Genomic DNA, 144,179 nt, shown 5'->3' on the forward strand with positions numbered 1-144,179 from the left:
ATATTTGGTTAAGGACCTCTCGGCTTGCAAGAGTTCCCACGCATAGCGGTTGGATGCACAGGGGTGCGTGTGGGTTAGGGCTAATTCCCCCAGGAAACACCTTAGGTGGTTTCAACCGAGTATGGTGACTCGAGGCTAGGCGAGTGAATGCCTAGGCGCCGGCGAATGAGTCTGGTTGGTGCTCTTCGCTATGGTGTTCAATCATCAACTGGTCTTCGGACTGGGGGCCGCAAGGTCTTGTTCCTTCGGTGGCGAGGTTTTGCTATGTCGTACGCATGGAGCCACAATACGCTTCATAGCACGCAAAGCTAAGGCAAGTTTGTGCCTCTTTCGAAAGTGATAGCTAGTATGGGATGGTTATGCACTAAGCTGCATGGACTACATGAAATGCGCATTTGAAAATGCGCTTGATCAACTTCCACTAGGCAGTTGCGCACGAGGTGGTGCACAGGGCCAACGAAAATAATTCAGCACATGGAAAGGTGTTGGTATGCGGCCTTTGACCGTTAGGCTGGCCATCTTCGGCAGATTGGCGCATCGCGGGTTTGCAAAGCATTCTATGCCCATGACAGAGCGATAGAAAGGCTTACGGCGGTAAGGAAGGACCGTCGCGCCACACTAGCTTATTGAAAAAAGTAAGCCTGATATATATATATATATAAACACTTCAGTACATCACTAAATTAACACAAGGTATTTAATCACTTACTATATAATATATTCAACCCTCTCACTTTAGGAAGCAAAAGAGTAGAGGGCATACCCAACAAATCGTGCATAAATATGTTGGATGTATACACTAGATGAAATTTCAATGTAATTTCAAGGTTTTTACTCAAATTTTATGGTCCAACATGCTATACTCGGTAAAGTTCATTTTGTCATTTAACAAAAGTATCAACTGTTTCAACTTTGAATTCATTGGATGACTCATAGATGTGAACCACATAAGACGTTGAAAACCTAATATGAAGAACTCTTTGTACATAACAGAGATTTAAGGACTCCTATAAAATCCCATAGGAAGAAGGCTCTTTAGGAGAAGGGATTTGGAAAGAGATCCATATCCAACAACAACCAAGGGTTTTGTTCATCAGAAGGGCACTTGGAGAGATTTGGCCTTTGTTCCTTTTATCGATAAAATCTATTCTATTGAGAATATTTATAATTATTTATTTTGACTTTGTTCGATGCACAATGCCAAGCCCATCATAATGCCCTTCTGCTTAACTAAGCCTAAAAGACAAAGCTTTTCATATCTTGTATAACCTTTCAATTCAAGGCAACCATTTGCACCTCAAATGTCAAAAAAGGTATGTGATAATCTGATTACTAAAATTCCAAAGACATGTTTTCAACACTTCCATCAATTGATTCAATTTCTATCTAAAGGATTGTGTACCTACTCATGCACCAATAAATCTTAAAAGAGAATTAGTCAACCAATTCTTAAGGAAACAAGATACTCTTGTTCCCAATTAACGAGAGAGAGAGAGAGAGAGAGGGACTTCAATCAGACTCCCTAGCACATTAAAGCAAACAATGAGTTCAGTCATATCTTGGTCAACGCTCATCTATTTACTTTAAACATGAGACATATCTTAACTTAAATCCTAAGTCAAAAGCTCTCCTAGGAAGGAAAGAAAAACAAATGTATGCTAAAATAAAAGTAGGAAGAATAAATAAACTCTTAAAATGAAAAAAAGAGTAAAAGCAAAATCTTTATCCTGCAAATAGCTGCTTAATGAGGTATGAGGTTTTAACCCAAACAAAAAGACCAGATGGAAAGAAAAGCAGCTAATGAGTAACATGATGCATCCCCTAAAATGATGTGAGAAGCAACATAAATTCACTCAGTGCAGCCAGCTACCTCAAAATCTTTAGTTTCAGAAAAAGGAAATTCAATCAGTTTAGGTCAATGATTAATCATGCTTATAAGACCTATTGAGAAAAGTAAAGAATAAAAGACATGATAAATGCCAGACAGAAAGTCCACAGCATGAATTGGCTCGTAAAAAAATTTACAAGAAACGCAACAGTATAAAGACAAGGAAGTAAGATTGGCAATTAGTGTAATTACCCATTCCTAGAGCAGAAAGCTCCACTTCGTTATGCTGCTGCATGTATCGCTGGAACAGCAAGAAGAATCATCATTACCAGAACGTGACAATTTCTCATGAAGGAAAATTGTTGTCCCCAGAAACCCAAAAAAAAAAAAGCATTCAACAACCAAAGCAACAAAATCCATACGAAATCAAAGTCCCAGACAGAAAACATAACGCCAAACAAAATACATTATCTTTAGAACGCTTTCTAACAATTACGAACAACATAACCCCAATAATCCATTAACCGAAGAGGTTATAACAACGGAAACAGAAAAAGCCCTAAACCCAAGTCCTCCTGCAAAAGGACTTAAAAAACGGAGTCAAACGAGAAGAAAACAAATCCTAACCTTTATTCCCACCATACTTAATAAAGATTCTTCGGACACGCAGGGAAACCTCTCAGCACCAACCAACACGCAGAAAAAAGGAACAAAAGAAAGAGGAAAAAAGAGACTCCAAAAGCCCAAAATCGGAAGAGAAAGAGGGAGAGAGAGAGAGACCTTGGCGAGATTGACGTAGAAGAAGAGGGGTTTCTTGGTGTTGGAGACCTGAATCCTGTTCTTCTTGTGAGGCTCGGAGATGCTCATGTTGTTCACAGCCTCCGTGATTTCCTCCATTGCCCGACCGATGAAGAAGACCAGAGAGAGAGAGAGAGAGGGTCGATAAGGAGAGCTTCTGAATAAAAAAACCCTTTGGTTCACTAGGGATTTATTTCGCCGCTGTCTATTAACTAATAAACAAATGAATATAAATATAAATAAATGGGGAAAATATTGGCTACGCTCTAGAGTACGGTACTTCCCAACTAAAATTCTTAAGTTGGAGTTTTATTTCGTGAATATCACCCCCACAAATGTATTGAGCAGGACCCGTTTACTAGGAAATACACTTTTGATTGAGTTGCTCTAATGTAAAAACACGATTTTCTCAATTGTGAAAATTTTGTACATTGTAAACCGTTGAATGTTGATGCCTTTAAAAAAATTTGCTTATACAAATGCCACCGGACAATCAAAAGCATGTTTTGACTAAGCAAACCATATCTAATCTCAAAAAGGAAAGAAAGAAAGACTAAGCAAACCATACAATTCATATTCACACGCTTGATCCACACAAAAAAATCAAGAAAATGTGATAAAACTGGTTGTTTCTAATGTATGGATCAATTTACGATAAACTATTCACTACGTATAAATTGTGTTACTTGCAAACAAAGGAATAAGGAAGCAACTTCAAATTCAATAATGTAAATAATTCAGGAAAATACCAAATAAAATAATAGGAAAGGAAAACACAAATAGGTTCAATCAACAATTGTTCATCTCTCTGTCAAATCATTTATTTATAAATAAATCCTAAATCTAATAGTTCTAGATCTGACGTGGATCTCCATGTGAGCCTACGGATCCGATATGATTGAACCACTATCTTATCCCCAAGAAACATAAGTTAATGTTATAGGCTATAGGCGAGCCTCTGTCGTCCCAGCATGCTTCACACAGACCTCCGAATAGTGCCCTCCCTCGATTGGGTTCTCGATCTATAACTTAGTGCACTTGGGAATTGGACTTGCCATTATCCAACGGAGCCGAGTCAAGCATACCTGGATGTAAGACTCGCAAAAATTTTTGAATTGTTAATGAAAATACTTGATCAATGAGAAAACTTTTGATTTTTGGTTTTATTGAGGTTGTGAGTGATTAGGGATTTAATTTTAAATTTTTTGGCTTATTTTCAGTACAATTGGCCATTATGGGTAAACTGATAAGTAAATTAAAAATATTTGATTTAATTATCAAATAAATCAAATTATTAATTGTATACTTGAATTAAACTGGTTAGGATGGCTAACTACTCTGTCAGAACATAATTAGTTATGCAATATAATCAAGTAAAACAATTGTATGCAGAGAAAATTTTATATATCAATTATTTTAATTTTTACTAGATTGGATTCAGACCAATTGGATTTGGTTCCTATTAGGGATCCAATGAGAAAAGACATGGGGATCCAATAAACATATATATATATATATATATATATAACAAATAGAGATAATATATATTAAAAGATAATGAGTTAGTTTGGGTTTGGAATTGGATCAGGATTGGATCTAACCCAATCCCAAGGTGGGGGGTTAACCTTCCATGTGGAGCCCTCCCCTATGCCATGTGCACATGGGGAGGTGAGAGACCTTGGAAAACATGAGAGGATCTTCCTCTCATGCATATTCTAAGGGGATCCTAGGAAGATATCCAAGGCTCATCCCAAAGTGGATAAAGTCTTTTAAAAAAACATGAAGCATATTTTCCTATTTTGTGAAAACTAAACATCTACTCATTTTGACTTGGCTTCTACATTGGAAAATATTTTTAAGATGAGGGTTTGACCTCATCTCAGACCTCCATCTCCTACTTTTAATCTTAGCCATACATACACCACAAACCCTAGGCTAACACTATAAAGTGTTGCCAAAAAGGTGAAGAAGGGTCATATTCTCTCATTTTCAAAAATTCTTCTTTCTCCCCCCTTCCACTATTTTCACTTGGAGCATTTTTTGAAGCTTGAGTTTGATTTTCAATTTCCTTCCTCTAGTATGTAGTGTGAGGTACCAACAAGGGACATCACTCTACATGATTTTGAGGAGGAGGTTTCACTTGTGCTTGTGATATTGTGGAGTTAATCTTCAAAAAAGTAAGTAAATTTACCACTAGCTAGTTTGTTCATGCTTTGACTTTCATCCACCCTACATGCATGTATTTATCTTATAATACATGTATGTATGAGTATGGATATGCATGAGAAAAACTCATGTACACACTTCTAGATGTTCTTTTTAATTATTTTATAAAATATTTGTAATTTTAAATAATTAAGTCTCATGTATTTTGATGTTTAATGGTAGTTTTTCATTTTTAACTCATGTTTATGGTTAGATCTTATGTATCTTGATTTTTAGTAGTTGTTTTCTATTTTTAATTCATGTTCATAGGTAGATATTATGTATCTGGATTTTTAATAGTTGTTTTCCATTTTTAACTCATGTTCATGGTTAGATCTTATGTATCTTGGTTTTTAATCGTTGTTTTTTATTTTTTAATCATATTCATGCTTAGATATCATGTACCTTGATTTTTAATGGTTATTGTTCATTTTTAACTCATGTTCATGGTTAGATCTCATGTTGTAAAACCCAAGATTTTTTATTGATAATTAAAATAAATAAATGATGAATTATTGGTGCATTTATGATTATAATTGTGAATTTCTGATTTTCTTGATTTCGATTGATTATGAACTTGTGTCTCAAGTTATGAAGATTATTTCAAGAATAATTGAGAAAGCTAAATTATGGTGACTAAATGAGTTTGTGTGGTTTTGGATCTTAGACTTCGGTTATGGATCCAAAATCGGCATTAGGATCCAATATGGATTTGAGATATTGTTTGGATTGGATCCAATTTAAAATACTAATTGGATCCAATGGTTATGGATTAGACCCTCATAGAAGACATCCTATATGGACCCCCATTCGGATCTAGGAGTCCATATGAATTAAGATATTGTCTAATGTTAATTCAGACAAATAAATAAATATATAAATAAATATGTTACTTAAGGTTTTTAATTAGAAATTTTATTTAAATCACTAATTGAGAGATTTAAGAGGGTGGGACGTCCCACACCTCTTGAAGGGTTAAGAATTGTTAGAGTTGCTTGTTGAATAGTCAAACCTAATAATCCAAATTAAATAAAATTTGTGAAAAATCAAATAACTAGAGAAAACGGAGTTTAGAAGATAGTTTTCTTTCTAGAAATGACTCCTCTCCCCCTCCACACGATTTTAGAGAGGGAGAGTCCTTTCTCATTAGGTTAGAGATTTGTGGAGATGGCTATATATACTCTCTCACACTGTAAGGCTCACAATATTTCTTAGATAATGTGAAATATGCTGTGTTTCAGTAGATAGAATTTTTCATATAATTACGAGGTTTTTTCATAATATATATATATATATATACTTATTGATGAACGAGATTCGAAAATCGCATAAGTAAGATGTACGAAGTGATATGAGTATAATTTAGGATGAATTAATTTATGAGAATCTTAAATTAAATTGATAATATATATATTTAGTTTATCCCTGCATTTGAGACCCAAGCGAGCAAAAAAACTCGTTATTTAATGTGAATTACTGGAAATGTATATCGATAGAACGTGAGTCATAACGAGAGCAAATTTTGCAAGAGATGAAATTTTTTGAGATGAGCTTTTAGAATTTAAGTGTAACTGAAATCTTGAACTAGAATTTGTCTTAAAATTTGGTTGAAAACAAGTATGTAAATACAATTTTAGTTATGTGGCATTATTTCATTTTTAGCCTAAGTTTCGACTAGGGGGTTGACCCAAGCCCCTGGTCGACCCTTTTTGTTGGATTTGGACGTCCCCAGCCATGAAGACCAACTGGTCAAGTTGACCAGCTGGGGCAATGGCAATTTCATAAAGGTTGGAGCAAGATAAAAAAGGGAGGGTCACGATTGACCCTACCTATATGTGTGACCGCATGATGATGCATGAGGCATCATCATCAGAGTGAGGCACCCCTCCAAAGCACTAGCATGGGGCTGCGCCCCATGAGATTTTTAAAATCCTTTTGGCTCTTTTCAAGAGAGAGCATTGATGAGGAAGGATTGTTGAGAAACTCTGTTTTGATGTCACATAATATGATACACTGTCTTATTTGATTTCATATGATATGATAATATGTTTTCTTGAAAAATGTTATATAATGACTGGATATGTTTTGCCATATATCTAACGAGTATTTGATGCAAGGATATCTCACTCAAAAAGGATGGAGACCTCCTGTTCAAGTACAACTATGGTGCAATCATACTCCTTGAAGAAAAAGCTTGTTGAGCCATGCACTCCTAAAGACCATCTAAAGAGATCGACTTCCTCAAGTTGAAGATTTTTTCTTCTTTATAGTCATTTGTAACAGAACCTTCAGAAGCATGCATATTGCATATTACATACTCACTCATAAAAGCTATTTCATAAAAGTATACGATAGTTTCAAAAAGCTCCTTTTTGAAAACAAATAATTGTACCTTCTTACAACCCTTTATGAAAAAGGTATTTTGACATGATTTCAAAATGTAATAATTGTACCTTATATCATATACAAGACAACTTGAAAAGTAATGATTTTAAAAGTAGGAAAAAGACAAAACATGAAATCGGCTACACAAAGAAAACAAATATAATATTGGTTTTGAAAAGACTCTAGTTACCCTTTTACAAACCCATAGAATGTCGACTTACTTGAAGTGATCATTCTCTTTGTATAACATTAAATACCTCCTGTAAGAAATCCTTGTTAATATCCTTCTCAAGAATGTCGACTTACTTGTAGTCTTCATTCTCTCTGTAGACTTTGAAAAACACAACATAAAGAAAACTCTTGACATGACTATGTATAAATAAATATCTCAAAGCATTTATTGTACTTACACTCATTTAAAGTAAAGAAGTACTTATGTACCACAAATCATTAATTAGGATAAAGACAAAACTACATGACAGCCTACAATCCAACGTTCAATGTACTATTGTAAGAAATATACTTTTTACATAAAATATATATTACCTAAAATATTACAACGACTAGTGTACCCTATATTTTACTTTTATGGAAAGAAGACTTTCTCTAATTTCTCTAAAGATGTTTTTTGAAATGACATGACATTTCACATATCAAAAAGGCTACGATTTAAAAAAGTGAACGACTATTTTTTTTAAGCTATAAAAACACACTCAAATGAACTATTCAAAACAGAAGGGAATGGAATAGACAAGTAAGCTTACAACGAGAAAAATACCTATTCGATATTTAAAAGAGAGCCTAGACAAAGAAAGAGAAAAAGTCAAAAATAACTCTGTGACAAAGAGTATCTTCTGAGTGACAAACAAAACATTATGAGAATCCTTCATTCGTGCATTCATATCATCCTGAAGGTTCTATAGGAAGTATTGTAACTTTCTTTTATTCACTGTATTCCTTCTTTGTTGAAAGAAGTAGACCTCTGAGAAAGAGGGTGTTGCCCTTCTCTGTTGAGAGAAGAAGACCTCTGTGGAAGAGGGTGTGCCCCTTCTCTGTTGAGAGAAGAAGACCTCTGTGTAAGAGGGTGTTGTCCTTCTCTGTTGAGAGAAGAAGACCTATGTGGAAGAGGGTGTGCCCCTTCTCTGTTGAGAGAAGAAGACCTCTGAGGAAGAGGGTGTTGTACTATTTATCCGGTGACTCGGATGTTATAGTGGAAAGCTCACGTGGTTTGCTTGGGGACTGGATGTAGGTCAGGGTTTTGACCGAACCAGTATAAATCCTGTGTTTATTGTGTTATGCCTTATTGCTTTATTTTTTATTATATCAACTTGCATCGTATTTCACTATTCACCCCCCCTCTAGTGGAATTTCATTTGGTATCAGAGCTGGTTTGCTAGTTTCGACATAACAAGTCTTCCAGCACATATGACATCTACCTCTTATGCTCGTGATATTGAAGGTCAACACGCATCTCGTCCTCCTTTCTTCAACGGCTCCAACTATGGATACTGAAAGTGCAGAATGACTATATTTCTCAAATCCATAGATTTTGCTGTATGGAAAATTGTTGAGCATCCATAAACATCTCCTTCCGCAGACTATAACTTATGGTCTGATGAAGAAAAGAAAATGGCAAACCTAAATGCAAAGGCTATGAATGCCTTATATTGTGCCATCGATCAGAATGAATTCAATAGAATATCTATATGTGAATCTGCATATGATATTTGGCATTCTTTGGAGGTCATTCATGAAGGAACCAACAAAGTGAAAGAAGCCAAAATCTCATCTCTTGTCAGAAAATATGAGTTGTTCAAAATGAACAAAGATGAACCCATCACAGAGATGTTCACCAGATTCACCAACATCACCAACGATCTGAAATCTCTGGGTGTAACCCACTCTCAGACAGAAAAGGTGAAGAAAATCTTGAGATCTCTCACAACTGATTGGGAGAAAAAGACTACTGCTATTGAAGAAGCTCAAGATTTGTCCAAACTTACTCTGGGCGATTTAATAGACAATCTTATGGCCTATGAAGTCCATATAAAGGAAAGAAGGGAAGAAGAACAACCTTTGAAGAAAACTCTAGCCTTCCCAGCCCTTTCTGAGGATGAGGACTCAGAAAAAGAAACTGAGATTGCGCTACTCACCAGAAAATTCCAGCGCTTTATGAGAAGGAACCAACTTCCAAATAAGCACAAAGAAAGAAAAGACCCAAAAGAAGATTCTATGTGCTACTAGTGTAATAAGCCAGGTCACCTGAGACGTGACTGTCCTCTTCTCAAAAGAAAATCCAAGATTGAGGAACCAAAGAAAAAGGTTCTTCAAGAAAAAGGCTCTGCATGCTCAATGGGATGATTCAGAACCATCCACCAGTGAAGAGTCAAATGATGATGAAGCAGAAATCGCCAACATGTGTTTTATGGCAGAAAGCACTGTAAGTGAATCTCTTGATTTCTCCTTTGAAGAACTTTAAAATGCTTTTCACGAACTTTTTGAAGAATCAAGGAAAACGATTCTAAAAAATAAACATTTGAAATCTGAGAATCTAGAGCTCATTTTGAAAAATGAAAAACTCAGTATTGAAAATTCTGAGTTACAAAAGAAAAATCTTCTTATTACTTCTGAAATCTCTTCTACCAGCTCCAAGACTAAAAATCTGCAAGTAGAAATTTCAGAATTAAAAAGTAAAACTGAGAACCTTATGAAAACGGTTTTCAAGTTTACTAAAGGAAAAGAGAACTTGGATAAACTCCTATCCTCTCAAAAAGTGTCTTTTTACAAGAATGGTATTGGCTACTCTCATTTCAACAAGCCTTCTTGTATAAATCAAAAGACCACGTTTGTGAAAAGTTTTTCTGAACCTAAAAAGGAGCATTATAATTTTAACTTCTTGAACTCCTATAAGGCTGTAGACAAACCCAAATCTAAATGGATATGGGTTCCAAAGTCTAACAAAAAGGGACCCGACTGGGTACCAAAAAGAAATTTTACTTAATGTTTTGCAGGCTCGAAACAAGAAGAACAGATGGATACTAGACAGTGGATGTTCAAAACACATGACTGGACATTCAGACCTCTTTGCTGTTCTTCATAAAAAAGAAGGAGGAACCGTCACCTTTGGAGATAACAACAAAGGTTTGATAATAGGTATTGGTAATATTGAAAATATAGATAAACCTCTTATCAAAGACGTTCTCCTGGTTAAAGGCTTAAAACATAACCTTCTAAGTATTAGTCAAATGTGTGATACATGTTATAATGTTAGCTTTAATCATAATGCTTGTCTTATAGCAGACACCAACAAAAATATTATCTTAAAAGGTATAAGAAAAAATAATATATATGAACTATACCTATAAAACATCACAGAACATTGCCTCATAGCTAATAATGACTCTCTACATTTATGGCACATGAGAATGGGTCATGTCAATTCTAAGTACATGTCTAAATTAGCTAAAGATAAGTTAGTACGTGGGTTACCCAAAATATCTTTTAAAAAGGATTATTTTTGTGATGCATGTCAATTAGGAAAACTGTCTAAATCATCTTTTAAATCAAAAAATATCATTTCAAGCAAAAGACCTCTAGAGCTTCTCCATCTGGATCTCTTTGGTCCTTCTAGAGTAGCTAGTCATAATCACAATAAATACGTTTTTGTCATTGTAGATGACTACTCAAGATTTACTTGGGTAATATTTTTGAAAAACAAAAGTGACACATTTTGTCAATTTGAAATTTTATGTAAAAAATTACAAAATGAAAAATCTTGTTCTATTGTTAAAATCCGTAGTGACCATGGAGGAGAATTTGAAAATGAAATTTTTGTAAATTTTTGTAACTTGCATGGTATTTCTCATAACTTTGTCTTTCCTAGAGCTGCACCTCAAAATGGTGTAGTAGAAAGAAAGAATAGAACCCTTCAGGAATCTGCTAGAACTATACTTCAACACAATAATCTTGCTAAATCTTTTTGGGCAGAAGCTGTTAACACTGCATGCTACATAACAAATAGAGTTCTCATTAGACCCTTATTAAATAAAACTCCCTATGAATTATTCTATGACAGGACTCCAAGAATAGATTATTTCAAAGTCTTTGGATGTAAATGCTTTATCCTAAACACAAAAGATAGCCTAGATAAATTTGATGCTAAATCTATTGAAGGCATATTTTTAGGATATTCAAGTCATAGTAAAGCATACAGGGTTTTCAATAAGAGTTCTAATTCTATTGAAGAATCTATGCATGTTAGTTTCTGTGAATCTATTGATCAATTTGTTCATAAGCAAACTAACGGTGATGATGTTGAAAGTACAGATTTATTTTTAGATAACACAGCTAAGTCTAATGAAGATGATCATCAAAGAACATTTGTCGATATCAAAGATCATCCTCAAAAGCAGATTTTGGGAGACCTGACAAAGGGGGTTCAGACTAGAGCTCAGCTAGAATGGATTGCAAATATGGCATTCATTTCTCAACTTGAACCAAAGAAGATTGATGAATCCATCATCGATGAGTTCTGGATGCTAGCCATGACTGAAGAACTGAACCAATTCCAAAGGAATGAAGTTTGGGATCTTGTACCAAGACCAAAGGATCATCCGATCATTGGGACAAGATGGATCTTCAGAAACAAGCTAGATGAAACAGGTAATGTTATAAGAAACAAGGTCAGACTAGTAGCTCAAGGATACAACCAGAAGGAAGGTATTGATTTTGATGAAACATTTGCTCTTGTTGCTAGACTTGAATCTATTAGAATGTTTTTAGCATATGCAAGCTATATGGACTTCAAATTATATCAAATGGATGTTAAAAGTGCCTTTTTAAATGGTTTTATAAATGAAGAAGTTTATGTAAAACAACCTCCAGGATTTGAAAATGAACAATATCCAGATCATGTTTTCAAACTAAAACGTGCTTTATATGGCTTAAAACAAGCACCTCGTGCTTGGTATGACAGACTCAAAACCTTTCTATTAAAAACTGGTTTTTCTGTAGGCAAAGCAGACTCGACATTATTTGTGAAAATAGTGAATAATCATACCCTAATTGTTCAAATATATGTAGATGATATCATCTTTGGATCTACTAACAGCACTCTCTGTGAAGAATTTTCTAAGTCCATGCAGAAGGAATTCGAAATGAGTATGATGGGAGAACTCAACTACTTTCTTGGACTGCATATTAAGCAAACCAAGGATGAAGTTTTCATCAATCAATCTAAGTATGCTCGTGAACTTCTGAAGAGGTTCAACATGAACTCAACTGCTTCAAAAACCACTCCTATGAGCACTACTACTGTTTTGGACAAAGATGGAGATGGTAAGTCTGTGGATACAAAGGTATACCGAGGTATGATAGGATCACTACTATACTTAACTGCTAGCCGTCCAGATATTATGTTCAGTGTTTGCTTGTGTGCTAGATTTCAGTCAAATCCAAAAGAATCACATCTTAAAGCTGTAAAAAGAATAATGAGATATTTAAAAGACACAGTTGATTTTGGATTATTCTATTCAAAATCCTCTACATTTGATCTAATCTCATACAACGATGCTGACTTTGCTGGAAGTAAATCTGACAGAAAAAGCACAAGTGGAACATGTCATATGCTAGGGCACTCACTAGTATCATGGTTCAGTAAGAAACAAAACTGTGTATCCTTATCAACTACTGAAGCTGAATACATTGCTGCTAGCCTAGCTTGTACACAAGTTATCTGGATGAAACAAACCTTAAAAGATTTTGGTTTAAATTTTGAAAATACAACTATTTTTTGTGATAATACTAGTGCTATAAACTTATATAAGAATCCTATTTTACACTCACGAACTAAGCACATTCAAATAAGACATCACTTCTTAAGAGAACAAGTCTTAAACAACATAATTAAACTCGAATTCATCCCCACTAATCAACAGTTAGCAGACATATTCACTAAACCTTTGAAACATGAAGACTTCACACGAATTAGAAGAGAACTAGGAATATGCAAACTAAGTGACTTATAAATTAATCACACTTATTAAAATTAATACTTCTTATAAGTTATGTTAAAATCTTATTTTAAAAGGTTTTTTCTTATTATCGATTTGTAGTTAGTCGAACTAGGTTTCCATATTCACGTATACACTAAACTCTTATAAGACACATTCTTTATGTCTTTCAACTTGTCATCTTTCAAGTACACATCCATAATGATTCCTTGTCCTATTTCCTTTCACTCATATCCATAAGAACTAATTATATTAAAGTAAAAGCTATCATGACATTGATTACATCACTCATCTCATAACTCCTTTATTATTTTTAACCTTTTGTGAAAACTTCTCTTACGATAAGTTGGTTCACCTTCAACATGATAACATATTATTTTATGAGAAATCTTGCTTTTAGTCAAAATCGAATGATTATCTTTTTAGTTCGGTTTACCTTCTTCTAAAGATCTAGTTGTTATGTTTTACGTATAATTTTTTACTATATCATTTGTTATATCATATATTACGTACACTCTATTTCTATCATGTCTTCCTTTTCCTCCTATCGAGACACTTCACTAAAATATTAATGCCTTTCATAAAAAAAAATTCAAATGATTATCCTCTCGTACCACCTTTTAAGTTGTTATATTTCACGTAAATTTTTACTATATCATCTATTATATCATAGCTTAAGAACAATCTATTATCATCTCTTCATGCTTTACATCTTTTACGAAAAAGTGTTGTAAAATTCTCTTTTCAAAAACTTGTACTCCACTCATAAGTACGATTTGTATCACTTTTTTATCTCTCTCTCTCCCTACATTATACGAAGTACCTTTCCATCCGTGACCATAACTCTCTCATATATTTTATATCTCTCTCCAATCGAGATTCATTAAAACCTTGTCCTTAACTCCATTTTATGTCATATATCTCCTATCCAACATCAAGTGATTGGTGTCCTTTATGACCACTCTCATTTCTCTACATATCCGTATCACCCTCCTTTATATCTATTCACTCCTTTCACGTATATCAAAATATACACTTCTTAAATAAGAAATTATTGCATTTCCTCATACTCTCATGTTTGTCCTATTCCAAACTCCCTCTTCACGATTTTGGAATGCTTTCACATAAAGTAAATTCTTGAAAAAGTTGTTTGTTCTTATTAGGCCATTATTCACTCTATCTATTCTTCATGATTTTCACGAAAATCTTCAAAAACTCTTGAATCATTCTTTCTCTTACGTTTAATATGACACTCCATACTCAATTCATGACTCTTCTCACTATCCAACAAGATTGCCCATAGTAAATTTGTTACATATATAGAAAAATTATTTCGAAACTATGTCCTTCTTAATATCTATACTAATATACTACACTATCTTCCAAAATTGATTTGATTTGTCATTCACAAGCTTCTTCTTTTACAACTCACGCATTTCCTCTTTCCACTAAAATCTAAAAATCCTTCACTTCCAATGTCATTCATTTCTTATCACCATTATTTTTCTTCTTCTATTTATTAGATTGATTCATATATCATTCCCACGATTTTCTCTATTCTCTTACAAACTCTTACTCTTTCTAAGTCTTTTTCTCTTGTTCGTTCTTTCTAAGCTCTTGCCATGGCTTCCTCTTCAAATACTGCAATCACTGCCGCCGACCTAAGGTATCCCGATTTATTTCACTACTACAACTCCCTTTGCTCTCGACCAATTCATGAAAGAAAATTGGTTCAATACGACGACTTCGTATTATTTGACCTAGAAAGATCTCTCCCCGAACTTAAACACTTACTAGGATCTTCATCCCAAGCTGCTTAATATCCCGAACTCGTCCGACTCTTCTACACAATTTTTTCCTCTGATCATGAACAAACTACCATCACCACCAAAGTACGCGGACATCTGATGTTCTTTCATGCTTCCTCATTAGGCAGAATTCTTAACCTTCCTTCCACCGGCATAAACCTAGACAACATAGTACCACTCGACCGGTCGGTACTTCGAAAAATTCTTCTCTGCACCAACTGCTCACAACTTCCCTGGCACATGAGGAATCTCCAACCTCATGCTCAACTACTTGCCCAGATTCTTCTCCACAATATCTATCCCAAGCCTCCACACAAGGGATTAGTACCAAGAAAAATCTCTCTCCTTCTCTACGCAATTTTTTCTTCTACTCAGATAAACTGGTCCAATATTCTTTTCGACCTTTTTATTCGCTATCAAAAATTCCAACCTCTTCTTTTCAGGTGTTTTATAACTCCCATTTTAAAATACTTCAAAGTACCCCTTCAAAACGAAGTTATCCTCTATCCCTCTCAGGTCCTCGATGCTACTTCCTTCAATCTCAGGTCCCTGCACCTGCCCGGCTCTGATGAAAAAGATCCAACATCCAACTTTGATTACTTCTCTGCACTGATGGATGTCCAACGTTCTCAGGATTGCATACTTCGCCGTCAAGCCTCGTTGCAGCAAACTCTACAGACCCTCCAGCCAGATCAAGCCAACCGTTCACTTCAATCCTCTCCACCTTCGGAATAAACTCATTTTTTTTGAACTGTAATAATTTATCTTTTTTACTGTAATAACTTTAATTAATGTTGGTCTGTAATAACTCTCTTACTCTGATCCCTTCCTTTTTGTCTATGACAAAGGGGGAGAAATCCTGTCTCCATTATTAGAGAAAAATACTTGTATTTAACATTTTTCAATATTTTTATAATAAGTATTCTTTCTATGCATAATGTCTTTTTGACAGGGGGAGCATATTTTGTCATCATCAAAAAGGGGGAGAATGTTGAGAAACTCTGTTTTGATGTCACATAATATGATACACTGTCTTATTTGATTTCATATGATATGATAATATGTCTTCTTGAAAAATGTAATATAATGACTGGATATGTTTTGCCATATATCTAACGAGTATTTGATGCAAGGATATCTCACTCAAAAAGGATGGAGACCTTCTGTTCAAGTACAACTATGGTGCAATCATACTCCTTGAAGAAAAAGCTTGTTGAGCCATGCACTCCTAAAGACCATCTAAAGAGATCGGCTTCCTCAAGTTGAAGATTTTTTCTTCTTTAGAGTCATTTGTAACAGAACCTTCAGAAGCATGCATATTGCATATTACATACTCACTCATAAAAGCTATTTCATAAAAGTATACGATAGTTTCAAAAAGATCCTTTTTGAAAACAAATAATTGTACCTTCTTACAACCCTTTATGAAAAAGGTATTTTGACATGATTTCAAAATGTAATAATTGTACCTTATATCATATACAAGACAACTTGAAAAGTAATGATTTTAAAAGTAGGAAAAAGACAAAACATGAAATCAGTTACACAAAGAAAACAAATATGATATTGGTTTTGAAAAGACTCTAGTTACCTTCTTTAAAGAAATGATTTCAAATATAGGAAAAAGACAAAACATGAAATCGGCCACACAAAGAAAACAAATATAATATGTTTTGAAAAGACTCTAGTTACCTTCTTTAAAGAAATGATTTCAAATATAGGAAAAAGACAAAACATGAAATCGACTACACAAAGAAAACAAATATAATATTGGTTTTGAAAAGACTCTAGTTACCCTTTTACAAACCCATAGAATGTCGACTTACTTGAAGTGATCATTCTCTTTGTATAACATTAAATACCTCCTGTAAGAAATCCTTGTTAATATCCTTCTCAAGAATGTCGACTTACTTGTAGTCTTCATTCTCTCTGTAGACTTTGAAAAACACAACATAAAGAAAACTCTTGACATGACTATGTATAAATAAATATCTCAAAGCATTTATTGTACTTACACTCATTTAAAGTAAAGAAGTACTTATGTACCACAAATCATTAATTAGGATAAAGACAAAACTACATGACAGCCTACAATCCAACATTCAATGTACTATTGTAAGAAATATACTTTTTACATAAAATATATATTACCTAAAATATTACAACGACTAGTGTACCCTATATTTTACTTTTATGGAAAGAAGACTTTCTCTAATTTCTCTAAAGATGTTTTTTGAAATGACATGACATTTCACATCTCAAAAGGCTACGATTTAAAAAAGTGAACGACTATTTTTTTAAGCTATAAAAACACACTCAAATGAACTATTCAAAACAGAAGGGAATGGAATAGACAAGTGAGCTTACAACGAGAAAAATACCTATTCGATATTTGAAAGAGAGCCTAGACAAAGAAAGAGAAAAAGTCAAAAATAACTCTGTGACAAAGAGTATCTTCTGAGTGACAAACAAAACATTATGAGAATCCTTCATTCGTGCATTCATATCATCCTGAAGGTTCTATAGGAAGTATTGTAACTTTCTGTTATTCACTGTATTCCTTCTTTGTTGAAAGTAGTAGACCTCTGAGAAAGAGGGTGTTGCCCTTCTCTGTTGAGAGAAGAAGACCTCTGTGTAAGAGGGTGTTGTCCTTCTTTGTTGAGAGAAGAAGACCTCTGTGGAAGAGGGTGTGCCCCTTCTCTGTTGAGAGTAGAAGACCTCTGTGGAAGAGGGTGTTGTACTATTTATCCGGTGACTCGGATGTTATAGTGGAAAGCTCAAGTGGTTTGCTTGGGGACTGGATGTAGGTCAGAGTTTTGACCGAACCAGTATAAATCCTGTGTTTATTGTGTTCTGCCTTATTGCTTTATTTTTTATTATATCAACTTGCATCGTATTTCACTATTCACCCCCCTCTAGTGGAATTTCAAGGATGAGCCTCATTGGGTGCATGGGGCGGCACCCTTGTAATATTTTAGAAGCTTTTTAAATCTTGGGTGGAGTGGGCGGCTATGGGGGGTCATGAATCACCCAGCCCTCCATCTTCTCCAAACCACCCCCAACCGTCCATCACACTCACTTTCATATTTAAACCACTGAAAAAGAGAGAGAAGCCCAAAAGGGTCTCTCTCTCTCTCTCTCTTTTCTTCAAGTCGTGTGAGGTGTGGGTGCTTTCAAGTGAAGGGTGCAGCCAAACTCCATAGCACCTCCATTGCTTTCTCACCTTCTTCACCATCCGAGAATCGAAGGTGAAGCTTCACACATTATATTCTCTTTCTCTCTTGAAAAAAAAAGGGTACCTACCTTGGAACATGAAGCCAAGAATGCCAAATGCATCAGTTGTGTGTGTGGCTTTTGGGTGGATTAGATATATGTTTTGAGGCTCGAGCATACCTCTATTTCAATCCATGAAAGTAGAGGATGCCATAAGCCATCATTGTTCAAATGTTTTTTTTGTCCCTTTGTGTTTTATGGCATATAAATGTTATTAAAATGTGTTGATATGCATGCCTTTTCATAAAACGTTTTCATTCAGCTACTATGTTTTTGTCTCCATTTCTTGTGAGTTTATCTTATCTTATGTTGTTTAAAAACAAATATATGCATATACATATGTGTGGAGCATTTTCATTTTAAGTCTTTGGCTCCAATAGAAAGGAAAATTTCTGTTTGATTTGGTTCTTTTCTTTTCTTTTTGGCTCATGCGAGCTACCTCTTTATTGTGTGAGCCCTTGTCCCCAGCCCCTCACGCCATCATGAGAGTGGCTGGGGTACCTCTAGAAGCCCTCCTTCGGTGGCTAGATCACCAGATTGGGCTTAGTTGTAGCTCAGTCCCGCCATGGTCACCACCTATAGTAGGTCAAATCCGGCACCATAGTACTGTGGAATTTTTTTTTCTCTCTTCCTTTCACCCTGTTGTGTTTCTCGTTTTGTTCTTTTTTGGTTGGTCTATCCCTTACTGGGACAGACCCAGTCAGGCGTACTCTGGTCTGAGCAGGGCTCGGCCAGGTGCACCCCGACTTCCCTAGCTCCCACTCTTGGTGCGCGCAGGCTACCGGGTGCCAATAGCACCCGGGTAGCCCTACAACCTTAAGGTGTTTGGTCCAGACCTCTGTCACATGACAAAGCCTGATCTGAACCCATGGGTTCAGACCAGGGCCATACTTTGGTTGTGGTCTAGTTCAGAGGACCAGACCCGTGGCCCTTTTCCCTTCGTGTTTGCCTTGGCGCAATGGTAGCCGTCAGGTGCTAGTTGCACCCGGGTAGCATGCGGGTTTGGGCTCCTTGCCACGGGCCTGCTGCTACTTGGCAGCCCTGGTCTGAACCTCTAGGTTCAAACCAAGAGTGGTTCTAGACTGAGGTCTAGTCCAAAGGACCAGACCCCACGTTTTCCCTTGGCCCTTGTTAGGGTGCGGCCATAGGCGTCGGGTGCTAGTGCACCCAAATGACCATGTTGGGCCCTTTGCTTAGCGCCCTGAATCGGTCTGCACCATGGGTGCAACAACTAGTTTGAACCCGTAGGTTCAAACCAGGGTCTAGTTAGCCCAGGATGGTCTGGTCTGGCAGGCCAAACCCAGTAACTTTTGGTTTTGTTGGAATGACTGAACCAGTTTCAGTCCTGTGCATTCCCAGCAACATGTCCCCTTTGGCAGTTGTTTGGTCCGAACCATTTCGGATCAGACTCAGGACATGGGTGAGCCTCTGGGACTTGTTCCAGCAGGATCTAGACCAGGGTGGGCTCCCTCGCTGTTCAGTTTCCTGACCCACATATTCTCCTTCTTTGCCGCAAGCTTCTAGAAGAGATAAAAAGCGAAGAGAGTTTAAAAAAAAAGAGGGCATTTTTCTTTAGGAACGAGAACTAGCTATTTTGATGCTTGGGTTTGCTGTCCAGCAGACCCAGTGGGACAGTTGGCACAGTCCGTGCCTTGTCCAAACACATGTCTAGTGGCCTTACGGGCCACTGTTGGTGTATGAGGTTTTGTTGGCACATCGTGCCATATGCTTGACACGTTCGGGTAGCCAAATGTATGTTGGGCTTGAAGCAAACCCCATGGCCTCCGTTGTTCCATCCTAGCAGCATTAGCGTGAGTTGTTTGGCAAGCAACATGTTGCTCACTCTTATACACATTTTTCCTTCATCTTGGGTTTTAGCCTTTTTATCGCACACATCGTTTTGGCATCGTTGAATTCTGCGGGCGCGGTGACCCATCGTGGAAATATAAATGTAATTCTCATACGTATGGGAATATTCTAGATTTTAATCTCAACACATGAGTGTGTTGAAATCACAGATCTTTTTACGGAAATGGTCTCGTTGTGCGAGAATTTTCAATATATGACATTTGAAACCTAATTGCTTGAAATTTGAATTATGGCTCATACTAAAAAATATGCAATACTTGACAATTCTAATATATTTATGCAATTATGATAAAGTTAGGCTTTGTGAGTTTCGTATCGCTTAAGAATGTGAATTGGTACACTCACTCGCACATTGCCACCTGTTGAAATGCGTTTTTCATAGTTATGCATATGTACCTTGCCTCTGTATCTTTACTTATGCGAAGGACTTGAGAAATGTAGCATTTAGCTTCGCACTTGCACACTAGCACATTATGACATGTGCACTATTTTAGCACGTATCTTGAGAGTTACCACTTTGGCATAGATGAGCGCACGAAGTGCACATTACACTTGTGATGTAATGAATGACAAAAGCTTGGACACCATAGGGTATGAACGATACACTTGTTGTGTTTTTTCGACTCAGCTGGAGTCTTTGGGTGATGGCCCCATGTTCGTGAGTGACCTCACGTATGTCTATACCCCAGAATGAAAATGATAAAATGGTGTTTTGATCACATTACAAGCGGTGTGCTCTTTGTTGGCTGTGTAAGGTTGAGCACGTGAATGAGCAGGCTAAGTCCTCATTCGCGTGCCCCGTGGAAACCACGAGGCATAAATACCTCGAAAGGAGGTATGATTTGATAAATGAGCTTAAGAAAGATAAACCTGTTGCGCCCCATTCACAAAACGGTTCACCTTAGAGAGGGTATATGGTACAACCCTAAGTGACTAGTCGTTACTGTGACACATGTTTTTATAGGAGCTGAAGCGTCCTTTGACCTCTAGTCACTCATACTTAGGGAGGTTGAGGTGACCTTTTGAGGTATCTCACTATTGCAGTAGTACGGATTGCAATCCTTACCTATGCGTGGTTTTCTCTCAGCTACGACTGCCCGCATGAGGTTTACTCTATTTGTAGTATCCCCAATTATCACACTAAAACTTGAATAATAGACGCCGGGTGCATGGCTCACAGAATGTGAGGTTCCTTCGCGTACCCGAAGGAGTAATCAGAAGAACATAAATACTAACCAATCACAGCTAACTTACTTTGGTAGTTTCCTTTACTTGCTACTTTGTTATCGTTCTTGTACTGCTTCATACTGCTTTACTTAGTTCCTTATGTTGTTACTACTGTCTGTTGCACTTGTTACCTAGACTTATCACATGCACTTACTTGACACATGCACATTTATTTGATGCTTCACATGTTCCTATGCTACACACTTTTTCCTTGAAAAATGGATATATGATATTGTTGATTCTTCACCACCTCGCAAGAGTACTGACCCCATTTTATGGGGATGCAGGTGATTAATAGGTACAACTGTGATGCGATGGCGCACGGTCTGGAGACTTGGGGACCCACACTTAGCTGTTGATCCTAGCTTCTTTTGGTTTTGGGGTTTTGAGGGGTTTTTTCTCTCATTTTGGAGAGACTGTGAGAATTATTGTATGTCTCCTTTTGTATAATTTAACACTTTGAGTTGTATATTTTGGACTTGGGATTTGTATATATCACTTACTATAGCCCACTCAAACTTGTGGCCTTGTTACATCTGTTTACCCAATTTTCCTTGATTTTTGTTGTTGTTTTAAAAACCATTTCAAAAAAAAAATCCTCAAAAAAATCAAAGGATTTTTCCAAGGTCGGGGTTTGGGCGTCACACACACACCCCTCACTTATTTTTTCAGAAAATCCTCTTGTTTCTCTCTCTCTCTTCTTTTTCCTTTTTGGTTTTTCTTTTTCCTCTAGGGTGTGTAGCCATTAAACCTGCACAAACTTTGGTGGTTGTGATGGTGTAGAGATCGGACTACCCGATTTCTCCTTTGTCTTAAAGATCTATCGATTTTTTAGGTAAGATTTATATAGTAAATGCTTTTTACGTATATTAAGCATGCATATCTAAGTTATTTTTATTTTCAACAACATATTTACATATGTGGATCTGTTATACATGTTTTCTTATATGAAAAAATTGTTATTTGGACTCAAAAAAGGTAAATCATGTGTTTTTCATAAAAATGATTTTGAGAAACATGTCTAAATAGGGTTTCTTTGTTGTTTCGTATTAGATTCAGTCATACCTTGATCATTATTAGAGATATTCATAAGTTAAACTCAGTTTATATCTTATTGAATCTAAAATATTGAGTTTTCAAAAGTTTTATGGATTCAAGAAATTTTTTAACAAAAACGTTTTCTGAGAAATCTAAATCTGTGATGACTGATATGTGATTCCCGACCAGTTTCAGAAATAAATTAATGTCTTTGTGTATACTAGTTTAAAAAATCTAAATAAAAATACTAGGTTGATCTACGCATCATGATCTTGATTTTAGAATCTTGTTTTACCTATTTTGGATTCGTATTGAGGAAGAAACATCCATTTTAAGAGAGCTTCAGTTTTTTGTTGTCGTTATAGGACTCTTTCGACCTATCTCTGATAAAAGATATAAACACTCAAGAAAAATGACTCCAAAAAAATTATATTTTTTTGGTTAAGATTAACATATAATGACAGACCATGTAAAAAGTGTTTGGTAAAAATTGTTTTATATAAATTCCAAGAAATACATTAATCTGATGAAAATCTTACAGTCTGTAGATTCTAGATGGAAACTCTATGAGAATAGGGTTTTGTAAAAGATTTTTAATTATTTATGTGCTCTTTATTTTGAGGATCGGTTTATTGAGATGTATTGTGAACACCCCAAATTTTTCAAAATTTTGTAAAATGACCCTTTTGCTCCCAACCCCGTTTTCTGAGAAAATCAAGTCATTCTTCAGATTTTCTGAACTAAATTCCATAATGGAATATTCAAAATTAATTCCGGCTCCGAATCCAGTACTTTAAATCCATATTTTCTCAAAATCCGGATCCAACCCCATTTCTGAAGAAATTTTCTCAAAATAGCTTTTAAATTCTCAGAAAAATTCCCTTTTGTAAATATTTTTACAAAAACACCAAAAAAAAAATCAATTTTAATCTTTATTCTCCCGTAAAACTTTAGGATTTTATTCCAAAAATAAAAAAATAGAAAAATAACATAAAAAACCAAAAAAAATGGGAAAAATTACAAGAAAAACGAAGGATTTTTAAGCCTTTTGAAGCCATTTTGCCAAAAACCTCATTTTCAAAACTATTTTATAAAACTTTTTTAAAAAGGGGATCTCTTTTATGAAAATTTGAAAAATTTTAACGGACTCTCTCCTGCGCCTCTCTTCTCCTCTCTCCACCGTCCGATCTGCAACAGCCTGCTTGTTCCTCCACCCTCAATCTTCAACGACATCCCTCTCGAATCCTCCATGGCTCCTTTAAGAAGGGACCTCCACCACTTCTCGAGGGCATCTCTTATAATCCATCATCGGTCTTTCTGCTGGAGCATCGATTAAACCCATCATCATTGCATTCTCTGCTAATCGATCTTCAGATCTTCCCCTTTTCAATCTACTATCGACATCCATCTTCGCCCCTACATCGTTTCTTCTTCCTTCTCCATTCTCTTCTAAGTTCTGTCCCAAAGTCATGAAGATCAATCCAGTTGAAGCTAAAGCCTCTACACGGTGAGCAATCTCCAGATTTCCCTAGTCTCCTTCCCCACCAACTGAAGAAAATCCAATTGCAGGTAAGTAAGCATTTCCTCTCTTCATTTTCTTTTTTTTTTATCTCTGCAAAAATCTCGTTTCTCATTATCGCATCTTTGCTTGTTTAGGTCCCTTCATCCTTGTTTTATTCTTTTTTTTTATAAGCACCAATGGTGGAGATTGACCTGCCTATAGCAGAATCACCCCACCTATTGCAACATCAATGAAATCTATCGATTCCCATATTTCCTTCCCTTTTTGTAATTTATTTAGAATATCGATAAAAAAAAGCACAGTTGAATGGTTCCATATGGAATTATTGAATTCCAGAAACTCGTAAAATGAGAAGCGCTATAGATGTATCATTCAAGTAATGTGACTGATGAATCAAGTAAAAATTCCCAAGAATTAATGTAAAGGACTCATACAAGTGACTCGGGATCAGTCAAGAGGCTTCATAAGAAGAAATTCAAGTTGAAATGAATTTGTTTATTTTTGATAAGCAAATATGCAAGTCACAAACCAAGTGCAGATGCCATTAAGCCTGCATACGATAAAATCATTATGCAGATTTTTTTTTAGAGAGAAAAGGCACAAAAACTAGATATAAAGAAGAAAATGAGAGAGGTTGGTTGAAAACGAGTCATAAAGCAGATTTGAAGCTCCATCAACTATCTGATCTTTTGCCTCTACCCATCTCTGCCATAGAACATGAAAGAGTGTTGGATTTCTTTTAAATTTGTTGTAAAAACCAACGACAAATTTTGATCTCTTGTAGGGTAGCCAACCCAGTTTTCCAGCATCTATGCATTTCCTTTTGCTACAATCATCTTAGTTTTCATATTAATTTTCATTTGCAACATCTCCATCTCAGCTGCATCAATCCCCTGTTCTAGCATAGCAATGGTGCTAATGTTCTGTAAGTTGTTGTTTTTTTAAGTTCAACCTAACTGCATCAAACTTAGGGTGGTGATCTCATTTGCCTCAGATCTGATTTCTGTGTTGAAGATGGATTCAATCCCTAAATTACCGAGCATTAGCCTTTCACAAATTTTTGCATTTACCAAGCACCATTCCTCCATTATACAGTGAAATACTCTGATGGTTTAAAATCAGATCTCCCCATCTGTTTCTCTCTTCAGCATTTATTCTGTTTGAACTAGTGTGAAATCATGCAAAAGACTCATTGAGAAGTTTGTTCTGCTGGTTTGAAGATCTCCAGCGATTTCACAGCAAAGACAACATTTGTTGTATATTTGTTGTAAGATTACTGCAGGTTTTACAAAAAAAATCAGATATGCACTGGTCTTTCTCCTCTCCCAACCACAAAATTCGGTGGGGATGGATGGAGATTTGTTGCACCTTCAATAGAAAATGTACAGGTGCCTTTTGAAATGCAATCTTCTTTGGGTGGTTGGTGGAATTTGAACCATATATTTATCTTTTGGAATCAGAAATTAGATTTGCTGCTTAAATGGTGCTTTCTTGAAGTTCATTTGATGGCCCTCTTTCCCAACGATCATTTTGAATCATTTGAATGAAGGAATTCCATTATTGTTACTGATGTATTGTTTTCTAAAGGTGGTTGAGGTGTTTGATTGAAACAATTGATTCTGAGGTTGATTTTGTTGCTTACTCAATCGAAATATTTTCTTTTGTTGACCAGCCCTTTTGGCTTCGATCTTGTGGGATCGAAGAGCAGGTTGTGGAAGATGCGATATCACACTGTAATATGCTAGAAACACTTGATATCCAGTTTTGTCTAAAGGAGGGACTCAGTCTACTAAGATATTGCTGAAATCAATTCGAGAAAACCGATTTGCTTATGCAAAATCTATTTGCATCTATCCATGCCTTATTCCACGTAAAATCAAATTTTTGATTTCTTTTTTTTTTTCTTGGAAAATATATGTTTTATTTAATTCAAAATAAAATCGTGATCTACTACAGAACACAGGCTCTACTAAATTGAGATCAGATCTCGGGTTGCTGTACTACACTCCATCTCCATTAGGCACCACATCCTTTGCATCTTCATCATCACTGTACCCTTCATTCCCACATTTCCACTTCAATGTCAGCATCTGATAGCTCCATCCAGCCCTCACGGCACATCACCTCCTTCCACTGTTGTTCCTTACAGCACATTGCTACAACCTGATCCCCTTTCTCACTCTCACCATATCTGTCATATCCATTCTACAGGTACCTGTTTTATCTCCCACCATATTATTCATTTCTTTCATTATACCTTGCACACATACACCACATTGCAACTCCTCTTTATTACCCTTACCTGAAGTGTGCCTAACCTCACTGTAGCACAACCAACATATATCACCACTTGTAATCTTTATACAGTCACTTACCATCCATACACACTACCTACAAGTGACATTATCCCTCCACTTTGCTGCAACCACTGCAGCCATCTAATCCACACAGTTGCATCATTTCACAACCCATTACAGCACTGTCAACACACGTAGCAGCCCCTATAGCTGCTACACCTACCCTACCTGCTGTCACATACAGCCTTCCCAACACCTATATCACTTCGTTGTTGCATTCATTCCACCTCCACAACCATCACATAGTCCCAGCACACTAAGGCTTTAACTCCACTCTGCTGCAATTCCGCATACACTAGCAGTTATAACACCTTATTCACTGTATTTACATGAGCACCCTGCTAAAATGATTCACTCACCATGCACCTCCTTTCCTTCCCCGTCCAACAAGACTTTCTCATATATCATGTGTGTATTATAATAGGCACTTCCTCATTAAGGTAGCACATCATATACACATTCTACCATGCATCATGAGTATATGTATCTCATGTACATTTAAATTCATTTTGTTATTTACCTTCTTGATCCCATGTGATATTTTCCATCCCTCTCTGTATTTGCCTATTATGCTAACCCCTTTTGCAGGAAAATATATGAAAAGTGTCATTTTTTTCTGAAATTATAATTTCAATTCAAATTCCAAGTTGTAATAGCTAGATTTGAATGAGAATTTATATTTCCTGTCTCAGATAGAATGAATGAGCATTTCATGAATTGCTTGTTTTCATGCATTTTTGCCTTTATTTCTCAAATTCTCACAATGGTGAAACACGAATGGCACATGCACCATTTCATAAAAGGTAATTAATCCTAAGTTGATGATTTACATCAATGGCCATAGTCAGGATATAAACAAGACTTAGTGTTTTTATCTTTTATAAAATAACACTGGATCTACACTGGATCCTTTTTCAAAATCATCATATTTTCTTTAAATATTTTTTTCTTTTATCAGAATTTAATCTAAAATTAACTCAATATATATATACCAATAGCCATAGTCAGGGTATATTGAGAGTTAATTTCATTTTAAATTCTATAAAAGCACCAAAATGTATTTCATTCTTCACTTGAATTTAAATGTAGTTATTACATAATACATTCAATGACCATAGTCAGGGATGTATTATGTCTTCAACCTCATTTTTAATTCATTTAAAGAATGAAATAGCTTTTCAAATTCCTTAAATTCATTTCATCATTTAGGATAGAATTGCATCATATTTTCAAAAATTCCTTTTAAAATCCAAGCGATTGTGAATATCTCTTCTTCAAATTCATATTTCAATTCTATATCATTTCCAAAATCTTGAAACCAAATTCAAAGTTCAAAATTCAACTTGATTCATTCTATAAATTCCAAATTCAAAGTCCAATTTGACTTTGAAAATCATTCTCAAAATCAATTTTGAAAATTTCAAAAATCCAAAGTTGGATCCTAATCTCAACTTGGATCCAGATTTCCAAATATCAATCTCCACTTTTGGATCTTAGGCTTAAGATCCAAATTCCATTTAGGATCTAGATCCCAATTCTATATTGGATCTCAGATTATAGATCCAAAATCCATTCTAGGATCCAGATTCCAATTCTACTTTGGATCTCAGATTTCAGATCCAAAACCATTCTAGGATCCAGATTCCAATTCTACTTTGGATCTCAGATTTCAGATCCAAAACCATTCTAGGATTCAGAACCCAATTCTACTTTGGATCTCAGACTTCAGATCCAAAACCATTATAAGATCCAGAACCCAATTCTACTTTGTATCTCAGACTTTAGATCCAAAACCATTCTAGGATCCAGAACCCAATTCTACTTTAGATATCAAACTTCAGATCCAAATCCATTCTAGGATCCAGAACCCAATTCTATTTTGGATCTCAGACTTCAGATCCAAATTTCATTCTAGGATCCAGAACCCAATTCTACTTTGGATCTCAGACTTCAGATCCAATTCCATTCTAAGATCCAGAATCCAATTCCCCTTCGGATCTCAGATCTTAGATCCAATTCCCACTTCGGATTCTAAATCCAGAATTTGATTTTAAATCTCAACTCTAATTTAGAATCCATACTTTGAATTCAAATTCCATTCTGAATTCCAGATTTCAAATCAACTTCCATTCTCAATCTTCCAAAACCAATTCCTATTTTCGGATTCTAAACCCAAAATTCAATTTTGAACTCTATTCAGAACCCAACTTTGGATTCTTATTTCATCTTGAAATTCCAAATCAACTCTATTTCTCAATTCCCTTTAGATTTCCCACATTTCATTTCTGATTTCAAAGCTTCAAAGCCAGAATTCAATTCCATTTTCAAACATTTATCCAGATTCAACATTCTAAATTCAAAGTCCATTTATGACTTTGAAATTTTCTTTCTTTTCCTTTTATCTCAAATTCAAAATCATCCTTTTCAAAATCCAGATTTATTTTTCCAAGCTCTGATTATTTCAAAAACTTAAAACTTTAATCTTAAGTTCTAAGTTAGAAACCATTTCTTCATTCTATCATCAGATTCATCTCAGAAACACTTGGAAAATTTCAAAAACATCTTTCAAAAGAGGGCATACATCTTTGCATTGCACAAGCATGATTCTTTGTGCATTTAGACTTAGGATAAATTCTTAGATATATTCTTAGCAAAGCAGAAGGCATGAATTTGACCCTTGGTTCGATTACCCCTGGTAAAGGCGCCAGGAACGGTCGAACCTCGTACCGACGAGCGAATCCCGTCTCCCAGTTTTCTCGCAAATATTTCAAAAATGGAGGCGAGTCATTTTCTCAAATATTTTTAAAATTAAGGTCAAGTGAGACCCCGCAAAAGAATTCCTCTTCTCTTTTTCTTTCTTTCTTTTCTCTTCTCTCTTTCTTTTCTTTCTTTTTATTTCTCTCCCTTTAAAAAGGAGGAAATAGAGGTGAGAAAAAGAAAAGAGAAGGACGAGAGAGAAATCAAAAGAGAGGAAAATTTTTGTGATGATCACAGTTTTGGCGATCGTGATGGGACCTGTCTTCGTCCGGTCGAATTATGCCTTTTCTTTTGCTTTGATATTATCTAAGTCTTTTTTCTTCAAATGTCAGCTTCATTTCCATACAAACCTTAGGAGCCTAGATTTTGTCCTAAGCTGACATCTTTGCATATAGGATCTAAGTATGGTTTGGTAGGACCATATTGAGGAGATTATTCCACGCTCACATTAGACTTAGGTCTGAAATACAACTCTCCTCCATTCTAGGGATTGAATGCAAAACAATGTATGCAAGTGTATGTTTCTCTTTATTTTAATTTATCTCTCTAGGACTTGCATTAGAGCCATCTGATTTCTTGCATGTTGAGCATATTTTGAAAACCTCCTTACCTATATTGTCCCGGTCTTCACGTTGCTGGGCTGTCTCACTGAACCATAGTTCAGGAGAGAGCCTCACAACTGGACCACTTATTTGGGTTCGCGCCCCCTACCACGTACCTAAGGGCCATAGTCCAAGGTATATCGGTAGGTGCTCAAGGATGTTGGAAAACCCTTACCTTAGAATCAGAGGAATATTTCTATGCCACGTACTTCGAGCCTCGACTTGAGTATATCGGCATATCTTAATTGGAATCAGATGATCTGAACCCTAGAGTTAGAATTAAGGTCCTACAAGCCATTTCAAATATTGCATTTAGAGTCAGCCTTTAGGGAGTGCTGTGTGCACATCCCTGTTTGTGCAACTTTTGTGATGTTCTCTTATTCTCTCATATATATGTATCAAACCCCTTTTTCAAAAATCCTGGGTGTGTTATTCAAAACTTCTCTTTATTTTCAAAAACCCCAGGGGTATATTTTTCTCTACCTACATTTCTTTTTCTCCGTTTTAGATCAAATTTTCTTCAAAACCCTGGAAAATTCCTTTAAAATTTCCTCAATATTTCAAAATTTTCAGGTTTGATTCTTTAAAGAGTCTATCCATAAGTCATGCATTTCTATCTAATTTTCCTTATTTCTTCTTTACCCCAGTATCATTTCTCAATGGCATCTGACTCCCTCGGTGCGGTCTTTCTCCGAGATCATGTCTTCTATCAGATTAAGGATGGATCCCCGGATCAACGGGTCATCCAGTCTCGTCCTTTCTTCCCCCGGTGGTATTATTCTTGGTTCGCCACCTTCTCGCGTATGTTCCCATATCACTTGGATGACTGTTGGGGGAAGGCAAGCGAACCATCAATGGAGCTTTGATTCAAGCTATGGCAGAGCGGTGGAATCCACGTACCTGCACATTCTGGTTTCCTTGGGGGGAGGTGACTCTACTGATGGATGAGTTCAATGATATTATGGGATTGCCCGAACCAGCTGGTCAGCCAGATGATCGTGTCAAGCAGCAGTTTTTGATCAACATCAAAGGGGTGGATGTTCGAGAAGCCTTGGTCAGAGCAACAGGGAGCAGATCCTGGCCTCTCATTGAGACTGGTGGGAATCAATTCATTGATCTGTTCGGACTCTATCGCAAGTATGGAACTTACGAGGAGGTTGACACTCTGTCTCGAGTAGCAAAAAACAGAATTCAGCATGCCATGATCCTGTGCACAGTAGGATTAGCTTTTTTTCAAGATGGTCAGAATTTCATGGATATCAGAGTTGCCCAGCTCTTTCGAAGATGGGGAAGTAAGCAGACCCGTCAGCTATCAGTTTCTATGGCAGCCTTAGCTTTCCTTTACAGAGGCTTGACTCAATTTGTTCTTGAGAAAACCATTCTGGTAGAAGGATGCACCTACGACTTGCAGTCGTGGTTCCTGCGACACATTCCCTCGAAGGCCAGTTCTTTCAGATTCAACAATAAACAGCCAAAGACAACCATTTAGTGCCGAGCTTTGATCGAAAAACTGCATCAGGAGGATATTGCTTGGGACTTTTTCGACAGAAGAGAGACCGTTCCTCGATACACCTATGCTCGTGACAAGCGCTACAGATTACTTGGCCCTTTCTTTTGTGTTGATTATCAGCCAGAACGATGTCTCAGGCAGTTTTCGCAGCGGCAGGTTCGTGCCAACACCCGTTTCCCGACAGGCAACATGCAAGAATTCAACCTACAATCGGATTAGTGGTCTGGGGCATACCATGTCACTAAATATACCTGAGACTCCTTTGTTTCTCTGTCTATATTTCTTGGGCCAAATGTATCATCTGAATATCAAGAGTGGTGGCAAACTGTCTGCCCACCCTATCTTTGTCTTTGAATGTTAAATATCAATAAAAATTACTTTTGGCCAAAATTTTATTTCTTGTATTTTGTTTTATGGCACAAATAATTTTTGTGACGACCTCATCCCGGGTAAAAGAGATATTCCTTTCGCATTTCTTCAATATATTTTATCATGGTTGACGACCTCACCTAGGTAACAAGGCATATTTTTTTTGTTATCATCAAATGGTAACACAATTATCACAAATCTTGTGATGACCCAATCCCAGGTAATGGGATAATCTCTTGAAATTGTCTGCTGAAATCCTTCATTCCTTTTTTTCTCAAAAAGTTTGGTTTTCAAAAGCTTCTCCATACTCTAACCATTCCCATATTCTGCAGGAAAACTTTGGCATCTGAAGATGGTTCAGACAAGGGCTGGTAAGCAGGCTGCTCAACGGCACAGTGACAGCAAACCAGAGGAGATGAATTCTCCTAGAGTATCCAAGAAGCATGACTCAGGGGATGAGAGCGACGTTGATCCGGCCATGTACCAGATCTTTCAAAAGATGATGACCAAGATGATGGCCGAGCAGGCTAAGGCTGGTCCCAAGAAGGCAGCTTCTAAGGGCAAAACTAAGAAGAAGCCCATAAAGAAGTCGGTCAAGATCAGTAAGCAGAAAGTACAACGTGACAGTACTTCTGAAGGTTCCAAGTCAGCAGAAGAGAATTCTGAAGAAGAGTAGCTGATTTACATCCCGAAGCATCTGCGACAATCCAAGAGGCCAGTGGAAGAGCCAATGTCAGTAAACAAGCCCAAGTATGGGCCCCCCGCAGAGGATTCGATTCAGGCACTAACCAAGATAGTCAAAGACCTGCAAATTTGGGATAAAGGGAAGAGGTCATACACCAGACAGGATTTCTATCTCGGCTTAGAAGGGGACAAGGATCTGGAGAACCTCCCCCGGAAATTCATTAAATTTGACGGAACCAGCGATCCAAAAGCTCATTTGACAATGTTCTTCGCAGAATGTGCCTGATTCAGTGAAGATAACCACGCCATTTTTCTTTGTTTTCCCCGCAGTCTGGACGGGATAACTGCCAAGTGGTACGTTGAGCATGTCAATCCCATCGAATTGAGGGGTTTTGACAAAGTTGTTAATATGTTTGTTGAGCGCTTCCTGTTCAACACGGAAGCCCTACCTACTCTGAACCACTTGTGCAACCTTAAACAGGAGCCCAATGAGAAAGCCAGAGATTTCATCCATAAATGGAGGAGCATCTGTAACAAAATGAGGAACCCTATTTCTGAAGAACATGCCCTCCAGGTCATTCTCAATAACTTCTGTCAACCCTTAAAAAGTCTCCTTTTCCCATACCCCTCCAAGTCGTTTATCGAACTGACAGAGCGAGCAGAATGACTCGAAATGGGGGTAGAGAATGAAATGTATGAAGGTGTTGCTTTGGCCAAGAACATCGTGGACCCAAAGAAGAAAGCCCATTTTACCTACTCAGCTGATGTTCCCGAAGACAATCAGGGCAGTAGCAGTAAGAATGACAGCGGCAGTGACACGAGGCCTGAGCAGAATAGAGGTAGAAAGAGAAAGTTCTTCAAAAACAATGACAAGTCTCTCCCAACCGGTCCTCAACAAAAAGGGGACTTTCAAGAAAAACCTAAACACATCAATTAGAGCAGAGATCGGAAATTCACTCCTTTGGACCAGCCTCTGGAGAAAGTGCTGGAATACCTGCTATCCCACGGGATGGTGAAATTGCCCAAAATTGCAGATCCTCCAGTAATCATGGGGAAGTACAGAGAGCAATATTGCAAATTCCATAGAGCCATGGGACATGATACAAAACACTGCTTCATCTTGAAGCACTTGGTCCCGGACTGTATCGACAAAAGCATCCTCGTAGAAGATGAAGAGGAAGGCAAACTGGAAATTTTATCTGCTCCATTCCCAAAACATTCCACATCAACCATTTCAGAACATTCTTTTCTTCCACAAAGTCATATACACCCATGTTCCATTGAAGAACTAAATCTCCAACATCAGGTAATGGTTCTACATCAGGATCAACCTGTATCTCAGAAAATGGATATCTTCTCGCTTCTTGACCAAGTAAGTGTACCAGTTGAGAATGAAAGAACTCAAATTTTTCCAAGAAGATTCCTTAAGAAAGAAGCCTGTGCAGAGAAAGCAGAAACCTCTAAGGCAGCAGAAGAGCGGACCGATGATTTTCAGAAGCCAATTACAACGCTCTCCAACATTTTCATCTTTGAGTTAACTCATGATTCTCCCAAGCATCAGGAAAAGTTGGATGATCTATTGAGGAAGATCAAAGTGAAGCCGGGCACTACGCCAGAAGATATGGCATAGATTGTTAATCAGGCAATGACTAATGCGCCTATTACTTTTTCAGATGAGGACCTGCCAAAGCCGCATTCATTCCACAATAATGCATTGTATATTGTGGTAAGGACCAAGGGCATGACTGTTTCGCATGTGCTTGTTGATGGAGGCAACAACCTCAACATTTGCCCAGAGATGACAACAAAAGCCCTGGGATTGAAGGAAGAAGAGTATGTGCCTGATCCCATTACCATCTATGGCTTCGACAATCACGGGCAGACTGCAAAGGGCAAGATCTTCCTGGAAATTTTTATCAACTACTCAGTACACGGTTCTATTCTATGTCGTCAATGTGCCGCCAACTTACAATCTTTTGTTGGGGCGAACGTGGATCCATAACGCCAATGCAGTTCCGTTAACCCTCCACCAGTGCATCAAGTGGTCCAAGGAAGGAATGATTACTACCATTCTGGGCGAAGACCCTGAAGAAAGGCTGCCGCAACCTATGATTCCTCGTCCAACATTTACAACTGACATTCCAAGCATCCGAGAAGCGGATGAAATCAATCTCAGTGACAGCTTAGAAATGTTAAAATTAAAAGATGTCATGGAAGAAGAGAACGTGGCAGCCACGGTCCAATGACAGAGACCTTGTTTCCGTGGCAGCCGCATCAATTACACCTTCTTCAAAGATCATCCCTTATTTTCTCAGTTTTCCAAAGCCAGAAAGGGGTTCGATTTATTGATAAAACATGGATACCAGCCGTTTCGGGGCATGGGAAAGAATGAAGATGGTATAGTGGAGCCAATCGTTCCTGCTCAACATTCAGACAATTCAGGGTTGGGGTTTACCGGCTAGGATTCCAACCAGAAAACAATATTTGTCAGAGGAAACAAGTGAAGATGATGCCTTAGTTTTCATGCTTTCTTTTTCTTACCTTTTGTTAATCTTGTAGGGACGACGCAGTCCCATTTCTTTTGTCAATCTTGTAAATACTTCATTTCCAATCAATGAAAGATCAAATTTTCTCCTCACATCTGAGCATCTATCATTCTTATCTTATATTTTGTCTATGCCATTATTCATTGCTTTGTATAAAAGGCTCACTTTTTGACTTGTACTTTCTTTTAAAAAAACTTTCTTACATTTTCAGGACCATTAACTCCTAAATCAATGACGAAATTCGTTATCAATCCCAAATATCTAAAATTGGCAAGGTTTCCTGAGATGAAAGACAGAGTCGAGGTCAGTCAGGCAGCAGAGCAGACAAAAGAGCCAACCGAATTTGATTCCACCATTCAGGAATTGCCAGAATTTGCTCACATTCAGAAGCAGGATGAACCATCATCTTTGGTTCAAGATCCAACTGAGGATATCAACATTGGGTCGGAAGATGATCCGAAAATTCTCAAAATCGGATCGAGTCTAAGCGAAGTTGAAAAAGCAAGACTCATCCAATTCCTTGAAAAGCATCAGGAAGTATTTGCCTGGACTTATGAAGATATGCCAGGATTAGATACCAAGCTGGTTGAGCATCGCCTCAAATTAAAACCAGAAGCCAGACCAATCAAGCAAAAACTGAGGAAGTTAGACCCTCGAATTGAGCAGCAAGTCAAGGAAGGACTTGAAGATTTATTAAAAGCAGGCTTCATCCGGGCCATTGATTACCCAGATTGGTTAGCAAATATCATAGCAGTCCCTAAAAAGAACGGAAAAGTTCAAATCTGCATTGATTTCAGGGATCTCAATAAGGCTACCCCTAAAGATGATTATCCACTTCCCAATATTGACCTGTTGATCGATAGCACAGCAGGTCATGCCATGGTTTCTTTCATGGATGGATATTCAGGCTATAATCAGATCAAGCTGGCCGTTCGTGATCAGTCGAAGATTTCATTTACTACCCCATGGGGTACCTTTTGCTACACTGTGATGCCATTTGGGCTCAAAAATGTCAAGGCAACTTATCAAAGGGCAATGGCCGTCATTTTCCACGACCAAATGCACAAAAATATGAATGCATATGTGGATGACATTCTGGTTAAATCTAAAGAAGAAGAGGATTACCTCGATGCTCTTAGTCAAGTTTTTGAAAGACTTATTCTTTATAAATTGAGACTTAACCCTCAAAAATGTGTTTTCGGAGTTGAATCCGGCAAATTGCTCGGCTTCATTATCAACAAGAAAAGAATCGAAGTAGATCCGACCAAAGCAAAAGCCATTATTGATATGCTGCCTCCAACTAATCTCAGAGAACTGCGAAGCCTTCAAGGGCGTATTCAGTCTATTTGCAGGTTCATCTCAAATTTGGCCATGAGATGTGAACCTTTCAATCATTTACTAAGAAAAGGAGTTAGATTTAAATGGGGATCAGAATGTCAGCTCTCGTTTGAGCGCATCAAGCAGTACCTTCTTAATCCACCAGTTTTGAAGCCGCCTAAATTGGGGAAACCTCTCCTACTATATATTTCCGTAAATCAGAATGCCTGTGGTGGATTTCTCGCACATTATGAAGAAGGCAGCCTGATAGAGCACGCCATCTACTACGTGAGCAAAACTTTCGTTGATTATGAAAAAAAGTATTCTCAGATAGAGAAAACTTGTCTAGCTCTGGTTTGGATGTGCCAGAAATTAAGACATTACTTGTTGGCTTCTGAAATTAAATTTTTATCGAAACTTAATCCTCTCAGATATATCTTGGAACAACCATTTCTCACTAGACGGATTGCAAAATGACAAGTCCTTCTAATGCAATATGACTTAGAGTATGTTTCTCAAAAGTCGATTAAAGGCCAAGCGATCGCAGATCAGTTGGCAGATTTTCCTTTGACAGAAGAAATTAAAGCAGAGGATGATTTTCCTGATAAGCACATCTGTAATATTCAACAGCCCCCAGTTTGGAATATGTTCTTCGATGGCTCTAAGAACATGTCTGGCATCGGGATCGGAGTCCTGTTAATCACTCCGGAAAAAGAAATGATCCCTTATTCCCTTAAGCTTGGTTTCCAATGCACTCATAACATGGCCAAGTATGAAGCTCTAATACAAGGCCTCAAAATTTTATAAAGTTTCAATGTCAAGAGAGTGCATGCCTTTGGTGATTCCCTTATTGTTGTCAGTCAAGTTAACACTGAATGGCAAGTGAAAGATTCCAAATTGATTTCGTATCAGAAGATCATCCTAACTCTTGTGGACAACTTCGAAGAATTTCAGCTCAGTCATATCAAAAGAGAGCATAATCAGATAGTCGATGGTTTAGCCAGTCTGGGCTCCATTTTATCATTCAAAAGCAGTGAATCATGTCGTTCTTTCGAAGTTGGCAGACTTGAGTAACCTGCTTTCGCTTCAAATATGCAAGTAAACCAGGTCAATCAGAAGAAGAAACCTTGGTATCAAAATATCAAAAATTTCATCGAAACTGGTGAATTTCCACCAAAGATGCCAAAAAGAGAGCAACGTGCGATTCAACGTATGTATACCCGTTATTTCATTCTCGCCAATGTCCTTTACTGCCGTGGTTTCAGTTCTGAATATGCCAGATGTTTAGACAAAGAAGAAGCTATGGAAATCATCCAAGAGGCACATGAAGGAATCTGTGGTGGCCATGTTGGCTATCAGACTCTCGTCAAGCAGATCGTTCGAGCAGGGTACTATTGGAATACCATGCAGCAGGACTGTCATCGATTTGTGAGGAAATGCGTCAAATGTCAAATGCGCACGCCTTATATTCATGCTTCAGACACATATCTATAATCAGTTGTTTATCCTTGGCCATTTTCTATGTGGGCTTTTGACGTCGTAGGCCCAATTACTCCTTCTGCTTCCAATGGCCACAAATACTTTCTGGCTGCGACAGAGTATTTCACGGAATGGGTTGAAGCTGTTACTCTACGCACAGTAGAAGGCCGCCATGTGGTTTCTTTTATTCACAAGAACATTCTCTGCCGCTTTGGCATACCACATGATATTGTCTCAGACAATGGAACCCATTTTAAAAATGAGAGAATGAAAACCTTCTATTCTAAATTCAAAATTTCCCATCATTTCTCAGCTCCCTATTATCCTCAAGGGAATGGCCAAGTAGAAGCCACCAATAAAATCTTGATCTGTATTTTGGAAAGGACTGTGAAAACAGATCGAGACTGGCATGAGAAGATTCATGATGCACTTTGGGCATACCGGACCACCATTCGGACTCCGACTAATGACACTCCTTCAGAACTTGTTTACGGAACTGAAGTGATGTTACCTCTCCATATCCAAAAGCTCGCTCTCAAATTTGCTTCCCTTATAGAATTACCACTTGATCAGTATCAGCAGCAGAGATTGGTGCAGCTGGATCTACTAGATGAAAAAAGGCTCAAGGCAGCAGAGCATGCTCAAGCTTATCGACAGAGGATAGCTCGACACTATGCCAAGTCCGTCATTGAGAGAAAATTTCGGGTCAACGATTTGGTACTCAGATCAACAGCCCATCTCAAGCATCGACCACGGGGCAAGTGGTCACCCAATTGGGAAGGTCCTTATGTGGTTAAGGAAGCACTGCCTCGCAATTCGTATCGTCTAATCAACACAGATGGGGTGAAAATGCCAGATCCCATTAATGCTTTGCATTTGAAGAAGTTTTATACCTGAAATGTCCATTTTAAAACCTTTGTACTCTTCAAAGAGCCATTTCAGTAAAATAATGGTTTTCTATCAATTCTTACATTCTTCTCCATCATACCGGGGCATTTTATTTTGAATCTATAATCATCTTCTTTCATCATATGCAAGCAGGATTAGACGAAAGCTCTTTTCCTCAAATTTAATTAAATTCTCAATTGATCTTGTGATCTTTTCATTTGATTCACTTTTGGTTTGATCAAATTTTCTTCAAGCTATTGCTCATTTCTGTCGAGTCTTAACAAATTTTTCAAAATACCCTTTCAGGTTAAGGGATAAACCTGATGCCTCCTATCAATGAGGTATTTTTCTTTGCTATTTCTCCCGTTTAGGACAATGAGACAAAATCCTGAAAGTCGACCACATGCAATTAAACTATGATGGTCCATTAATTTTTACCAAAGAATCTTTATTCTCTAAGAAATTTACTTTCTTTAGCTTATCTTTACAACCCAGTCCTCGCACTAGGGTATTTCCCAAAATCTTCAAACATATATTGAGCTCATTTGGAGGATCCGATCCTCGCACCAATAACTTTCTACATTCAATCTTTTGATCAAAATCTTTCCTTCTACAAAATTCAAGTTCTGACTTAAATTTCTCAAAATTTGATGTATTTCAAAAGATCCAACACTCGTTGGTCAGATATTTCAAACATTCCAGTTTCTTGCTGGTCAGGTATTTCAAAACGTTCCAGCTTTTTGCTGGCCAGGTATTTTCAAAAAGATCCAACACTCGTTGGTCATGTATTTCAAACATTCCAGCTTTTCGCTGGTCAGGTATTTCAAACGTCCCAGCTTTTGCTGGTCGGGTATTTCGAAAGATCAAACACTCGTTGGGCATGTATTTCAAACATTCTAGCTTCTTGCTGGTCTGGTATTTCAAACGTTCCAGCTTTTTGCTGGTCAGATCCAACGCTCGTTGGTTATGTATTTCAAACGTTCCAGCTTCTCGCTGGTCAGGTATTTCGAAAGATCCAACACTCATTGGGCATGTATTTCAAACGTTCCAGCTTCTTGCTGGTCAGGTATTTTAAACGTTCCAGCTTTTTGCTGGTCAGATCCAACACTCGTTGGTTATGTATTTCAAACGTTCCAGCTTCTCGCTGGTCAGGTATTTCAAACGTCCCAGCTTTTGCTGGTCGGGTATTTCGAAAGATCCAACACTCGTTGGGCATGTATTTCAAACATTTCAGTTTTTTGCTGGTCAGGTATTTCAAACGTTCCAGCTTTTTGCTGGTCAGGTATTCCAAAAAAAAAAGAACCAACACTCGTTGGTCATATATTTTAAACGTTCCAGCTTTTCGCTGGTCATGTATTTTAAACATTCCAGCTTTTCGCTGGTCATGCATTTCAAACGTTCCAGCTTTGCTGGTCATGTATTTCCAAATAGAACTCAGCTTTTGGTCGTGTATTTCCAAAAGACCCAGCTCTCGCTGGTCATATATCTCAAAAAGTCCCCGCTCATAATTTTCGGGCTCCCAAATCAACCCATTCCATAAATCAAACCTTTTGGGTGCGAATTCTCCATTCTCTCATTACCAAACCTTCGGGTTTCGAATCTCTCAAATCTATCATTTCCAAAACTTCATATCTCCAAATCTCTCAATTCTATCAAATTTTCCAACCTCTGGGTACAATGTTTATAACTAGTCGTGTATTTCTCAAAAGATCCAACACTCGCTGGTCATATATTTCCAAAACGTTCCAGTTTTGCTGGTCAGGTATTTCAAAGGTTCCAACTTTTGCTGGTCGGGTATTTCAAATGTTCCAGCTTTCGCTGGTCAGGTATTTCAAAAGATCTCAACATCTATTTGTCATGTATTCCAAAAGGTTCCAGCTTTCGCTGGTCATGTATTTAAAAAAGGTTCCAGATTCCGCTGGTTATGTATTTCAAAGGTTCCAGCGTTCGCTGGTCATGTATTTCAAAAGTCCCAGCTTTTGCTGGTCATGTATTTTCAAAATCGAAGATACAGCTAAAGGTCGCATCAAGATCTATGTCGAGTGAAGTATTTCACACAGAATTCGTGAAAACTTTGCCAATTTGCTAAAAGCATTTGTTGATTCTAAAAATCTGACTACACAAAAAAAGAATTTCCTTGGATTACCTCTAACGTTTCTTTCCAAAAAGGTAAAACTTTTTGCGAAAAGAGGTAAAATTCAAATATTTTCCTGTTGATCAACCAAAAGGATGTAAGAAATGTCCTCGATATGATCAATGAAAGAAATCTTCAATGATGTTGAAAAGCCAGAAGCGAATTGATATTGATCTTGGCTATGGTGCATGTTTAAAATGACTTTCTGGCAATCAGGCAGTGGAAATATCCTAAACTACCAAAAGAATCCACTCAATCCATATCTCCGCATTTATTCACTTAAAGCTTCAATCAAATATCTGCAAAAGGATTTCTCAATTGTCGTCAAGATGAAGGCGAATAGGCGAGCAGACTCTGGGGCCAAAGAAGATCTGAAACATCTCCAAGATGACGGAGTTTGTGACGGATCCTTTCAGGGAAAGTTTAGATCACTGTCGAGATGAAGGCGAATGCGATCAACCTACCGACAAACCCTAAAAGATATTTGATTGTTGCTATCATTTAGAGATTTTTAAACCAATGAGCTAATATAACCAATTCCTGAGAAAAAGAAGGATCGGAGCATCTCCAAGATGAAGGAGTTTGTGACGTACCCTTCCCCGAAGAAAAGAGAGAAAAGTCAGGACACATCCAAATGAAGGATGATGTGAAAAACCGAGAAAGTGCAATGACTCAAAAAGAGTGCAAAAGGATCATCATGGGAAAACACCCAGATATCAAGCTGCCAAGAAGTCATCTTTTCTCATGCAAAATTCCTTTATCAATATCTTTTCACTACTTGTTTTTTTTACTCTAGGTAAAAGAGGGAATATCTTCGCACATACGTGCATATTTTTCAAGCATTTGAATCAGCTATAATTTTATCTTATTGGCAGATTATTTTTTTTTAGCTATTCTAAGAATGAAATAAACATTCAATATCCATTTTTGATGCAACCTAGCGTTATCTATATCTTCTAGAAGAGTTGCCTCATTCAGTTGAAGTATCTCTTCCTGTCCCATCACGGTTTCTTCAGTCAAGAATTCTGTATGGTGTCCCCACTCAGATTAAGGGTCGAAACCTGAATTTTCGGTGAGAGGTCATTTGATTTCAAAAAGCTATTTCAGTCTCAGCAAATAAGACACCCAAAATCATTCCTTTTTCCAAGCTTTAAGAACCCTATCTTCTTCCTTTCGCAAAACCCCGTTCGGATTTGTTCGTCCAAATTCCGAAGGTCCCATTATGGTTTCTTCATTTGAGAAACCCGTATGGTAGATTTTCTATTCAAGTTAAGAGTTAACCTAGAATCTCGCTTCGCGAGGTATCTTCCTTGCAGGTTTGGATTAAACCTGAGTTTCGTTCCAACGAGATTCCTCGTTTGGACGAGATGTTTTCTTCCAGTCCCATCATGGCTCCTGTCCCATCGAGGAACCCATGCTTTGTGTATCCATCCAGAATAGGATCCTACTTGAGCCACATTTCACGAGGCATTTTCCAAAAATGTCCCATCAAGGTCCTCATATATTCCTTTCCTCATTTCAAATTCATTTTGATATATTTTTGTCCCATCCAAGTTAAGGGCTAAACCTGAATCATTCCAAAAAGAGTATCTCGTCTCACCCATGAGACCTGGTCAAAATCCTAATTCTCCACCATTTCAAAATTTTCATCCAAAGTCCCATCACAATTTCCTTATTTCTATGATTTGATTACATCATCTTTAAGGATTTCGTCTCCCAAAAACCATTCAGGATAAGGTTCTAAGCTTGAGAAGCCATATTTTCAAAATAATTCTTCCACACCCAGTTCAGATCTGCTGACTGGGGCATTTTCAAAATTTGGAGTGTTGTCTTTGCCACTAAGCTCGGATTTCAACCGGCTTAGTAGCAAAGAAAGGCATCTGTGAACACCCCAATTTTTTCAAAATTTTATAAAATGACCCTTTTGCCCCCAACCCCGTTTTTCTGAGAAAATCAAGTCATTCTTCAGATTTTCTGAACTAAATTCCATAATGGAATATTCAAAATTAATTTCGGATCTGAATCCAGTACTTTAAATCCATATTTTCTCAAAATCCGGATCCAAACCCATTTCTGAAGAAATTTTCTCAAAATAGCTTTTAAATTCTCAGAAAAATTCCCTTTTGTAAATATTTTTACAAAAACACCAAAAAAAAATCAGTTTTAATCTTTATTCTCCCGTAAAACTTTAGGATTTTATTCCAAAAATACAAAAAATAGAAAAATAACATAAAAAACCAAAAAATTTGAGAAAAATTACAAGAAAAACGAAGGATTTTTAAGCCTTTTGAAGCCATTTTGCCGAAAACCTCATTTTCAAAACCATTTTATAAAAATTTTCTAAAAGGGGGACCTCTTTTATGAAAAATTGAAAAATTTTAGCAGACTCTCTCCCGCGCCTCTCTTCTCCTCTCTCCACCGTCCGATCTGCAACAGCCTGCCTGTTCCTCCACCCTCAATCTTCAACGACATCCCTCTCGAATCCTCCATGGCTCCTTTAAGAAGGGACCTCCACCACTTCTCGAGGGCATCTCTTACAATCCATAATCGGTCTTTCTGCTGGAGCATCGATTAAACCCATCATCATCGCATTCTCTGCTAATCGATCTTCAGATCTTCCCCTTTTCAATCTACTATCGACATCCATCTTCGCCCCTGCATCATTTCTTCTTCCTTCTCCATTCTCTTCTAAGTTCTGTCCCAAGGTCCTGAAGATCAATCCAGCTGAAGCTAAAGCCTCTACACGGTGAGCAATCTCCAGATTTCCCTAGTCTCCTTCCCCACCAACTGAAGAAAATCCAATTGCAGGTAAGTAAGCATTTCCTCTCTTCATTTTCTTTTTTTTTTATCTCTGCAAAAATCTCGTTTCTCATTATCACATCTTTTCTTGTTTAGGTCCCTTCATCCTTGTTTTATTCTTTTTTTTTTATAAGCACCAATGGTGGAGATTGACCTGCCTGTAGCAGAATCACCCCACCTATTGCAACATCAATGGAATCTATCAGTTCCCATATTTCCTTCCCTTTTTGTAATTTATTTAGAATATTGATAAAAAAAACACAGTTGAATGGTTCCATATAAAATTATTGAATTTCAAAAACTCGTAAAATGAGAAGCGCTATAGATGTATCATTCAAGTAATGTGACTGATGAATCAAGTAAAAATTCCCAAGAATTAATGTAAAGGACTCATACAAGTGACTCGAGATCAGTAAAGAGGCTTCAGAAGAAGAAATTCAAGTTGAAATGAATTTGTTTATTTTTGATAAGCAAATGTGCAAGTCACAAACCAAGTGCGGATGCCATTAAGCCTGCATATGATAAAATCATTATGCAGATTTTTTTTTTAGAGAGAAAAGGCCCAAAAACTAGATTTAAAGAAGAAAATGAGAGAGGTTGGTTGAAAACGAGTCATAAAGCATATTTGAAGCTCCATCAACTATCTGATCTCCTGCCTCTACTCATCTCTGCCATAGAACATGAAAGAGCGTTGGATTTCTTTTAAATTTGCTGTAAAAACCAACGACAGATTTTGATCTGTTGTAGGGTAGCCAACCCAGTTTTTCATCATCTATGCATTTCCTTTTGCTACAATCATCTTAGTTTTCATATTAATTTTCATTTGCAACATCTCCATCTCAGCTGCATCAATCCTCTGTTCCAGCATAGCAATGGTGCTAATGTTCTGTAAGTTGTTTTTTTTTAAGTTCAACCTAACTGCATCAAACTTAGGGTGGTGATCTCATTTGCCTCAGATCTGATTTATGTGTTGAAGATGGATTCAATCCCTAAATTACTGAGCATTAGCCTTTCACCAATTTTTGCATTTACCAAGCACCATTCCTCCATTATACAGTGAAATACTCTGATGGTTTAAAATCAGATCTCCCCATCTGTTTCTCTCTTCAGCATTTATTCTGTTTGAACTAGTGTGAAATCATGCAAAAGACTCATTGAGAAGTTTGTTCTGCTGGTTTGAAGATCTCCAGCGATTTCACAGCAAAGACAACATTTCTGGTATATTTGTTGTAAGATTACTGCAGGTTTTACAAACAAAATCAGATATGCTCTGGTCTTTCTCCTCTCCCAACCACAAAATTCGGTGGGGATGGATGGAGATTTGCTGCACCTTCAATAGAAAATGTACAGGTGCCTTTTGAATAGCAATCTTCTTTGGGTGGTTGGTGGAATTTGAACCATATAATTATCTTTTGGAATCAGAAATTAGATTTGCTGCTTAAATGGTGCTTTCTTGAAGTTCATTTGATGGCCCTCTTTCCCAACGATCATTTTGAATCATTTGAATGAAGGAATTCCATTATTGTTACTGATGTATTGTTTTCTGAAGGTGGTTGATGTGTTTGATTGAAACAATTGATTATGAGGTTGATTTTGTTGCTTACTCAATCGAAATATTTTCTTTTGTTGACCAACCCTTTTGGCTTCGATCTTGTGGGATCGAAGAGTAGGTTGTGGAAGATGCGATATCACACTGTAATATGCTAGAAACACTGGATATCCAGTTTTGTCTAAAGGAGGGACTCAGCCTACTAAGATATTGCTGAAATCAATTCGAGAAAACCGATTTGCTTATGCAAAATCTATTTGCATCTATCCATGCCTTATTCCACGTAAAATCAAATTTTTGATTTCTTTTCTTTTTCTTGGAAAATATATGTTTTATCTAATTCAAAATAAAATCGTGATCTACTGCAGAACACAGGCTCTACTAAATTGAGATCAGATCTCGGGTTGCTGTACTACACTCCATCTCCATTAGGCACCACATCCTTTGCATCTGCATCATCACTGTACCCTTTATTCCCACATTTCCACTTCAATGTCAGCACCTGATAGCTCCATCCAGCCCTCACGACACATCACCTCCTTCCACTGCTGTTCCTTACAGCACATTGCTACAACCTGGTCCCCTTTCTCACTCTCATCATATCTGTCATATCCATTCTACAGGTACCTGTTTTATCTCCCATCATATTATTCATTTCTTGCATTATACCTCCAGCATCCATTACAACCACACATTTCCTGTTACTACACCTCTGCAATCACCCACACTCCTTCACGTATACACTACTCATCATGCATTGCACACATACACCACATTGCAACTCCTCTTTATTACCCTTACCTGCAGTGTGCCTAACCTCACTGTAGCACAACCAACATATATCACCACTTGTAATCTTTATACAGTCACTTACCATCCATACACACTACCTACAAGTGACATTTTCCCTCCACTTTGCTGCAACCACTGCAACCATCTAATCCACACAGTTGCATCATTTCACAGCCCATTACAGCATTGTCAACACACGTAGCAGCCCCTATAGCTGCTACACCTACCCTACCTGCTGTCACATACAGCCTTCCCAACACCTATATCACTTCGTTGTTGCATTCATTCCACCTCCACAGCCATCACATAGTCCCAGCACACTAAGGCTTTAACTCCACTCTGCTGCAATTCCGCATACACTAGCAGTTATAACACCTTATTCACTGTATTTACATGAGCACCCTGCTAAAATGATTCACTCACCGTGCACCTCCTTTCCTTCCCCACAGATAGGATGTGCATCATATACATAGTTGATCATGCATATATTTTAGGGATTTTTCATATAAAAATATGCATGATTTCATGAGAAAATGATTTAAAAACCCAATTTTATGTTAGTTTCGAGTAAATGTGCTAAAATGATTTAAAAATAGAAAATGCATGAAAAATAGTTTTATTTTACATTTTAATGCCTATTTTAGTGTTTGACATAATTGTAGTAGTTTAGTTTTTGAAATTCATAAAAAAATTAGAGTTAAAATAGACTTAGTTTTGTATTTTCTAAAACATAGTCATTTTGAGTTGTTTTGTAAATAACTTTTTGAAGAGAGGTTTTTGAAATGCAATTTTACAAAGAAGAGGGACTTATGGAGAAAAGTTCAAAATTATAAATATCATACGTAGGGGGAAGAGAGGCTTGTCTTCTCTCTTTTGCCCAAGCCCTCTCTTCTTCCCCTTCTTCTCCACCTCTTCTTACCTCTTCTTCTCCTTCTCCCTATTTTCCTCTCTTTTTCTCATCTTCTTTCCAGTGGAGAATTCCTACAACGGCTGAAGCAAGAGAGAGGATTCCAACCTCTCTTCTAACCCTTTCAGTTCGGTAAGTGATTCTTCTTCTTCCTCTTCTTCTCCTTCTCTAATTCCTCCTTCTATCTCTCATTAGATTAGTTAATCTGAAATAAAAATCAAAATAAGATGAAATCATAGAATAATTTCCATTTGATTTTACATTTTAGCAGTCATGATTCATTCAAATCTTGTTATGACATATGTTGATTCAGAGATTTTTAGATTAGATTTTGATTTTAGTTTTTAGGAATAGTTTCATTTGCAGATTACGTTTTCGTTTTAATTCATATACCTTGTTTGAGTTTAAAGATAGATTGAAGGATGATTCATTTGTATTGATCGATCAAGCTCCAAAAATCATTCAACTGCTCTATACTCACCAATGATATCACGTTTTGAATTTCGCTTGTTTCTGATCAAATCTGCTGTCTGAGAGAATTCGAGTTGGATTTTCCTGTGTATGCTACAGAGTAAGTATTGCCAAATCATTTGTCGCCTGATGATATTTGTTTGAATTTGAACCAAATAAATTGTTTGAATATGATAAATCAAATTTCATCTGCACTCTGATCATCGAATTATACCACTATCTTGATTCTGATCGCCGATGTTGTACCACTATTTGATGACGTCTGGTTGCTTAACTTTGGTGAGAGCTTTTGATTGATCAACGATTTGATGATCTGGATCATCCAGATCACCTAGATATCCAAAAATATTCTTTATCAATCGGGGCTCTGTACCTGCCGGGGATTCACTGTGAAACAAGCCGATCAGAAATGATTTGATGCTGTGGAAATCCAAATGCTGCAAATGAGTTTTCTGGAATCAATATTGGCCAGATCACTTCACATTTATCGTGAAAAATATGAAAGAGGCATTTTCAATTGAGTTGCCGTGAAAGAGTCACTGTGAAGCATTTCACGACTGTTGATATTTCCGGTGGCTATTGATATTTCGGTGGCTGTTGATATCTCCGGTGGAGGCTGTCAATATTTGAAATTCTAGTGTTTGTTTTTGAAAAAATTCGATCGGATAGTGTGATTTAAAGTAAAAGTATGAATTGTGAATCATCATTGTTGAGCATCTGTGAAATTTAGCAGAAACAGGTGAATCCGCCGAAAGTTCTCTGCAAATAGTTGAGATTTATCGGATTATCGGAATCCTAATCATCTAACCATCAGATCTCCTCCAAGTTACTGGCTAAAATTGAGTCTTCTACTGGAATCAAGCTTTGATCTGTCTTGTAGATCTCTGATCGTAAAAATCATCATCCCTGAATCCGCCGGAAGTTCCCATTTCCATCGTGAACTGTATTTCCTGTAGAATTCACCGGCGGTTACACAGTTCTCCGGTTACTCTTCTTACTGAGTCATTGTAAGAGCCGACCTCATCCGTGTGATTCAAACATGAAAAGTTATTTTCATAATGTGTTGAAGCAAAATTGGGTTTTCACGATCTATTGAATTTAAAAACTGATTTTTACGGTTGTGGTGATTTTAAAACTGGATTTTTACTAAAATTTTATCATGTTGTTAATGTGGATTTTCACTGAAACTTTTAATGATTAGTTAATTGAAAAATTAGTTAGCTATTAGTTAATTGAGCAGTTAGCTGTTAGTTTACTAAATCATTAGTGATTAGTATAAAATTTTTGTTTGAAGTAGCCAAGTAATGTGTAATTGTTAGCTTAATTACTTTTGCTAAGTAAGTAGTAGTTATTAGTAAACTGTTAGTTAAGTGTTTTGGAATTAGTTAGTTGTTATTAGATTTAATTAGAATTAGTTGTCAATTGTAATTAGTCAATTAGATTTCGTTAGTAATTTCTTTCGTATTCTTAGTATTTAGTTAGTCTATTTTTGTTTAGTATAGTTTTATTCTTGTATTGTGTACTGCTCGTGTTTCGTTTGAATTGTGCAGGATTGAAAGGGATTGGAGCTGAAGCAATTACGTGACACGACGAAATACGAAGAATAAAACTTCTTTTTGCTTTTAATTTTTTAGAATTAGGAAATTAATTGGGTTTGTAAATATTGCACTTTACGCCCTCTGCGAAGGGTATTCATTTGTTGTAATAGTTAGTTGTTTTACTCTTCTTGAACATTTTACATTTCAAATAATTCGGCAATAAAGATTAGTTTAGACTTGTGTGTTTGAATACAAAATATTCCCGTTCCTTGAGTTCGACCCGGTCTCATCCACTAGTGAGAACCGGTTTTTATTATTTGATGTCTGGTTTTCACATGTTTTTCATATTAAAATCTTTTCAAAATTACAACGATTATAAAAAAGACATCAATAGTCCAACAAGACTTTCTCATATATCATGTGTGTATTATAATAGGCACTTTCTCATTAAGGTAGAACATCATATACACATTCTACCATGCATCATGAGTATATGTATCTCATGTACATTTAAATTCATTTTGTTATTTACCTTCTTGATCCCATGTGATATTTCCCATCCCTCTCTATATTTGCCTATTATGCTAACCCCTTTTGCAGGAAAATATATGAAAAGTGTCATTTTTTTCAGAAATTATAATTTCAATTCAAATTCCAAGTTGTAATAGCTAGATTTGAATGAGAATTTATATTTCCTGTCTTAGATAGAATGAATGAGCATTTCATGAATTGCTTGTTTTCATGCATTTTTGCCTTTATTTCTCAAATTCTCACAATGGTGAAACACGAATGGCACATGCACCATTTTATAAAAGGTAATTAATCCTAAGTTGATGATTTACATCAATGGCCATAGTCAGGATGTAAACAAGACTTAGTGTTTTTATCTTTTATAAAATAACACTGGATCTACACTGGATCCTTTTTCAAAATCATCATATTTTCTTTAAATATTTTTTTCTTTTATCAGAATTTAATCTAAAATTAACTCAATATATATATACCAATGGCCATAGTCAGGGTATATTGAGAGTTAATTTCATTTTAAATTCTATAAAAGCACCAAAATGTATTTCATTCTTCACTTGAATTTAAATGTAGTTATTACATAATACATTCAATGACCATAGTCAGGGATGTATTATGTCTTCAACCTCATTTTTAATTCAATTAAAGAATGAAATAACTTTTCAAATTCCTTAAATTCATTTCATCATTTAGGATAGAATTGCATCATATTTTTAAAAATTCCTTTTAAAATCCAAGCGATTGTGAATATCTCTTCTTCAAATTCATATTTCAATTCTATATCATTTCCAAAATCTTGAAACCAAATTCAAAGTTCAAAATTCAACTTGATTCATTCTATAAATTCCAAATTCAAAGTCCAATTTGACTTTGAAAATCATTCTCAAAATCAATTTTGAAAATTCCAAAAATCCAAAGTTGGATCCTAATCTCAACTTGGATCCAGATTTCCAAATATCAATCTCCACTTTTGGATCTCAGGCTTAAGATCCAAATTCCATTTAGGATCTAGATCCCAATTCTATATTGGATCTCAGATTATAGATCCAAAATCCATTCTAGGATCCAGATTCCAATTCTACTTTGGATCTCAGATTTCAGATCCAAAACCATTCTAGGATCCAGATTCCAATTCTACTTTGGATCTCAGATTTCAGATCCAAAACCATTCTAGGATCCAGAACCCAATTCTACTTTGGATCTCAGACTTCAAATCCAAAACCATTCTAGGATCCAGAACCCAATTCTACTTTGGATCTGAGACTTCAGATCCAAAACCATTCTAGGATCCAGAATCCAATTCCCCTTCGGATCTCAGATCTTAGATCCAATTCCCACTTCGGATTCTAAATCCAGAATTTGATTTTAAATCTCAACTCTAATTTAGATTCCATACTTTGAATTCAAATTCCATTCTGAATTCCAGATTTCAAATCAACTTCCATTCTCAATCTTCCAAAACCAATTCCTATTTTCGGATTCTAAACCCAAAATTCAATTTTGAACTCTATTTAGAACCCAACTTTGGATTCCGATTTCATCTTGAAATTCCAAATCAACTCTATTTCTCAATTCCCTTTAGATTTCCCACATTTTATTTCTGATTTCAAAGCTTCAAAGCCAGAATTCAATTCCATTTTCAGACATTTATCCAGATTCAACATTCTAAATTCAAAGTCCATTTATGACTTTGAAATTTCCTTTCTTTTCCTTTTATCTCAAATTCAAAATCATCCTTTTCAAAATCCAGATTTATTTTCCCAAGCTCTGATTATTTCAAAAACTTAGAACTTTAATCTTAAGTTCTAAGTTAGAAACCATTTCTTCATTCTATCATCAGATTCATCTCAGAAACACTTAGAAAAAATCGAAAACATCTTTTAAAAGAGAGCATACATCTTTGCATTGCACAAGCATGATTCTTTGTGCATTTAGACTTAGGATAAATTCTTAGCAAAGCAGAAGGCATGAATTTGACCCTTGGTTCGATTATCCCTGGTAAAGGCGCCAGGAACGGTCAAACCTCGTACCGACGAGCAAATCCCGTCTCCCAGTTTTCCCACAAATATTTCAAAAACGGAGGCGAGTCATTTTTTTAAATATTTTTAAAATTAAGGTCAAGTGAGACCCCGCAAAAGAATTCCTCTTCTCTTTTTCTTTCTTTCTTTTCTCTTCTCTCTTTCTTTTCTTTCTTTTTATTTCTCTCCCTTTAAAAAGGAGGAAATAGAGGTGAGAAAAGTAAAAGAGAAGGAAGAGAGAGAAATCACAAAAGAGGAATTTTTTTGTGATGATCACATGTATCCTTGACAGAAACAGACAAGCAAATTAAAAATATCGTGATTTGTTATGTGATCTGTTATTTCTGACAGATTTTATAAAAATGGGTCACCAGGGATCTGAATTTCTCTCATGACTTGTGCATGTGATTAATTTGTAATGTATTTGGATCATGTAACTTTGATGTTTTTCTGATATATATTGGATATTATCAGTGTTAATAGACTCCATTGAATCATAAACAAAGGGATACTCATTTAGAAAGATCTGAATTAAGATTTATGCAAGATGTAATTGAAAGATATTACCATATCTTGATTATCTTGTAAATTAACTATTTTGATCAATTCTAAAAGAAAATACCTTTGTTTATATGATCATGTTCAACATGTTTAGCTTGTTTAATATCTGAGTTCACGCTTGACTTAATAAAAATTTAATGGTTTGTGTTTGAGAGGATCAAAACCCCGATTTCTCAAAAATCGATTTAGGGTTTTGTGTTTTTTTTTAAATTTTGATCCTTCAAAATGTATATATTGTTAAGATATAAGTTTTCCAAGTTATGTATAGCATGAATTGAATTAAGTTATGTGAAATTTCATCATTTAAGCATGGCTACGACTAAAACATAATTAAAAATATATAAGCCTTCTCGATTTGGGCTTATAGGGGCCTAGATTGGAGAAATCAACTTATGTATTTTTGGTTATAGGTAAGTTGTAGTGGATTCATTGATTTGATCTGTTATCATAGATATTTTAATTAGGTATAATATGAATTGTATACTGAAAAATCAAAACACTAATTGGAGTAATGTCGATTTGCTCGATGAGGGTTTATGGGAGTTCTTATTAGGAAAGTCGGGTTTATAGCTTTAATCATGGTTTGATGTTCTCTAATCTTTTCACAAATTCAGTTTTTAAGTTATATCTGATATAAATATTTATGATAGAGATAAAGGTGAGTTGGATCGTAATCGATAAGTTATGGTTGTAGTGTAAGGATACCCTGTTTATGAGGAAAAGGCTCCTACATGAATTATGATTGAGATTTATGAATAAATTCATTCATGGTAGTTTAAGTGTGTTTATTTCTATGATAAATTGAGCATGAGCATGATTGAAATTGCAAAGCATGTCAAAGATGAATATGAACATGTTGATTGTGTTGTGAATTGACATCATGTTTCAGTTGTGCAGTTTCAAGATACTCTACCCACGAGACCTAAATAATTTGACAGTGATGTTAGAACTATGGTTCTCAGTTTGATTCATATTTGTGATATTGATGCATGCTTATTTCTGAATATTGAAATTATGTGATATTACATGAGTAAATTGTTGAATAGCATGTTGACATGATTTCTTGCTTATGAAAATGCATATTTATGAAATGCATGCAGGATGATATAAATCCACAAGGTTGCATGGGCACTTGGGGTGCTCGATAAAATAATAATTTATAGTTCTAAAGAGAGAACAATGAGATGGTAATGCACTAGCCTAAATGATAGATGCATTTACCTATTACCTAATTAATAAAGACAACCTTGTGATATATTCCTGGGTATGCCTTTGCCAAGATATGTTGAACCAGAATGACTGGTGGTTTACCTTAGAGAGGGTAGGTGATATGAAACTCTCTGAGCCCTATTCTTTCTTATTATGCTGCGAGGGGCAATGCCTCGACGGTCCTCCAGCCTAGAAAATTTAGAGAGACTAGAACTGCTTCTTATATCCTAGGCGAGCATGTCCTTCATACTTTTGTAGAAGTGAGTAATCATGATCATTATTGTAGCTCGAAGCCACGACCCAGGGTTGATTCTCTCTGAGCACATTGCTCCCTCTCACGGCCTGACTCCGCTCTTGAGGGTGACGACTCAGTCAACTACTCGGAAAATTAAAATACATAGCATAACAAATACCGAGTAGTCTAGTCTGTTTCATAATTGGTCCTACGCATACCCGATAGGCATTTGGTAATCAAGTGGAATATAAAATACTTGCACACTTTACTTTTCTGCACTTTTATTATGTTCATGTGATTATATGAATTCATGCTTTCTATTGTATGTCTTGATTTCATTTAGAATGCAGTTATGAATGATTGAAATTGTCATATCATGTTTGTATATATTTAGAATCATGAATGCATGAATTTCCTGTAAAATCATTTATCTGCTTATTAGATATTAAATGCAGTTCCTTGGTGATTGATGCTTATTATGCAAGCTTTGTGTATTGTATCTTGCATTAGCTGTGTGGATCATACTGAGACTCTTCAAAGTCTCATGCTTTAAAAAAAATGTTTTCTAGGTAATATGTGATATGTGGCGCGAGAGCAGGTTGCTGGAGGGAGGCTGTGAGGACTGATGCTTTCGAGATCTCAGGGGCTACTTGTCTTTTCTTTTATTCAGTATTTATTGACTAGTTAATTGTTTATTTTTGAGCAACTGCTTGAGTGGTTTAATATTTAAATGAAACTATTTCATATTTCAATTAATTTCTCTTATGGATGATTAAATGATAATGTTTTTAAAATGTAATATGTCCGAGAGGTTTAACCAAAATTCAGCTTATTAAATTGATTTTAAATCAATAATTTTTGCTATGTTTGTGTAACACCCTAATTTTTAAATCCCGAAAATCATGATTTTTTTTAATACTTTTAACAAAATAACAGCAAAAAAATTCTATCGAGACTAAAACTTGGCATGCTACTTCTCGTATACGTTCATAACCATACAACTATGGAATTGAAAACTCAAACATTCATGAATTAAATTTAAAAGTCTATAATCATACAAAATTAATTACAATTATCCATTCACAAATAAATCTTAATAAAATATCAGAGTCTGAATCTAAAATGTTGGAAGTGTGGGAAAGGTATGGCTCGGTTCCCGTCACAACCTTCCGTCATCGCATGTAAGTCTACTCACTTCCTGAAAAATATTAAAATCAAAGGAGTTAAACATATAATGTCTCATTAGGGTAGAGCTATACTAAAAAAGTAAAGCAGAAATACGAAAGCAGAAATTGTATCTAACTTTTCATACACTAAATCAAATTAAATCTAAAATAATTCAACATGCATTTTAATCATTTAAGTAAGCATACTATTTACAAAAATATCAAATATGCATCATTCTTTTCAATTTAAGTAGGTAAGATGCATAAGCAATTAAAAATGCATGTACTTACCAATGCAGAAGCCATTCATATGCATGAGCCAATTCTTTTCTTTAATTACATTTTCTTTATTATATGATACATGTTATGCCTAGCTAATGTGCATACATTTAAGTTTCATTTCTTAGCCCTGTGGGTATAAACACAGGCAGACACCTGAATCAGGGCCATGTTGCAGACAGTATTTTCATATAGTGGTGGCTTTTAGCCTGGTCGGGCACCATTCATCTGTCTCGGGTGAGGGACGACAAAAGCGAGAGAGATTCCCAACACCACTACCCCGATGCATCAGAATTTCAATCATGAGTTTCTTCCTCCTACGTTGCAGTATATTACAAAGGGTTTCCCTATCTTCATGGGTGGAGAGGAGCAACCATCCATGCTCAAAACAGAATTCTACGAAGCCAGGTATACCACTTGCCCTCTCTTTGCAAGCCCTTTCTTTAATGTTGCATGTTTCACTTATTTAAATTAAATGTCTTACATGCAACATCATGATTGAATCCATCAAAGAGGATTCAACCACTTTAGGGCAATGGATGCATATATTAGAGCATTGCATTAGATAACATATTCATTTTCATGCTTGCAAATACACGTACACATACATAAGCAATTCGATAAACATTCATGACTTACATGCATCCACACATTTACATTATCATCATCATAGAGATTTGCAAAAATATACAACAGGTATTAAATTTTTTTTAATAAATTCGCAACTCGGACCCTTCGGTCCCTTAGCGTGTAGTCACTTAATCGAACACATTTCATTAATTAAAAAATTATTCATGCCTCCATATTGGGTATATCATTCCCTGCATAAAGTCAGACTTTTGCAACATATATACAATCTACATATTGTTCGTAAATGCACACACATTAATGAATAACACAAGTATTTGGGGTTCAGTTCGTAAATTGGTTCCAAACTTGTGAAAGGTTCAACTCTGTCCGACTGTTATAGAGTTTACAAATTTTTTTCCAATTAGTGAACAAAGCTGATTTTTTCACGATTTGAAGAAAATTTTGTCAGCTTTCCAGAGCCATAAACTGTTCATAAAAAATCATTTGTATGAGCAAGTTACAAATGTTTTACTATAGACCTATATTTTTCTGTTCTGATTATCACAAAATAGTGTTCACTCCATGAACAAAGCCCAAAATTTCATAGTAGCTGTAAAATTTTGTTAGCTTTCTAATGCAACAAACCACTCATCAAAACTCCTCAAGATGAGGGAGATACGAGCGATTTACCGATTGGGTGTCAGGCCAAAAATGCGTAATACTAGGTATATGTATTTGGGTGGGGCCAAAACGGGTCTCCTGAATCCATATTTCTGACTTTTTTTTTATAAATTAAATAAAAAAATTTATGAAATTTTTACTACACTAAACTAGAATAATCTACAATGGACAAATCTATTTTTCTCAGCCGTTTGGCCAAAAAAATGGACCCGTCTCACATAGGCTTAATTTCTCAGAAATAATTTTGGTAAATTTCATAATATAAGAAGTAAATCATGCAATTTTCCTATGAATAAAAATCAGAAAATCATATACTAATTCCAGAATAATAGCATGAACATACACTACCAATTACAATTAAATTTTGCATAAACTTAATTAGGCATATCATGGTTTTCATTAAATCATCAATTTTTTTTCTAAGAAACTCAATAAAACCAAATACGTAAATCTAAAGAATTTGACCATGAAAATCCTTTAAATTTTTTACAAAACATCTATACTAACATGATCTACTAACTCAAATCGAGATTTACAGAAAAATCATTGAATAACCTAAGTATTTTTAAATTTTACGATTTTATTTTTAGAGAAACTGGTTTTAAAAAAAATTACAATTTTTAAAGGGGTTTTTTCTCGAAAACCCATTCTATTTTCATTCTTTGATAGCTCTAAGCCAAACTCATGTGTGGGAGGCACAATTTAGGGTCTATACTTATAAAAAATAGATAGAATTCGTGCCACTTATTCTATTTCACAAGTCGAGTATAAATCCCCTTACATCTTTTGGTGAAATTCGATTCTACGCATGTAAAGTGTTTTCCTCGCACGATCCGACTGTTCCACATGAACCACGGCTTCACACACGACCTTCTAAATCTCCCTTCACACACGTGGAATCCTACCTTGATGAGCCAAGGGTGAAACACCAAAGACTTGGTGTAGGGAAAAGAGAGAGAAGAGAAGAGAAATTTGGGAAAGAGAAAGGGATTTGAGAAAAAATAAAAGGGAAACAAATGGGGGGATGTGATCGTTGCAAAAATTTCCATTCTTTTTAGGAAGGGAAAACTCTCGCAAGGTTCACTTAACCTTTTGAAAAGATTTTAAAAAATGACTCGCTCTGTTTTTAAAAAATATGGAAAAATGGGAAGATGGGGCTCGCACGTCGGTACGGGGTTCAAGCGTTCCTCGCGCCTTTACCAGGGGTAATTGAACCAAGGATCAAATGTTATACCTTTACTTTGCCTAAATTTGTCTAAGAAATTATTCTAAGTCCGAAATTTTAAAATTGATATCTGGATTTGAAATAAAATTCAAAATTTGGAATTTTGAAAGAAATAAAAAATTGAATTTGATACTTGAAATTAAAATGAAATTCAAAGTTGAAATTTGAAATTCAAAAAATAGAAAGTTAGAAAAAATCAAAAATTGAAAATAGATATTTGAAATAGGATTTTAAATTGAATGAAATTGAAAAATAACTTTGAAGTTGATAATGGAAATAAAAAATGACTTTGAAATTTTAAATGAAATTTATTTTTGAAAATCAATTAAAAAATCACTTGGAAATCTAAAAATAACTTGAATGAAAAAAATGATGAAATTCTATCTTAAATGATGAATATGCTACTTTTAAAAAAATTATTTGAATTTCAAGAAAAATTATATACTTTATAGAATTAAAACAAGATTAATTTCCATATATTCATGACTAGGGATACAAATATACTTTAAATTAATCTTTATTTAAAAATTTAATAAAGAAAAAAATTTGTACCTTTATAGAACTAAAACAAATTAATTTTAACATATTCATGACTAGGGCCACAAATACATTTTGAATTAATCTTTATTTTAATTCAAATAAAGGAAGAAAAGATAATTATTTATGAAAGAAATGATGAATTTCGAAAATGACCTGAAAGTGTAGGTCAAAATTTTTTTATTTAATAAAGAATAATAGAGTTTGTATTCTGACTAGGGCCATAAATACGAAATTTACTTAGCATTTTTTATCCTTTATTAGATGGTGCACGTGCCATTTGTGTTTTCTATAGTGTATTTAAAGAAATAAAATAAAATACAAGAAATTAATATAGAATTGATTTATATGCTCATTCATTCTAAACTAAGCATAAAATAAAAATTCTCATTAATGTAATTATTACAACCTTGAATAAATTATAATAATTGAAAAGAAAGAAAGAGAAAATCCTACAAAATGAGCAAACATGTTAGAAATAAATGTAGGCATTTATGGATTTCCTTCAATTATTGAAAAATTGAAGAAAATCCATAATTTAGCCTTTTTATGCCCTAAAAACTAAAGAAAAAATCCAAAAAACATGTTAGAAATTTATAAAATTTGTTGTGAAGGTTCCTAATAACCTTAAAAATGTTATCAAATCGAAAAATGCAGAAAAATATTGGAGAAAACCTAATTTTGGGTTTTTTATCCAATTAAAACAAGATTTTTCAAAATCAAGATATGCAAACCAACCTTATCAGAGTATTTTGAATGAATGAAAGTTTAAAACAACTCAAATTGAGCTGAAAATGAATCCATAGATTTTTAACTCATTTAGAAAATATTTTCTATTTACAGATCTTGAAAATCATTTTTAAAACTTGAGATATGATTAAAACATTGAAGAATAAATTTTGAAATCAGGAATTTAGATTTTGACAAATAAGTTTCTGTATATTTGGAGTTTCAGAGACTAAACTGATTCAATTTCTCCAAAATTTATGAGAGAAGTTGCTTAATTTAACCATGAAACAACTCCAGCTTACAGAATTGAAAAATCGATCTTGGTTTGGAAATGGTGACTTCGGGAAGTCACTGTTCCATCTCAAGAATTGAACCTATTACAGAAATTAAAATTTTGTAACCAGTTTTGGTTTTTGACAGATTTTGAATATCAAAACATCATAAAAGTTTATAACATTTGACATGAGTGAACTAGACAAAAAATGAAGAATAACCTTTTTCACAAATTTCCAAAATGATTTTTCATTAGAGAGGACACATCCAAACAAGTTGAGATAAAATTCAAGAAAGGCTTAATGAGGCAAAACGATAAGGTTCTGATTTCCTATCAGAATCAGATACAAAAAATTCATGAAAGTTTCTGAAAATTTACAAAGATAAACTAGACATACATAGGAAAAATATCCAATTTAAAAATCTAAAAAATGATCTCCCATTGAGGAGATCCAATTCAAACAAATCAGGTTAAAACCTGTGAAAAGCCTGTGAAAGAAAATCAATAGGGTTCTGGTTTTTTATCTGACTGGCCAATGAAAAAGAAATGAAAGTTTATGAAAATTGGCATGCATAAACTAGACATTTTAAGAAAGAATTTCCTTTGTACAAATTTGAAAAATGATTTACCATTAGAGAGATATGAATGCAACAAGTCAATCTTAGGTCTAAGTAATGCATGGGATTACAAACAGACAATGTTCTGACTTAAAATGTAAAAGAAATAGAAATCCTCCATAAAAATGAATAAAAATTTATAGAGATAAACTAGACATGCAGATGAAAAAGATATTTTTTATAGATCTTAAAAATGATCTCCATTAAGGAGATATGACTGACAAAATGGGTTAAAACTCAGACCCTAAAAGTGATAGAGTATAACAGGGTTGTAGTTTTTAACCAAAATTGGGTATAAAAACACTATAGAAATTGATGAAAATTTATGTCAATAAACTAGACTCAATGCTGAAGACATCCCTTTTTACAGATTTGAGAGATCATCTCTGGTTATGGAGAAATCATTCTAACAAGTTGGTCCAATTTTAGGGAAAATTCAGACGACCCAAAATGATAGGATCCGAATCCCGATTTTTTTTGGGGATCAAACCAACTTAGATTGATCTGATTTTTGGTGGAGATCTGGTGTGAGTTTTATGAAAACGTTTTTTAAAACAATATTTTTAATCAAAATCAAGTGAAAGTCAAGCACCAAAATTATAAAAACCGGCTCGCACGAGTGGTGGAGTCCGGGTCGATCTCAGGGAACTACTTTGTATCCAACAAATAATCTACATTACTCTTTATTGCCTTGAAGAATAAAAAAATAATTAAGTAAAATAACTAAGAGTGTTACCCTACGCAGAGGGCTTAAACCAATAATTAAATGGTTTTATTACAGACCCAATTAATAAAATAAACCCTAATCTAAGACTAAAAGAATGGTCTTCAGTGCTCTGAGTCCTTGTGTCCCTTTGAATTTCTTTGCTTTCCTTTGTATTTCCCTCTGTGTCCCCTTTGGGTAACTAGGTTGAACACTTTTTGGTCTTTGAGGGCTTCTTGAGGGCATTTCTGACGGCCTGAAGGGACCTCAGAGGGCACTTTGACGGCACAAAAAGGGGCTCACCGCATGTTCCAATGCTTCCCGTGTGATTTGCCTTCGATGAAGGGGTTGAGAAGAGAAGACAGTCAATCTAGCTGCATCCACATTGCCCCGACAAAGAAGAAGTTGACGATGACAAAAGGGTTTAAAGCTTAAAGAAAAAAAGGAAGAAAAAGAAGAGGAGAACAAGGAGAAAAAGAAATCGACAAAAGAGAGAGGAGAAGCAAGGGAGAGAGAGAAGAGGGAGGAAAGAAGGAGGGGAAGTAAGAGGGCTGCTGGAAAAACATCTTCTCCAGCCGTCTTAATCCTATTTATAATCCCTAATTAGGTTAAAAACCAGATTTTCAAAAGAGGTATGAAGAAATTTCCAATAATTCCAAAAAGGTCTCTTCTTAAAAAATGAGTTTTTAAAAGGGTTTTTTCCTAAAACTAATTAGAAACAATTAATTAAGTTCTAATCTAATCTAAATTATGAATTAGAAAGGTTTTATTTAATAAAAATACTGAAAACCATAGGACCAAATCGAAAAATATGTTTTTTCTTGAAAATTGAGTTTCGAAGCAAATTCTCAAAAATAATGATAAAGACGAGTTTTTAATGTGATTTTATCATGGATTATGCATAAATAAAGATGAATAAAATGTAGATATTATGCATGATCAAATACCCCCATGCTTATCGTTTGATAGTCCTCGAGCAAATTGAAGCAAAAAGTAAAAATACTAAACTAATCAAAACAAAAGCCTAACTCACTTTCGTAAGAATCACAGTTGCATTTAGCGTATGCAATAAACCCTTTAAACCCCTGGGTTACACCAGTGGATGAGTAAGGTCTCGTGAGGGTTTACAGTGATGCTACCTACAAACATCTCTATCATGTATGCATAAAATTCAACTTTAAAAATCATTAGGCAGTCAAGTAGTTTGTTTTCACAAATATTTCATGCCATTACATTATCAAAACATGATTAGAGTATTTTACCTGCCACCACAGAATAAAATATTTTCTTTTACTTTTCTAAATAGCATAATCATTTATGTTTCATTCTCAGAAATTCAAATACATACATATTATTTACTTATCCTCACTCATATGTGTTCTACACAGGTTTTCTCAATATTTGCTTCTAAGCAGTGAACTTTTTCTTTTTCTTGATTTTTAATTTTTCACGCACTTTTTCTTTTATTTCTTTTGTTGAGCACTATTTTAAATTTCCAGTTTTCGTGACCCGTGTAACGAGCTTTGGGTCAGTGTCTCCCAGGCCAAACGACCTTAGGGCACCAGATACAAAGTATCCCTCAGACTTAATTGCCCGAGTCACTAGACCTTCATTCTTTTTATAGTTTACGTATAGTCTTCTTCTCTGTCACGTGCAATGTCAATATCTATTAGGCTCTCTATAAAGTCCATGTAACAGGCTTTTGATCGGGTGGCTCCCAAACCAGATGGCTTTAGGGCACCAGATGTAAACACCCCTCAGGCTCTACTTGCTCGAACAAAATAGGCCACATATATCAACGTAGACAAAGAATTGACTTCCTTCGTTAACCTTTTTGACATGGAACTCAAATACTTCAACTTGTGTCTGAGCCCAGATACTGAGGAATAAGACGATATCAAATAGATAAATGTATGCTCGTTTCACTTTTTGAGCTCTTTTGCAATGTTGTTCATTTGCTTAATTTTTAAAAATAAAACTGTGCATATTCATACTTGTGATTCAAAATAGACTTTAACATGCGTTTATAATCATTTCTTTGAAATCCACATAAACAACCATGGTTTTCTAGATTCGTGTCAGAAAAAGTTTTTCGTGGGGCTTAAAAATTCTCTAAAAACATTAGATGTTGCAAAACAACCATATAAGTTCAAACTCGTTCCTTAAAAACCCATTTTTTATGAGTTGACATAAAAAATACAAGTACAAAGACATGAAAAGTTTGGGTGTGCAAACTATACTCTCCCCCATGCTTGAATGACACTGTCCTCAGTGGCACTCCCCCATGCTTGTATCAAACTAAGTGAATGCACATGAAAACGAAAATAAATGAGAAAAAAAGGAGTAGAAGTCACCTGATCCACTCTGTAGAACCTTACCTGATACGACATGCGAATGGCTCTGCATAGGTTCCACCTGTCTCATAGTTCACAACTCATAGAAATATGCAAAAGAATGCAATGCATACATGATCTAAGCTTGACGCTCATAAAGAAAAACTACCTAAAAATAGAAAAAAATACTAAAGCTACTAATGGTACATCACAAATATGGGATGCCTCCCATAAAGCACTAAGTTTTATGTCTTCAGCCAGATGGATCTCTGGAAACCCTTCATCGTCCATGAGATCAATCGACATAAAGTCATGCTCAATCGGGCTCTCTGAGAAAAAGTGGGTCATCTGTGATACTGCGTACTGTGTTGTTGCCAACTCTACCCCTATAGGTGATACAATGACTCTCGATATTGGAGGAAAAGAGTTTAGTCTCCTCATGGAAACTACGATCAAAAGGAGTCAAGAATCGATCGACTATCATTGTATGCAACATCAAGCAAGAGATGGATGTGATCCTGCTTTACTAGGTCAAGCATCTTGTGTATGCACGCCTCTTGCTTGCTATAAGCAATCGGTTGCCCTAAGGCCTGGAAAACAAGGACTCAGGAAATATATGATGAAGATACGAGCTGCGGGCCTTGCCCCTTCTCTTGGGGCCTGGTGGAGGAGATCGACTGGTCAGTGGGTATGACAATGGGCTCATCAGTCGATTCCTGAATGGGGTGACACGCCTTCCCACTCTGAAGGAATATAACAGAGTTGACCTGCGCATGATGTGAATATGTGGGGTGCAAGCCAAATGACATGGGATCCTTTTCCTTTGGGTTGACAACAGGCTGACTAGATAGGCTCCTCTCGCTGCGCCTACTCAAGGCCTTAGCCAACTGTCCCATTTGAGTCTCTAGCTTCGCTATTGACTGCGTATGAGAACAAAGAGTGGCCTTAATGTCAAAAAAGGCCTCTAACATCTTCTCTTGAAATAATGTGCTCGATGTGGGCTCCTGAGGAGAAGGACAACTAAACTGGGGGTGAACTTGTGAAAATATGGGACACGAGTAACCTTGTGAAAAGTTACTTTGTCTATGCTGTGTCTGGCAGGGCTGATAGGGTGGGTCAAAATTGGGGTGGTTTCACCATCCTGAGTTATATGTAGGTGCAAAAGGATCGTGCACGGGTCTAGCAAAACCTTGGGCAGCCTTCACTTGCTCCTCAACGAATTTAGGATATAGCGATGTTGCCAGACACTCGAAAACAAAGTGTACAGAGCTAGCGCATAGCTCACATACTTTATCTACTGAACTTCTTGAAGATGAATTAGCTAGGAATTGATCTAACTTCCTAGTCAACAGGTTAACTTTGGTTTGCAATTCGCGCTCGGACCCTACTTCAGAAATCCCAACTTTCCTAGGACTACTAGGCACATATGTGGTCCTATCGAGCCGTGGAGACAAGGCATGATGCATGACATTTTCACTCAAAGTCTCAAATAAAGTCCACGCCTCATCCTCACTCTTGAGCATGAATGTGCCCCCACACGATGAATCAACCATTTGCATGTCCTTCTCGGTCAGACCATCATAAAAATACTGCACCAGTTGCCAATGGGGCACCTAGTGATGGGGGAACTTGCGAAAAAGATCTTTCATTCTCTCCCAAGTCTCATGGAATTGTTCTCCCTCAATCTGAGAAAAACTGGTTATGGCTTTACGAAACTGATTCATCTTGCCAATTGGGAAGTACTTTTTGAGAAACTCGCGCTGCATTCCTTCCCAAGTGGTAATCTGAATTGTATCGAGGGCCTTTAGTCAATGCTTGGCTTTGTCCTTGAAGAAGAACGAGAATAATGTTAACCTCAATGCGTCATCCCCAAAATTATTGATCTGCACCGTAGAGCAGATCTCGAAGAATTCAAGATAATGGTAGGGGTCTTCATTGTTCAGGCCATAGAAGGATGGTAACATTTGTATAATGCTGACTTTTATCTCAAACTGCGGCGATCTCACAACGGGTCTCATAATGCAGGAGTTCGGAGTGTAGGCATTGGGAGTGAAGTACTCCCTGAGAAGATGGGTCAAATGTTGATCTTGGGCCATGGGGCCGGATCGACGAGATCTCCTAATAAAGGACTCGGGGTCCTTGACAAACTCAACAAGCTCGGGTCAAGTGAGCATCACCCTTGCATGCACCAAGGGGAAGACCGGTGCAGCAACTGTCTTAGACACTGGTTTTCTACCTACCTAATGCACTAAGCAGCCAAACCATAGCAAACCACAAAGCGAGTAAAAAAAATAATACTAGAAAGCAAGTAAATAAACAAGCACCACGCAATTGCACGTAGTAGGGATTTTATAGAAAATGAAATTTATGAGCACAGTACCAATCGTGCATAGTCACCTCTAAGGGTATCCTAGTGGGTGGGCTATGCTGGAAAAGTAAGTTGGTCTCCACAGGATACAAGCACGTGGTTCTAAACCTAAATACAAAAAGCAAACTAGCAGTCCTAAATAATTAGCAGAAATTTAAACTAAATAACCTAAATAAAGAACCGAAAGGAAACTAGCAACCTAGAAGACGAGAACAAACAAATGGAAATAAAGTGAATACTCATATTAATCGCCGTTCCCCGGTAACGATGCCAAAATTTGGTGTGAGTTTTATGAAATTGCTTTTTAAAATAATATTTTAATCAAAATCAAGTGAAAACCAGACACCAAAAATATAAAAATCGACTCGCACGAGTGGTGGAGTCTGGGTCGATCTCAAGGAACGGGAAATACTTTGTATCCAACACACAATCTACACTACTCTTTATTGCCTTAAAGAATAATAAATTAATTAAGTAAAATAATAAAGAGTGTTACCATACGCAGAGGGCTTAAACCAATAATTAAATGGTTTTATTATAGACCCAATTAATAAAATAAACCCTAATCTAAGACTAAAAGAAAGGTTTTCAGTGCTTTGAGTCCTTCTGTCCCTTTGAATTGCTTTCCTTTCCTTTGTCCTTCCCTTTGTGTTCCCTTTGGGTAACTAGGTTGAACACTTTTTGGTCTTTGATGACACTTCTGAGGGCCTAAAAGGACCTCAGAGGGCATGAAAAGGGGCTCACCACATGTTCCAATGCTTCCTGTGTGATTTGCCTTTGATGAAGGGGTTGAAAAGAGAAGACGTTCAATCCAAATGCATCCACGCTGCCCTAACGAAGAAAAAGTTGCCAATGACGAAAGGGTTTGAAGCTTAAAGAAAAAGAGGAAGAAAAAGAAGAAGAGAACGAGAGAAAGAAATTCCTAATTAGATTAAAAACCAGGGAGAGAGAGAAGAGGGAGGCAAGAAGGAGGGGAAGCAAGAGTGCTACTGGAAAAAACATATTCTCCAGCCCTCTTAATCCTATTTATAATTCCTAATTAGATTAAAAACCATATTTTTAAAAGAGATACGATGAAATTTTCAATAATTTCAAAAAGGTCTTTTCTTGAAAAATGAGTTTTTCAAAAGGGTTTTTTCCTAAAACTAATTAGAAACAATTAATTAAGTTCTAATCTAATCTAAATTATGAATTATAAAGGTTTTATCTAATAAAAATACCGAAAAACACAGGGCTGAATAAAAAAATATGGGTTTTCCTGAAAATTGAGTTTCAAAGCAAATTCTTGAAAACAACGATAAAGACGGGTTTTTAATGTGATTTTATCATGGATCATGCATAAATAAAGATGAATAAAATACAAATATTATGCATGATCAAGATCTCAAAAATATATTAACGAAGATGTAATAAAAAAATCAGATCAAAAGCAGGCCTAATTATATGCAAAATGATGAACTAAAAAATGGACTAGAATTGAAAATATCATCTAAACATGATTGAGTAGAATAGCATCTCATTAATTAATTAATCCAATGATCAAACATGAGATCCATCATTTCAAACCTTGGATGATGATAAAAATGATGTAAAAGAACAGAAATAAATCAATTAAACATGAAATTAAAAGCTTTGGGGCATAAATTGAAATTGATTTTGCCTATTGAATGTAAGATTTGATCTATTGAAGATCAAATCTCAATTCTAAATGGCTAAAATGAAAATACACAAAGTAAATAGCAATTTGAATGAATCAAAACATAAAAATGGAAATTAACATGGAATTAAGATAAATCTATATTGCTATTACATGATATTGAAAAGAAATTACAATAAAGAAGAGAAGAAAGGGGGGGGGGGGGGGGGGGGAGGAGGCGATTTTGAGAAATTGAAAGAAAAATAAAAAGAAAAAGAGAAAAATTAGAAAAGAGGAGAGAGAGACCTTGGGCTGAAGGACTTCTTTCTTCCTTTTCACTTCAGCCACCAAGGGAGGAGCCAAAGAGGAGGAGTGCTTGAGAGAGAGAGGGGGATTGTTTTCCTTCTTTTTCTTCTTGAAAAACTTGCCCGCCATGGAGGTTTTTTATAACATAAGGTGGGAGCATTATGGGCATGGCCCAGTTAAGATATTTTCAAGCCCTTAGGGCTTATGTGGCAAGGCTCACATGGGGGAGGGGTTGGCGCCAACCCCGTGTGGGATTTGTTGTTTGTTGAATGGTCAAAAGTGCCATTTTGTGAAAGATTTTGACACATGGCACACTCTTGCAAGAGGGTGCCCATGTGTGTCATTTTTTAGTTTTGTAGATGGGCAAAGTAGACATTTATTTGAAAATTTAACACATGGTATCACTTGGCAAGTGACGTCCATGTGTGATTTTAAAAGTAAAGGGGTTTTTAAAGGCATATTAAAAAAATGATTTTGATTTTGAATCTTGAAAATGCGAAGTGGCACCCCTCTTTAAAAACAATATTTTCCCTTTTTGATTTTAAAATTAAGATAAAAGGAAAATAAAATATAAGAAATAAAAAAGAGAATTTAGAAATAATTGGATTCAAAAATCCAATTTTGATTTATGAAATCCAAACTGGGGCAAAAACCGGATCTAGATTGAATTTTGAGGAATTTTTTTAAAAATACTGATTTTTAATTTTGAAATTAAAAGATTATTTTTGAAATTGGGGATAAAAATTGGATTTTGATACTGAATTTGAAATCCTCAAATTGATTTTGAAAAAAAATGGATTTTGATACTGGATCTGGATCCATTTTGATATTTCAAAATCTCAACTGAATTTTGAACTGGATCCAGGGTATTGTGAACACTCCAAATTTTGTAAAAATCCTTTTTTTGCCCTTGGCCTCCATTTTCTAAGTAAATTGAGTTAATTTCAATCTAAATTCCAGTTATTTCTCAAATTCACTGAAATTTGAATCCTTTTTCTATATCTGACTCAATTTCGGATCCGGATCCAGTATCAAAATTCAATTCTGAGCCCCGTTATCTAATTTTCAAATTAAAATTATAAAAATATCAAAAATAATTTTTTGAATGGATCGGACAGTCCACTCGGTATCCATTTGGATCCACTGTTCTATATTCCTCAATTAGAGGTCCAAAAGTCAAATATTTCCTCAAACCTTGGATCCAAGCCCATTTTCTGAAGAAATTTTTAAAGATTAACTCTGATTCTCAGAAAACCCTTCTTTTTGTAAATATTTCCAAATTTTTGCAAAAATAGTTTAAAATCCTTCATTTTCTGATAGTTTTAAAGTTTTATTTTCAAAAACACAAAAAAATACAGAAAATACAAAGAAAAAGAACAAAAAAATCAAAACAAAAAAAAAGAATATACGAAAGAAAGGTTTTAGAAACCTTCTTTTGAAAATTGTCTTTGTTAAAACCCCTTTTAGAAAAACCTTTTGAAAATGACCATCGTTTTGAAAATTTCTAAAAAAACAGAAGGACCCCTGTTGCAAAATTTGCAACGGCTTTTCTTTGAAAAACTGTCTCAGGGGATCGAAGGGTGATCACCGCTTCTCCCTCCTCTTCCTTCACAAACCAGCCTTCGATCTCTCCTCTTCTCGATCCTTCTTCTCCTTCCTATATAAACCAACATCGAGGGAGGGTAAGGGCATCCATCTTTAGCCTCTCGATTCGTTAGCTTCATCATCCATCCAATCAGCCATTCATTCGCCCTCTCCTCTTGATCGAGTTTTCCTACTCTCGCTCTCTACTCTCCTTCTGATCCTCTCCTCTTCTTCAGTAGCAAAAGACCTTTACGATAGAAGAGAAAATCTCGGCTCTCTCATTCAGATCCCCTGCAGCGTTTTGAATAGAAAATCTTCACAGTAGAACGAAGAGAAGGTTCCCTTTCTCGTTTCTGAATCCCTACAAAGAACAAGGTAAGAGTCTCTCCCATTTACCTTCTCTAATTTATTTCTGATTTTTTTGGTTTTGCCTCATTAACGCACTTCAGGTGGTGTTGATGTTTTCTGTGCAACATCAACCCATCCTTGTGCTATAGCAAAAAGGAACGACCTCATTCCAATATCTCATTCTCTCTGTTTTTTTTTCTTTTTCCCTTTCTTTTCTTTCTTTCTCGTAATTGGTTGTTGTACAAATCTCTTTGGTGGTAATCTGCTGCAGGCATCCAGATGAGGCATAACTGGGTATAAAGTATCCGTTTGCCGGTGAATCACTTGATGCCTAGCAGTGACCCAGAGAGTTCATTAGGCCTCCTTTGAAATCTTTATTCTACTCTCTTTATGAAAGTATGAGTTGATGCATTTGTTTTATAGATTCTTCATGTTTATAGTCCCTCTCTTTTCTGATTTTGATCTGGGAGGGGGGTCTATGTCTGATCCTCTACTACATCTGATCTCTTGTGTGGGTAATGTCTGATATCCGCCATTCCCCTCTACCACTTCACATCTCTCCTGTATATCCTATCTCTTATATTTTGATGGTTACAATGTGGTATATTCATAGTCGATACTGAAGTATGTTGCATATCTTGACTTCATTGTCGTCTGTATTTAATTTCTTTTCACTATATCATATGAAATTGCATCAGCTTCATCATGGGTTAATTCAAAGTCACAGTGAGGTCTGCTGTAAAGACCTATCGTTACAAGGAGATCTTTGAAATGTAACATTTATACACAGATATACATACATGTATAGATTGTTTATATGATCTGAACTCCTGTTTTATGGCTGAATTTCATGGATTTTGTTATGAATCGTCTGGGTGGTTGTTGCTATAGAAATGAATAGATACCTTTCATGACAACCGTTTGAGCCGCCTGCAATCAGGAATCCCTGAGTTAGCCATGTCAGTTTGAAAGCGAACAATACCTTGGATGAAAATCTGTTTGGTCTGGAATTCCCTTAACGGAAGATGGCATAACTGAGGCGCGTTGAATCACATTCAATCCAATTTTCTTGATCGATTTTACCCTGCGGAAAGCCCATACGATGGGATCCTATTCAATATAGTTGATTAAGCATTAGGTTCCATTATCGCCTATATTTCCTGCCTGTTCTTTAAGTTATTTTAACCTCAACATCTTGATTAACGTGTTGCTGTTCCTAAAGTTTTGATCTATCTTCAATATCGTTCCTGATCTACTTCCGTATGTTTGTCTTCTTGCATTTTTTTAATTTTTTTATCAGCCTTTGATTAGTTCCATTACCTGTTACATTTCTCATTAACGGTTGATTGCTTGTTTTGGATTTCATTCGCACCTACCCCCTTCATACTTAACATTTGCACTCACGCTGTAGCACCCATTAGCTTCATTCATCGACCACTAGTTGATTTTTATCTATGGGTTTCTTTGTACGTTGTATATACCCTGTACATCCTGCTGAACCAAGGTATTGGAAGCCATACTCCTTAGCTTACCACATGGACATATCGTGCATCATCATCTTCATTTTTTTTTATTGTTGATATCATGACCTAGGAATATTATGAAGATTTTAGTTTATTAATGCCTTATATTTCTCTTGTCAAAATTTGGAACAATTTGTTGGTTCAATCACAACATTTATTCATGTTAGTTCAATAATTCTTTAACCTGGCATAAGTGCATGCCTTCCCTTGATTAGCAACAAGTGTATTCTACAGGGTCCATTGTGGGCTACGTTCATAATTTTAGGGAATCACAAAGGGGATATTGTTGGTATTGTGTGCATGTGATAATTTTCTTTTATTATTATTATTTTTTTAGTACTTGCATATGTTCATTAGTATCTACCTTTTGTATACTTACAACTTGTCAGCAGCCACAACACCTCCTTTACACAGTAAACCACTATTCACCATGCATCACTCACTCCACTTCCGCTCCCTATGGCAGTACCCCAACTCACTACTGTCACTTCTCTGTTAGTATGTCTTCACGATCACTACCTTCATCCCGTCACTTACTATCTCTACAACCCACCAGCTCCATAGAATGATCCATAACTTTATCAGCCATATCCTTTGATATGTGTCTCCAACAGTTGGTGACAACCTGTTAATGAGAAATAATGAGGGCCATATCCTAATGATGCCGTTGCCAATGATCAGCAGTTTGTTTGGGTTCTTGATCACATAAGTACCATCATGCTCTGGTTTGTCAATTGTGCAAGATGGATACTTTCGATCTCCAGCAGAAGTGCCTTGTTCAAGTCTCATAGGATTTCAGTTCCCTGTACAGAACTCCCCTGACTCTGGAAATTCAATTCCAGTTCCGTCACTTCATGGCGTCAATCTGATACAACCATGTAGAGCAGATATTGCAGCCTTTAATTGTCAGAGATCAATATAAAATCAATATTGTCTCTCATAGCCCGAAACTCATCCCTGGTAGGTGATGAGTTTATATAGTCCTTGCATATGATATACTGGTCTGGTGGTGCTGATTGCCACATAGATCTTTGCCTTGCCAATGGTCTTAGGTTTCTGACCGTTGCCAATATAGCCTTGAAGTCTAGCAAGAATCTTAAAAAAAAAAATTTTGAATGACATTTGCAGTAAGCTCAGCTGCGCCTTCAATGTGTGTAACACTCCATCACACTTACCTGTTCAATATCACCTTCCCATACATTTTCCATCCTCCAACATAGCATCTACCCACTGCTGCATCAATATATGTTCATATTTATCACCCTGCCCATTTCCAATAGCCACCTTGCATCCCATACATACATCATCTGTCACCCCTATGCACACCCCACCATTCATTTACATCAGACGTTACACAACACTGATATAACAATAACTTTTCCACATTTTCCCACAACATCCTTTCACAGCTGCTACAATACTGCTGTATCATCCTCGATTCCTGTCACTTACATATAGTGTTCACTCCCTCCCTAGGCTGCCCCTCATTATTTAAACCTTGTATATAGCACAATAGCACCCATTACATTCCTCACCTACAATAGTCACAACCACTACTGCTGCAAATACCAACTCTTTCACAACACCTTTCATAGCTATCATATGCTGCACATTGGCCCTGTTTGCACAACACCCGCTACATGCTGTCCAGCAATGGGTTTTGCATAGTATCACTTCATAAGCACTTAGTTTTCACCAACCATCTGCTGCAAATCTATTACCTCCCATTTACCTCCTTGTTGGTACACTATATTCTCATAAGTACCCTCACAACAACTCACTTATAGCATCTCTTCATCTTCATGTATATTTAAGCATGCATATTCTCATATGCATATTCATATGCATTTAGCTATATGCATCTCACATACATCTTAAATTCATTTCATCATTCGCCTTCTTGATATTATGAGTTATTGCCATCTCTCCTTTCATTCGTACTAATCCCCCTTTTGTTTTGCAAGAAATGTGCCACAATGTTATTTCTTTTCTTAAAAATCATAATTTCAATTTCAGAGTTGTAATAGCTAGATATTAATGAGAATATTTACATTTCCTGCATTAGATTAGAATGTATGAGCATAAAATTACTTGTTTTCATATCATTCTTCTTTTATTTCAAAAATTTCACGAATGCGAACACGAATGACACGTGCACCATTCTAATAAGAGGTATTTAATCCTAAGCAAGCGACCCACATTGATGGCCATAGTCAAAATGTGGATAATGCTTATGATTTTTATCTTTTATGGATTAACATTGGATCCACACTGGATCTCTTTTTGAAAATCATCATATTTTCAAAGTTTTTCTTCCTTTATCAGAGTTAAACTCGAAATTAACTTAAAATATATATCAATGGCCATAGTCATGATATATTGAGAGTTAGTTTCATTTCAAACTCTATAAAGGCACAAAAATGTTTTTATTCTTCATTTGAATTTAAATATAGATTATCTTATAATACATTTTATGACCATAGTCAGGGATGTATTATATCTTCAATCTTATTTCAATTAACTTAAAGAATAAAATATGCTTTTCAAAGCCCAATTTCAAAATTCTTTTTAATTCATTCATCATCTAGGATAGAATTACATCAATTTTCAAAGTATTTTAAGTTTTCTTTAAAATCCAAGTGATTTTGAGATAATTCTTCAAATATCTTCTTCATTTCTCAAATCAATCTTCAATTCTTATTCAAATTCATTTTCCTATTTTCAATTCTATCTTATTTTTCAAAATTCAATATCCCAATTTCAGAGTTCAATTTAACTTTAAAATTTCAAATTCATCTCTAAATTCAAAATTCAATTTCCAATTCAAATTAAATTTTAAAGTTCAATTCAACTTTGAAATTCCAAATTCATTTTCAGGATTCAAATTCAATTCAATATTCCAGATTGAATTTCAAAGTTCAATTCAACTTTGAAATCCCAGATTCATCACATGATTTAAAAAATTCAAGTTTTAAATCAAGTTTATTCTTCACTCCAAATTCCCAAATCTCCAAGTTTTAAAACCTTCAAAATTCAACTTCACTTTGAAATCAAGAATCAAAGTTTTTGAGGTTAGCTCTAAAATTGATTTTCTCTAAATTCAAGATTAAATTCAAAAATCAAAATCAAGATTTTCTAAATCAAAATCCATCTTCGAAATCCCATCTGGATTTCTGAAATCTAACTCTATCTTTATGTCCCATTTGGATTTTCAAAATCCAATTCCATCTTGGATTCCAGATTTTACATCCAATTCCATCTTGGATTCCAGATTTAAAACCCAATTCTATCTTGGATTCCGGATTTTGGATCCAAATTCCATCTATGACTTCAGACTTCAAATCCAATTCCATATTGGATTTTAGATTTAAAACACAATTCCATCTTGGATTCCAGATTTTGGATTCAATCCCATCTAAGATTCCAAATTTCAAATCCAATCCCATCTAGGATTCCAGATTTCAAATCCAATTCCATCTAGATTTTCAGATTTCAAATCCGATTCCATCTTGGATTCATATTTTTAAATCCAATCCCAATTTCCAATTTGATTTCCAATTCCATTTTTGAACCTCATCTGGATTTCAATTTTCAATTTTCAAAACCATTTCCAAGTCTAAATTCCATTTCCAAATTCAGATTCCTATTTCAGGTTCTGAATTCAAAACTCAAGATCAAAGATCCTTTTTCAAAATTGATTTTTGAGAATCAAATTCAAATTCAAATTCAAAGTTCATTTTTAACTTTGAAATCTCATTCTTACTTCAAATTCTACCTCAGTGCCAAATTTTCTTTTTCTCTTCATTTCTTCAAATCCAAGAACTATTTTCAAAATCTTTGATTATCCCAAGACTTAGAACTTCAAGTCTCTTTCCAGATCTATTTCAAGTTCTAAATTATATTCAAAATCTTCAAACTTTCAAAAACCATTTCTTCACCATATTCTCAAATTTATTTCAAAATCACTTGGAAAATCCGCAAAATTTCTAAATTATTCTTCTCAAAAGCATACATCCCTGTATTTGCATTGTACAAACATTATTCCTTGTGCATTTTTTAGACTTAGAATAAATTCTTAGACAATATTTAGGCAAAGCAAAAGACATAAGTCCGATCCTTGGTTTGATTACCTCTGGTAAAGGCACCAAGAACGGTCGAACCTCGTACCGACGAGCGAATCCCGTCTCTCCATTTTTCCATAAAATTTCAAAAAAGGAGACGAGTAATTTTAAAACATTTTTCAAAATTAAGGTCAAGTGAGACCTTTGCAAAAGAGTTCCTCTCTCTTCTTTCTTTTCTTTTCTGTCTTTTATTCCCCTTCAAAAAAGGGAATAGAGGCTAGAAAGGCAAAGAGAAGGAAAAGAGGGAAACAAGAGGAAAATTTTTGCAATGATCACAGGTATTTTTCAAAAGATTTTTACAAAATGATGGATCTGAATTTGAAAATACAAAGATTGATTTTGAAATTAGAATAAAAATTGAATTTTAAAAAGGATCTGGATGCGAAGTTTTGAAAAAGATTGGATCTGGATCTCGATTTGAAGGAAATTGGTTCGAAATGGGAATCGTACCCTGAATATGGATTTCTAAAGAATTGAAAATGAAAAAACCCCAAGTTCTTAATGAAAAATTGGGATTTTGATTATCGATATTGGGATTTTTAGACTTAGAATAAATTCTTAGACAATATTTAGGCAAAGCAAAAGACATAAGTCTGAGATCCTTGGTTTGATTACCTCTGGTAAAGGCGCCAGGAACGGTCGAACCTCGTACCGACGAGCGAATCCCGTCTCTCTATTTTTCTATAAAATTTCAAAAAAGGAGGCGAGTAATTTTAAAACATTTTTCAAAATTAAGGTCAAGTGAGACCTTTGCAAAAGAGTTCCTCTCTCTTCTTTCTTTTCTTTTCTGTCTTTTATTCCCCTTCAAAAAAGGGAATAGAGGCTAGAAAGGCAAAGAGAAGGAAAAGAGGGAAATAAGAGGAAAATTTTTGCAATGATCACAGGTATTTTTCAAAAGATTTTTACAAAATGATAGATCTGAATTTGAAAATACAAAGATTGATTTTGAAATTAGAATAAAAATTGAATTTTAAAAAGGATCTGGATGCGAAGTTTTGAAAAAGATTGGATCTGGATCTCGATTTGAAGGAAATTGGTTCGAAATGGGAATCGTACCCTGAATATGGATTTCTAAAGAATTGAAAATGAAAAAACCCCAAGTTCTTAATGAAAAATTGGGATTTTGATTTTCGATATTGGATCCAGTTTAGAGAAAGGAATTGAATCTTGGATCTGGATCAGAATTCAAGAAGTGGAAATTGGATCTTAGATGTTAGATTAATCTGAGTTCAGAAATTGATTCAATTCAACCTTCTGGATGGATTAGAAGGTGGATCGAAACAGAAATGGATCTGAAATGGTAAATTGGATCCTAGATATCTGATAGGATATTTTAGGTTCAAAGAATGAATTGGACTCTGGATATGAGTTTCTGAATGAATCAGATAAAAAATCCAGGTCTGGGATGAAATTAGATACTAGATCCAACATTGGACCTAATATTTGAATTAAAATGGATTGGATTTCGAATATTGATAAGATATTAGATAAAAGAATTGATTCGAGTCCGAATTGGGACTTGTCCCAGTTTAGAAAAATGTCAAAAATAGTGTTATGAAGAAATTTGTATTTTTTTGTTTTCGCCCTGCAGGGGTAGAAACACGGTACAAAACTGGTCTGAACTAATTTGAACTGGATATGATCAGAATGAACTGAATCGGGCGCCAGTTATACTCAAACAAACTAAACTCGAAGCTAAAACACTAGCTCAACCAGCTGAAGTTTGATCGATTTGGACTGAATCAAGCTTAAATGAGCTCAAATGAGCTGAAACAAAGGTCTGAGTGACTTTGAACTGGAACTGAGCTATTCAAACTCTTGATGAAGATAGATTAGACTCAGTGGGACGGGATCTTATGGATTTAACTGATTCAGGGACAGTTTGGTTAAGATTCGAGCTAAAATGAGCTTATTTCGCTTGAAACAAGCTAAATTAGTTAAAATGGTCAAGATTCGCTCATCGTAAGCTGAAAGGAGCTAGAAATGACAAACATTCTAACCGTTCTAGACTTAAAATAAGCTTGGCTAGGTCTGACTGACAAAAAGGCTAAGGGAATTTAGGGATAAAATGGTAATTTTATTATCAAAATGGGGGGTAAACTGACCTCAAGATCGGGATAAACCTAGGGGTGAGACTCGATACTGCCTTGCAGGGGGCTGTCATCTGTGAAATGAGGGTATCTGTAATGGACTTGGAAAATTTGGGGTCTTTATAGATGCCCCTCTTTGCTGCTAAGCCGAGCTTAGCAGCAAAGAGAAACACACCAAATTTCAAAATAAAAATGCCCCAGTTAAGATCTTATTGGGTGTGAAGGAATTGGTTTTGAATGACCCTCATAAAATGTAGTTTATGCTTAATACCTTATCCTGAATGGCTTTTAAAAGGATGAAATCCTCGAGGATGAAATCCTCGAGGATGAAGTGATTTTGATGAAAAGAATGAGGAAATCGTGATGGGACTTTTGGATGAAGGTCCCAAGATTGTGAAAAGGAGATATTTGATCATAAGAGTGAGGTCTCATGGCTGAGTCAAGATAAGCTTTTTGTAGTGATCCTTTTGCAGAAATTCAGGTTTAGCCCTTATCCTAGATGTGACGAAAATACCTCACGAAATGAGGCTCAGGTTTAACCCTTACCTGAACGAGGAGAAAAATACCTCATGAAATGAGGCTCAGGTTTGACCCTTACCTGAATAGAGAGAAAAATACCTCATGAAATGAGGCTCAGGTATAACCCTTAACCTGAAGGGATATAAAAATACCTTATGAAACGAGACTAAGGTACAATCCTTAACCTGAACAAATATGGAATCCTCGAATGAAGAAACCATTATGGGACTTTCGGATTTCGCACAAAGAATATGAAAGGGGTTGTAAAAGGCAAGGAAAATGGGGGTCTATAAAGCTTTGGAAAAGGGATTGAAGAAACTGTTGCGTCTCATGACTGAGACTAAAATGAGCTTGTGAAATGACCTTTTGCAAAACTAGGCTTGATCTAGAACCTGAAAATAATTGTCTATAGTGGGTCAGTGGGGAAAGTAAGGAAATATGCACATCCGAGAGCCCGAGCCCTCAAACCAAAAAAAAGGGAAGGATCTTAAAAACTCCAGTTATCAAGTCCTAAAGAGGGATAAATGGGGTCACCAGGATGTATCAAAAGGAAATCAAGTTTTTATTTCATGTCAAGATAGTCAGAAAATATTGCCAATAAGATAAAATGTAGTTGATTTAAATGATGAAAAATATGCATGTGTGTGCAAAAGACATTCCCTTTTTACCTAGAGTATTTCTTCTAACGAGGTTAACTCCATGATTTTATTGGGAAAACCTCTTTTATTATACATCTCAGTCAATCAAGTCACATCCGGCAAATTCTTAGCGCAATACAAAGAAGGCAGCTTGATAGAGCACGCTATTTATTATGTGAGTAAAACTTTCATAGATTATGAAAAGAAATACTCTCAAATAGAGAAGACCTGCCTAGCTCTGGTGTGGATGTGTCAGAAGTTAAGACACTACCTGCTAGCATCATAAGTCAAAATTTTGTTTAAACTCAATCCTCTCAAATACATCTTAGAGCAACCTTTCCTCAGTGGACGAGTTGCCAAATGACAAGTCTTACTGATGCAGTATGACTTAGAATATGTCTTACAACAATCAATCAAAGGACAAGCAATCACAGATCAATTGGCAGATTTTCCTTTGACAGAAGAGGTGAAAGCCAAAGATGATTTCTCAAACGAGCAAATATGTAATATCCAGCAATACTCAGTCTGGAATTTATTTATCAATGGTTCCGAGAATATGGCTGGAATAGGCATTGAAATCTTATTAATCACTCCTGAGAAGGAGATGATTCCATTTTCTCTCAAATTAGATTTTCAATGCACCCACAATATGGCTGAGTATGAAGCCCTAATTCAAGGTCTAAAAATTCTACTAGACTTCAATGTCAAGAGAGTGCATGCTTACGATGACTCATTACTCGTTGTCAATCAAGTCCGAGTCGAATGACAAGTGAAAGATCAAAAGTTATTTCCTTATCAGAAAATCATTTCAGCTCTTGTCAGCACGTTTAAAGAATTTCAGCTTTTCCATATCAAGAGAGATTTCAATTAGGTGGCTGATAGCCTAGACAACCTAGGCTCCATTATGCCATTCAAAAATGGAGAATCTTGTAGCTCTTTCGAAATTGGCAGACTTGACCAACCTGCTTTCCTTCCAACAGAACAAGTACACCAAGCTGAGCAAAAGAAGAAGCCTTGGTATTACAATATCAAAACTTTCATAGAAACCAGTGAATTTCTTCCAGAACTCTCAAAGAAAGAGCAACGAGCAATCCAGCGTATGTCTACCCGATATTTCATTATGGCCAATGTCCTTTATCGTCGCGGATTCAGTTCAGAGTATTCCAGATGTTTAGATGAAGACGAAGCCAAAGAAGTTGTGCGAGAAGCACACGAAGGCATTTGTGATGGTCACATCGGCTACCAAACCCTTGTCAAGCAAATCATCAGAGCAGGTTACTATTGGAAGACTATGCAGGAAGACTGTTATCAGTATGTTCAATGTCAGATACATGCACCTTCTATTCATGCTCTCGCAACATATTTACAGTCTGTTGTCTCTCCATGGCCGTTCTCCATGTGGGACTTCGATGTCGTAGGTCCCATTACTCCATCTGCTTCAAATGGCCACAAATACTTCATTGCTGCAACAGAATATTTCACCAAGTGGGTAGAAGCTATCACTCTTCGCACAGTGGAAGGCCGACACGTGGTCTCTTTCATCCACAAGAGCATCCTTTGTCGTTTCAGCATCCCACATGACATCGTGTCAGATAATGACAGTCATTTTAAGAATGAAAAGATGAAGACATTCTGTTCAAAGTTCAAGATCTATCATCATTTTTCCGCTCCCTACTATCCTCAAGGGAATGGTCATGCAGAGGCCACCAACAAAATTTTAATTCATATCTTGGCGCGAACTGTAGAAACAGGCCGCGACTGGCATGAGAAGATCCATGATGCACTATGGGCCTACCGGACCACCATTCGTACACCAACGAATGCTACTCCATCAGAATTGGTCTATGGAACAAAAGTAGTATTGCCACTACATGTTCAGAAGCCCGCTTTGAAATTTGCATCACTGCTAGAATTACCTCTTGATCAATATCAGCAGCAACAACTGGTACAACTAGACTTACTCAATGAGAGAAGGCTAAAAGCAGCAGAGCATGCTCAATCCTATCGCCAGAGAGTGGCCAGGCAATATGCGAAGTCTGTCATCGAAAGAAGATTCAAAGTCAATGATTTAGTACTTCGATCCACAACTTATCTCAAGCATCATCCTGATGGTAAATGGTCGCCGAATTGGGAAGGTCCATATGTCGTCAAAGAAGCATTACCCCGCAACTCATATCGGCTCATCAATGCTGATGGGGTAGAATTACCAGATCCCATTAATGCTCGGCACTTGAAAAAGTTCTATACTTGAGACATTTATTCTTCCCTTGTAATCCTCCTATTCTCTTCAATAATGATCAAACTTTCTTTTCCCAGTTACACTGGGGCATTTTTTAAATTTTGTTATGTATGTAGGCAGGATAAACAAATCTCTTATTTTACGCACTTGTGCATTCATGTGCATCAATTTGCATTCAATCGCATTAACATCAATTTGGTCAGTATTGGAATTTAGACAAACAATCCCATCACAATTCTTAATTGTTATTCAAAATTGAAAAACAATCATTAATAGTGAACCAAAAATCCAGTGCTTGAACTGGTATTATTTCAAAATCCAGTGCTCGAATTGATATTATTTCAAAATCCAGTGCTCGAATTGGTATTATTTCAAAATCCAGTGCTCGAACTGGTATTATTTCAAAATCCAGTGCTCGAACTGGCGTTATTTTAAAATCCAATTTTCAAGTTGGTTTATATTTTTCCTTTAAAAAACTGAGTTCCGACTCGGGTTTTTTCTCTCAAAATTATTTTTCCTTTGAAAAACCGAGTTCCGACTTGGGTCTTTCTCTCAAAATTAATTTTCCTTTGAAAAACCGAGTTCCGACTCGGGTTTTCCTTTAAATTACTTTTTCTTTTGAAGAGCTGAGTTCCGACTCGAGTGTTCTCTTAAATCATTTTCCTTTGTTGATCCGAGTCCCGACTCGTGATCTCTCTACCCTATTCGAGCTCAGATTCAAGCTCTTCACTTTCTTTTGCTGATACGGGTTTCAACTCGAGATCTCTTTATTTATTCGAGCTCTGATTCAAGCTCTTCATGTTTCTTTGTTGATCCGAGTTCCGACTCGTGATCTCTTTACCTTATTCAAGCTCTGACCCGAGCTCTTCAATCTCCTTTGCGGATCCGAGTTCCGACTCGTGATCTCTTTACTTGATTCGAACTTTGACTCGATCCATTTATTCTCCTATATTGATCCAAGTCATTTCGATCCTCAAGGTCAGTCAAATTTCTCAAATTTTGACCTTTTGTCCACCAATTTCCAATTTAAATCTTCGGATCATTAGAATTTCCAATCTAGACCCTCGGGTCACCAAATTCTCAATTTCGACCGTCAGATCACCCAATTTCCAATTTTCGACCATCGGGTCACTCAATTCTCGATTACGACCTTCGGGTCACTCAATTCTCAATTTCGACCTTCGGGCCACACAATTTCGACCTCTTGGTCAACCAATTCCCAATTTCGACCATTAGGTCATCCAATTTCGACCTCCGGGTCATTCAAACAATCAATTTTCCAACTTTCAGTTTCGACCTTTGGGTCAATCAATTTCAATATCCAATTTCAATCATTTTCTCTTGCGAGAGACCCTTTTTAGGGAGAGTTCGAGGGAGCTCGTTCTTTTCGCATGCTATCCAATTCATTCACTTAGCCCCTTTTCAGGGAGAGTTTGAAGGGACTCGCGTCTTTGTGAACCGTTTGCAAAACAATTTCCAATTTTACACTGGAAACCCTGTTAAAAAGAGAGCCTCGACGGAGACTCGCTTTTCTTGTGGCCCCCCAAATTTTCCTACTAGGCCATTTTCGTCATGAAAGACCCTTTTTTTAGGGAGAGTGTGATGGACTCGTTCTTTTCATGACCCAATTTTCCGACCTCACTACTATCGGCCCCCTTTCTATAAGAGAAGCCTAATATTAGGGAGCTTTGACAAAAGCTTAATTTCTCTTCGAAAGTTCGTTTTGCAAACAACTCCTCTTCAGGGAAGAGAGGAGTAATTTCCATTTCCCATTCAGGTAAGGGTTAAGCCTGAGTCTCTCTTTTTAGGGGAAAAGAGAGGAGAATTTTCATCACGGATGTATTGGGCCAGACCTCAAACACTCTCTTTCACCCAGGATTTCAAGAAAACTTTGTCAATTTGTCAATCAAATTATCTGTTGATTTCAGAATCTTTATTACAGGAATCTTTACCTCAGTTTACCTTCAGCATTACTTCCAAAAGAGTGAAGCTTTTGTGAAGAGAGATTCAAACTTCAAATTCTTCTATTGGCCAACCAAAAGGATAAAGGATAAATCCTCGACATGGCCAGCAACAGAAAATTCAATGTTATTGCAAAGCCATAAATGATTGATATTGATCGTAGTCAATGGCACCTCTTTAACGACTATTCTTGCAAAAATGAGGCAGTGAAAATATCCTGAGCGCTAGAAAAAGAGAGAATTCATCCAAGCCCTGTCTCCTCAGAATCATCTAAGCTGCAATTAAATATCCGCCAAAGGGATCTCTCACTTGTCGTCAAGATGAAGGCGAATTAAGCGAGCAGACCCCTGGGGCCAAAGAAGATTTGAAACATTTCCAAGATGATGGAGTTTGTGACAGATCCTTCCAGGGAAAGTCCAAAGCACTGTCGAGATGAAGACAGATGCGATGAACCTCCTGACAATCCCTAAAAGATATTTAATTTCAGTTAGCATCCAAAGATCTCTAAACTCATGAGCCAACGTCGTCCAAGAGGGATCAAAACATCTCCAAGTTGAAGGAGTTTGTGACGTACCCTTCTAAAAGAGAGAAAGAGAGGAAAAAGAAAGAGAGAAAAAGTAAGAACATCTCCAAAATGAAGGAGAATATAGCCAAAACCCAAGAGAGCCAAAAGAATGCAGAAAGATTATCATGAGAGAAGCTCCCAGGATATCAAACTGCCAGATCTATCAAGAATCTTCTTTAAACTTGTGAAATTCTATTATCAATATCCTTTCATTAACCGCTTTCACAATACTAAATTCTCTTTCCTGTTCATATCAAGGAAATTGATAGCTTCCTTGAAGAAGGTCAATTGCAAGCAATTTGGATTTCAAATCTCGATTCTACGAAGTCAATCTCGTTTGGAGGTAATACTTCAGGTAGAAAAGAAGGCATATTTTGCAACAATGTGCACCATTTTCAAATACTTTGAATCAACAACAGAATTCTCATCATGTTGACAATATTTTCTAGCTATCCTGACGTGAAGTGAGAAGCTTGATGTCCGTTTTTGATACATCCAGACACCAATTTTAAATCCCTCTTAAGGACTTGATTCCTTCCCTTCTTTGAGAGCGTGAGCTCTCAGATTTGCACAGTTCCCTGTGTCCCCACTGTGTCCCATTTCGGTTCGAGGTCGAACCACCAATCATTTCTCACAAAAGGCAATTTCAAAAGCTATTTAGTCTCAGAAATGAGACGCCCAAGATCAACCCCTTTTCAAGCTTTAGGGAACCCATTCTCCTTCCTTTTACAAAACCCCTATCAGATTCATTGTGCAAAATCCGAAAGTTCCATCATGGTCTCTTCTTTCGAGGATTCCATTCCATTTTCCGTCCGATCAGGATAAGGGTATAAACCTGAGCCTCATTCAATAAGGTATTCCATTTTCCGCCCAATCAGGATAAGGGTACAAACTTGAGCCTCCTCTGGTGAGGTATTTCATCTTCCGCCCAATCAGGTTAAGGGTACAAACCTGAGTCTCATTTCTATGAGATATTTCATTCTCCAATCAGGGTAAGGGTCAAACCTGAGCTTCATTCCATACAAGGTATTGCTGTCCCATCCAGGATAAGGGCAAAACCTGAGCTTCACCGCCACAGAGCGAATCTTTCTCTTCATTCTCCATTTCATACCTACCATCTTCCTCGGGCTAATTTCTTTATACCCAGTCAGATCCTTCTGACTGAGGCATTTTATATATAGCCCAAATTTGGTGTGTTTTTCTTTGCCACTAAGCTTGGCCACGAGCCGGCTTAGTAGCAAAGAGGGGCATCTGTAAACACCCTAAATTTTCACTCACCTTCTCGACATTTCCATCAGTCGTCACATTCGGTGCTCTAAGATCACTGAAGGGCAAAAGGGTCATTTCCTGAGTTTAGACCTTGTAGAAAGTCCAAAAATTTTATTCCTAAGTCTCAAAATTTCTCCATTTGGACTCAGAAATAGCTCCAAACTGCAAAATATCAAAATCTTATTATCGACAAGAAGCTAGAATTCCAAATTCCTAATTCAGAGGGGCATTTCAGGAAATATGTCTTTTCATAGCATTACATAAACATTTTATACCATTTTAATGCATATCATGTCATTTTGAGATCCGGAACTCTTGATTTTCAAAATTGTTAATCCAGATTTGAGTTTTAAACTTTTCAAAATTTGATTTCAAAACATTGGGTCTTCAAAATTATCAATTCTTCCCATTTTACCCCCAGGGCTCCGAATTACAAAAGTTTTTCTCAAAGAAAACGATCTGGATAGTTTTGGACATTGATTTTCAAGATTTCGTCAGTTGAAAAGAGGGGGACACAATTTCAAAATTCATAAGACCTTATTTCAAACTTTTACAAAAAGGACTCCAAATTTCCCCACATCTTTCTAAATTTTGCCCTGAAGAACCATTTTCTTCCAAGTTTTGAAATCAAACCAAAATTCACTTCGTGTTTTTTAAACTAGCCTACTATTGTGAAAATTCCAAAATATCTCATTTGGCTTTTATTTCAAATAAGTGACATGGGACCCACCTCGAGGTGGTGTCACACTCAAATTCTCAAAAAATTCTCTTATTTTCAAAACAGTGCCCATCCAGAAGTGGCACCGATTTATAAAACTCTTTCATTTGATTTAATTTTTAATAAAATAATTAGTGGGCCCACATAGGTGACACCCCACTAGAGTCCTCTACAAAGAAAAACAAACTTTTTCAAAAAAGTTTTCAAATCCAGTGAGGTGGCACCACCTTAAAAAAAAAAGTAAAAAGAAAAAAAAGGAAAAAAAACAAAATTCGTTTTATCACTTTTTTTTTATTACTTTTCAGCCCCAAATGGAGCCACCGTGAAACCCTACCCAAAAACTTTTATTTTTACCTAAGTTTCAAAATTTTTCAGGAGAAAGGGAGTCGTCCCCCTCTCAAAACGATGGACATTTCAAAAATTTTCAAAAACTCGTTTTAAAAGGTTATCAAAATCAGCTGAAGAGGAGAAAAAGCCAGAGGATTTGGGGAAAAAGATAGGAGGCCGATCATTAAAAGGGCTATTAGGGCCCAACATTAAGGATCTGCGTTTTTTTTCTTTGGCTGGGCACCGTCTCCCTATCCCTCGAATCCCACTAGTCTTTCCTATTCTTCCCCAGTTCTTGTCCCTTCCCCTGGAATCATCCTCTCTCCAGCGCCATTCAGCGAGTCTTTAAAGAGCGTTCTAGGAATACACCAGTCTCTTTTTCCCCTAGCCTTCTCCATTCCCTGGATCCTCCCCTGATTCGGTAGAAGAGCTCGATTCATACCATTATATAAAGGGGACAACACTTCATCCACTAGATCGGTTGCAGCAACGATATCCCAGGAGGCATCATCACGAACCTTCAAAAGGAAGAGATCTAGTTGGCTTTGCTGAATCCAGGTACAGACTTTTACACTTTGAATTGAAATGTGCTGCATGTTCATACCTTGCATAGTGTCGATCCATCACATTTAATGGTGTGATCTGCGTTTTGCCTATCTTTATATATTTGGAACTGATGGCACCTCGCAATGGTGTTATCGATTCCGGTGAATTACCCTGTTTATGATCTAATGGTTGTTCCCCCCTAAAGATTTCACAACCCCATTTCATCACCATAACTTGGAGGAGCAAGGTTCTATAGGTAAATTCCTGGTTTTCAGTTTCGGTTTCAATTTCAGATTGGGTCACATGGGGGTATTGACGGTTACATTCCTGTACCGTTGATGGTGTCTTATTTTCAATGTTATCATCCTCTGCAAAAGGGTAGTGAATCAAATTTCCTGTGTCATCGTTGGTAATCCCTCCATTCTTTTGTAGGTAACTGTCTTCATTTCCAGGTGTTATGCATAACATTCATCCCACAAAATATTTTTTTTATGTTAGGGGTCTCCTTCGGTTCATACATATTTGGCCATCACAGCTGCATATCTCAGGTTAAACGATAGTCCAGTGAGACTATTCGTACAGTAAAAGAGTGTCATTGCCAATGACACTACATTTAATTTCGTTGCCCATTTCCATTCTCTCCCATACTGCATCATTTTCTTTTTATGATCTTGTATGACTTCTGTGCTTCTAAATCATATGCTCATGTGCTTAGGCTTCGTACTTCATATGTAGCCAAGAGTAAAATTCATTCATAACCTGTTCTAAGGTTTATTAATCACTTTGAAGCTTTAGCATCCTGCTATTCCTGCTAATGTGGTTCTGTAGCTACTATTTTATATATTTTATTTTATATTACTGCATCGTTCCTATGTTAAATGTCCTGTAGCATGTGTTATATCACTCTGCATATATATGTGGTACCTTGCTTTAGCCGTTTGTCTTAGATACAATTTGTAAATTTTTTAGCAGTTTATATTATCTGCAGTTTGCATGTTTTAGCCGTTTGTCTTAGATACAGTTTGTAAATTTTTTTAGCAGTTTATATTAGCTGCAGTTTGCATGTTATAGCCGTTTGTCTTAGATGCAGTTTGCAAATTTTTTTTAGCAGTTCATATTAGCTGCAGTTTGCATGTTATAGCAGTTTGTCTTAGATGCAGTTTTGTAATTTTTTTAGCAGTTTATATTAGCTGCAGTTTGCATGTTATAGCCGTTTGTCTTAGATGCAATTTGTAATTTTTTTTAGCAGTTTATATTAGCTGCAGTTTGCATGTTATAGCAGTTTATATTAGATGCAACTTATATTTTTTAGCAGTTTATATTAGATGCAACCCATCTCTTATTATTCATGTTTATTTGTATTAGCCTCTTATGCTTTGCCATTGCCCATATTCACTATCGTTATGCAGGTTGTTTTCTGTATCTACTGTATTATTGAGGGCACCTAGATATGATATATGTTACTATTTCATTTACTGCATAGACATGCCCCACGTACATTAAAGAATCTCATATAGGCATAAAGCCTGTTATATTGATCACCCCTCGCTGCATATTGTAATGTGATTTTTGAATCACCGGCATTCGCCCCAACCCCTATAAATGCCCCAAGATTCTTGTTTACCATTTACCCATTGGAAGTAATCTGATATAGCTCTATATAATGTATTTATCTGTTCAATGATATATGCCCTGTTATGATATATTTCTCTCACCCCATCATCTGAAGATATTGTCACTTTTTGTGTGTTCATTTCGTTGATCATGTGTATCATCAAACATGGCTGGATATTATGGCATGTCATAGCACACCCTCCTGTTACCAATCATCCGTATGTACCTCATCTATACAATATAGATGCAAGTTGGATCTTTTTATAGATTTGTAGCTATAAGAACATGTAGGTATATATATATCTTTATATATATATATAACCTAGTATATTTTATATATCCATTCCTGGTACTAACCCACTTTTGCAGGAAGGTCTGGAGGAGGTTGATTTTTTTATTTCCTTTTATTCATTTATTTTACTTTATGCCAGAGATGTAATAATCAAATTTTGGAATAATATTTACTTTCATTGGGTAGATTAGGATGCATGTCATGTAGTTTGATTTTGTAATATCCTGATCTTATGAATCATGCATTTTATTTTAAAAGCACTATGGATGTACACGAATGGCATGTGCACCAACTCTTAGGGAGTCGATGAACTCAGTGGAGTCCATATTTACGGCCCTAGTCGGAATATGGATGAGACCCAGATCCATCATCTTTCTACTAGTCACACTGAGCCTACACTCTTAGGCTATCTAAAAATGCACATCATATTTCTATTTTTTCAAAATATTGTGAATTAACTCAAATAAACTCTGAACATGTTCATGGCCACAGTCAGAATATGTGAAGGATTTATTTGTACTTAATACACATTTTTCCAACAAATTTCTCAGAAAATCTTTTCAAAGTGCATTCATTCATTCAAATCATCTGCATCATGGCATCATCTGCTTTTCTCATGATTTTCTCGAGAAAACTTCATTCCATGGAAATCAGTTTCTTAAGAAACTTCTAAAATTTTCAAAGTTGGATTTTCTAAGTCAAGTTTTCCCGTGATTTTCCCTGGAAAATGTTATTTTCTTAAGATTTTTTTCAAATTTCTCATCTTTCTCAAAATCAAAATCGATTTCCAAGAATTTCAAGGTTAAGATTCTCAGAGTTTCAATTTTCCTTCTCTAAAGAGTTTTCCAATGAATTTTGCTCATTTTCCTGAGAAACTTTTCAAAGCTAGAATTTTCCTGATCAGCATTTTCTCTTCCCGTGTTCACCTTTTTCTCAAGAATCACTTCTATTTTCCCAGGATTTTCAACCATTCATGATTTTGCCAAATCTTCATAAATTTTCTCGAGATTTCAAATCCTTTTTATCAGAATTTCCTGAGAGACTGAATTCCACCTTTTTCTTGAGAAATGCTTTTCAACTCCAAATGTTTTCTAAAGCATACATCATCTTTTTCTCAACAAGCATTTTACAAAATCTCATAGCACATGCCTGAATTCTCTGTGCATTTAGGATAGAACACAATTTCAAGGATTCGACTAAGTCAAGCACACATTTTGGTCATTGGTTCGATTACCTCTGTTAAAGGCGGCAGGAACAGTCGAACCTCGTACCGACAAGTCGAGCCCCATCCCATGGATTTTCCTACTATTTTCAAAATGGAGGCGAGTATTTCAAAACAATTCAAAAAAATCCGATCAAGTTTGAATCGCGAAAGCATTTTCCTCTCTCTTCCACAGGGAAGGGAAAAGGGAAAATTTTTGCGACGATAACACATGACCACCGGGGGATCGACGATTCTAGGGAGTTTGATCATTTTTGGGCCAACATGTAATCCATAACTTTTTCCAAAGGTTGGTCTAGAGGTCTAAATTTTCGATTGCTACCCCAATCCTTGTGCTTTGGTTTCTCTTAAAATTTTTCCTCTCACTGAGGATTGGGCTGCATAGGCTTATCATTATTTTTGAAAAGCTTCCCTTTCTGACCCTTGAATTCTCCTGCATTATTGACATGGTTATTCTTTTTTGCTTTTGTTGTTGGAAGAATCGACAGAATAGGTGAAGTGAGTTTTCTTCTTGACATCCTGACTTCCCTTTGCAATAGTGATGCCTTCATAGACTCCATTTTCCATCCCTATATCGAGCCATTCGGCTTGTTCTATCAATTCGATAAAAGACCGAAAAGGGGATATAGAGATCAAGCTCCTCAGCGGTTGAGCAAAGTTGTTCAGAATGATTTGGAGTGCATGTTCTTCCGAGATCGGGTTCCTCATCTTGTTGCAGGTAGACCTCCACCTACAGATGAAATCATGAGCTTTCACGTTATCCTTCTATTTTAAATTGCATAGATGGTTCAGAGTGGGCAAGGCCTCTGTATTGAACAAGAATCTTTCAATAAACATGTTGACAACTTTATCGAACTCTCGTAGTTCGATTGGATTAACATGCTCTACATACCATTTAGCCGAGTTTTCCTCTAGGTTGAGAGGGAAGCACAAGAATAGAGCTCGGTTGTCCATTCTGAATCTGGCACATTCAACTAAGAACATTGCTAAGTGTGCCTTAGGATCACCTGATCCATCGAATCTGATAAACTTTCTGGGGAAGTCTCCTAGGTGATCATCACCATCTAATCCATCATAAAAATCCTCACTGGTGTAGACCCTTTTACCCTTGTCTCTGGCTTGTAAATTTTTGACCATTCTGGTCATTTCCTTCAGCTGCTTTTGAATAGGATCTTCAATTGGCTGCACCTTTGGTTTTCTGAAAAATTCTGGTTCAGTGATATACCTTTTGGGCTCGGGATAGGCTGGGAAAGGTGTTTCTTGCTTATCATTCGAGATTTCTTCGGTTGAATATGATTCCTCCGAAGTGCTATCAATCTGATTTTTTTTGGCGATTTTGACATGCTTTTTGATCACCTTGCCCTTGGTTTTCTTTTTGGTAGGAGCCCGTTCAACTTTTTCTTTGGCCTATTCAGTAAGCATTTTGTTCGTCATCTTTTGGAATAGTTTGTACATCGATGGGTCAATGCCGTCATCTTCTGGCTGACTCTGCTCTTTTGCTGACATCAGGGAACTCATACCTTCGTCACTGCTTAGACTGTGCTGGGATAGAACTGTTCTTTTTCTTGACCTTATCTAGATCATCTGATAATGCCAAGGTTCTCTGCAGAATAAAAAAAGGGTTAGACTGTTTTTAGTAATAAAAGTATTGAGTAAGGAAGAATTAGAGATTTGGTTGATAATTTAGGAAGATTATCCCATTACCAGGGATTGGGTCATCACATGAATTGTAACCATTGCGTTATTATTTTCATAACAACTAAAATGTGCCTTATTACCTAGGCGAGGTCATCAACCGTGATGAAGAAGTGTGAAGATTGAATTATTACTTGAAAAGAATACCCCATTACCAGGGATGAAGTCGTCACAAAAGCATGACCAGTGCGCAATTGAAATAAATTTTGTTCAATCAAAATTGTTAATTTTTTACAAAAACATTGAGAGAATGTTAAAAGCAAACTAATTTTATTGATGTCAAATCAAAGACAAAGAGAGGGTGGACAAACAGTTTGCCACCACTCTTGATAATCAGAAGATACATTGGGTCCAGGAAATATGGAAAGAGTAACAAAAGAGTCCCAAGTGTATTTGATCGCATGGTATGCTTTGGACTACTGATATGATCGCAAATCAAATTCTGGCATAATACCCGTCAGAAAATGAGTGTTGGCATGAGTCTGCCGGTGCAAGAACTGTCTGATTCACCTTTCAGGCTGGTAATCAACACAGAAGAATAGACCAAGTAATCTGTAGCGCTTGCTACGCGCATAAGTGTAACGAGGAAGTGCTTCCTGTCGATTGAAGAAGTCTCAAATGATTTCCTCTTGATGCAGACTCTCGATCAAGGCTCGATACTGAGAAGTAGACTGTGACACTTTACCGTTGAATATGAATGAACTAGCTTTTGATGGCACGTGTCGCATGAACCATGACCATAGGGAAAAAATGCATCCTTCTACCAAGATAGTTTCACCAAGGGCGAAACAGGTCAAACCACTGTAGAGGAACGCTAGGGCGGCCATGAAAATCGAGTGATGCTGACTCCCCCATTTTCGCAAGAGTTGGACAACTTGGATATCAACAAAATTTTGGCAATCTTGAAAGAAAGCTAACCCTACTGTGCATCGGACCATGGCGCGCTAAATCCTTTCCTTGGCTGCCCTCGATAGGGTGTCAACTTCTTCATATGTTCTATATTGACGATAAAGCTCGAACAAGTCAATAAACTAACTCCCATCTGCCTCAATGAGTGGCCAAGATCTACGTTCGATCGCTTTGGCTAAAGCATCACGAACAACCAATCATTTGACATTAATCAGAAATTGCTTATCTATGGGATCTTCAGGCTGACCAGCTGGTTCTGGTAATTCCATGACATCGTTGAACTCATCCATGAGCAAAGTGATTTCTCCTCATGGGAACCAGAATGTGCAGGTACGAGGATTCCATCATTCTGCCAAGGCTTGAATAAGATTTTCATTAATGGTTTGCTTGCCAACTGCCGATGCCAAGTCCAATACACAGTCATCCAAGTGGTCCAAAAACATACGCGAGAAGTTGGTGAACCAGAAATAATACCAACAAGGAAAGAATGGGTAGGTGTGAATGAGCCGACAATCTAGAAACCCTTGCCTTATCTCATGTGAGATATGGTCTTTGGGAAAGATGGTGTCAAGGGAATTGGATGCCATTGAATAATACTAAAGAAGAAAATGACAAGGATCAAAATGATGATAAAATGCAGGACTTTGAAGAAAATAGAAGGTAAAATTGAAGAAAATCGAGATCCAGAAAGGGAGAAAAAGTATACACCTGGAGTTTTGGAAAATGAAGGAGATTTTAGAAAAGATTTCTAGGGTTTTTGAGAAAACTGATCAAAAGACGTGAAGACAGAGGAAATACACACCTAGGTTTTGAAAATAGAGGGGAAATTTTGAAAGAAATACCCAAGGTTTAAGAAGAGTTTATTCTAGAAAAGGTAAGGAAATATAAGAAATAAGCAAACATCATAGAATCAAAGCTGTACAAACAATGATGCACAAACAACACTCCCTAGAAGCTGACTCTAAATGCATAAATTTTAAATGGCTATAGGACCCTGATCCTAACTTTAAGGCTTAGATCATCCGAATCCAATCAAGATATGTCGATATACTCAAGCCAAAGCTCGAAGTGCGTGACATATAAATTATCTCTGGTTCTAAGGTAATGTTTTTTCCAACATCCTTGTGCGCCTGCTGATATACTTTTGACTAGGGCCCTCAGTACATGGCAGGGGGGTTATTAGCCCAAATAAGTGACCTAGTTGTGAGGCTTTTTCCTGAACTATGGTTCATGGAGAAAGCCCAACAACGTGAAGACCGGGACAATATAGGTAGGGGATGTTTTTAGAAATATGATCAATATGCAATAAATCAGATGTCTCTAATGCAAAGTCCTAAAGAGATAGAATTTTGAAAATCATAAAAGAAGCACAAACTTGCATACATTGTTTGCACTCAATCCCTAGATTTGAGGAGAGTTGTATTTCAGACCTAAGTCTAAGCGAACATGAATAAATCTCCTCAATTTGGTCCTACTAAACCACACTTAAGCCTATATGCATCATGTCAGTTGGGTCAGAGTCTAGGCTCCTAAGTTTTGCATAAAAATGAAGCTGACATTTATGAAATAATATCTTAAAAAATTCAAGTAAGGCAAAGGCATCAATTCAATCAGATGAAGACGGGTCTTATCACGGTCGCCAAATCTGTGATCATTGCAAAAATTTTCCATTCTTTTTAGGAAGGGAAAACTCTCGTAAGGTCCACTTGACCTTTTGAAAAGATTTTAAAAAATAACTCGCCTCTCTTTTTAGAAAATGTAGGAAAATAGGGAGACAAGGCTCGCTCATCAGTACGAGGTTCAACCGTTCCTGGTGCCTTTACCAGAGGTAAATGAACCAAGGATCGAATATTATGCCTTTACTTTACCTAAATTTGTCTAAGAAATTATTTCAAGTCCTAAATACACAGAGAATCATGCTTGTGTTATGATTTTGAACTTGAAAAATATGTATGCTTTTGGAAAGATTTCACAGATCTGACTTTTTCAAGTGATTTTGAAATGGATTTGAAAATATCCATTTAGGAAATGGAAGAATTTGAACTTGAAAACTTGAAGTTGGATTTGATTTTGAATTGAAAACTTGAAGTTTGAATTGAAAACTTGAAGTTGAATTGAATTTGAGTTTGAATTAAAAATTGAGTTTGGAAATTGAATTCGATTTTGAAATGGAATTAGAAGTTGAATTTTGAATTTGAAAATGATAAAATGAAATTGAAGATTTTGAAATTGAATTCAAAGTCAAGTTTCAAAATTTGAAATATGAATTGATTGAAATTAAAAAAACAAAATTGGAGTTGAATTGAGTTCAGAAATCAAACTTGGAATTTTGAAATTGCATTTGGAATTTTTAGGGTTGAAATTGAAAAATCAGAATTAGATTTGAAGTTGGGAATTGAAATTGAACTTTGATTTGAAATTGAAGGATTTGAAATCTGAAATTAAAAATGTAATTGAATTTTGAAAGTTAAGTTGAAAACTAAAATCGAAATTGGATTTTGAAAAATGAAATTGGAATTTAGAATTAGGAATTCAAACGAAATTTGAAATTTGATTTGGAATTAAAATTGAGATTTGAAATGAAACTCAAATTTAAGAATTGGAATCTGAAAATGGAAATTTTAAAATTGATATTTGGATTTGAAATAAAATTTAAAATTTAGAATTTTGAAAGAAATAGAAAATTGAATTTGATACTTGAAATTAAAATAAAATTCAAAGTTGAAATTTGAAATTCAAAAAATGGAAAGTTAGAAAAAATTGAAAATTGGAAATTAAAAATAGATATTTGAAATAGAATATTAAATTGAATGAAATTGAAATTGAAAAATAACTTTGAAGTTGATAATGGAAATAAAAAATGACTTCAAAATATTAAATAAAATTTGTTTTTGAAAATCATTTCGAAAATCACTTGGAAATTTAAAAATAACTTGAATGAAAAAATGATGCAATTCTATCTTAAATGATGAATATGCTACTTTTGAAAACATTATTTGAATTTCACAGAAAATTGTATACTTTATAGAATTAAAGCAAGATTAATTTCCATATATTCATGACTAGGGCCATAAATATACTTTAAATTAATCTTTATTTAAAATTCTAATAAAAAAAAAGATTTTATGCCTTTATAGAACTAAAACAAAATTAATTTTAACATATTCATAACTAGGGCCACAAATACATTTTGAATTAATCTTTATTTAATTCAAATAAAGGAAGAAAAGAGAATTATTTATGAAAGAAATGATGAATTTTTAAAATGACTTAAAAGTGTAGGTCGATTTTTTGTTATTTAATAAAGAATAATAACTCTAAGTATTTTTTGTATTCCGACTAGGGCCATAAATACGAAGTTTACTTAGCATTATTTATCCTTTATTAGATGGTGCACATGCCATTCATGTTCTTCATAGTGTATTTAAAAATAAAGAAAAAATAAAATGCAAGAAATTAATATGGAATTGATTTATATGCTCATTAATTCTAAACTAAGCATAAAATAAAAATTCTCATTAATATAATTATTACAACATTGAATAAATTATAATAATTAAAAAAAAAGAAAGCAAAAATCCTGAAAAATGAGCAAACAGGTTATAAATAAATGTAGACATTTATGGATTTCCTTTAATTATTGAAAAATTGAAGAAAACCCATAATTTAGCCTTTTTATGACCCAAAAAATAAAGAAAAAATCTAATAACATGTTAGAAATTTATAAAATTTGTTGTGAAGGTTCCTAATAACCTTAGAAGTGTTCTCAAATTGAAAAATATGGAAAAAGATTGGATAAAAACCCAGATTTGGGTTTTTTATCCAATTAAAACAAGATTTTTTAAAATCAAGATTTTTTAAAATCAAGATATGCAAATCAACCCTATCAGAGTATTTTGAATGAATAAAAGCCTTAAATAACTCAAATTGAGTTAAAAATGAATCCATGGATTCCTAACTCATCAGGAAAACATTTCTTATTTGCATATCTTGAAAATCATTTTTTAAAACTTGAGATATGATTGAAACATTGAAGAATAAATTTTGAAATAAGGAAATTAGATTTTGAGAGCTAAGTTTATGTAATTTTGAAGTTTCAAAGGCTAAAATAATTCAATTTCTCCCAAATTTATAGGAGAAGTTGCTAAATTTAACCATGAAACATTTACAATTTATAGAATTGAAAAATTGATCTTGGTTTGGAAATGGTGACTTCGAGAAGTCACTATTCCATCTCAAGAATTGAACCTGTTACAGAAATTAAAATTCTATAACTAGTTTTGGTTTTTGACAGATTTGAAATATCAAAACATCATAAAAGTTTATAAAATTTGTCATGAGTAAACTAGACAAAAAATGAATAAGAACCCTTTTTACATATTTCAAAATTATTTTTTCATTAGAGAGGACACATCCAAACAAGTTGAGATAAAATTCAGGAAAGGCTTAATGAGGCAAAACAACAAGGTTCTGATTTTTTATCAGAATTAGATATGAAAAATCCATAAAAGTTTATAAAAATTTGCAGATATAAACTAAACATACATAGAAAAAGTATTCAATTTACAGATTTAGAAAATGATCTCCCATTGGGGAGATCCAATCCAAACAAAGCGGGTTAAAACTTTTGAAAAGCCTGTGAAAGAAAATCAACAGAGTTTTGATTTTTGATCCAAATGGACAATGAAAAGAAAATGAAAGTTTATAAACATTCGCATGAATAAACTAGACATTCTAAGGAAGATTTTTTTTTTACAGATTTAAAAAATGATCTACCATTAAGGAGATATGAATTCAACAAGTCGATCTTAGGTCTAAGCAATAACTGAGATTACAAAGAGATAGGGTTTCAACTTAAAATATAAAAGAAATAGAAATACTATATAGAAATAGATGAAAGTTTACAGAGATAAACTAGACATGCAAATGAAAAAGATCCTTTTTACAGATTTTGAAAATGATCTCCCATTAGGGAGATATGACTCTGACAAAATGGGCTAAAAATCAGACTCTAAAAGTGACACAGTATAATTGAGTTGCAATGTTTAACCAAAATTGGGTATGAAAACACCATAGAAATTAATGAAACTTTATGTGGACAAACTAGACTTAATGCAGAAGACATCCTTTTTTACAGATTTGAAAGATCATCTCTAGTTATGGATAAATCATTCCAACAAGTTGGTCCAATTTCAGAAAAAAATCATACAACCCAAAATGATCGGGTTCGAATCCTATTTTTTTGGGAGACCAAACCAACTCAGATTGATCTGATTTTTGGTAAAGATTCAAAAAGCATATTAATAAAGATGCAGTAAAAAAATTAGATCAAAATAAGTCCTAATTATATGCAAAATGATGAAATAAAAAATAGATCAGAATTGAAAATATCATCTAAACATGATTGAGTAGAGTAACATCTCATTAATGAATTGATCCAATGATCAAACATGAGATCCATCATTTTAAACCATGGATGATGATGAAAATAAAAAGAAAAAGAGAAAAATTAGAAAAGAAGAGAGAGAGAGGGCCTACCTTGGGATAGAGGACTTCTTTCTTCTTCTTCACTTCAGCCACCAAGGGAGGAGCCAAAGAGGAGGAGTGCTTGAGAGAGAGAGGGGGATTGTTTTCCTTCTTTTTCTTCTTGAAAAACTCGCCCCCATGGAGGCTTTTTATAACATAAGGTGGGGGCATTATGGGCATGGCCCATTTAAGACATTTTCAAGCCTTTAAGGCTGATGTGGCAAGGCACACATGGGGGAGGGGTTGGCGCCAACCCCATGTGAGATTTGTTGTTTGTTGAATGGGCAAAAGTGCCCTTTTGTGAAATATTTTGACACATGGCACCCTCTTGCAAGAGGGTGCCCATGTGTGTCATTTTTTAGTTTTGTAGATGGGCAAAGTAGACATTTATTTAAAAATTTGACACATGGCATCGCTTGGCAAGTGATGCCCATGTGTGATTTTAAAAGTAAAGGGTTTTTTAAAGGCATATTAAAAAAATGATTTTGATTTTGAATCTTGAAAATGCCAAGTGGCGCCCCGCTTTAAAAACAATATTTTTCCTTTTTGATTTTGAAATTAAGATAAAAGGAAAATAAAATATAAGAAATAAAAGGGGAATTTAGAAATAATTGGATTCAAAAATCCAATTTTGATTTGTGAAATTCAAATTGGGGCAAAAACCGGATCCTGATTGAATTTTGAGAAATTTTTACAAAAATACTGATTTTGGATTTTGAAATTCAAAGATTAATTTTGAAATTGAGGATAAAAATTGGATTTTGATACTGAATTTGAAATCTTGAAATTGATTTTGGATAAAAATTGAATTTTGGATAAAAATTGAATTTTGGATAAAAATTGAATTTTGATATTGGATCTGGATCCATTTTGATATTTCAAAATCCCAACTGAATTTTGAACTGGATCCAGGGTATTTTTCAAAAGATTTTTACAAAATGATGGATTTGAATTTGAAAATTCAAAAATTGATTTTGAAATTAGAATAAAAATTAAATTTTGAAAAGGATCTGAATCTGAAGTTTTGAAAAAGATTGGATCTAGATCTCGATTTGAAGGAAATTGGTTCGAAATGGGAATCGAACCCTGAATATGGATTTCTGAAGAATTGAAAATGGAAAAACCCCAAGTTCTTAATAAAAATTTGGGATTTTGATTTTGGATATTGGATCCAGTTTAGATAAAGGAATTGAATCTTGGATCTAGATCAGAATCACAGAAGTGGAAATTGGATCTCGGATGATAGATTAATCTGAGTTGAGGATTTGATTCAATTCAACCTTCTGGATGGATCAGAAGGTGCATCCAGACTGAAATGGATCCAAAATGGTTAATTGGATCTTGAATATCTGATGGGATATTCCAGGTTTAATGAATGAATTGGACTCTAGATATGAATTTTTGAATGAATGAGATGAAAAATCCAGGTTTGGGATGAAATTAGATACCAGATCCAACATTGGACCTGATATCCAAATTGAAATGGATTAGATCTCAGATATTGATAAGATATTAGATAAAGGAATTGATCTGAGTCCGAATTAGCACTTGTCCCAGTTTAGAAAAATGTCAAAACAGTGTTATGAAAAATTTATATTTTTTTGTTTTTGCCACGAGGGGTAGAAACACGGTACAAAATTGGTCTAAACTAATTTGAACTGGATATGATCGGAATAAACTGAACCAAGAGCCAGTTATACTTAGATGAACTAAAGTCGGAGCTAAAACACTAGCTCAACTAGCTGGAGTCAGCTCGATTTGGACTGAATCGAGCTTAAACGAGCTAAAATGAGCTGAAACAAAGGTCTGAGTGACTTTGAACTAGAACTGAGCTAATCGAACTCCTGGTGAACTTAGATTAGACTCACTAAGATAAGATCTAATAGTTTTGACTGATTCAGGGACAATTTGGTTAAGATTCGAGCTAAAATGAGCTTATTTTGCCTGAAACGTGCTAAATTAGCTGAAATGGTCTAGATTCACTCATCGTAAGCTAAGAGAAGCTAGAAATGAGAGACATTCTAACCATTTTGGACTTAAAATGAGCTTGGATAGGTCTGACTGACAAAAAGGCTAAGGGCGATTCAGGGATAAAATGGTAATTTTATTATCAAAATGGGGGTAAATTGACCTCTAGACCGGGATAAACCTAGAGGTGAGACTCGATACTACCCTGCAGAGGACTAGCATCTGTGAAATGAGGGTGTCTGGAATGGACTTGGAAAATTTGGGGTGTTTATAGGGAATTGAGCCCCACCTCTCTTTTTATAGACATTTGATTAGGTCAAGGGTTGGGGCTAATCTCAGTCCTTGATCTAATCTAGGCTAAGTTTCCAAATCTAACTTTGTTTTACTTTTCTTAATTTTTTTTGAATTCTTTTTCCTTTTTTTTGTTAGCTTAACATATAATATGTAATATGTATTTCATATTTCATAAGGTAATGTCTATTATATCATATAATATATATTAAGAGGGAAGGGTTGGTCTACCCCCATGGGTTAACCCCCCCCGCTTTCCATTTTGAAAACAAATTTCAACTTGCTTGCTTAGCAAGCAAGTTGACTAGAAAAATTTCTTTTTTTTTCTTCCTTTTTTCTTTCCTTTTTCCTTGGTCCAGCCCTTGCTAGACCTTTCTAGATCCATCTAGGTTTGACGCCCCCCTTATGGGCCTTAATTTTTGAAAAAAGGAAACTTTTGACTTATTTGCTTCTTTTAATTTTTTTGGTAAGTTTTAATTTCACTTATTTTTAAAGTTTTATTTTCTTTGTTATAATTTAAAGTTTAAATTGGGATGCCACATAGGGTGGGATGGCCCACCTATGTACTCCTACCATTTTATCAAATTTGGTTAATTATTTAAAAAATCCATTCCATGAATTCAAATTTCAATTAAATTCAAATTAAATTTAAATAAAATTCTCTACAATTTTAAATGTGAAATTACATGAAATGTTATTGAATAAAATTTGAATTAGACTTAAGTGTAAATAGATTTATTCTATTTTTTTTTGAACTTTCATGTATTTAAAATATTTATTTTGAAATATTCTTTAAGAGGTTAATTTGAATTCTTCAGAAATAATTTTTGAAAAATTGAAAACTCAATGGGGTTGATGAGACTCTTGGGACTGTAGGGTATTTTCGTACATTTTTTTCTAAGGTTTAATCAATATATAGTATAGTACTTAATATACATTAGCAATATTAATTTATCTAAATTATTTAATCTCTTTTCTCAAAAATGCTTTTAAAAAATGATTTCCCCTAGGGTTGGCAGGACCCATTGTCATTTTGAATATATTTTATTTTATTTTATTTTTTTGTAAATTGATTTCCAACTCCAGAACTAAATTCAAATTTATTGAATTTACATTACATACATTTTAGCGTAGATTCGTCTAAAATCCTATTCGACTTTATTTCGTTAAAATTTACCAGTTATTTTATTAAATTCCATCTTTTCCTGAAATTCGATTATGAATGTGAATTTCACTTAAATCAACTCGAATCAACTTTAATTTTTCACATGATGTCTCTTATAATTCATTTTAGGCTAATTTATATTTTTACACTTCTTTCTCATAAAATTCATTATTATTATTATTTTATTCATTAAAATAAACTGAAGAATTCTCTGGTATTATTTCTAGATTCAATCAAAGGTCCTGAATTCAATTTGAATACAAATTGTTGTATATATTCAAACTTGGATTAACATTCGATTAAGTCTTAATTTAGGTTCAAATCAAACTCAAATCTAATTATAATATTTGAGACATATTTATTAAATTCAAATTTAAATCCAATTCTAATCCGAATTCAAATTTCCAAATTGAAATTGAAATTTAAATTGATAAAACTTTAGAAATTGAAATCATAATATAAAAAGACTCCAAATTGAAATATACACTTAGTTTGAATCTTGACTAATATTAAAACTCAAATTAAGTTTCAGTTAAGTTCAACTTTGTTGTCATCGCAAAATTTTTACTTTTGCGAGTCAAACTGACCTTTGAAAAAGATTTTGAAAATAACTCGCCTCCGTTTTAAAATGCAGGATAATTCCGAAGAATGGGACTCGCCTGTCGGTACGAGGTTCAACCGTTCCTGGCGCCTTTACCAGGGGTAATTGAACCAAGGATCAATTGTATGCTTAACTTTGCTCAACTTGTCTAAATCATGTTCTATTTTCTAAATGCACAAATAATTAGGCATGTGCTATGGATTTTCTGAAAATGTAGTTTTGAAAACATGATGTTTGCTTTAAGATTTGAAATACTTGGGAATTTTTGGAAAAGATAACACTTGGAAAATCATGAACCATGGTGAGAGAATATTTCTGAGGAAAATGAAAATCGATTTCTGAAGAATTCAAGTGTTTTAGGAAAATCGATTTCTGAGAAATTTCTAGATTTGGAAAAACTTGATTTATTTGAATTCAAACTTTGACATTGAAGCTATAACTTGGAAAATCGAATTTTGAACTTTGAAAAATACTTAAAATATCATTTGAAAACTTAGAGTTTTGAGAAAATTAATTTCTGAATAAGACTTAGAAATTTTGAGAAAATTGATTTCTCTGAATTGAAATTGGAATTTGCAAATGAAAGAATATGGATTTGAAAGACTTGATGTTGAGGAATTGAGAAAATCCTTTTTGTATTTTTGAGAAATGCAGTGCATTTTTGAAGTTAGCCTAAAAGTGTAGGCTGAATGTGGCTAATATGAAGATCACAAATCTGGGTCTCATTCGTTTTCTGACTATGGCCATAAATACAAATTCCACCGAGTTTTTCAACTCCATAAGAGCTAGTGCACGTGCCAGTGAATTTGTAATATGTGCATGAATAATGCATACATAGCAGTTATATATCAAAGTTTAAAACTATATGTAATGTAAATCCTAATCTAAGCAGAAATCGAAATTCTTATTCCAAATTTAATTACAATTTACATCACTAATTGAATTTAAATGACTGAAAATAAAGTCTTAAATGTGCCTGCAAAACTAGAAAAATGGATTAGTGAAGATATGTTGGCTTTTCTAGGTTTATCCAGCAATATCTGGAAATTGCTAGATTTTGCTAGATATAAGCCTTTTTCCATGATTCCTTGATATAAACTTAATGAAATATGAAATGAAATTGAATAAATAATAAATATGAGATTTGAAAATTCGAAATTTGGGTCAAAATGACAAAAATACCCCTGATAGCAAGACTATGACCTTGAAATCAAGGTTTTCAGAAAGATATTTGGTAAAATACAACTTTTAAAATTCAAATAAGAATAAATTAAACCAAATATGATATGTCATGATTAAAAATGAGAAAATTAGGGTTTATAATTTCGAAATTGAAGTCAAATGACCAAATTACCAAATTACCACTGATAGCAAGACTATGGTCTTGAAATCAGGGTTTTCTGAAATAGATTTTGGTAAAAACTTGGGATTTATGATTGAAATACGCATAAAATCAAACATGAAACATCTTAATGTGATTTTAAACATGAACAAACCCTAAAATTGTAATCTTATACACGAAAATCAAGAATTATCACAAATATCATGATTTTTGCAGTGTTTCTAGATCCTACAGGTACCCTATTTTGCAATTTGATCCATTCAAGCATCAAATAAATTCTAAATTTGATAAAAATCGACACCTGCACTTATTATCACCCTAAAATCAGTTTGGAATTGTAAAAATATATTTTTATAATTATTCCAACTCAAAAATTGCATTAAAACTCTAAAAGAAGTTATTTTTACCCATGGTCACAGACCAATTCCAATGTTAGACCCGAATCAGGGATCAAATCACCATAATTTTTTTTAAAATTTTACAGAGATAAACTAGATAAAAAACAAATATTTCTCCTTTTACAGATCGGAAAAAGCATCTCTGGTTAGGGAGAAACCCTTACGGCAATCTGGACTAAAATTTAATGAATCTAGCATTGGTTAAAACAGATACTTCGGGTTGAAAATACAGAAATAAATAACAAACTTAATCAAAAATTTCTGAAATTTCAGCCGTGAATAGTAGACAAAAAAATAATGAAACTCTTTTTTTAGAGATCATGAATCGGATCTACGGTCTGAGATCTATGATCAACACAAGTCAGATTAGGGTTTTGGTAAACCCTAACGAGTTTTAAATCTCAAATCTGATTCTCTGACAGAGGCAAAATACTAAACAGAAACTAAAAATTATCAAAATTTCACAGTAAGTTCACATCAATAGGAATCCGTTTCACTTTACGGATCTTGAATCGGATATCAGATGAGAGAAATATCACAACTGCAAGTTACCTATGAATTTCAATATCGATTCTAAACCACTGAAAATCATGGTTTAATCTTTTATTTTTTTGACAAAGTTCCCGAATCCCAAAACATCCAAATTTTTTACAATAGTTCACTGACATACCCATGTATCACATATTAAAAAATCAGAAATTTACAGTGAGTACTTTAATACGAAATAACATACTCTTTACTGATCTAAGCTTAAAACACACAGAAATTTAATAAAACCTAATAAAACATGCAATAATCAATGAAAACAATAAAGAAAATACTTAAACAGTAAAATAAAATTAATCTCTATGCTGGGAAACGTGTAATAAACATGAAAAAGTAAATAAATAAATAAAACACAGGGAATCCATGGATGAAATTGCTTTTACCATTGAAACCATGGATTTAATCCATTTAATCGGATAAATCTCATGTTTTCTTGGTTAAGAATATAAAAAATAATGCAATAATCAATTCTAATGGATTAGAATAATGAAAAACAACATGGAATAGGGTTAGAGCATCTTCTTGAATTGAACTTGAGGTTCTTGAGGTTGAATCCATGGTTAAATCCATGAAAGGGGAATTTCTATGGTGAAATCTATTGAAAAATCATAAAAAACTAATAAAAAATAAAAAAATAATATTAAATAACTCACCTTGGGGCTGCAGCTGCAATGGAGGAAGGTGGAGGTGCTGGAAAGGAGAGAGAAGCCATGGAAATTTGAGAGAGAAAAGAGCTCCCTTTGACCCCCTTTAGGTCCCCTATTTATAGATATTTTTTTTTTGATTTGTTTAGGAAGAGTTTTGATTTTTTGGACTCTTTTTAATTGTTTTTGATAAACCACATGGGGAGGACGATTTTTTTGGAGAATTCTAACCTAAATGAACTCTAATTAATCCCTAATTAATACCCAATTAAACCCTAGAAAGTCCAAATGTGGCACCACCTAGTATGGACCCACATTTGGTTTTTAAAACTTGAAGTTAAAACCTTTAAAAACCAATGGTTTAAAACTTAAATAAAATAGATTTTTAAAATTGATTTTGACTCACCTAGACATCTAACCTAGGTAGGACATTGACTAATCCTAGTCTAACCCTAACTTTTACAAATGTGGCACCACCTTGAGTAGGCCCCACTTGAATTTTCAAAAACGATTTTAAAGTTTGAAATTGAGAGAATTTTCAAAAAAATTTCAAAAGTAAACTTGAAATCAAAAGTTTTGAAATGGCATAGAGTTCCAACTGGGTCAGAACTCCTCTGGATATGGCGCCAACTGAGTGAACCCCACATCAGAGTTTTGAAAATTTGAAATAAATACTGAAAATGGCTTTGAAAAGGGGTTAAAATCAATAGTTGAAATTCAAAGTTTTGAAAGTAGAGTTTCAAGCGAACTGGAACTCCGAGTTAGAGTCCTGGATTTTTAAGATTCTATGATTTTGGTTTTTAAAAGCCAAATGAAGGAGTTTTTGAAAGATTTTATCAAAAATGGTGAAACGAGTCAGAAAATATAGCCAGGGTTAGAATCCTAACTAAATCAGAACTCTAAAATAGAGTCCTGAATTAACTGGACTCTACAAAATGACCTAATTTTTGAAAAACCAATGGAAATAAATGAAAATGGAAGTAAAAACAGACTCCTGACTAGATTAGGACTCTAGGACAGTGTCTTGATCGGACTGAAACTCTAGATTTTTTTAGTATTTTTCTAAAAAAAACAGATGAAAGAACTTGTGAAAACAATAACAAATATTGAAATAAAATAGAATTTTGATTCAACTGAGACTCTGAGGACAAAGTTCTAATTGAACTAGGACTCTCAGATTTTTGAATTTTCTGAGAAAACAAATGAGAGAATTTTGAAAAACAGTTAAAAACAAGCTAAATTGAAGTTTTGGTTCAGAGTCCTGATCTGATTAGGACTCTGAGAAAGAGTCCTGATTCGATCAGAACTCTAAAAATTTTGGTTTATCTGATAAGCAAATGATGAAATTTAAGCAAAGCTTTTGAAAACCAGTGAAAATGAAGTGAGAAAATGAACTTTGGATAGAGTCCTGATTTGATCAGGACTCTGGGGTAGAGTCCTGATTTGATCAGGACTCTGGGATAAGACCTCAGAATTTTGAAATTCTTTGATAAAAGTGTAACAATTTTGATTGATGAAAAGAATTTTGAAAGATTCTCTCAAAATTGAAATTAGGATCAGAGTCCTGATCCAACTAGGACTCTCTGAACAGAGTCCTATTTTGACTAAAACTCTGAGTTTCTGACTCATTTTGAAAGATTTGATTGAAAATGAATAAAATAGCTGTAAAAGATTAGAGTCCTAATCCGATTAAAACTCTGAAGAAGAGTTCTGATCCGACTGGACTCTTGAAGAAGAGTCCTGTTTTGACTAAAACTCTGAAATTTTGGCCAAAATAGGAGATTTTGAAAGATTTTCTCCAAAAACAACTAAAAAGGTAGTGAAAAGTAGAGTTCTGATCCGACTGGACTCTAAAAAAAGAGTCCTCATCCAACTAGGACTCTGAAATCTTTGAGATTTTGACAAGTAAAGGAATCCAGAAGTGACACCACCTGAATGGGTCTCATCTGAGAATTGAAATTGGTTGAAAATTGAGTTTAAAATGAATCCAGATTGTTTTCTGAGAAAAACACTTCAAAATATAAGGTCCTGGGGGTTGGCAAATGACAGAATGTTGATTAAAAACCCCAGATTTTAAAATTGATTTCAAAAGAAAAGTTTTAAAACTCGAATCTAGATTAAATATTTTGAAAACAGGAGTGCTGGATCTCGAAAATGAGATGTAATGACATGCAATGCTATGCAATGCAATGAAAAGGTATGTCGAATGCATGCAATGATATGCAATGACACATGAAATGTAAGCACTGGATGAGGGTGAAAATTTGGGGTGTTTACAGATGCCCCTCTTTGCTACTAAGCCGGTTGTAAGCCGAGCTTAGTGGCAAAGAAAAACACACCAAATTTGGACTATAAAAATGCCCCAGTTAGAAAAATCTGGCTGGGTGTGAAAGAATTAATTCAGATGATGATGATAAATAGGGAATAGAGAACAAAGAAGAAGATTCACCTCATCGAAATGAGGCTCAGGCTTAGCCCTTAACCTGGATGGAGCGGGAAATGAAATACCTCATCAGAATGAGGCTCGGGTTTAACCCCTTGACCTGATCGGAAAATGAAATACCTCATCAAATGAGGACCAGGTTTATAACCTTAACCTAATTGGGCGGAAAATGGAATACCTCATCAAATGAGGCCCAGGTTTATACCCTTAATCTGATCGGGAATAGAAATGGTAAGTTGGATGACAAATAAGACGACTTTCTTGAAGAGGAATAAGAACTCTTTCGATAACGCGAAAGATGAATAAGGCGATCCAAAAGAGCAGGGCGATTCTTTCGACAACGCGAATGATGAATAAGGCGATGGAAGGCAATTCTTTTGACAATGCGAAAGATAAATAAGGCTATCCTTTCGGAGAAAAGGCTAATCTTTTAACAACGCGGAAGATGAATAAGGCGATCCAAAGGAACAAGGTGATTCTTTCGACAACGCGAAAGATGAATAAGGTGATCCAAAGGAACAAGGCGATTCTTTCGACAACGCGAAAGATGAATAAGGTGATCCAAAGAAACAAGGCGATTCTTTCAACAACGCGAAAGATGAATAAGGTGATCCATAGGAACAAGGTGATTCTTTCGACAACGCGAAAAATGAATAAGGTGATCCATAAGAACAAGGTGATTCTTTCGACAACGCGAAAGATGAATAAGGTGATTCATAGGAACAAGGCGATTCTTTCGACAACGCGAAAGATGAATAAGGTGATCCAAAGGAACAAGGTGATTCTTTCGACAATGCGAAAGATGAATAAGGTGATCCATAGGAACAAGGCGATTCTTTCGACAGCGCGAAAGATGACAAAGGCGATTCAAAGGAACAAGGCGATTCTTTCAACAACGCGAAAGATGACAAGGTGATCCAAAGGAGCAAGGCAATTCTTTTGTCAACACAAAAGATGAATTCTTTCGACAACGCGAAAGATGGCAAAGGCAATCCAAAGGAACAAGGCGATTCTTTCAACAACGCGAAAGATGACAAGGCGATCCAAAGGCGCAAGGCGATTCTTTTGTCAACGCAAAATATGAATTCTTTCGACAACGCGAAAGATGACAAAGGCGATCCAAAGGAACAAGGCGATTCTTTCAACAACGCGAAAGATGACAAGGCGATCCAAAGGAGCAAGGCGATTCTTTTGTCAACGCAAAAGATGAATTCTTTTGACAACGCGAAAGATGGCAAAGGCGATCCAAAGGAACACGACAATTCTTTCAACAATGCAAAAGATGACAAGGCGATCCAAAGGAGCAAGGCCATCCAAAGGAGCAAGGCGATTCTTTTGTCAACGCAAAAGATGAATTCTTTCGACAACGCGAAAGATGATAAAGATGATCCTTTTAGAGAAAAGGCTAATCTTTCAACAACGTGAAAGACGATGAAGGTTACTCTCTCAAGGAGGTAAAAGGTGATACCAGGATGTGTCTAGATGGACATTGAGCTCTTCACTTCATGTCAAGATAGTAAGAAAATATTGCTAAAATGTTAAAAATTGTTTGTTGATTCAAAATGCTTGAAATTGATGTATATTAGTATAAAAATCTTTCCTCTTTTCCACCTGAAGTATTACCTTCGACTGGGCTTAACTTTGTAGAATCAAGATTTGAATTCAAATTGCTTGCGATTGACTTTCTTTCAAGGAAGTTATCAATTTTTTTGATATGAGCAGAAAAGAGAGTATTCTTGATATTGTGAAAGCAATTGGTGAAAGAATATTGATAGTAGAATTTCACAAAATTTAAAGAGGATTCTTGGCAGATTTGGCAGTCTGATATCCTGGGAGCTTCTCTCATGATAATCTTTCTGCACTCTTTCGGGCTTTCTTGGGCTTTTGAGGATTACATCATCCTTCATTTTGGAGATGTCCTGACTTTTCTTTCTCTCTCTTTTTTTTAGAAGGGTACGTCACAACTCCTTCATCTTGGAGATGTTCCGATCCTTCTTTCTCTCAGGGATTATCTTGACGGTATTGGTTCATTGGTTGGAAATCTCTTGATGATAGCAAAAATTAAATATCCTTTAGGGTTTGTCAGGAGGCTCATCACATCTGCCTTCATCTAGACAGTGCTTTGGACTTTCTCTAGAAGGATTCGTCACAAACTCTGTCATCTTGGAGATGATTCAAATCTTCTTTGGCCCCAGGGGTCTACTCGCTTAATTCGCCTTCATCTTGATGATTATTGAGAGATCCCTTTTGCAGATATTTAATTGCAGCTTAGGTGATTGAGAAGATATGGAGATTGAGTGGATTTTTCTGTATCACCCAGGATATTTCGACTGCTTTAATTTCCAAGAATGATCTTTAAAAATGTGTCATTGACTGCGATCAATACTGATCACTTATGGCTTTGCAACAATATTGAATTTCCTTTGCTGGCCATATCGAGGATTTATTCTTCATCCTTTTGGTTGGCCAATTGAAAGATCTTGAGTTTTGAATCCTTCTTCACGAAAGCTTTGTCCTTTCGGAAGTAATACTGAAGGTAATTTTGAGGTAATAATTTTATGCAATAAAGATTTTGAGATCAACAACTATTTTTTATGACAAATTGGCAAAATATTCTTAGTATCTTTGGTGAAAGAAATTGCTTGATATCCGAGTTGACACATTAGTGGGATTCTGGATGAAGGTCCAACACGAACCTAAACTCTAAAGGTAAATCCAATAGGAAATTGGAATTCTGAAGGTAAGTCCTAGCACAATGCTGAATTTTGAAGGTAAGTCCAATTCAGAAGTTGGTTTTTGAAAGAACATCCGAATCAGGACTCGGGTTATACAAGGAAAACAGGAAAATTCGAGTCGAAACTTGAGCTTTTGAAGAAAAGCTAGGAAGTTTGGTTTTTAAGGAGAGAAAATTCGGGTCGAAACCCAAATCTTCAAAGGAAAACTCGAGTTTAAAACTCAAAATTTTCAAAGGAAAACTGGAAGGTTCGAGTCGGGGCTCGAATCTCAAAAGAAAACTTGAAAGTTCAGATCTTGAAGGAAAGAAAACTCGAGTTTAAAACTCAATTTTTTAAAGGAAAGCTGGAAGGTTCGAGTCGAGTTCGAATCTTAAAAGAAAATCTTTAATTAAAAGATTGAATTTTGAAAATCGACAGTGCGAGGACTGGGATTGAAAGTTTTGAGAATGGCCAGTTTGAGGACTGGATTATTGGACTTGCAATGAAAAAGACCATCATATTTAGATGTATGTGGTCTGATCTTCAGGATTAACCCCTTATTCTGAATGGGGATATGAATAGAAATTGGAGAATTTTGGGGAAATCATGGAAAATAATTCAGGTTTATCCCTTAACCTGAAGGGGAAGAAAATGGATGCAGAATTAATGCAAAATGAAATGCAAATGCACATGAAATGTAAATGAATGCAAAATTAATGCAAGTGGGTGCATATACATGCAAAAAGAGAGATTGGTTTAACCTGCCTGCATACAGGATGCTTTGAGGTAAAGATAGATTTTTCAAAAAAATGCCCCAGTGTAACCAGGGAGGAAGATTTTGAATACAAAGAAGGATAATCGAGGAATAAGGTGACAGGCTTCTTGATTGAGAGACATCCTCAAGGTCATTCCTCACAAGAGACATATTGTGAAAAGGAAAGAGACACAAATAAAATGGTACCAAACTATTGGCAAATTTAATAATTTTATTGATGCTTAAAAATCGAAGAAAGGAAACAAAATCATATTATCCCTTTGAAATGATAAAAGCAAAATGAGAAGTGAGAAAGTGTTTGCACATGGGATCTTTAAAGTAAAAGGAGAATGTTATTTTGAAAGCGAGAAATCATTTTGGGAAGAAAATCAACTGCAAGGTTGATTTTGAAGAATGATCAGCATGAGAGTTGATCTTTTAAAGGAGAATCAACACGGGGGTTGATTTTGAAGAGATCATCTTGAGGGTTGATTTTGAAAATGAATTGGTTTAACAATAATTTTGGAAAAGAAAATCAACACAAGGGTTGATTTTTAAATTTAATGTTTAAAATTAAATTTAAGAAAAGAAGATCACCGCGATGGTTGATTTTTAAAAAAGATTGGACCGAAGTATTAAACTTTTGGGCAATCATAATGAAGATGTTCGTAGAAATTTTTTAAAATTTCACAATTTTTGAAAAACCCTCATAGGTAATTTCATTTCTCTCATAAATGATGTTGGGATTGCCCCTCATCTCGAAAAGAAAGGGATTTTAATGTGGCTTAATAGAAGTCGATAGCAAAGAGGATTCTTTAAAATGAAAATGTTACATTTATTTATTTATTTATTTATTTTTGAAAAGGTGCCCTAATGGGACAAAAGAAAGAAGTATTGGATGAAGAAAATGAACATTTTATTGATAAGCAAAACTGATAACAAAAAGACTGCATATTTACAAGTACTCGACCAAAAGGTTGCAAAAATTGGGCGGACTTGCCCCTACGAGGTGACTGGCAAAATGAAAGGAAGAAAGCAGGAAACTTTGGCATCATCAATTTTCTGAATGATCTGGGAAAGGCTTGGTCAGGATGGCCAGCTCATCTTCTTCTTCATCTTTAGCAAAGAGGCTCTTGTCAATGCATTCTTGAACAATATTTTTGAAGACAAAACAATGATCGATGTCATGCCCTACTGCCCGATGGAACTTGCAGAACTGATTCATAAACCTTCCCATGATGGTGGGAGGAGTTGTGGCCTTTGGGAGCTTCACTAATCCCTTGGTCAGCATGAATTCAAGGGCTTCTTCGAGTGTTTGTTTGAGAGGAGTGAACACACGATCATTACTCCAACCTTCACGTTTTATCTTTTCTTTCTGTTGATCAAACTTTTTATTTTGCTTTGAAGACTTTTCTTTTTGGCCTGTATGGTAGCTCTTGCTATTTTTGCAGTCATTGTGGCCGACGTTAGAAGAGAAGGTGAAATTGATTTTCTTTTTCGATTCTTGTTGATTGCTATTCTTGGTGAAGATGAAACCCTCGTAAGATCCATTTTCCATACTCAACTCGAGCCATTCAGCTCGTTCTGTCAATTCTATAAAGGTCTTGGATGGAGAGGTGGAAATCAGTCCCCTTAGGGGTTGCGAGAAGTTACTCAAGATCAAGGATAGTGCATGTCCCTCTGATATCGGATCACGCATATTGTTACAAGCAGATCTCCACCTATGAATAAAATCCCTGCCTTTCTCATTTTCCTTCTGCTTTAGACTGCAGAGATGACTGAGAGTTAGGAGGGCCTCAACATTGAATAAAAAGCGTTCAATAAACAAATTGACCACTTTGTCAAACTCTTTCAGCTCTATAGGATTAATATGCTCTGAATATCATTTTGCTGCAATACCCTCCAGACTGCGAGAGAAACAAAGAAATAAGGCTCGGTTATTCCTCCTGAACTTGGAACATTCTGCAAAAAAAAGGGCGAGGTGTGCCTGCAGATCCTTGACCATCTTCATCACATCTCGGAGTTGTGGCTGAGTAGGGTCATTGACAGACTGATTCCTAGATTTATAAGCTGACCCCTGCTTTTGAGTAGACCTTCTAGATGCTTGTTGAGTTTCATATTCATCATCAGTATCTCCTGCTGATTCATCAGATGTTTCTTCATGACGATTCTGCTTTCTGGTGATCTTCACATTCTTCTTAATTTAGATTTAGCTTTTGTTATTTTATTTTAGTAGAATAATTAAATAAGCCCAACTCGATTCAGTCAAACCACGCCCAGCTCGGTTCCCTCTAACTGAGCCCCAGCTTAGTTAGATCCAACTCGGTTCACTTAAACAAAGCCCGACTCGATTAAACCCCTTGGTTTCTTGGTTTAGCCAAGCCAAGCTCAACTTGGTTAACTCAACCAAGCCTGGCTCGGTTAACCCTACCAAATCCTGGCCCAGTTCAGTTGAGTTGAGCCCAGCTCGGTCAAACCAATTGAGCCCAACTCGTTGCAGTCAAGAGGAGCCTGACTCAATTAAGACCAAAATGAGCTTGGGTCGGCCTAGCCAAAGTAGAAATCGACTCGGTTAAGTCTGAACTAAGCCCGACTTAGTTCGGTCAACTTGAACTCCGTTCAAGTTCAACCTTTTTGCCGTCGTAGTCGCCATCCATGCCAAAAATATATTTTTGACCGTCGGTCTTGCCTCAGTTTTGCAAAAATACTTGAGCGCCTCAAACATGCGCATCAATGCATTCTCATACCTCCAACATGAATATCGAGGCATGAGCAAATTGTCGCCTACGTTTGAACTTACCAAGGATCACATATTTTTTGAGGTTGAAAAAATACATGCGATGACTATATTTGTACGGTCCTGATGTACATATTATATATATATATATATGAATGATTTATTTATGTATGCAGTTTTGCTTATGCATGCTTTATTTAAATTACGCATGTATTTATTTATGATGGCATTTATATGAACGTTGCTTTCTTTAAATTATGCGCCCATTTATTTATATATGCACTTTTATGTACACTTTATTTAGTTTAAATTATGCACACATTTATTTATGATGACATTTATATACACATTGTTTTCTTTAAATTATGTGTGCATCTATTTACATGTGCAGTTTTGCGTACACTTGCCTTATTAAATTATGTGTGATTTACTTACGTACACATACTTTAATATGTGTATGCATAGTTTAATTTTCTTTTCAAAAAGCATGTGTGCAAGATTTTATGCTCGCTTACATCAGACATTTTTAATTATCGAACTTTATGAAACATTAACCCTGTAGGGTTCGAACATTAAATGATTATTAAAAAAGAATAAGTTTGATATATTTAAGAAATATGCTACAAAATCTATTTTTGAATTGGCAAATATGGAACTTCGATTACCTGGACTCCGATCGCACAAACATCAAAGTTCCCAATATGCATTTAGGAATAACCTAGATTGATCACGACTTGAGGATTGGTATATCGTTCTTGACAACAATAATTTTATAGAATACCCATGTTGGTTTTCAAATACAAAAACATTATTCTTTTTTGAAAACTGAGTTAATTATCATGACTGTGTACTATGGGCCACTATGCCCATGAGTGCTGCAAGAAGGCAACTCACAAACAGAAGAGGAACATGGGAGGATCCAAGCCTGCCCGACCACCTCAGCCCCAGTTGAAGCAACAATCGCAAAATGCCTAAAAAGATGGTTGCTTGGCATGTCTATGCCACCTTTGTCGAGCAACTAACAAAGGGTGACCTAGTGCAAGGTACGGTTCTGGTCACTGGCAAAGCAACCCTTATTCTATTTGATAATGGTGCCACTCATTCATTTATTGCCATAAATTTCTTTAAAATCATAAATGTACACACAAAGTCACTTAAATATGATCTAGAGGTATATAACCCATTAAAGGACAAAAAAATATGTGTAAATTATGTCTTCAGTATATAAATGTCATGTTTAATGGGCAAAGTATGCCAACTGACATAATCTTATTTTTCATGACCGAATTTGATGTCATTCTGGGCATGTACTAGTACAAATATCATACTCGAATTCTATGTCAAGAAGGAAATGTGATATTGTTGCCTCCCAAAGCTCCTAAAGCGAAGTTTAGATTGTCTAGACCTACATTGAAGGGCCGAATAATCTCATAATTAAAAGCATAAAGTTTTATAATAAAAGGATGCATGACCTTCCTAGTCAGTATCATTTTGATAGAGCTGACACCCATACCAGTCGAGGACTTGGAGATAGTTCACGAATTCTCAAGTGTGTTCCCAAATGAATTGTTAGGTCTTTCTCCACTTTGAGAAGTAGAGTTCAACATCAAGCTATTACTGGAAACTACATCAATCTCAAAAGCACCATATCATATGGTACCAGTATAGCTCAAGGAGCTTAAGAAGCAATTATAGCAGTTGATGGATCAAGGATTTATTCAGCCAAGCATATCACCATTGGGAGAGCCAGTTCTGTTCGTGAAAAAGAAAGATGGATCAATAAGACTATGCATCGATTACAAGATGCTCAACTAGGCTACCATAAAAAATAAATATCCGCTAGCTCATATCGAGGATCTATTCAATCAACTACAGAAAGCCAAGGTGTTCTCAAAGATCGACCTTAGATCTGTATATCATCAACTAAGAATCAATGATGATGATATTTTTAGGATGACTTTTTGGACGAGATATGGGCATTATGAGTTCGTAGTGATGCCTTTTGGACTCACCAATGCGCCTACAACTTTTATGGATCTAATGATTCAAATATTCAAACCATACTTGAACACCTTCATGATTATTTTCATTGACGATATCTTGATGAATTATGAGAGTATAGAGCAACATTGAGAGCACTTGAGAATTGTTATGGAAGTCTTAAGAAAACAACAATTGTTTGCAAAGTTCTCTAAGTGCGAGTTTTGACTCAAGGAAGTCATGTTCCTTGGGCACATGATTTCAAAAGCTAGAGTATTGTGAACACCCCAAATTTTTCAAAAAATCCAAAAATTCCTTCTTTACCCCTGACCTCCGACTTCTGAATAATCGGGTAAATTTTTAACCAAAAATTTCATTCATCCCATGGATTCGTTAGAATTTGGACCCAAAGTCTTAGCTCTGACCCCATTTTTCATCCAAATCGGATCCGAACCCCTCTTCGAGAAAAATTTCAAAAATAAAAACCTGAATTCTCAGAAAATTCTCTTTTGTAAATATTTTTGCAAAAATCAGTTTTAAATCTTATTTCCTCGCAAATCTTAGGATTTTATTCTAAAAATACCAAAAAAATTTAGAAAAAATTGGAGCTCAAAACCTTTTAAAAACTTGTATTTTTCTAAAAACCTCAATTTAAGACCACTTTTAGGAAAAATTTTATCGAAGGAGCCTCCTTTTTAAAAATTCGCGTGAAAGTCTGAAGGGCCCTGTAAAAAATTACTTTGTTAGGGTTTTTCACAAGGGGTCGGATGCAAAGGATCTGCTCCCCCTCATCGCCCAGCCGCCTTCTCCCTTTCTCGGCTTCCCTTCCACGAAACACCGAAACCCTCCTCCTCCTCCATCTTCCGCCAACCGTCGGATCAGCCTCCCTCCTCTTCAGTCGTCCGATTCCCAACGGCCTCTACCATCTTCCAGAGCCATCTCCTCCCTCTTTAAAAGAGGCACGCAGGATCTCTCCCTCTTCACCCGTTATCACCCCTCCACCCTTCTGTATATACGCTCTTCTCTTCTTAAATCCCCTTTTCTTCTTCATTTCAGTTCTAAAGGGAGTCCGACAACAGACCCATCTCCTATCCCTTCAGTCGTTCTTCTCTGCTTCTTCTTCTTTCTTTGGTTTATTTCCCCGTCAACTGGAGGAAGTCGACTCTGCTTCAGAAATCTCAAGCGATCCGGTGAGAGCTTCTCCAGCATCCATTCCTCTGACCTTATCCAAAGGAAATTCGGCACCATCCCTTTCCTTCCTCCTTCTTCCTTCATATCAGGTAAGGGTCTCTTTCTTCTCGCATTTTTTTTGATTCTTCGTATAAATTTCTTTGGTTTTCTTCTAAGCTTCATCCATCTATTGTTTTCGTTTCTTCATTTTTTTTAGCAAGATTGTGCGATCGATCTGCATGTAGCATAACCGATTCACTCCTTTGCAACAGCAAATGGAACAATCCTGTTCCGACACATTTTCTGTATTATTTCATGTTTTCATTTTCATTTATATTAAATTCCCAAATGTTTTGCTCTGTCTCGATAATCAGGTAGTGTGTCGTTCTTCTTCTGATTTCATTTTATTTTATTTTTTTTCTCTCTCTTCTTCTACTGATTTCTGTTTATATGCCAGATTTACTTTCTCTTATGTTTCTTGGTAAATGTAAGCCGAACATGATATTTCGTTTAGCAATCTTCTTCCCTATTTTTGTGCATTTGTCACCAGTTATACCAGGGGGATTTTAATATGTCTATCTCCATCAATCCTTTGTTAAGTTTTTAGTCTCATCGGTATCTTGATGGCTGTGCATTCTTCATAGATGCCATCCATGATGATAATGGATTGCTGTGTCGAGTTCCTGAGGTAATGAAAAGTGGATCTGATGACATTTGTGATGGGTAGCAATATCGGATGGGCTACATTGGGGCAAGCTTAAGTATACCATATTTTATTTTAGTTTTGTCTCTCTTCTGCAGCTAATGTTGGATTCCATTTATGATAATCTGCTTGTATCCTGGATTGCATTTCAATTTTTCCATTCGCTTTTCTGTTGATATAGAGAAATTTCGTATCAGTTTCCTGTAGATATAATAATTGTTTAGGTTGAGAATGAATTCAGATTCGATTTGGCTGAAGGCCAATCGAACTCAGATTCATCTCTCTGGGATGAGATATCAACTCATTTGCATCTGATTTACTCACAAAAATCGCGGTTATCAGCCATGACAACAAGCTGCCACGCCAATGTTAAGCTACAAAGCTTAAATACCTATCCCACATCCTTCTCATTTCCTATGACCACCACTCCAATATTGATCTGAACTTATATATCTACATGAAGCCGTTCAATTTTTCTTTTTAGATGCTTGTTTATTTCTTCTTTGCTCTCATCAAGGAAATGTTCAATTTCTAACTGATACTTTTTATCTATGTGATGCTTCTGGTTGTTCTGCAATTATCACTAGTGTTTTAATGAAGCTTCCTTGCAACGTCATTGTTGGGCTTTAGTCAGCTTTTTAGTTAGATAGCTATACCTAAAAAAAAAAAAAGAAGAAGAAGGGACAAACATGATTTTTAGTGCTTTTTGCTCAACTACGGTCAATACTGAGCCTAGATGAATAAGGAGGATCTGTGCAAGTGGTACTCAACCCAAAATATATATATATATATATATATATAAAATAATGAAACCATCTGCTTGACATTCATCTTCATCATTCTGAAGGCCATGAAGTAGATTTTCAAGAGGAAACTGAAGGCACTTGTTTTGATTCCTTGCTACCCCCATTTTGCATCCCCTGCTTCAAATGAGGTCGATGGAGTCATTTCCCAGAACTGGATGTTGGACAATAGATTGTCACCGTCCCTTGCTAAAGATGCTTTTGCAATAAACATTGGCTCAAAGGAGCCAGTTGAATTGATCATAAACTGCAATCTCGGTGGTGTCTGGTATGATATGGGCAGAGAATTTCACGTCAATCACTACGCTGAAACACCAGCACCAGCATCCGTTACTGTCCTAGGAGGTGCAAGTATTAAATCAGACCATATCAATGGGTTTTTCCTCCCCTTCCAAAGGCACGATTTCAATTGGATGCTCTCAACTCCGACAAAGAGAGAAGGAACCAAATGACCCAGGATATGGAGGTCAACTGGACCTGTGGGTGTTCTCAAGCAAGAGAACAAAGTTCTATGAATTGCTTTCATTAAAACCTCATTAGATTTCCATAATTTCAATTTTCATTATATCTTCTGCTCTTTTATCTATTTATATCAACAGATGAGGCCCCCATCCTGAAACACAGACTACTGTAAGTATCCTCTTCCCCTGCCACTTCTGTTTTGCTTTGATTTCCATGCTCATCAATTATCAACAGCATCCCTGCCACATTGACTTATTTGTTGTGATCCATGATTGTGTAATATTATTAAAACATGAATCATTATGTTTCTGTTTATTAAATTTTCATGGTAATAGGTGTTGTTGCTAATTTATCGTACATTGATAAGTTCATCCATGTCTCTTGTTTATGCCTGTTGAGCGGATATTAGATCATGTTTTGATTTAGTAGGAATTGGTGAGATAATGGCTGTATAAAATGATAGTTTAAATTTTCCATTATGTTTATGCAGTCTCACTTTGGTTGTTATTTCCATACAGAAGGAAGAATGAATATGAACTCAGCCGAGCATTAGATTCTTCAGGCTATTCCGATGTTCATCCTTTTGCCTAACTCCACCTGTACATTTTTTTTCTTCTGCAAATACTGTTGTAATAGTTCTGTGAAAATTCTCCAATATGTATATTCACTGCACCCTACACCCTGCATGTCACATATTATTTACTATATCCCTTGCATATGTCATAATGCCTGCTGCTTCATCTCATCACTTATTGCACTTACAATAACACCTCTGCATTGCTGTGTAGTTCCCACTTATGGCACATTGTCACCATCTTCAGCATGCTGTCACCATGGCACTGCTACATCTACTAACATACAACCACCACCATTCATATCAACAACAGTTGCTGTAATTTCCTACAACCACCTTCACAGCACCACTGCGGTGATTCATCACGTTTTCATGATCATGCCAAGTGCCACAACAGTTTGATGTTCATAACAAATCCCCACTGTAACCCCTTTTTTCTTCTTTTTATGATAGTTCGCTCTTGAACTATCATAATCATCATATTTTTATCTTTCTTTTACAAGTGGTTCATAGGAACCACTGTAAATTCTTTTCTTCTTTTGATAGTTCATTCTTGAACTATCATAATTATCACATTTTTATCATTCTTTTACAAGTGGTTCACAGGAATCACTGTAAATTCTTTTCTTCTTTTTATGATAGTTCACTCTTGAACTATCATAATTATCATATTTTTATCATTCTTTTACAAGTGGTTCATAGGAACCACTGTAAATTCTTGTCCTCTTTTTATGATAGTCCACTCTTGAACTATCATAATCATCATATTTTTATCATTCATTTACAAGTGGTTCATAGGAACCACTGTAAATTCTTCTCTTCTTTTATGATAGTTCACTCTTGAACTATCATAATCATCATATTTTTATCATTCTTTTACAAGTGGTTCACAGGAATCACTGTAAATTTGTTTCCTCTTTTTATGATAGTTCACTCTTGAACTATCATAATCATCATATTTTTATCATTCATTTACAAGTGGTTCATAGGAACCATTGTAAATTCTTCTCTTCTTTTATGATAGTTCACTCTTGAACTATCATAATCATCATATTTTTATCATTCTTTTACAAGTGGTTCACAGTAATCACTGTAAATTCTTTTCCTCTTTTTATGATAGTTCACTCTTGAACTATCATAATCATCATATTTTTATCATTCTTTTACAAATGGTTCATAGGAACCACTATAAATTCTTCTCTTCTTTTATGATAGTTCATTCTTGAACTATCATAATCATCATATTTTTATCATTCTTTTACAAGTGGTTCACTGGAATCACTGTAAATTCTTTTCCTCTTTTTGTGATAGTTCACTCTTGAACTATCATAATTATCATATTTTTTACCATTCTTTTACAAGTGGTTCATAGGAATCACCATAATTCCCTCTCTCTTTGTACATACGTATAGATATATATTCCTACATATACGTGTGTGTTTTCTCATAAATACAGGGTAGACTATATGCCTTTCCCATATGGGACTTCATTAGCCTTAGGCAGATAAATACCTCTTTTCCATTTAGCTTAAGGCATTGCATATGCCTTTTCCATATAAATCAACATCATATTCACATGCATTTTTTCCCCTTAATGTAAGGCTTTCTATATGAATTTTAGATTAGCATTTTGTGTATATATCCTCTATTAGAATAGGCATAAGCATGTACATTTGCATTTTCAATAAAATATCTTCCATTTCCTTATATATTTACATGGTGCTAATCTAGGTGCATTTTAGAAGAATATTTGGAAAAGGTCATTGTTTGGAGTTGTAAATTCAACTTCATGTATTGTAACAGTTAGATCTTAATGAAAATTTACATTTCCTGTTTTAGATAAAATGAATGAGCATTGTAAATATCATGAATTACTTGTTCTTCATGCATTTTTCCTTTATTTCTCAAAATCTCACATTGGTGAAACACGAATGGCACGTGCACCATTTCGTAAGAGGTAAATTAATCCTAAGTTGATGATCCATATCAATGGCCATAGTCAGGGTGTGGACAAAACTTAGTATTTTTATCTTTTACGAAATAACACTGATCCACACTAGATCCGTTTTCAAAATTCATCATATTTTCCTTAACTATCTTCTTCTTTTATCAGAATTTAACTTAAAATTAATTCAAAATATATACCAATGGCCATAGTTAGGGTATATTGAGAATTAATTTTATTTTAAATTCTATAAAAGCACCAAATGTATTTTATTCTTCACCTGAATTTAAATATAGATTATTATATAATACATTCAATGACCATAGTCAGAGATGTATTATATCTTCAATCTTATTTTAATTCATTTCAAGAATAAGATAGCTTTTCAAAATCCAATTTCAAAAAATTTAAATTCATTCATCATTTAGGATAGAATTGCATCATATTTTTTAAAAAATTCTTTTTCATAAATCCAAGTATTTCTTTCCTTCATTTCTCAGATCAAAACCTATTCATAAATTCAAAATTCTCAAAAAGATTCAAGAATTCAATTTCAAGGTCCCATTTGACTTTGAAACTTCAGAATCATCTTGTGTTTCAAATTCCCAATTCTATCTCAAATTCAAAATACAATTTAACTTTGAAATTCATGTGTATATTCAAGATTCAATTTCTAAAAATTCCTTTTCCCAAATTCAAATCAGACTTAGGAATTCTTGATTCATCTTCTGAATTTAACTCCAAATCCATTTTAGGATCCAGGATTCAACACTCATATTGGATCTCAGACTTCAGATCCAATTTTTCATTTTAGGATCCAGAACCAATTTCACCTTGGATCTCAGACTTCAGATTCAAATCCATCTTAGGATCCAGAACCCAATTCTACATTTGGATCTCAGACTTCAGATCCAAAATCCATCTTAGGATCCAGAGTCCAACTCTACATTGGATCTCAGATTTCAGATCCAAAATCCATCTTAGGATCCAGAGTCCAATTCTATATTTGGATCTCAGACTTCAGATCCAAATCCATCTTAGGATCCAGAATCCAACTCTACATTGGATCTCAGACTTCATATCCAAATGCATCTTAGGATCCAGAACCCAATTCTACTTCGGATCTTAGACTTCAAATCAAAATCCATTTTTCAGGATCCACAATCCAATTCTACTTTGGATCTTAGATTTCAGATCGAAATCCATCTTAAGATCCAAACTTCGGATTTGAATTCCAGATTTCAAATCAAATTTTATTCTCAAATCCAATTTCAGTTCATTTCCAGATGCCTTTACAAATCATGTCTAGATTTCTTAAATTCATTTCTATACCATTTGGATTTCTCCGATCCATTCCAAGTTTCAAATCTTAAATTCAATTCCACTTTTTATCTTATCTCTTTTCCTAAATCCAAGTTCAAAAGCCTTGAAAAATTTTCCTTTCCTTCCCCTTTATCTCAGCTTTAAATTATTCTCTTTCCAAAGCCCTGATTTACTTCAAAGACTTAGAACTTCTTTGATCTATCTCAAGTTATTAAGTTAGATTCAAATCATTTCTTCACTCCTTTATCAAGTTCATCTCGAAATACTTGGAAATTTCCAAAACATTCTTTTCAAAAGAGCATACATCCTTGCATTGCACAAGTATGATTCTTTGTGCATTTAGAGTTAGAATAAATTCTTAGATTATATTTAGGCAAAGCAAAAGGCATAGATTCGATCCTTGGTTCGATTACCCCTGGTAAAGGCGCCAGGAACGGTCGAACCTCGTACCGACGAGCGAATCCCGTCTCTCCATTCTTCCCGCAAATTTCAAAAACGGAGGCGAGTAAATCTTTTAAATCTTTTCAAGTCAAGGTCAAGTGAGACCGCGCAAAAAAAAGAGTTTCTCTCTCTTCTTTCTTCTTTCTTTTCTCTTCTTTTTCTCTCTTTTTATTTTTCTTCCTTCAAAAAGGAGGAAAATAGAGGTTAGAAAAAGAAAAGAGAAGGAAGAGAGAGAAACCACAAGAGAGGAAAAATTTTGCGATGATCACAGATTTGGTGACCGTGATAGGACTCGTCTCCGTCCGGTCGAATTTTTGCCTTTGCTTTGCTTTTATATAATCTAAGTCTTTATTCTAACATATGTCAGCTTCATTTTTCATGCAAACCTTAGGAGCCTAGACTCTGTCCTAAGCTGACATCATTGCATATAGGATCTAAGTATGGTTTGGTAGGACCATATTGAGGAGATTATTCCATGTTCACATTAGACTTAGGTTTTTAATACAACTCTCCTCAATTTTAGGGATTGAATGTAAACAATGTATGCAAGTGTATGCTTCTCTTTATTTAAATCTATCTCTTTAGGACTTGCATTAGAGCCTTCTGATTTTATTGCATGTTGATCATATTTTGAAAAACATCCCTACCTATATTGTCCCGGTCTTCACGTTGCTGGGTTGTCTCACTGAACTACAGTTCGGGAGAGAGCCTCACAACTGGACCACTTATTTGGGTTCGCGCCCCCCTACCACGTACCTAAGGGCCATAGTCCGAGGTATATCGGTAGGTGCTCAAGGATGTTGGGAAACCATTACCTTAGAACCGGAGAGATATCTTATATGCCACGTACTTCGAGCTTCGGCTTGAGTATATCGGCGTACCTTGATTGGAATCAGATGATCTAAACCTTAGAGTTAGGATTAAGGTCCTTCGAGCCTTTTCAAATGTTGCATTTAGAGTCAGCTTCTAGGGAGTGCTATTCTGTGCATTATTGCTTATATAAATTGATTCTTTTGTTGATATTATCTTATAAAATCCTATTTTTCTTTTAAAATTCTGGATATTTTTCTCAAAATTTCCTCTATTTTTTTTTATCTAGGATTGTATATTCTTTATTCTTTCATAAACCTTTAAACCCTGGACATTCTTTTTTTCCTCTATCTTTCAAAAGTCCAGGTGTATTTTCCTTTTTCCTTTCTTCTGATTTATTTTGATCCTGCCTGCAATTTTTCAAAAAACAGTCAAGGTCTTGTCATCCATCTTCAAAGTACTCTTCTTCGTATATTCTGTCTTCTTCATATAAAATCCTTTTTATCAGGAAATCTCTTTTCAAAATACTTAAAACTTTTTTCACTATCTCTCTTCCTTTTCTCGTCGGTCTGAACCCTTCCCTTGTTTATCAAAAAACATTGACATTTTATCATGGTTCAAACGAGAGCAGGGAGAAGGGCAGCTCAGCAACACGATAACATCGAAGTGGAAGAGATGAACTCTTCCAGGTTGTCCCGAAAACATGATTCAGATGAGGATGACGTCGACCCAGCAATGTATAAAATCTTCCAAAAGATGATGGCAAAAATGATGTCCGAACAAGCTGGGGCAGGTTCAAAGAAAACATCCTCTAAAACCAACGTCAAAAGGAAGCCAGTGAAGAAGCATGTCAGGATCAACAAAAAGAAGGTTCAACAAGACACCACCTCTGAAGGTATGGAGTCAGGAGAGGAGGATTTCGAGGAAGAACAATTTGTATTTGTCCCAAAACATCTGCGACAAGTCAAGAAGGTGGCAGAGGAACCTGAATCAGTCAACAAACCTAAAGACGGAGTCCCGGCGGAAGACTCAGTTCAAATATTGACGAAGATGGTCAAAGACCTACAGATCCGAGATAAGGGAAAGAGGGTATATACCAGACAAGACTTCTACCTTGGTTTAGATGGGAACAACAGCTTGGAAGATCTCCCCCAAAAATTTATTAAGTTCGATGGGTCCGGCAACCCAAAGGCCCATCTCGCGATGTTCTTTGCCTAATGTGCCAGATTCAATGAAGACAATCGGGCCCTTTTCTTGTGCTTTCCTCGCAGCTTAGAAGGCGTAGCCGCAAAATGGTATGCAGAGCATATCAACCCCATTGAGTTGCAAAATTTTGATAAGGTCGTTAATCTGTTTGTAGAAAGATTCATGTTCAATACTGAGGCACTGCCAACCCTCAATCACTTGTATAACCTGAAACAAGGAGATAAGGAAAAAGCCGTAGACTTCATTCGGAGGTGGAGAGATACCTGCAACAAGATGAGAACCCCCATTTCAGAGGAGCACGCACTCCAGGTTATCTTGAACAATTTTTCTCAGCCTCTCAGAAGCCTCATCTCCACTTACCCATTAAAATCATTCATAGAGCTTATCGAACGAGCTGAGTGGCTCGAAATGGGAATGGACAATGAAAATTATGAGGGCATCACTCTCGTCAAGGGCAATCAAGACCTCAAGAAGAAGGTGAATTATACATTCTCGGCTAATTCTGGGGGCAGTGGCAGCAAAGATAACAAGATCAAGCAGATGGGTCAGCAAAAGGAACCCTTCAAGCAGAATGACAAGCCAGTTCTCGCCAAGCAGAAGGAAAAGATAAAACGTGAAGGTTGGGGTTATGACCGCCAATTCACTGCTCTGTAACAGTCCCTCGAGCAAGTTCTGGAGTATATGCTGAGCAAAGATATGATTAAACTCCCGAAAGTTGCTGATCCTCCGGTCTCCCTGGGAAAATGGAAGGACAAGTTCTGCAAGTTCCACCGAGCAGTGGGGCACGACACCGAGCACTGCTTCGTCCTAAAGAACATTCAGGATTGCATTGATAAAAATCTTTTGATAGAGGACGAAGAAGAAGAGCAGCCCGCTGTCCTAACCAAGCCTTTCCCAGATCACTCAAAGAACTGATGATATCAAAGTTTTCTCTTGCTTTCTTCCTTTTGCTTTTTCCCGTCATCTTGTAGGGGCAAGTCAGCCCTACTCTTTTGTGATCTTTTTTTGTCACATGCTTGTAAATAGTCAAGTTCTTGTTTTCAGTAGTTACTTATAAATGAAATATCAATTTCCTTCATACCTTTGTGTTCAATTCTTACTTCTTTCACCCTATTGGGGCATCTTTTGTTAAAAAATTACATTTACACTTCAAAATATTCTTTTGCCGTTAAAATCCTGTTCTTTTCCACAATGCGGGACAAAATCCTGACATCATTCATGAGAGAAATGATATTACCTATGAGGGTTTTTCCCGAAAATCATGAAATTTTTAAAGTCTTCATTTTGATGACCCAAAAAAATTCAAATATTCTTTGGTCCAACCTTTGTCAAAAACAACCCTCGTGTTCATCATATTGAAGAAAATAGGTTTTCGAACCGTTGCATTGAAAAACCAACCCTCGAGTTGATCATGTTTTCAAAGATAAGTTTTCGAACCATCCAATTAAAAGGTCAACCCTTGTGTTGGTCTTATCTTCCAAGATTAATTCCGAAACATTTATATCCAAAGATCAACCCTTGTGTTGGTCTTATCTTCCAAAATGGGTTTCAAATCATTTATGTTCAAAAGATCAACCCTTGTGCTGGTTTTATCTTCCAAGATTGGTTTCGAAACATTGCATTCAGAGATCAACCCTCACGTTGATCATATTTTCTAATAATTCATTTCCAATCATTACATTCAAAGATCAACCCTCGCGTATGTCATATTTTTCTAAAAAAATTGATTTTTAAATCATTTCTTCAAAAATTAACCCTCATGATGATCTCTCGTGAATGATCCCCTTTCAAAGATTAGCTCTTGCAGTTAATCCTCTTTTCAAAGATGATTTCCTCGTATTCTTCTCCTACTTCTTAAAAGATCCCACATGCAGGCAGGATCAAACAAAATTCTTTTTCTTCTCAATCAACTCTTTCTTTTTATTATTTGTTTGGCAATTTTATCAGTCTTATCAATTTTTTATTGATTTTGTCAATTTTATTGATCCTTCATTGATTTTGTTAAATTTTCTTGTCAAATTCTTATTTTCAAAAATTACCCTTTCAGGTTAAGGGATAAACCTGATGCCTCTTTCCCATGAGGTATTCCTTTTTTTCCTTCTTCTTTTCCCATTCAGGATAAGGGATAATCCTGAGATCCCTCGTAGGAGCAATAACGCTACCGATGAGGATTCTTTTGTAAATACAAGTTTTGTCAATCTTTGTTAATTTTCTAGATTTATATCATATCTCCTTCATTAAATTTTCTTAAATTCTATTCTTTTTCCCATTCAGGATAAGGGATAATCCTTAGACCCCTCATAGGAGCACCAATGCTACTTGTGAGAATTCTTGTTCAGAATAAATTCCTTTAAATTCTTCCCCATTTTTATAAATTTTATTCAATTTCCTACTCAGGTTAAGGGATAAACCTGAATTTCCCTCTCAGGTTAAGGGATAAACCTGAACCTCGTTCTACGAGGTCCTTCTCCCTTCAGGATAAGGGATAGTCCTGAAGTCTTTTATCATCTTTCAAACATTATCAATTCTCCATCAATTTTATCAATTCTTACCAGATCTTTGTCAATCCTTGTCAATTCTTTATTAATTCTTATTCTTTATCATTTTTTTTTATCGATTTTACTGATTCTTTATCATTCTTTATCAATTCTTTTAATTATTTATCAACCTTTTTTTATCAATTTTGTCGAATTTGTCAATTTTTATTCATTTCCCTTTCAGGTCAAGGGATAAACCTGAATCATCTTCCATTTTCATTAATTCTTAATTTTCTTTTTATCTTTTCCTTTTAAAGATTCGGGTTCCGACTCGGGTCTTCCTTTTATCCTTTCGTTTGAAGTTTCGAGTTCCGTCTCGGGCTTCCCTTTGGTTCTGATTGAACCAATTGTTTTCTTTTATCTTTTATCTTTTCCTTTTAAAGATTCGGGTTCCGACTCGGGTCTTCCTTTTATCTTTTCTTTTGAGGTTTCGAGTTCCGACTCGGGCTTCCCTTTGGTTCTGATTGGACCAATCGTTTTCTTTTATCTTTTATCCTTTCCTTTTAAAGATTCGGGTTCCGACTCGAGTCTTCCCTTTCACCTTTTCTTTTGAAGTTTCGAGTTCCGACTCGGACTTCCTTTTGAATCCAATCCTCGCATTGGAAATCAATCATTTCTTTAGAAAACCGAGTTCCAGCTCGGGTTTTTCTTCTATTATTTTTCGTTCGAAGTTCCGAGTTCCGACTCGGACTTCCTTTTGAATCCAATCCTCGCATTGGAAATCAATCATTTCTTTAGAAAACCGAGTTCCAACTCGGGTTTTTTCATCTATTAATTTTGTTTGAAGTTCCAAGTCCTGACTCAGACTTCCTTTTGAATCCAATCATCGCATTGGAAGACAATTGTTTCTTGAGAAATTTAAGTTTTCAAAACTCAATTTTCTCTTTCATCTTTTATCTTGAAAATCTGGGTTCCGACTCGGGTTTTCCCTTTTATATAATCCATCTCCTTGAATATCCAAATTGAGTTTTATTCTCTTTAAAATCCCTTAATTTCCCATTCAGGATAAGGGATAATCCTGAAACCATTCATAGAAGCAGCTCAACCTTCTATAATGGTCCTTCCAAATCCAGTGTAGCACTGGTCCTTCATCACAAAATCCTTCGTAAAACCTAATTCTCACATTGGTCCTTCCAAATCCAGTCTAGCACTGGTCCTTCATCACAAAATCCTTCGTAAAACCCAATTCTCACATTGGTCCTTCCAAATCCAGTCTAACACCGGTCCTTCATCAGAATCCTTCACCAAATCCAATTCTCGTATCGGTCCTTCAAAATTCCAGTTTTTACTGGTCCTTCAAAATTCCAATGTTTACATTGGTCCTTCCAAAATACCAATTTTCACAAATTGGTCCTTCAAAATTCCAGTTTACACTGGTTCTTCAAAATTCCAATGTTTATATTGGTGCTTCCAAAATTCCAATTTCATAAATTGGTCCTCCAAAATTCCAGTTTTACGCTGTTCCTTCAAATTCCAATTGATCCTTCATCAAATTCCAATGTTTACATTGGTCCTTCCAAAATTCCAATTCTATGAATTGGTCCTTCAAAATCCCAAATTGGTCCTTCAAAATTCCAATTTTCACAAATTGGTCCTTTAAAATTCCAGATTCACGCTGGTCCTTCAAATTTCAATCGGTCCTTCATCAAATTTCAATGTTTTCATTGGTCCTTCTAAATTCCAAATTTCTTAAATTGGTCCTTCATCAAATTCCAATGTTTACATTGATCCTTTCAAATTCCAATTCCATGAATTGGTCCTTCAAAAATCCCGTTTGGTCCTTCATCAAATTCCAATGTTTTCATTGGTCCTTCCAAATTTCAATTCCATGAATTGGTCCTTCAAAATTGCTGTTTGGTCCTTCATCAAATTCCAATGTTTTCATTGGTCCTTCCAAATTCCAATTCCATGAATTGGTCCTTCAAAAATCTCATTTGGTCCTTCATCAAATTCCAATGTTTTCATTGGTCCTTCCAAATTCCAATTCTATGAATTGATCCTTCAGAATCCCAATTGATCATTCAAAATCCCAATGTTCACATTAGTCCTTCAAAATTTCCAATTTTCACAAATTGGTCCTTCAAGACTCCAATTTTACACTAGTCCTTCAAAATTTCAATCAGTTCTTCAAAATTTCAGTAAGTTCTTCAAAATTTCAAACAGTCCTTCAAAATTCCAGTTTTACGCTGGTCCTTCAAAATCTCAATCAGTCCTTCAAAAATTCCAATGTGTATATTGGTCCTTTAAAATTCCAAGTTTAGCATTGGTCCTTACCAAAGTCTTTTTACTAAAATCCTTTACCAAAGTCCTTTTACCAAAATCTTCCTTTATCAAAATCCAGTTTAGCGCTGGTCCTTTACCAAAGTCTTTTTACCAAAAAATTCCTTTACAAAATTTTACCAAGATTCTCTACCAAAATTCTTTACTTAACCTCATTTTTTAAGTTGGTCTCGTAAAACCCAGTTTTACTGATCAAGATTGCCAAAAATAAAAAATGTTCATCCCGAGGTCCTATCAAAATCTTTGTTGAGTGATTATTTCACAAAAGGACTCTCGAAAACTTTGCCAATCTGCTAAAAATGTGTTGGTTCTAATATTTTACTGCATAAAAAGAATCACCTCGGATTACCTCTAGTATTCTTTTCAAAAGGGTGAAGCTTTTTGCGAAAAGGAGTGAAAATTCAAATCTTCTCTCTGTTGGTCAACCAAGAGGATGCAAGAAGGATCCTTGGTATGATTAGCAAAAGGAATATTCAATGATGTTGAAAAACTAGAAGCAAATCAATATTGATCATAGCTATGACGCATGTTTTAAGTCGACTTTCTGGCAATCAGGCAGTGGAAATATCCTGAGCGTTAAAAAGAATCCACTCAATCCATATCTCCTCATTCATTTATTTAAGCTTCAATCAAATATCCGCAAAAGGGATCTCTCAATTGTCGTCAAGGTGAAGGCGAATTAAGCGAGTAGACCCCTGGGGCCAAAGAAGATTTGAAACATCTCCAAGATGACGAAGTTTGTGACGGATCCTTCCAGAGAACGTTCAGATCACCGCCAAGATGAAGGCGACTGCGCTGAGCCTCCCGACAAACCCTAAAAGATATTTGATTGCTGCTATCATTTAAAGATTTTTACCAATGAACCAATATCCTCAGTACAATTCCTGAGAAAAAGAAGGATTGAAGCATCTCCAAGATGACGGAGTTTGTAACGTACCCTTCCCCGAAGAAAAAAAGAAAAGCCAGAACATCTCCAAAATGAAGGATGATGTAATAAACTACCCCTAAAACCCAAGAAAGCTCAATGTCCCAAAAAGAGTGCCAAAAAAAGATCATTATGGGAAAAGCCTCAGGATATCAAACTGCCAAAATTGACAGGAATCATCTTTTCTTATGCGAAATCCTTTAATCAATGTCTTTTCACTGCTTGCTTTTATGAAATTAAGAGTATTTCTTATCTATTCATGTCAAGGAAATGGATAGCTTCCTTGAAGAAACTCAACAGCTTTAAAGTTTGAATCTAAGTCCAGAATCCAAGGAGTTAACCTCGTTGGGGGAAATACTCTAGGTAAAAAGAGGGAACGTCTTTCGCACATACATGCACACTTTCAAGCATTTGAATCAATTACAATTTCATCTTATTGGCAAAATTTTCTAGTTATCCAAAAATGGGATAAATGCTCAATATCCATTTTGATACAACCTAGCGTTGTTTGTATATTCTTTAAACGAGAGTTGCCTCGTTTGGGTGAGGTATTTCTCCCAGTCCCATCATGGTATTCCTCATCAAGGAATCCATGCTTTGTATATCCATTCAAATAAAGAATTATACCTAAACCTCGTCTCACGAGGTATTTTTCAAAAATGTCCCATCCAGGTTAAGGGCTAAGCCTGTGTCTTTTCAAAAATCCTTATCTTTGTCTCAACCTTGAAACTTCTTTAAAAATCTCTCTTTTTATTATTTCGGGATCTTTATCCCAAAGTCCCATCACGATTTCCTCATTTTCTTCTGTCCAAATTATTTTCATTCTCGAGGATTTCGTTCTCTTCCCAAAATCCTTTCAGAATAAGGTACAAAACGTGAAAAAAAAATAAAGCTTTTCGAAGCCAATTCTTCCACAACCAGTTCAGACTTTCTGACTGGGGCATTTTTAAGAAAATTTGGCGTGTCTTCTTTGCCGCTAAGCTTGGCTCGCAACCGGCTTAGCAGCAAAGAGGGGCATCTGTGAACACCCCAAATTTTCCAAAAAATCCAAAAATTCCTTCTTTACCCCTGACCTCCGCCTTCTGAATAATCGGGTAAATTTTTAACCAAAAATTTCATTCATCCCTTGAATTCGTTAGAATTCGGACCCAAAGTCTTAGCTCTGACCCCATTTTTGATCCAAATCGAATCCGAACCCCTCTTCGAGAAAAAATTTAAAAATAAAAACCCGAATTCTCAGAAAATTCTCTTTTATAAATATTTTTGCAAAAATCAGTTTAAAATCTTATTTCCTCGCAAATCTTAGGATTTTATTCTAAAAATACCAAAAAAAATCAGAAAAATTTGGAGCTCAAAACCTTTTAAAAACTTGTCTTTTTCTAAAAACCTCAATTTAAGACCATTTTTAAGAATTTTTTTGTCGAAGGAGCCTCCTTTTTAAAAATTCGCGTGAAAGTCTGAAGGGCCCTGTAAAAAATTACTTTGTTAGGGTTTTTCACAAGGGGTCGGATGCGAAGGGCATGCTCCCCCTCATCGCCCAGCCGCCTTCTCCCTTTCTCGGCTTCCCTTCCACGAAACACCGAAACCCTCCTCCTCCTCCATCTTCCGCCAACCGTCGGATCAACCTCCCTCCTCTTCAGTCATCCGATTCCCAATGGCCTCTACCATCTTCCAGAGCCATCTCCTCCCTCTTTAAAAGAGGCACGCAGGATCTCTCCCTCTTCACCCGTTATCACCCCTCCACCCTTCTGTATATACGCTCTTCTCTTCTCAAATCCCCTTTTCTTCTTCATTTCAGTTCTAAAGGAAGTCCGACAGCAGACCCATCTCCTATCCCTTTAGTCATTCTTCTCTACTTCTTCTTCTTTCTTTGGTTTATTTCCCCGTCAACTGGAGGAAGTCGACTCTGCTTCAGAAATCTCAAGTGATCCGGTGAGAGCTTCTCCAACATCCATTCCTCCGACCTTATCCAAAGGAAATTCGGCACCATCCCTCTCCTTCCTCCTTCTTCCTTCATATCAGGTAAGGGTCTCTTTCTTCTCGCATTTTTTTTTTGATTCTTCGTATAAATTTCTTTTGGTTTTCTTCTAAGCTTCATCCATCTATTGTTTTTGTTTCTTCATTTTTTTTAGCAAGATTGTGCGATCGATCTGCATGTAGCAGAACCGATTCACTTCTTTGCAACAGCAAATGGAACAATCCTGTTCCGACACATTTTCTGTATTATTTCATGTTTTCATTTTCATTTATATTAAATTCCCAAATGTTTTGCTCTGTCTCAATAATCAGGTAGTGTGTCGTTCTTCTTCTGATTTCATTTTATTTTATTTTTTTTATTTTTTTCTCTCTCTTCTTCTACTGATTTCTGTTTATATGCTAGATTTACTTTCTCATATGTCTCTTGGTAAATGTAAGCCGAACATGATATTTCGTTTAGCAATCTTCTTCCCTATTTTCGTGCATTTGTCACCAGTTATACCAGGGGGATTTTAATATGTCTATCTCCATCAATCCTTTGTTAAGTTTTTAGTCTCATCGGTATCTTGATGGCTGTGCATCCTTCATAGATGCCATCCATGATGATAATGGATTGCTGTGTCGAGTTCCTGAGGTAATGAAAAGTGGATCTGATGACATTTGTGATGGGTAGCAATATCGGATGGGCTACATTGGGGCAAGCTTAAGTATACCATATTTTATTTTAGTTTTGTCTCTCTTCTACAGCTAATGTTGGATTCCATTTATGATAATCTGCTTGTATCCTGGATTGCATTTCAATTTTTCCATTCGCTTTTCTGTTGATATAGAGAAATTTCGTATCAGTTTCCTGTAGATATAATAATTGTTTAGGTTGAGAATGAATTCAGATTCGATTTGGCTGAAGGCCAATCGAACTCTGATTCATCTCTCTGGGATGAGATATCAACTCATTTGCATCTGATTTACTCACAAAAATCGCGGTTATCAGCCATGACAACAAGCTGCCACACCAATGTTAAGCTACAGAGCTTAAATACCTATCCCACATCCTTCTCATTTCCTATGACCACCACTCCAATATTGATCTGAACTTATATATCTACATGAAGCCGTTCAATTTTTCTTTTTAGATGCTTGTTTATTTCTTCTTTGTTCTCATCAAGGAAATGTTCAATTTCTAACTGATACTTCTTATCTATGTGATGCTTCCGGTTGTTCTGCAATTATCACTAGTGTTTTAATGAAGCTTCCTTGCAACGTCGTTGTTGGGCTTTAGTCAGCTTTTTAGTTAGATAGCTATACCTAAAAAAAAAAAAAGAAGGGACAAACATGATTTGTAGTGCTTTTTGCTCAACTACGGTCAATACTGAGCCTAGATGAATAAGGAGGATCTGTGCAAGTGGTACTCAACCCAAAATATATATATATATATATAAAATAATGAAACCATCTGCTTGACATTCATCTTCATCATTCTGAAGGCCATGAAGTAGATTTTCAAGAGGAAACTGAAGGCACTTGTTTTGATTCCTTGCTACCCCCATTTTGCATCCCCTGCTTCAAATGAGGTCGATGGAGTCATTTCCCAGAACTGGATGTTGGACAATAGATTGTCACCGTCCCTTGCTAAAGATGCTTTTGCAATAAACATTGGCTCAGAGGAGACAGTTGAATTGATCATAAACTGCAATCTCGGTGGTGTCTGGTATGATATGGGTAGAGAATTTCACGTCAATCACTACGCTGAAACACCAGCACCAACATCCGTTACTGTCCTAGGAGGTGCAAGTATTAAATCAGACCATATCAATGGGTTTTTCCTCCCCTTCCAAAGGCACAATTTCAATTGGATGCTCTCAACTTCGACAAAGAGAGAAGGAACCAAATGACCCAGGATATGGAGGTCAACTGTTCCTGTGGGTGTTCTCAAGCAAGAGAGCAAAGTTCAATGAATTGCTTTCATTAAAACCTCATTAGATTTCCATAATTTCAATTTTCATTATATCTTCCGCTCTTTTATCTATTTATATCAACAGATGAGGCCCCCATCCTGAAACACAGACTACTGTAAGTATCCTCTTCCCCTACCACTTCTGTTTTGCTTTGATTTCCATGCTCATCAATTATCAACAACATCCCTGCCACTTTGACTTATTTGTTGTGATCCATGATTGTGTAATATTATTAAAACATGAATCATTATGTTTCTGTTTTATTAAATTTTCATGGTAATAGGTGTTGTTGCTAATTTATCGTACATTGATAAGTTCATCCATGTCTCTTGTTTCTGCCTGTTGAGCAGATATTATATCATGTTTTGATTTAGTAGGAATTGGTGCGATAATGGCTGTATAAAATGATAGTTTAAATTTTCCATTATGTTTATGCTGTCTGACTTTGGTTGTTATTTCCATACAGAAGGAAGAATGAATCTGAACTCAGCCGAGCATTAGATTCTCCAGGCTATTCCGATGTTCATCCTTTTGCCTAACTCCACCTGTACATTTTTTTTTTCTGCAAATACTGCTGTAATAGTTCTGTGAAAATTCTCCAATATGTATATTCACTGCACCCTACACCCTGCATGTCACATAGTATTTACTATATCCCTTGCATATGTCATAATGCCTGCTGCTTCATCTCATCACTTATTGCACTTACAATAACACCTCTGCATTGCTGTGTAGTTCCTATTTATGGCACATTGTCGCCATCTTCAGCATGCTGTCACCATGGCACTGCTACATCTACTAACATACAACCACCACCATTCATATCAACAGCAGTTGCTGTAATTCCCTACAGCCATCTTCACAGCACCACTGCGGTGATTCATCACGTTTTCATGATCATGCCAAGTGCCACAACAGTATGATGTTCATAACAAATCCCCACTGTAACCCCTTTTTTCTTCTTTTTATGATAGTTCGCTCTTGAACTATCATAATCATCATATTTTTATCTTTCTTTTACAAGTGGTTCATAGGAACCACTGTAAATTCTTTTCTTCTTTTGATAGTTCACTCTTGAACTATCATAATTATCACATTTTTATCATTCTTTTACAAGTGGTTCACAGGAATCACTGTAAATTCTTTTCTTCTTTTTATGATAGTTCACTCTTGAACTATCATAATTATCATATTTTTATCATTCTTTTACAAGTGGTTCATAGGAACCATTGTAAATTCTTTTCCTCTTTTTATGATAGTTCACTCTTGAACTATCATAATCATCATATTTTTATCATTCATTTACAAGTGGTTCATAGGAACCACTGTAAATTCTTCTCTTCTTTCATGATAGTTCACTCTTGAACTATCATAATCATCATATTTTTATCATTCTTTTACAAGTGGTTCACAGGAATCACTGTAAATTCTTTTCCTCTTTTTATGATAGTTCACTCTTGAACTATCATAATCATCATATTTTTATCATTCTTTTACAAGTGGTTCATAGGAACCACTGTAAATTCTTCTCTTCTTTTATGATAGTTCACTCTTGAACTATCATAATCATCATATTTTTATCATTCTTTTACAAGTGGTTCACAGGAATCACTGTAAATTCTTTTCCTCTTTTTATGATAGTTCACTCTTGAACTATCATAATTATCATATTTTTTACCATTCTTTTACAAGTGGTTCATAGGAATCACCATAATTCCCTCTCTCTTTGTACATACGTATAGATATATATTCCTACATATACGTGTGTGTTTTCTCATAAATACTGGGTAGACTATATGCCTTTCCCATATGGGACTTCATTAGCCTTAGGCAGATAAATACCTCTTTTCCATTTAGCTTAAGGCATTGCATATGCCTTTTCCATATAAATCTCCATCATATTCACATGCATTTTTTTTCCCCTTAATGTAAGGTTTTCCATATGAATTTTAGATTAGCATTTTGTGTATATATCCTCCATCAGAATAGGAATAAGCATGTACATTTGCATTTTCAATAAAATATCTTCCATTTCCTTATATATTTACATGGTGCTAATCTAGGTGCATTTCAGAAGAATATTTGGAAAAGGTCATTGTTTGGAGTTGTAAATTCAACTTCATGTATTGTAACAGTTAGATCTTAATGAAAATTTACATTTCCTGTTTTAGATACAATGAATGGGCATTGTAAATATCATGAATTACTTGTTCTTCATGCATTTTTCCTTTATTTCTCAAAATCTCACATTGGTGAAACACGAATGACACATGTACCATTTCGTAAGAGGTAAATTAATCCTAAGTTGATGATCCATATCAATGGCCATAGTCAGAGTGTGGACAAAACTTAGTATTTTTATCTTTTACGAAATAACACTGGATCCACACTGGATCCGTTTTCAAAATTCATCATATTTTCCTTAACTATCTTCTTCTTTTATCAGAATTTAACTTAAAATTATTTCAAAATATATACCAATGGCCATAGTCAGGGTATATTGAGAATTAATTTCATTTTAATATCTTTAAAAGCACCAAATGTATTTTATTCTTCACCTGAATTTAAATATAGATTATTATATAATACATTCAATGACCATAGTCAGAGATGTATTATATCTTCAATCTTATTTTAATTCATTTCAAGAATAAGATAGCTTTTCAAAATCCAATTTCAAAAAATTTAAATTCATTCATCATTTAGGATAGAATTGCATCATATTTTTAAAAAAAATCTTTTTCATAAATCCAAGTATTTCTTTCCTTCATTTCTCAGATCAAAACCTATTCATAAATTCAAAATTCTCAAAAAGATTCAAGAATTCAATTTCAAGGTCCCATTTGACTTTGAAACTTCAGAATCATCTTGTATTTCAAATTCCCGATTCTATCTCAAATTCAAAATACAATTTAACTTTGAAATTCATGTGTATATTCAAGATTCAATTTCAAAAAATTCCTTTTCCAAAATTCAAATCAGACTTAGGAATTCTTGATTCATCTTCTGAATTTAACTCTAAATCCATTTTAGGATCCAGGATTCAACACTCATATTGGATCTCAGACTTCAGATCCAATTTTTCATTTTAGGATCCAGAACCAATTTCACCTTGGATCTCAGACTTCAGATTCAAATTCATCTTAGGATCCAGAACCCAATTCTACATTTGGATCTCAGACTTCATATCCAAAATCCATCTTAGGATCCAGAGTCCAACTCTACATTGGATCTCAGATTTCAGATCCAAAATCCATCTTAGGATCCAGAGTCCAATTCTATATTTGGATCTCAGACTTCAGATCCAAATCCAACTCTACATTGGATCTCAAACTTCAGATCCAAATCCATCTTAGGATCCAGAACCCAATTCTACTTCGGATCTTAGACTTCATATCAAAATCCATTTTTCAGGATCCACAATCCAATTCTACTTTGGATCTTAGATTTCAGATCTAAATCCATCTTAAGATCCAAACTTCAGATTTGAATTCCAGATTTCAAATCAAATTTTATTCTCAAATCCAACTTTCAAATCCAATTTTAGTTCATTTCCAGATCCCTTTACAAATCATGTCTAGATTTCTTAAATTCATTTCTATACCATTTGGATTTCTCCGATCCATTCCAAGTTTCAAATCTTAAATTCAATTCCACTTTTTATCTTATCTCTTTTCCTAAATCCAAGTTCAAAAGCCTTGAAAAATTTCCTTTCCTTCCCCTTTATCTCAGCTTTAAATTATTCTCTTTCCAAAGCCCTGATTTACTTCAAAGACTTAGAACTTCTCTGATCTATCTCAAGTTCTAAAGTTAGATTCAAATCATTTCTTCACTCCTTTATCAAGTTCATCTCGGAATACTTGGAAATTTCTAAAACATTCTTTTCAAAAGAGCACACATCCTTGCATTGCACAAGTATGATTCTTTGTGCATTTAGAGTTAGAATAAATTCTTAGATTATATTTAGGCAAAGCAAAAGGCATAGATTCGATCCTTGGTTCGATTACCCCTGGTAAAGGCGCCAGGAACGGTCGAACCTTGTACCGACGAGCGAATCCCGTCTCTCCATTCTTCCCGCAAATTTCAAAAACGGAGGCGAGTAAATCTTTTAAATCTTTTCAAGTCAAGGTCAAGTGAGACCGCGCAAAAAAAAGAGTTCCTCTCTCTTCTCTCTTCTTTCTTTTCTCTTCTCTCTTCTTTTTCTCTCTTTTTATTTTTCTCCCTTCAAAAAGGTGGAAAATAGAGGTTAGAAAAAGAAAAGAGAAGGAAGAGAGAGAAACCACAAGAGAGGGAAAATTTTGCGATGATCACAAATATCCGTAGATCCTATCAAAGTAGACGTCGTGCTAAGCTGAGAGCAATAGAATAATGTTTGAGATATCTGGAGATTCCTTGGTCTGGTCGAATATTGTCAAAGATTTATGCAGGATTTTTTGAGGATCACTTTGCTAATGACTAAGCTCCTTAAAAAGGGAGTTAAGTTTGTGGAATGGCAAATGCAAAGAAAGTTTCAAAATTTTAAAGAAAAAAGTCACAACTATTCCTATTTTGGCCTTACCATCTGATCAGGGTGGTTATGTGATATATACTAATGCCTTAGGGATATGCTTGGGTTGTGTACTGATGCACATATGCCTCGTGACAACTAAAGATTCATGAAAAGAATTATCCAACTCATGACTTGAAATTAATAGCTGTAGTGTTCACACAAAAGATTTGGCAACACTACTTATATGGAGAACAATTTGAAGCATTTATTGGTTATAAGAGCCTCAAGTACTTGTTCTTGTAAAAAGAATTCAATATGAGGCAATGACGTTGGTTGGAGTTCATCAAAGACTACAAATTTACCCTCTCCTATCACTCGAGAAAGGCGAATGAGGTAGTTGATGCCCTCAGCCATAAGGATCGAGGCACTTTGACCAGCCTCATGTGCCCAAGATGGAAGCTAGTCAAAGACTTTGTCCTATGAAAACATTTTGGAGGTAAGCAGAGTACTATCAGCTTATCGAATCTCATTATCCAACCCAAGATCCACCCCACGATAGTAGCAATACAGAAAGATGATCCTCAGTATGAAAAGCTGAAAGCATGAGCCCAACAGGAGGATACCTCCTTCTGTCTTAAGGAGGATTAAAGCATCTGGTTGAAAAATGGACTTTGGGTTCATAATGACCCTAAGTTGAAGGAAGAAATACTCGATAAAGCTCATAAAACCAAATACATCATCCATCTTGGAAGCACAAAAATGTTCAAAGACCTATAAAGAAAGTACTTGTAAGTGAAAGTGCACTAGGATCGAGGCAACGAGCACTAGAGGGGGGGTGAATAGTGCTTTTAAAACTTTTCTGCGGAATATTGAATGATTTTGCAAATCTCAAAGCAAACACACAAAGAACACAAGATTTTATCCTGGTTCGGTCAAACCCGACCTACATCCAGTCCCCAAGCAAAACCCGCTTGAGATTTTCCACTATCAACCTTGTAAACTACAAGATCACACAGACCATAACCGGTCCCACTTTCAGTAACAACCCAACTGAAAGCAAACAACTCCTTTGCACCAAGGAGTCCTTCTTTTTACAGAAAAGAAATAAGAACTTACAATACAACCTATGAGCCTTCCTTTTGAATGCAAATGAGATGCAATTGGCTTTTGAGGTTGTTGAAACACTCTACTCATGAATTCACTGTCTTTCAAAGTGATTTGAGTGAAAAACTGAAGTGAAAATATCACGTGAGTGAGAAAACAAATACTTGAATGAATAGGAGTGAAAAGCAAGATTCAAATCGATTGAATTGATCTTTTTGAGTGTAAAATGCACTCATATTTATAGTTAAAAGATTCCATACATTGAGAGTATGAAAGGGTGTCAAAATGGTCCATTTTGAACGATTAAAACGTTTGAAAAATGAAAAGACACCTTTTTGAAGTTTCAGGAAAACGGTAAAATTAGTCCACTGAAACATCAGTTAGTCGACTAATAGTTAGTTATTAGTAGACTGACAGTTATTGTCGGTCGACTGATCTGTTAATCGAGCCGTTTGAAAATCTGAACTTTTGAAACTTAGTCGACTTAAGAAAAGTTAGTCGACTGATAATATCATTAGTAGACTGAAAAACCTTTTAGTCGACTGCTGCTAAAAACTTCTGAAAAACAAACATTCTGTTCGGTCGACTGATAAAAAGCATTAGTCGACTGCTGCTAAATTTTCAGAAAACACATGTTCTGTTCAGTCGACTGAAAAACCATTAGTCGACTGCTGCTAATTTTCCAGAAAACAGACATTCTGTCCAGTCGACTGATAAAACCTTCGGTCGACTAATTTGACAAGAATGACTTTTTAGAAAATATGGCGCGAAAGGATTAGTCGACTGATAAATCGATTGGTCGACTAATAAACATGAAAATTTAAGAAAAGAGTTTTCTGAAAAGATTTTCAAAAGAGTTTCTTTTAGAAAAGTTTTTCTAAAGACTTTTAAGGTGAAATGCAACCTAAATATGCACTCTAAGTAAGGCTCTTACAAGAATCTAAGACTTTTAATGAATTAAACATTTGCACACTAGTCTTTAAGGATTCTTCACTGAATTCTTCAATTTCTTCATAGCCTTAGCTGAAATGCAGTTGATTCCACTTGCTCATCATCAAAACCTTGTACTTGAAGTATCATGTATGGCTTCATTGTCGTAACAATCTCCCCCTTTTTGATGATGACAAACTTAATCAAAGATGAAGCATTTAGATGCATAGATGGAGATTTTACTCCCCCTATCAATATGCTGCAAAACATTAAAAGTTAGCACATTTAAAGCACATATATCACATATTGATTGGTTTGCATTTCCATTCATCATTTCTTCATGTATTTAGAAATACATTCATTCAAAGCTTTCTTTTTCTCTTAATTTTGCATTTCTCATGCAAGATCTCCTGTAATGTAATTGCTATCATCTTTTTCTCAAGATCTCCTTGCAATTTCAAAGTAATGCTATCTTTATCTTTTTCTCCCCCTTTGTCAGAATAAAAAAGAATAAGGGCAAAAAATAGCATAAGCAGAAATAGAGATAAGTTTAAAATATTACAACCCATAAAGTATGTTTTTCAAAGATCAAAGATCAGAAAAGAGAGTTTAGCAAATCCTTAATGGCAGTTACATCCTTCTGAATTGAAGCAAGTTGTTGAGTATAGTTGTTGAATATAGTTGTTGAAGATGTGACTCATTCTAAAAATATCATCAGTCGACTAGAACTATATCGGTCGACTAATATGATGCGATACATTCCAAAATATAAAAACACCAGTCGACTAGAATTTTATCGGTCGACTAATATAGTGCGATTTTGAGATTTTGTTCAAAAAATCAGCATTTTTATAAATCCAAAAACGAGCAAATACCTAGCTCTCTCCTAATTCTCATAAACTCTTCATTTTTAAGAGGTTTAGTGAAGATATCGGTATGTTGTTCTTTAGTGGAAATAAAATTTAACGAAATATCTCCTTTTAACACATGATCTCTTAAAAAATGATGTCTAACTTCAATATGCTTAGTTCTTGAGTGCTTAATAGGATTTTTCGAAAGATTTATAGCGCTAGTGTTATCACAATAAATAGTTGTTGTGGAGTAGTTCAAACCAAAATCTTTTAAGGTCTGTTTCATCCAAAGTACTTGTGAACATGCTAAACTAGCCGCTATATATTCAGCTTCAGTTGTTGAGAGTGATACTGAATTTTGCTTTTTACTAAACCAAGAGACTAAGGAATTTCCCAAGAAATGACAAGTTCCACTAGTACTCTTGCGATCAGATTTACTTCCTGCAAAATCTGCATCACTATATGAAACTAAATCAAAGAAAGATGATTTTGGGTAAAACAAACCGAAATCTGAAGTATCTTTCAAATAACGAAGAATTTGTTTTACTGCAGTTAAGTGAGATTCCTTTGGATTAGCTTGAAATCTTGCACACATACAAACACTAAACATAATATCAGGTCGACTAGCAGTTAAGTATAATAGAGATCCGATCATACCTCTGTAGAGCTTAGTATCTACACTTTTACCATTTTCATCTTTATCAAGAGAAGTAGTTGTACTCATAGGATTCCTTCTTGATTTCGATGAGTCCATCCCAAATCTCTTGAGAAGTTCTTTTGTATACTTACCCTGATTGATGAAGATTCCTTCTTCAGTTTGCTTTATTTGAAGTCCAAGGAAGTAGTTTAATTCGCCCATCAAGCTCATTTCAAACTCTTCCTGCATAGCCTTAGCAAATTCTTTACAAAGAGAATCATTAGTAGAACCAATTATTATGTCACCAACGTAAATTTGCACAATAAGAATATCTGAATTAAAATGTTTAATAAATAAAGTGGAGTCTACCCGACCAATGGAAAAACCAGATTGTTCTAAAAAATTTTGTAGTCTTTCATACCACGCTCTTGGTGCTTGTTTGAGTCCATACAAAGTTCTTTTCAATTTGAAGACCTTTTCTGGATATTTCTCATTTTCAAAGCCTGGAGGTTGCTCTACATAAACTTCTTCATTGATGTGTCCATTTAAAAATGCACTCTTAACATCAATTTGATATAACTTGAAGTTCATGTAACTAGCAAAAGCAAGCATCATACGAATTGACTCTAATCGAGCCACTGGTACATAGGTTTCATCAAAATCTATGCCTTCTTCTTGATTATAGCCTTGTGCCACAAGCCTTGCTTTGTTACGAATGACTTCACCATTTTCATCCAGCTTATTTCGGAAGACCCATCTTGTTCCAATTACTGGATGATCCTTTGGTCTATCAACTAGATCCCAAACATCATTCCTAGTAAATTGGTTAAGTTCTTCAGAGATGGCTAAAAGCCAAAATTCATCATCACATGCCTCATTGATATTCTTTGGTTCTAATTTAGATATGAAAGCAACATTTGCAATATATTTTTCTAACTGCCTTCTAGTTTGGACACCACTCTTTATTTCACCAATAACTTGTTCATGTGGATGATTAGGAACTTCTTTCCAACCCGGTTGAAGAGGAATATTTTCTTGAGAATTACTCTCTATCAAGGGTTCTTCTTGAAGTGTTGCTTCTTCTTCTTCGCTTAGAGGAATAACCTGCTCACAATTCTCATCAAATGCAACATGTAAAGATTCTTCAATACAAGATGTTCTTTTATTGAAAATACGATATGCTTTACTTCTAGAAGAATATCCAAGAAATATTGATTCATCTGATTTTGAATCAAACTTATCAAGATTATCTTTGGTATTTAACAAGAAACATTTACTACAAAAAATTTTGAAATATGAGATCTTGGGTATACGATCATAATACAATTCAAAACATGTTTTATGTAAAATTGGTCGAATAAGAACACGATTTAAGACATAACATGCTGTATTAATTGCTTCAGCCCAAAAATATTTTGGTAAATTTTTATCTTGAAGCATGGTTCTAGCACATTCTTGCAAAGTTCTATTCTTTCTTTCAACAACTCCATTTTGTGGAGCCGCTCTAGGAAAAGCAAAGTTGTGAGATATAACATGTAAATCACAAAACTTTAGAAAAGATTCATTTTCAAATTCACCACCATGATCACTATGAATTTTAATAATAGATGTAGCTTTTTCATTTTTAATTCTTCTACAAAATTTAGAAAATTCCGAAAAAGCATCATTTTTGCTTTTTAGAAAAATCACCCATGTAAACCAAGAATAATCATCTACTATAACAAAAGCATACTTGCTACCATTCAAACTTTGAATTCTAGATGGTCCAAATAGATCTAAATGTAAAAGTTCAAGAGGACGTTTTGTTGAAACTATATCTTTTGCTTTAAAAGAACTCTTGATTTGTTTACCCCTTTGACAAGCATTACATAAGTGATCCTTTTTATATGGTATTCTAGGTAGGCCTCTTACAAGATCATTCTTGGATAATTTTGAAATAATTTTAAAATTAACATGTCCAAGTCTCTTGTGCCATAACCATTGAATTTCATTTGAAACAATAAGACATTTTTCATTAAAAGAGGGTAATTCATCTAGATATAGTTCATACACATTGTTTCTTCTTTTACCTTTAAAAATGATCTTTTTAGATTGAAAATCAGAAATTAAGCATAAATCATTTTTAAATGAAACATGAAAACCTTTATCACATAATTGACTAATAGATATTAAATTATGCATTAAACCATCCACTAAAAGAACATTTTCTATCAAGGGAAATTTTGGATTACCAATACCTATCACTTTTCCCTTGTTATTATCACCAAAGGTGACGGTTCCTCCATCCTTATTTTGGAGGGTGGAAAATAACTCCGGCCTTCCAGTCATATGTTTGGAACAACCGCTGTCCAATATCCATTTGCTCCTTATGTTGTGTACCTACAACAAAATCAGAAAACAGAGCATTTGACCCCTTTCTATTTTCGGGTCCATGAGAGTTAGTCTTAGGAACCCATATCCATTTGGATTTTGGTTTCCTTTGATAATAAGTATTCTTTCTATAAAAGGATTTAGAATAAACATGTCTAGAACAATCATATCTAGATGCATTTCTATTAGAACTAGAAAGTTTAGTTCTATGAACAAAAGATTGAGAATAATGTATTTGATTTTTCACCACAAGGTTTGGTCTATTTTGAGTATCAAAGAAGCTATATCCCAATCTGGTTTTATTTACCGAGCATCTTTGAGAACCAAGAAGTTTTTCTAGATTCCCTTGACCATTTGTAAATTTGGTCACTATAGAAAGAAGATCATTTGACTTTTCTTTAAGACTAAATATTTCTTTTTGTAAGAGATTGGTTCTAACTCCAATTTCTTTTATCTCAATTGCCTGGCAAGAATTTTCCTTCTTGAGATCTATTTCTTGAAGTAACACTTTATTTTGAGAGTCAAGAGTTAAATTTTCAGTTTTTAACTCTTTATTTTTAGAACTAAGACTCTTAAATTTAGCATACAAATCATTAAATGCTTCAAATAACTCATCATAGTCAAATTGACTTACCGATTCTTCTTGTGCTACAAAACACATGTTGGCGACTTCTTCATTTGATTCTTCTACCTTTGACGTACCTTCGTGTGTCACGAGAAGAGTATGCCAGATTTCATTTGCTGTAGAGCATTGAGAGA

General features: G+C 35.4%; 1 protein-coding gene across 2 annotated transcripts in view; it reads right to left on the reverse strand.

Annotated features, from left to right (window-relative positions):
* The window catches only part of LOC149828487 (uncharacterized protein At2g34160-like), a 24,241-nt gene extending 21,447 nt beyond the window's left edge, over positions 1-2,794 (reverse strand). Inside the window, exons 1-2 of one of the 2 annotated variants that reach the window (XM_090016863.1) lie at positions 2,609-2,794; positions 2,081-2,129 (exon numbers count right to left, since the gene is read on the reverse strand). In XM_090016863.1, coding sequence (XP_089872989.1) covers positions 2,081-2,129; positions 2,609-2,725 — 166 coding nt within the window. In that variant the 5' untranslated portion in view covers positions 2,726-2,794. The remainder of the gene's footprint in view (positions 1-2,080; positions 2,130-2,608) is intronic. The other variant, XM_090016864.1, reaches the window with a different exon arrangement.
* Between the last annotated feature and the right edge of the window lie 141,385 nt (positions 2,795-144,179).

Source organism: Nuphar pumila, chromosome 9 (genome assembly GCF_984573655.1).
Source record: "Nuphar pumila chromosome 9, dmNupPumi1.hap1.1, whole genome shotgun sequence".
Lineage (NCBI taxonomy): Eukaryota > Viridiplantae > Streptophyta > Magnoliopsida > Nymphaeales > Nymphaeaceae > Nuphar > Nuphar pumila.